Source organism: Salmo salar, chromosome 01 (assembly GCF_965601325.2).
Source record: "Salmo salar chromosome 01, fSalSal1, whole genome shotgun sequence".
Lineage (NCBI taxonomy): Eukaryota > Metazoa > Chordata > Actinopteri > Salmoniformes > Salmonidae > Salmo > Salmo salar.
In genome coordinates, this window is record NC_138291.1 from 174,237,671 (window position 1) to 174,381,849 (window position 144,179).

At 43.4% G+C, this 144,179-nt stretch overlaps 6 protein-coding genes across 12 annotated transcripts in view; 3 read left to right on the forward strand and 3 right to left on the reverse strand.

The window, feature by feature from the left end:
* Positions 1-5,303, forward strand: part of sh2d4a (SH2 domain containing 4A) — a 15,502-nt gene extending 10,199 nt beyond the window's left edge. For 3 of the 4 annotated variants that reach the window (XM_014143217.3, XM_045715551.2, XM_014143211.3), the window contains exons 6-9: positions 1,904-2,102; positions 2,840-2,970; positions 3,950-4,167; positions 4,493-5,303. In XM_014143217.3, the coding sequence (XP_013998692.2) occupies positions 1,904-2,102; positions 2,840-2,970; positions 3,950-4,167; positions 4,493-4,585 (641 nt within the window). In that variant the 3' untranslated portion in view covers positions 4,586-5,303. 4 annotated transcript variants of the gene reach the window in all.
* A 12,650-nt stretch (positions 5,304-17,953) lies between these two features.
* On the reverse strand, positions 17,954-60,585 carry slc38a9 (solute carrier family 38 member 9). The gene is made up of 15 exons (XM_014144643.3): positions 60,441-60,585; positions 50,075-50,208; positions 46,374-46,503; positions 44,729-44,847; positions 44,444-44,507; positions 43,850-43,943; positions 40,534-40,704; positions 40,190-40,249; positions 38,972-39,205; positions 38,179-38,286; positions 37,599-37,705; positions 34,468-34,581; positions 32,963-33,111; positions 20,337-20,426; positions 17,954-20,028 (listed from the first exon to the last, which is right to left on the reverse strand). The coding sequence occupies exons 2-15, from the start codon at positions 50,167-50,169 to the stop codon at positions 19,863-19,865; spliced, it is 1,701 nt and encodes a 566-aa protein (XP_014000118.1). The 5' UTR covers positions 50,170-50,208; positions 60,441-60,585; the 3' UTR covers positions 17,954-19,862.
* A 9,606-nt stretch (positions 60,586-70,191) lies between these two features.
* Positions 70,192-81,139, forward strand: ddx4 (DEAD (Asp-Glu-Ala-Asp) box polypeptide 4). 2 transcript variants are annotated; one of them, NM_001279129.1, is given in 24 exon segments: positions 70,195-70,292; positions 71,752-71,786; positions 71,945-71,960; positions 72,164-72,223; positions 72,302-72,358; positions 72,466-72,513; positions 72,672-72,695; positions 73,002-73,058; positions 73,180-73,218; positions 73,397-73,417; positions 73,845-73,895; positions 74,591-74,623; positions 76,033-76,068; positions 76,167-76,211; positions 76,609-76,754; positions 77,026-77,178; positions 78,179-78,333; positions 78,546-78,675; positions 78,801-78,967; positions 79,159-79,304; positions 79,414-79,513; positions 79,638-79,908; positions 80,220-80,327; positions 80,436-81,139. In NM_001279129.1, coding segments are annotated over 23 exon segments (1,962 nt in total). In that variant the 5' UTR covers positions 70,195-70,292; positions 71,752-71,768; the 3' UTR covers positions 80,517-81,139.
* Positions 81,140-81,242: 103 nt separating this feature from the next.
* Positions 81,243-94,391, forward strand: il31r (Interleukin-31 receptor A). 3 transcript variants are annotated; one of them, XM_045690148.2, is made up of 16 exons: positions 81,243-81,370; positions 81,724-81,790; positions 82,771-83,055; positions 83,176-83,290; positions 83,569-83,741; positions 84,068-84,180; positions 86,469-86,631; positions 87,494-87,576; positions 89,262-89,469; positions 89,866-90,033; positions 90,647-90,745; positions 90,895-91,038; positions 91,130-91,270; positions 92,096-92,180; positions 92,375-92,456; positions 92,930-94,391. In XM_045690148.2, exons 1-16 carry the CDS (start codon positions 81,365-81,367, stop codon positions 93,473-93,475), a joined length of 2,478 nt encoding a protein of 825 aa, XP_045546104.1. In that variant the 5' UTR covers positions 81,243-81,364; the 3' UTR covers positions 93,476-94,391.
* Positions 94,392-97,492: 3,101 nt separating this feature from the next.
* Positions 97,493-123,834, reverse strand: LOC106571489 (interleukin-6 receptor subunit beta). The gene is made up of 16 exons (XM_014144654.3): positions 123,537-123,834; positions 122,565-122,639; positions 122,039-122,338; positions 121,481-121,622; positions 118,995-119,158; positions 118,745-118,899; positions 115,654-115,813; positions 115,349-115,431; positions 114,809-115,046; positions 114,398-114,580; positions 112,190-112,291; positions 111,717-111,860; positions 108,419-108,559; positions 107,829-107,925; positions 106,687-106,765; positions 97,493-100,262 (listed from the first exon to the last, which is right to left on the reverse strand). Exons 2-16 carry the CDS (start codon positions 122,632-122,634, stop codon positions 99,600-99,602), a joined length of 2,721 nt encoding a protein of 906 aa, XP_014000129.1. The 5' UTR covers positions 122,635-122,639; positions 123,537-123,834; the 3' UTR covers positions 97,493-99,599.
* A 2,461-nt stretch (positions 123,835-126,295) lies between these two features.
* ankrd55 (ankyrin repeat domain 55) lies at positions 126,296-143,652 on the reverse strand. Its single transcript, XM_014144666.3, has 11 exons — positions 143,019-143,652; positions 138,115-138,234; positions 137,208-137,338; positions 135,410-135,519; positions 133,836-133,896; positions 133,342-133,470; positions 130,143-130,327; positions 129,631-129,798; positions 128,241-129,337; positions 127,491-127,592; positions 126,296-127,010 (listed from the first exon to the last, which is right to left on the reverse strand). The coding sequence occupies exons 1-11, from the start codon at positions 143,056-143,058 to the stop codon at positions 126,724-126,726; spliced, it is 2,430 nt and encodes an 809-aa protein (XP_014000141.1). The 5' UTR covers positions 143,059-143,652; the 3' UTR covers positions 126,296-126,723.
* Positions 143,653-144,179: the final 527 nt, after the last annotated feature.

Below are 144,179 nucleotides of genomic sequence, written 5' to 3' on the forward strand. Positions count from 1 at the left end.
CATGTAACCACGAATAAACAGAATATTCCTCATTATAAGTATATGGGTTAAATGGAATAGTAACTGAAATAAGGACACTGACCGTAGGCCTATAACCTCTCACATGTAGAGAAATCTAATATTAACTCCTGCAGAATTAGGTTATGCATTTCTTGCAGTGAAATGTTATTTGTTTATTTCAGCATCTCTCGAGTAAATGTGAATGTGCACGGAATGTTATCTTTGAAACTTATGTAAGCAGACAGTATTTCAACCATGTAAAATATGCCCCCAAGACAAACTGAAGTCTTATCAGAAACGTGTTACGTCCTTTTCTCAGCTTTTCATTTAAAAACCGGTCAAACTGATGACATTTTGCACAGGGACAATCTTTCCACTGTTTTGGAGTTATTGCGTTTTCTCCCCGGTCCCTAAACGAAACAGACAACTTTACCGCTGTCAACTAGATTATTAATACATTCATTTTATCAATGTAAGACATTTCTCTGAAGAGCACTACTTTATTTAGTCTTCTGGGGCAGGCCTCCCGAGTGGCGCAGTGTTCTAAGGCACTGCAACGCAGTGCTATCTGTGCCACTAGAGATTCTAGGTTCGAGTCCAGGCTCTGTCGCAACCGGGAGACCCATGGGGCGGCGCACAATTGGCCCAGCGTCGTCCGGGTTAGGGGAGGGTTTGGCCGTGTCTCATCACGCACTAGCGACTCGTGTGGCGGGCCGGGCGCAGTGCACGCTGACACGGTCGCCACATGTGCAGTGTTTCCTCCGACACATTGGTGCGGCTGGCTTCCAGGTTAAGTGGTCATTGTGTCAAGAAGCAGTGCGGCTTGGTTGGGTTGTGTTTCGGAGGACGCACGGCTCTCGACGTTCGCCTCTCCCGAGTCCGTACGGGAGTCTCAGCTATGGGACAAGACTGTAACTACCAATTGGATATCACAAAATTGGGGAGAAAAAGGGGTAAAAAAAAATGTATTTATTTATTCTGGGGCAACAAGGTATAGGAAGAGAAGCTGCATGTTTCTTACTATGTCAGAAATTATAATATGGCCTACCAAATGTAGGAAATTATAAGCAGGAACTTGTCTAAATTAGAGGTGAAAGTCACCAGTAGTAAATTAATTATAGTAGGCTAAATTATTATGGTGGATGGAACTGTGCAGGTAGCTGCTTTTATGAAGTGATTTGTGAAACTTAGCAAAACAACAGTAATGGGATAAGATGTTGACATGCTACAGTATTCCATCTTACATCAGCATATCCCAGGCATCTTATCCGGGTTTCTCATAACCGGGATACAAGCTTTTTCGGGTTATTGTAAACAGGATATGATGTTTTATTTATATGCATCAACTCAAAAATTGTATACTTGAGTATCCCGAATAATAACGGGATATTGGTGTGCATGTAAATGTGGTCAGTGACTAGAATAACACTATTAAGATAGTCAGAACACATCAAATACGTTATGAAATGTATTATGATTATCAGACAAATGACAGTCATCACTGAACAACGATGTGGCAACATCATTTACTTTACAATTTCTGACAGAGTTTTTTTTTGTTGCTTGTGTGCCATTATTGTTGGCTGAACAGGCCCTGTATTACTGTGAAGGCACAGGTCAGCTCATGGGTTAAGTGTGTCGCTGGTCACAGTAAGGTCTTTGCCATCTTCCTCTAAGTGTAGGGAGATGGCAAAGATGTGTTCTGATTGGTTCGTCTGTATTCGTTCAGGCTTGTGATTGGATTGCAGCTAGAACCTTATAGTGCCGTGTTCAAATGGGTTTATGCAGATCTAACTTTCTAGTTTTTCATTTATTTCACTTAATTTTAACAAATGTCATAAGAACCATGAAGGTAGGATTTTGTGTGTGAGAGAGAGTTTACATTCTTCTGTGTTTTTCACAGTGCGGAAGTCCAAAGCGGCTGACCTGCGGCGACGGTCCATTGCCAAGCAGACCCGTGATGACCACCGGCGGCAATCGGTCAAGGCTCTGGAGCGAGGCCGTGTGGCTGCCGTCACCAAGGCCTTCGGCGGGGACAGACCTGTCCTCCCGCCCAAACCCAAACCCAGGAACCTTACTGTGACCAGCGACACCCTTAACCCGTGAGCTGACCTGTGCCTTCACAGTAATACAGGGCCTGTTGAGCAGAGTTGGGGTCAATTCCTTTTAAATTCAGGATGTAAACTGAAATTAAAATGTTCCTCAATACTTCTGAGAAATGTGTGCATTTGTTGGAATCGGAATGTCAGTTTACTTCCGGAATTGACCCCAACCCTGCTGTTTAGGAGGTCTAGGGTCCAACATTCTGATATAAATACTATTGTTGGTTATGTGGAGTAGGGAATCATTCTGCAGTTATGTTGGCTCTATTAATGACGTTTCTATCTGCACCATTAAGGATGTTTGACATCACTGAATACACCCTGGACTAGGCTCAACCCCACTGAAACCCAATGGTATCCAGTCATCTGCTATGGCACAGCCCAAAACCCTAGTCCCTTCCTTAGTGACTACCACTTAGGACTTTGCAGGTCTGAAGGTCAATAGTTATATTATTGAATAGTTGGTTAAATCCACTCTATATTCACACTGGTATTAGTGAACCAAAGCTTTCCACCAGCCTGGTGTGGTAATGGTAGTTTGCAGTAGTAAGTACACGTCAATCCTCGTGCTTGTGATGGTTGGTCTCATTCACTGAAAGCTGATGTCTAGGGATTCCCCTTTCAGAAAAAGCCATGCAGAAAAACACTGAGCCTTAGAGCTTAAACACATGAATGCCTTTCACTGGCTGGCTGACTGCCTGACCCACTTGTTTTCTCTCTGTGTCGCTGCCTGACAGGAAGCAAGGGTTGCAACGCACACTGTCCACCTCCAGCAGGGAGCACATTATTAGATGGTTCCAGGAGGAACAGCTGCCTTTCCGAGCGGGTTTCCAGAAGGACCAGAGTCGCATAGCATCTTGGTTCCATGGTAAGGGGCCAAGTTGCACCGGAAATGTTTCTAACTGAACAAGAGGATTCCATCTAGAATGGACAACATATGCAAATAAATCCTAATTAGTTTACATTAGACCGGAAGTCATTTACTGTCTGTGTGTGAAGAGACCACATCAGTCTCCATGCCACTCAGCACAGTTGGTTAGTAGTAGGTCTGATGCCTCCTACTGTTTGTAATATCTTAATTATACCACAGAATACACAAGTTTGATCAATTTACTGAACCACGTAGTGCAGGGGTAGGTAACCCTGTTCCTGGAGTGCCGCAGGTACTGCAGTATTCCAACTAGGCACCACACCTGACCAACTGAGCTAATTGTTTAGTGAATTCAACACACTTGGCCTTCCAAAAATGTGAAGTACATGCTGGGCTCTCCAAGACCAGGGTTGCCTAGCTACCCCTGACATAGTAGGTGCTGGGCACCTATGCAAATTCTGCTGCTATACAGCGGGTTTATCAGTAACTCTCTTGCCTTGGGACTTCTCCTATATTTAATACTTATCTGAAAGGACTGGCAGTAGTATGATCAGAGGTATATTCACTAGTAACCAAATGGAACCAAACAGGGAGGGACTGACCTCAATGTGTCCAATAGAAACTCTTGTTTTCGTTGCGGTATGCGACTAATGAATACACCCTAGCCAGCTTTTTCATGTTGAACGGAAGCAACGGCCCTGTCCAGAAACAACCCCTTTTCCCTACTCCCTAGATGCACTTGTGTAACTCTGACTGGGTTGCAATATGGAGGAATTAGAACCTGGCCTATCAGAAGGCCAAGTAGAGCTATTGTCATATTGCTTAAACCTATTAAATCCTGTCAGATCTCCACAAGTATCTCAGGGCTACAGGTAGTTTTCTGGAGAGTAAAGCATGTACATGTATGTGGTCTTCAGCGTGTCATTCTGACTTGGCAATACTTAATAACTGACCCACCATTACTTTTACCACCAAGGCATCATTTCGCGGCAGGAAGCCGAGGACTTACTGAGCGAGGGGGAACCCGGGCACTTTCTGGTGCGGGTCAGCGAAAGGATTCTGGGATACGTCCTGTCTTATCGATGCAAAGACGAGTTTAAACACTTCCTCATTGATGCTACAGAGGGCTGCTACATGCTGCTGGGACACCAGATCAGATTCACCTCGTTGGCAGAGCTTGTGGAGTTCCACAAGGTAGTGGCACATCTAGAGTCCTTATTTTGTGCTTTTTTTTAAATGTTGTTGTATTTGGGAGTTGTTTAGGGTAGCTTTGAGGGTTTTACTGGCAATGGTTGTGATATTTGGTGGTTTTGCCTACTGTAGTTGAATGCACTTAAGTCGCTCTGGATAGGCGTGTGCTAAATGACAAATTTAAATAATACAGGATTTACTGTGGGTGGTATGTTGAATATCACTTCTCTTCCTCAATATTGAGATTGTAATGCATCTTGTTTTGTATTCACATGAACTGTTGAAGTGGAGCAGAGTAATGACTCTTTGCATTTTCTTGTGTCACTAGGGGGAGCCAATCACCATGTCAGGAGGTGAGCAGCTGCTCCAGCCATGTGGCCAGAGGCCTAGTGGTGTGGACTATGCAGACCTCTTTACCTGAAACCTGCAAGGGTCATGTCCCAATAATCTAAAACAGCCTCCTCTCCTAGTCTCCTTCCTTCATGACCACTGGTCAGAAAGGTCTCAACAGGTGACTGATCGAGACCAAGTGGTTTCACCTGTCAGTAGCTTTTAAACAGTCTATGGACGGTAGTCAAGGTGGGAAAGGGACCAGGAAGGAAGCCACTTTAGAAGATTAAGACAACCTTCAGGCATGAGACGGATCTCTGTGGAACAAAGTGTTTCTACGGGAGACTCACACTATGGCTAGATAACCAACAAAGCTTGTTTTCAGGAGGATTTACAGGATGTTCAGATAGAAGTGTAATGTTTAGAACCCATTACGATGTCTATCATGTAGACTAGAACAATAATAGAATAACCATTTTTTTATCAAGGAGGAACTTCGGTTAACTTCATACTAGGGAATCGTATCGGCTCAAGTAATTCTATTTCTATCTGCAATGTTCAGAAAGTTTCACATCCGTGTTGACACTATTCTCCCCCCCAGTTCTAACTGTCAAGCCACTGACTTTCTATTATATCTAGACATCCTCTATCCCCCATGTACAATATGAACAGGCCTGTAATATCATTTCAGGTTATGTATTCATAGACCAGTACCATGCGGCCAGTATTGTAAAGGCACGTTTGACAGCGACAACAGTCGCCTGTTTGGGGATGAATGACTTGAATAAATTCTGCACTTTGTATTGCAACTGTCTAGTTGGTTTCAATGCTGACCTGAGGGGTATGCTAGTACTACAAAAAGCACGATCAATGAGTTGGCTAGCTAACTTGCTTAAATATTCAGATTTTTTGGGGGGAAGATAGGCATGGTGTAATTGACTCAACAACCAAAAACACATCTTGGTTTAGCTTTCTTAATGAACCGGAAAATCAATAGTTACTTCTGGTTGTTTATCAAAGTTAGCTGGCTAACTAATGAATCTTGGTTTGGATTATACCCCTATAGGAGTCTGACAAAACACATGACAAAGAGATTCATTTCATTTTGCAGTTATAGTTTTCTAAAAGCACATTATGAACATAACACATTACCTGCAAAGCAACAATATTTACAATGTTCTATAACTGATTCAGCTTTGGGGAGTCTACGGCTGCGTTTCCACAGGCAGCCGAATTCTGATCTTCTGCCACTTATTGGTCTTTCAGACCATTAAGATCAGATATTTTGCCAATAATGGGCAAAAGATCAGAATTGGGCTGCCTGTGTAAATGCAGCATACATTTAGTAGAACCAATTCATGTATCAGCCACACAGCCCTAAAACAAGAAGTCATTCTACTCTAGCAATTTTAATAAACTATTTTAAAAAAGGAAGAGGCTGCAGATCACTGTTCTGGACCTTTCTTCCCGCCAGCAAAAGGTCCCGACTTCTTGGAAAGGGCGGGATTCTCTACTTTATGCACGTTCTCTGTTCTACTCGCCTTGTGAATTTCTCTGCAAAGCATGAATGATAATTCTTCCAGGTTTTACCAGTGATACGTGCATGCAGCACCTGCCTACCAATCAGTTGATCTCAATCAGTTTCATGGGGATATGCATTTATATCTTCTTGAGTTATAGGCTACAGTTTCAAAGTAGCCTCCAGTGTTGTTTTGAATTCTGTAAAGCGAGTGAATTTTAGACCAGATAGTATTAGCAAGCTGTAGAATAATCTACATGTTTAGTTTCAAAGCACATTTTCTCCTAGTGGCACGTGCTGTTGAGGTTTGATCCCATTCAGCCTACGCTATATGCTGTTATATTGGGTTATGGTATGCAGAGTACTGTCATTGTGCTCTTGCAGAAATTGATTCAACTTTGATCTAACTTTATTAAAGGAGGAGCATTCGCCAGAGTAGCTTGTTCCCTATGAGTTGACCAGAGCAGTGTTGCCAACTCTTCAGTAAGGAAAGTAGCTATTGGCTGTCCTAGAGTCGCTAAATGACATCATCGCCTAATTTGCATAATTGGCCATGTGCGTTTAATTGTGATGGACGCTGTAGGAGAGAGGAATAACGTTGTGGGAGAGACAAAAAGTGAGTAATAACACCCTAAATATGTTTAGAACTACAAATGAACTTTCTTCTGTCGATTTTCTTTTTATGTCACAATTCCAACCCTCCTCCTTTATCCGGGCTTGGGACCGGCAGAAGAGACCCAAAAGAAACACTCTGGCGGAGTTACTTAGTTTTCTTAATTTGGTTTGGTTTTTGACCTTATGGTCAAAACTTAGGAGCCTACAACAAGTCACAGTAAAACATGAACATTTTTACCATAACTGTTGTTTTTTTTTGTATACAGTCTACATTAATCAAATGGACCAAAAAGAGACGATTGACAGTTTTTTTCTATGGCAATGTGAAAAAATTATGGTAACTAGTCTGGCCCTAATTCAGGTTAATTTATTTTTATGTAAGCCAGGGCGCGATTCATTTGCAGTCTGGACGCGGAGGGGTGAACATCTCCTGCTCTGACTGCAGCTGGGAGGGACTGCTGTGCGAGGACTGGGCCGCCTGTGAGTGCTTTGGGACTGGGGTGGGGCCCACGGCAGCACCCGCTGCTCGTTGAGAAGAGTAAGAACAATACGTGCTTTCACGTCAGTCTCCAATAACACCAGAAAAAGTCGCTAGATTTGTCGCTAGTCGATTTTTTTGAAAATGTGTCGCTAGAGGGGTCTAAATACTCGCTAAATATAGCGACAAAGTCGCTAAGTTGGCAACACTGGATCAGAGACTGTGCGTAAAATAAAGAATTCCTCACATGCGCAGAAGCTTTGGGACTTACCTGTTGAGAAGAAAAGTCGGACCTGCAGCCACTCCGTTTAAATAAAATAAATTCCCATAAAATCGATATAAAATCCTCTGCTGGATGAGTCATGATAGTGCATAGGAGGGGTGGACTGATCTGATACTTGAGTGGAATGAGGGCTCCAAAAACCCAGCCAGTAGAATTTGCACCCAGGAAGCTAACATTTCACAGCTCTGATAACCTGTATATTCCCTGTCTTTGTGGGTGATACGTCAGTCACCTGTTCTGCTCATGCGGACTTTTGCATATTCTCCGGTCAGAACCTGACGAACTTGAATGCATCAGCGCAATTCCCCCTCGCGCATCTTGCCTTTTTGTTTCTTTACCGGTAAAACATTGTACATGTTAATGCAACAGTAAGTACCTTATCATAGTGCATGTTAACTTCATTTTCCCCCACGATGAAATTGGGGAGGGGACTGTATCTGTCTCCATCCGTCCTTTAGTCACACGCGATATCTCGGACACCACTGGCACGATTTTGACCAAACTTGGGTGAATGATGCGTCTTGCCATAGAGAGCAGTCATTTACAAAATTACACTGATTGGCCAGATGGTGGCGCTATAACGAATGAAATTACAATTAAAAAGTCAGTCTGTTTTGACTTAGTCATGAAATTTGGTATATAGGTCCCTCTCACAAGGAACAAATTTGCCTCAGTCATCCATAAGGTCAGCCATGATGGATTTTCTGCAATTTAGAATTTTGTGAGAACGTGTGAAAAGCTACTCTTCTGGCACTGAAAAAACGATTTGCACAAAACTTTGTGGGTCTATGGACAAAGGTCTCAATGCAATATTTTCCAGACGAGTACCTAAAACATAGCTGCTATTGACCAATAAACATTCATGCGGGTGTGGTCTGGCACATACGCATATAAATCAATCAAGAATATTTGTATTGGAACACACTTTGGTACACATTGCAAACACTGTCAAGACTCAACATATGTAAGAACATTCATATCGACCGCGTGGTGGCACTATAACTGGCACATGTTTATATCTCTTGATCGATTTGACTCAGAGTGCTGAAATCTGGCACTCATGCTCAGGGATGTGTGTCTAGCTAACCCACACGATATCTCAGACACCACTGGCACGCATTTCGACAAAACTTGGGTGAATGATGCTTCTTGCCATAGAGATCTGGAATTTACAAAATTACACTGACTGGCCCAAGGGAGGTGCTGCATCATTCATGGGGGACATGTTTACTGTAGCCTTTATGTTTTCAGTGATTCAACCAGCAGTCATAGGAGACAGAACTTACTTACAAAACTGTCCCCAAGCTCTTTCTCTCTCACAAGACTGATTGTAGAGGTTGTGTGGAGGGCTCTGTCCTTAATTTAGCTTATTTCTATTTTCAGGTGGAAGCTAAAACATTTATGGTCTCACACAATGAAATCGGAGGTGGGACTATGGATCTTAATCCGTCTGTTTGTCATATGGGGGGGATGATATCATTCGTGATGGACAACATGTTTACAGTTGCCTTGTTGTATATTGTGTTATGTTTTCTACTTTAGCACACCTAGGTAGTCTAAGTTTTGGGTGTGTTCGAGCAGAATTTTTGTCAAGTCACATTTGAAAGTGTGTTGCCTTATTTAAACTTGCTAAAAATCATGTGATCAAAGGACAATAAGTTGACTGCAGTCTGAGAGGAAGAGGTGAAGCCAGAGGGTTTACTCCGCCCAAAATCTGTCCACGTTAAGCAGATCATTCATTATTAAAGTGAAGAGTTTTTCTATGGGGGGCACAATAAGTGTTGAATCTAATCAAGATAAAAATGAATTGCTATTTTGATGCATGAGGTTCATTTGTTCTAATAGAAGTGTCGTAATGCACTGATAAGTGTGATGCACGTGACATCCTGGCAACTTGGAGAAAAAACACTAACGGAGTTGTCTCTGTTAATTTGAAGACGGTCTATGCATATTCATGAGGCTAGCATAGCGTCTTACTCTCCATTGAATACAGGCGGTTGACGTCAACACCCCTCATCAAATAACGACATGTATCCATCAATCCAAAGAGGAATAGGCTTGACAGCCCACCATTCTGCTCTGTGGACAACCAATCCCATTGAGGGTTGAGACGAGTATCTTGTCATTGGCCTTGTTCGAGAAGATCAGAACACTAATGTATCCTATGTAAATTGTGACCGACTGACTGACAAAATAATGACTTGTTTATTTACGATGCAAGGTTCTTTGTAGATCAGTCAGTCGGCAGTCACCTGCAATGTTGAACAAGCCCATAATATCCAGTATCGCTGCTGCAGTCGACAGCAAGTTTCTGCAGCTGCTCTTCACCAACTTCATCCTACAGCCATCACCTGCATTGTGGGAAGCTCTGTTACCAACCAACCTATCATTAGGGTGTTTTTGTTTGACCCACACCAGTGTCGTGTCTTTGGCATCTTTAAAACAGAAGACTTATTTATTAAATACTCTGTAATTATTATTACGCGATTAAACTGATTAATCATGTAACTAATTAACTAGGAAGTCGGGGCACCAAGGAAAATATTCAGATTACAAAGTGATAATTTTCCTAATAACTTTCAGATATTTTAATGTCTTAGAATTAATGAATTATTTACCTCACGTTAGTCTCATTCCAAACGTCGTAAATTGTTGGGTTTCTGCACGAACCCAGTCTTCACTATGAGTCATCCATACATCAATTGTTTTAAATCATTTATTTACTAACTAGGTAATTCACAGAAATGCATAAAACAAATATGGTTACAAGGAAATTATAGAATGTGCCCTAGTGGGCTAAACCGGCATGGCGGCTTGTTAGACAAAAGAGGAGTGGGGGTCAGCTGAGAAGGCACTACAGAGTTGATAATTATAACAATTGAAATGCTAATCCTTTGCACATGAACGCTCACTCATTCGGGAATAATTGCAATCAATATATTTACGCTCAGTGTGTCGTCGGGATCTCTTGAAAAGTTAGTTTCTGTTGGAGAGTTTCTTCTCTCTCTCTGTCGTGGTTAGAATGGATAGTTCAGAGTGACATTCATTCATGTCGTTATAGCATAGATGTTTCGGGGGTTGTCGGTCTTCGTTCAATGATACCGAACTCCTAGCTGCAGACTAGTAATTAACATCAAAGACTTGTTCTGTCGGTATCGATAGTCTAAGAGTTTAACCATGTGGTATGGTTAAAAGTTCAGCAATCTACTCAAACCTTAGCTTATACTCAGGTTTATGGTCTCTCCTCAAACCTTGGCCCTCTCGTGGTAAGCTGGTCTGCAACCTTTAGCCATCTCGTAATTGAGGTAAACTCGGTCTCATCTCAAACCTTGGCCCTCTCGTTATCAAGGTAAGCTGGTCTGAAGTGGGAAAACCCAGAAGGGGGTTTTATTCGGAAGAGCAGAAAAGGGCCTGTCCCATGACGCCAGACCATAACTGTGCTCATGGGCGGTCCGCTGATTTAGTTCAACTCCAAAGGGAATTGGAGTTTCCTTCATTAAACAGTCCAAAATCACATGACTCAATTTCAAACAGTTCCATCCCCACTCATTCATTGTATACAACAATTCTCATAGCTGAGGCTATTGTATAAACAGCGTTATGGTAATCCGGCCGTATTGTCTCATGAGTTTCACAAAATTGTACCAAACGGACCAGTTCGTAGCTGGATTCTTCACCGATCTTTTATACCTTCTCCAGAACATAAATGTCGTTCGGTTCTCCAGTTCTGTGAGGTGGAAGAATTTGTTTTGTTCTCTCTATGAAACTCTCTCTATACTGTGGCCATGAGGAGAGGATTTCCTCGAGGAATTTACGACCTCTCTTACAGAGCCTGGTGTCAGGAGGGAGAGGGGGATGGTGCTCGCTGTACCCAAAGAGGGCAACGTCATGACACCAGTGTGACCAAAGACATGACTGAAAGAGGAACAAACAGTGGATATATACAAATGTGCTATTTGATGGTCTCTCATGAATGTGATTGTACACACGATTTCAGTTTGAGTGTGTTACATGGGGGTTGAAGCTATGATTATTTTGACATTATAAAGAAAAACATTTATAAACTATGGCAACACTGCCATGTTGATCTGAGCCTTGCTGTTGGAAAACCACAGTGTCCAACTTTCGGCTGTTGCCGATGCACCTCTCCCGCCTTCACTCCTGCTTTCGTCTACAGTCAGTTGCTATTGCCTCACCATTCAAAAGTGCCCTTTTTCCATTTGTCAGCTAATTGATTTGCAGGTGATGGCATCATGCCCAGTAATTGCTTATACAGTGCATTCGGAAAGTATTTAGACAGCGTGACTTTTTCCACATTTTATTACGTTAGCCTTATTCTAACATTTAAATACTTTCCTCCCCTCAATCTACACACACTACCCCATAATGACAAAGAAAAAACAGGTTTGAAATTTCTGCAAATGTATTTTTTTTTATCACATTTTCCATAAATATTCAGACCCTTTACTCCGTACTTTGTTGAAGAACCTTTGGCAGCGATTACAGCCTCACGTCTTCTTGGGTATGACCGGCCATCCTACAATCTAAACTTGATGCCCTCAATCTCACACAAATTATCAATGAACCTACCAGGTACAACCCCAAATCCGTAAACACGGGCAACCTCATAGATGTCATCCTAACTAACTCACCCTCCAAATACACCTCTGCTGTTTTCAATTAAGATCTTAGCGATCACTGCCTCATTGCCTGCATCCGTAATGGGTCTGCGACCAAACGACCACCCCTCATCACTGTCAAACGCTCCCTAAAACATTTCTGCGAGCAGGCCTTTCTAATCGACCTGGCCGGTGTATCCTGGAATGACATTGACCTCATCCCATCAGTAGATGATGCCTGGATATTCATTTAAAGTGCCTTCCTCACCATCTTAAATAAGCATGCCCCACCAAAAAAATTGAATTAGGAATAGATATAGTCCTTGGTTCACTCCAGACCTGTCTGCCCTTGACCAGCAAAAAAACATCCTGTGGCGTTCTGCATTAGCATTGAATAGCCCCCGTGATATGCAACTTTTCAGGGAAGTTAGGAACAAATATACACAGGCAGTTAGAAAAGCTGAGGCTAGCTTTTTCAAACAGAAATTTGCATCCTGTAGTACTAACTCAAAATAGTTCTGGGACACTAAAGTCCATGGAGAATCAGAGCACCTCTTCCCAGCTGCCACTGCTCTGAGGCTAGGAAACACTTACCACCGATAAATCCAATATAATTGAGAATTTCAATAAGCATTTCTCTACGGCTGGCCATGCTTTCCACCTGGCTACCCCTACCCCGGTCAACTGCCCGGCACCCTCCACAGCAACCCGCCAAAGCCCCCACCATTTCTCCTTCACCCAAATCCAGATAGCTGATTTCTGAAAGAGCGGCAAAATCTGGACCCCTACAAATCAGCCGGGCTAGACAATCTGGACCCTCTCTAAAATTATCTGCCGAAATTGTTGCAACCCCTATTACTAGCCTGTTCAACCTCTCTTTCGTATCGTCTGAGATACCCAAAGATTGGAAAGCTGCCACGGTCATCCCCCTCTTCAAAGGGGGTGACACTCTAGACCCAAACTGCTACAGACCTATATCTATCCTACCCTGTCTTCGAAAGCCAAGTTAACAAACAGATTACCGACCATTTCGAATCCCACCGTACCTTCTCCGCTATGTCATTTGGTTTCAGAGCTGGTCATGGGTGCACCTCAGCCACGCTCAAGGTCCTAAACGACATCATAACCTCCATCGATAAGAGACATTACTGTGCAGCCATTTTCATCGACCTGGCCAAGGCTTTTGACTGTCAATCACCGCATTCTTATCGGCAGACAATAGCCTTGGCTTCTCAAATGACTGCCTCGCCTGGTTCACCAACTACTTCTCAGAGTTCAGTGTGTCAAATCGGAGGGCCTGTTGTCTGGACCTCTGGCAGTCTCTATGGGGGTGCCACAGGGTTCAATTCTCGGGCCGACTCTCTTCTCTGTATACATCAATGATGTCGCTCTTGCTGCTGGTGATTCTCTGAGCCACCTCTACGCAGACGACACTATTCTGTATACATCTGGCCCTTTGGACACTCTGCTAACAAACCTCCAAACGAGCTTCAATGCCATACAACACTCCTTCCGTGGCCTCCAACTGCTTTTAAATGCTAGTAAAACTAAGTGCATGCTCTTCAACCGATTGCTGCCCGCACCCTCCCACCATCACTACTCTGGACGGTCCTGACCTAGAATATGTGGACAACTACAAATACCTGGGTGTCTGGTTAGACTGTAAACTCTCCTTCTAGACTCACATTAAGCATCTCCAATCTAAAATTACATCTAGAAGCGGCTTCCTATTTTGCAACAAAGCCTCCTTCACTTATGCTGCTAAACATACCTTCGTAAAACTGACAATCCTACCAATCCTTGACTTCGCTAGGTAAAGCCCCACCTTACCATAGCAACACCCACCCGTAGCACGCGCTCCAGCAGGTGTATTTCACTGGTCATCCAAAGCGAACACCTCCTTTGGCCGCCTTTCCTTACAGTTCTCTGCTGCCAATGACTGGAACGAATTGCAAAAATCACTGAAGCTGGAGTCTTATATCTCCCTCTCTAACTTTAATGAGCATCAGCTGTCAGAGCAGTTTACCAATCACTGTACCTGTACATTGCACACCCAACTGCCTCATCCCCATATTACTTACCATCTTGCTATTTTGCACCCCAGTATCTCTACTTGCACATCATCATCTGCACATCTATCACTCCAGTGTTAATGCTAAATTGTAATTATTATTTCGCCTCTATGGCCTATTTATTGCCTTACCTCCCTAAAAAAAAGTTTAAAAAAGTAAAATAAAGTCATCCTGTTGGAAGGTGAACCTTTGCCCTAGTCTGAGGTCCTGAGTGCTCTGGAGCAGGTTTTCATCAAGGATCTCTCTGTACTTTGCACATTCATCTTTCCCTCGATCCTGACTAGTCTCCCAGTCCCAGCATTATGCTGCCACCACGCTTCACCGTAGGGTTTCTTCCAGACATGACGCTTGGCATTCAGGCCAGAGTTCAATATTGGTTTCATCAGACAAGAGAATCTTGTTTCTCATGGTCTGAGTCCTTTAGGTGCCTTCTGGCAAACTCCAAGCGTGCTGTCATGTGCCTTTTACTGAGGAGTGGCTTCCATCTGGCCACTCTACCATAAAGGCCTGAGTGGTGGAGTGCTGCAGAGATGGTTGTACTTCTGGAAGGTTCTCCCAATTTCTTCGACCTCATGGCTCTGACATGCACTGTCAACTGTGGGATCTTATATAGACAGGCGTGTGCCTTTCCAAATCATGTCCAATCAATTGAATTTACCACAGGTGGACTCCAATCAAGTTGTAGAAACATCAAGGATGATCAATGGAAACAGGATGCACCTGAGCTCAATTTTGAGTCTCATAGCAAAGGGCCTGAATACTTATGTAAATAACCTGTTGGGGCTAGGGGGCAGTATTGAGAATTTTGAAAAAAATATGTGCCCATTTTTAACTGCCTCCTACACCAACTCAGAAGCTAGAATATGCATATTATTGTTCAGGTTTGGATAGAAAACTCTGAATTTTCTAAAACTGTTTGAATGGTGTCTAAGTATAACAGAACTCATATGGCAGTCAAAACCCTGAGACAAATTCTGACAGGAAGTGGATACCTGATGTGTTGAATTACCTTTAAGCCTATGCCATTGAAACACACAGGGGCTTATTCATCTTTGAGCACTTCCTATGGCTTCCACTAGATGTCACCAGTCTTTACAAAGTGTTTTGAGTCTTCTACTGTGAGATCTGACCGAACAAGAGCCTTGGAACGGTGGTGGCCGATTAGACTCTGGCGCGCGAGTTCATGTTGGGTACTCTCGTTCCAATACGTTTTAAAAGAGAATGCAATCGTCCGCCTTGAATATTATTCATGTTCTGGTTAAAAAAGGCACTAATGATTTATGCTATACAACGTTTGACATGTTTGAACGAACGTAAATATTTTTTTCCCCCTCGTTTATGAAGACAAGTCAGGCGGGCATAGATCATGTGTTAACAACATGGAGCTTTTTGGACATAAATTATGAGCTTTTTCAAACAAAACTACATTTGTTATGGACCTGGGATTCCTGGAAGTGACATCTGATGAAGAGAATCAAAGGTAATGGATTATTTACATTCGATTTTAGATCTCTCGAACATGGCGGTTAGTCTGTATCGCAAAGTGTATTTTTCTGGGCGCAGTGCTCAGATTATTGCAAAGTGTGATTTCCCAGTAAGGTTATTTTTAAATCTGGCAATCCGGTTGCGTTCAAGAGATGTAAATCTATAATTCTTTGAATGACAATATAATATTTTACCAATGTTTTCGAATAGTAATTATTTAATTTGTTGTGCTGATTGACTGGCGGTTATTGGAGGGAAACGATTTCCTCAACATCAACGCCATAGTAAAACGCAGTTTTTGGATATAAATATGAACTTGATAGAACAAATGCATGTATTGTCTAACATAATGTCCTAGGAGTGTCATCTGATGGAGATTGTCAAAGGTTAGTGCATAATTTTAGCTGGTTTTCTGCTTTTGGTGACGCCTGTCTTTGAATTGACAAAACATTACACACAGCTATTGTCAATGTACTCTCCTAACATAATCTAACTTTATGCTTTCGCCGTAAAGCCTTTTTGAAATCGGACAACGTGGTTAGATTAAGGAGATGTTTATCTTTCAAAGGGTGTAAGATAGTTGTATGTTTGAGAAATTTGAATTATGACATTTAATTGTTTTCAAATTTGGCGCTCTTGATATTTCACCTGTTGTTGATAGGGTGTACCAGGGGTGGGACGCTTGCGTCCCACATAGCCCATAGAGGATAAAGTGTTTATTTTTAATACAGTAGCTAAAATTTCTAAAAACCTATTTCCGTTTTGCCATTCTGGGGTATTGTGTATAGATTAAGGCCAGTTTTTAATATTTAATCATTTTAGAATAAGGCTGTAATGTAACAATGTGTAAGAAGTCAAAGGGTTTGAATACTTTCCAAATGCACTATGTATAGAGAGCAATAGTAATGGTGTATTTTTGTAGGCACAAATGCCACCATGGCTCATTGGTCAAAGCCTATGGGGGATTTCATTTCTGTAGGGTTTTTGCATAAACTCTATAGTAATCACAGGCTAAGGAGGTCACACGTTTTTTCTACGAGAATCTTCATCAGCTAATGTAACGTTTTGTGAATTTTGAAGCATTTATGTAATTAAAAAAGCATTAAGGCTTCATAATTCATAAAGGTCATGTTAACTGACTTCTCATTGAACAACTGTGGCCCCATCGGATGGGGCCACAGTGTCTCCTGACCCCTCCTGTCTCAGCCTCCAGTATTTATGCTGCAGTAGTTTGTGTCGAGGGGCTAGGGTCAGTCTGTCACATCTGGAGTATTTCTCTTGTCTTTTCCGGTGTCCTGTGTGAATTGAAATATGCTCTCTCTAATTCTCTTTCTTTCTCTCTCGGAGGACCTGAGCCCTAGGACCATGCCTCAGGACGACCTGGCTTGATGACTCCTTGCTGTCCCCAGTTCACCTGGCCGTGCTGCTGCTCCAGTTCCAACTGTTCTGCCTGCAGCTATGGAACCCTGACCTGTTCACCGGATGTGCTACCTGTCCCAGACCTGCTGGAACCCTGACCTGTTCACCGGACGTGCTACCTGTCCCAGACCTGCTGTTTTCAACTCTCTAGAGACAGCAGAAGCGGTAGAGATACTCTCAAGGATCGGCTATGAAAAAGCCAACTGACACTTACTCTTGTGTTACTGACTTGTTGCACCCTCGACAACTACTATGATTATTATTATTTGACAATGCTGGTCATTTATGAACATCTAGGCCATGTGCTGTTATAATCTCCACCCGGCACAGCCAGAAGAGGACTGGCCACCCCTCATAGCCTGGTTCCTCTCTAGGTTTCTTCCTAGGTTTTTGGCCTTTCTAGGGAGTTTTTCCTAGCCACCGTGCTTCTACACCTGCATTGCTTGCTGTTTGGGGTTTTAAGCTGGGTTTCTGTACATCACTTTGAGATATCAGCTGATGTAAGAAGGGCTATATAAATAAATTTGATGATCTCCTAAACCGGTGTTAACCTCAGACCTTATTTTTCTGCGTTTATCCCAAATCCCTATTGGTATGGCCAAACGAACCAGAGGTAACTAATTTACGCTTTTAGGACTACAAGCTGGCGAGCTCTTTAGAGCACATGTATACAGTTACTTTGTTATAACTGCGGACACGCAAAGTATTTTACAGTGAGGTATTATTTTCATGTGCTTATGTACATTTCTCCACTAGTTATTTAGCTATAACTTGTATGTTAATATGGAGACAGAATTGCTAGCTTGTATGCTAAGACTGGTTTCGTTGTCATTCCTCATGCTGAAGGCTATTTGGCCTGTTTCTATAAGTCTGCTCCCTTGTGGACCTTTAGTTGCCGTTTCCTTTGTAAATCAATGGTGCATTTATAACCATCATGGGTTATAAATGATTCCAATAGCAGTTTGTTACTTCATTGTAATATTGTTTATTACTATATTTTAATTACTTATCATTCCTCTCTTCATTCTGTAATTGCAGACAACCACACACACACATTTAGAACCCCCTGTGAATATAATTGCCATTAAAAACACCATAACTCTAACTGGAATTGCTAACATCTTACTTACCAAAGAATGAGGCCAGCTTTTGTATGACAAGCAACATTTAGTGAACGTACACTCCATTACACCACCCCCTACACAATCCCTTTATCCATCCGATAACATTAAGGTGCAGTTTCTCTGAAGAATTAGAGTGAAGAACTGTATGTAACAACAACAAAAAGTTCATAACAGAGTTAGCTTCCATTTGTTCAAGTATACGGTTGGTGCTCCACTATGGCATATGAACATTATGAGGTTTACCCTAGGATAAGCTTTCCAAATCCGAGTGGGGAAAATACAAAACTCACCCAAGATCAGCATCTCGGGGCAACTTTACCTTACAATAATGTAATACATTTAAGGAAAAATACCACTAACTAGTTTCATATTTGTTTCATTAGTCTACTGTTGATACGGTCCCAAAATGTTTTACGTCAGCAATCAAGTTTAAGATACAAAATTATTTTGAAAGTTGTATCTTAAACTTGATTGCTGACGTAAAACATTATTGGACCGTATCAACAATGGACTAATGAAACAAATATGAAAATAGTTTGAGTGGTATTTCCCTTTATGAGCCAGGGAACAAATGAACTCCCTAATCCCACCCAAATATCCACATGGGCCAAGAAAATTCAAAGGGCCTAAAACAGTCGCCACAATAAATCGCTTCCCTGCTTTTACACGTCAAATAATTCCATCCAGATTTCCCCTCCCCCTCAAAAACATATAATGAATACAGGACATGATTTGTGCATTTTCCCAGAATAATATATACTATATAGAATGTATAGTGTTCAAACAGAGGGGTGAGAATGGGGAGGGAGGGGAAAATGTTTAGGGAATCATTCAGTAACATTTGTCAGTCAAATGCTTCACTCTCTGGGGAATTATGCTGCAGAAAGTCTGATCACATGATTATCTATTGATAACTCTCCCACAGACTTCTTACCGTTGTACTGTTCTACTTTGAAGCAAGCTACGCACACATTATTTATAATCAAATTATTAAATTGGGTTGCTTCTGTGTTCTACATATTAATTGCATTTAAACAAAAAATTAAATATGAGTGTATTTTACGCTGAGAACAGTGCTTAAATTGTTCAAACTACAATAGAAACCCCAAAATAAATCAACCTAAAAAGAGGAAATAACAAAAGATGAGTTATCAGAACAGTACATGAGAACAAGGCTGTGCAAGGCTAGCTCAGTCCTACTGAACTACCAAAAAAACTAATAATTAAATCAACATAAAATAACCAAAAATATTTCTGCACCATCATGTTGAAGGAGGACAGTTCTGAGGTGAAAGTCAATGCCCTTAAAAAAAAAAAAGTCAGAATGATTAGGGTTAACATGTTTGTGGAGGGAGCAAAACTAACGTAAACATCCAAAGAAGCAATCTAAATTGACATGAAACTCCCACTAAAAGAAGAGAACGTGCAGTTAAAGTAGAAAGAAAGACATTAGCTTGAATTCCCCAGAGACTGCTCCCTGTGCAAACCAGACCATGAGAGTTGGACACTGTATGCCGTCTCCTGCATCTCTCTGAACCGTACACAATGTATACAAAGGCTTGTGCCGGGTCGTAATCATCAGGGCACTCAACAGAAGGTTGAAACATTTTGCGTCGGAAAACTAAAATTTGCATTTCATAATGGACAAGTCCAAGTCGTCCCACCTCCCTGTTTCTGTCCATTTTCTTCCATTTGGTGACTAATGAACACGACCCAGCTTCATTGAGGGACAGACCAACCAAGTAGTGGCATAACTACATGAAGAACTGTCCTGCCACATTGGCCACGCCCAGGACAATGAGGAGGCTGTGGAAGATGGCCGAGGGCCAGCTGAGCTCCCCTCTACGCTTCTGGGAGATCATGTGGACTAGAGAGGGGAAGACAAAGACCAGGGCCAGGCCACACGTCGCCCCTGAGTACCTGGGAGTTGAAACAGAGAGAACAGATCTATATGGACTGAGCAAGAGAAGGTGAATTAGATTAAATTCAAAGAGGGGGCGTTATTTTACTGTGAGACTATGGGCTAAGCGTGTGTGAAAATAAAAAGTTAGTGTCAATCGTGCATTAATGTCAATGGGGGAATTTGAAGGATAATTTCAAAACCAATATCTCAAGGATTTTGCCCTACATTTTTATTTTCCATTTGCAAGGAATACCTTGTTTTTGATTCTCTTTATCAACAAAAATCTTCATAATTTCTCATTTACCTATCTTAGCAGCCATCTTACCTTATAATGGAGCCAATGTTGGGGTAATACTTCGCCATGCAGACACCAGTGCCAACGATGAAAATGTTCAGAGTGAAAACGTGGAAGAAACTAGGGGATAAAGAGATGAAGAATTGTAACATTTTGTAGAAAGCTTGTTTTAACCATTAAAGCTTCAACACACAAGACTGGCCCCTCTTCCAATGAGGGGTACATTAGCTGGGGTAAAGACTGCAACTGATAAACATCACCTTTTCACACTAGAACTGCCATAGGCCCCCGTGCCGTTAGATGTTGTTGGATGACTTTTCCTATATATCGTTGTATTTTACATTGTTATAAAGATTGACAGCTGAGCAAAGTATTGAGCCTATTTACATTTTTTCCCCCCCTCACATCTATCTTAAAAAAAGGGTAGGAATGTGCATCTTTAAACACATTCATTTACCATTCTAAATTCAAATCTGCTGCTGATGATCTCACGGAGGTGGGCCTCTCTGAACTGGAGCTGAATGTGTGTGTGTCTAAATGATGTATGTACAGTCGTAGCCAAAAGTTTTGAGAATGACACAAATATACATTTTCACAAAGTCTGATGCCTCAGTTTGTATGATGGCAATTTGCATATACTCCAGAATGTTATGAAGAGTGATCAGATGAATTGCAATTAATTGCAAATTCCCTCTTTGCCATGCAAATGAACTGAATTCCCCCCCCCAGCTGACATCATGTCAGTGATTCTCTCGTTAACACAGGTGTGAGTGTTGACGAGGACAAGGCTGGAGATCACTCTGTCATGCTGATTGAGTTTGAATAACAGACTGGAAGCTTCAAAAGGAGGGTGGGGCTTGTTCTTCCTCTGTCAACCATGGTTACCTGCACGGAAACACGTGCCGTCATCATTGCTTTGCACAAAAAGGGCTTCATAGGCAAGGATATTGCTGCCAGTTAGATTGCACTTAAATCAACCATTTATCGGAACATCAAGAACTTCAAGGAGAGCGGTTCAATTGTTGTGAAGAAGGCTTCAGGGCACCCAAGAAAGTCCAGCAAGCGCCAGGACCGTCTCCTAAAGTTGATTCAGCTGCGGGATCGGGGCACCACCAGTACAGAGCTTGCTCAGGAATGGCAGCAGGCAGGTGTGAGTGCATCTGCACGCACAGTGAGGTGAAGACTTTGAGGATGGGGCCTGGTGTCAAGAAGGGCAGCAAAGAAGCCACTTCTCTCCAGGAAAAACATCAGGAACAGACTGATATTCTGCAAAAGGTACAGGGATTGGACTGCTGAGGACTGGGGTAAAGTCATTTTCTCGATGAATACCCTTTCCGATTGTTTGGGGCATCCGGAAAAAAGCTTGACTGGAGAAGATAAGGTGAGTGCTACCATCAGTCCTGTGTCATGCCAACAGTAAAGCATCCTGAGACCATTCATGTGTGGGGTTGCTTCTCAGACAAGGGAGTGCGCTCACTCACAATTTTGCCTAAGAACACAGCCATGAATAAAGAATGGTACCAACACATCCTCCGAGAGCAACTTCTCCCAACCATCCAGGAACAGTTTGACGAACAATGTCTTTTCCAGCATGATGGAGCACCTTGCCATAAGGCAAAAGTGATAACCAAGTGGCTCGGGGAATAAAACATCGATATTTTGGGTCCATGGCCAGGAAACTCCCCAGACCTTAATCCCATTGAAAACTTGTGGTCAATCCTCAAGAGGCAGGTGGACAAATAAAACCCCACAAATTCTGACAAACTCCAAGCATTGATTATGCAAGAATGGGCTGCCATCAGTCAGGATGTGGCCCAGAAGTTAATTGACAGCATGCCAGGGCAGATTGCAGAGGTCTTGAAAAAGGGTCAACACTGCAAACTCTTTGCATCAACTTCATGTAATTGTCAATAAAAGCCTTTGACACTTATGAAATGCTTGTAATTATACTTCAGTATTCCATAGTAACATCTGACAAAAATATCTAAAGACACTAAAGCAGCAAACTTTGTGAAAATTAATATTTGTGTCTTTCTCAAAACCTTTGGCCACGACTGTACTATGTAGGCACCTGATCTGAACCATAAGGGAGACTAGGCATCTACCACCCAATACAGCCCCCCCCCCCCCCCCAACTAATTAAACTTGTCATCTTCGCAGATTAAGGGTTTGAGCAAGTAATGTATAATTTACAAATTAGCAAATGACATAACGAATGAATATACACTGAGTGTACAAAATATTAAGAACACCTGCTCTTTCCATGAACTAGACTGACCAGGTGAAAGCTTTGATCCCTTATTGATGTCGCCTGTTAAATCCACTTAAAAATCAGTGTAGATGAAGAGAAGGAGACTGCTTAAAGAAGGATTTTTAAGCCTTGAGATAATTTTCACACTCAACAGTTTTCCGTATGTATCAAGAATGGTCCACCACCCAAAGGACATCCGACCAACTTGACACAACTTTGGGAAGCATTGGAGTCAACATGGGCCAGCATCCCTGTTGAACGCTTTCAACACCTTGTAGAGTCCATGCCCCGATGAATTGAGGCTGTTCTGAGGGCAAGGGGGGTGCAACTCAATATTAGGAAGGTGTTCTCAAAATCGAATGGTTTTCACCATTTGGAAGTTCAGTGAGCTTCTTTTTTCTCCTCCTGCTTTGGCCATGCAGGCAGTCCGCCTCGCAAATTGATTGTGATCTTCGTTATGAAATTATATATATTTTTTTAAATTCAAAACTGGACCCTGTATATCTAAAAATGACCATAAAACACAGATTGTTTAAAGCAAAACTACCAAAACTATTGCCGATGGTGGACCTGATGAAACAAATAAAAATCTACTGTAAGCCCGTTCAGCAGGAATAGATGAGTGGTCTCTGGTAACTTCATTTTATTATGGTAAAACACCATTTTCAACAGCATATAGATGGCAAATTACATAGGTTGTCACTCAACTAATAAAGCCTAATATCGAACAAGCCATTTTAGCATTTTAAAGCTGAAGGTGCTGTGCAGAAGTTCAAGATCAGAACAGGCCGACACTAACATTACCTCAGGCCGGTCAGCACGAAGCTGGGCACAGTGCAGCAGTTTGACTAGGCTACTGATATTACCTCAGTCTGATCAGCACGAAGCTGGGCCCAGTGCAGCAGTTTGACTAGGCTACTGATATTACCTCAGTCTGATCAGCACGAAGCTGGGCCCAGTGCAGCAGTTTGACTAGGCCACTGATATTACCTCAGTCTGATCAGCACGAAGCTGGGCACAGTGCAGCAGTTTGACTAGGCTACTGATATTACCTGGGGTTGTTCAGCACACAAAATGACTTGTAGATCAATGACTGTCAACACAGTTACATGCTTAGTTCATCACTGGAGAAGACGTCACAGAAGATAAAAAAGGTTATTTTCGTAAGGTAATATCAGCAAAAAACATTTGAGTGAATCGGCGATTCATAACGTCTGAATCGATTTTCTGACCGATGCAGTCATTTTGATGAATCATTACATCCCTATTAAGGAGCCAAGACAACGGGCAGCTGGGTGTTGGTGCCACTATGATACATCCATAGGCGAGGATGTTTGCTAGCAAGCCATCAATGTGAATAATATCTAGCAAGCTAAGTGAAAGTAGGGAAAGAAGAAACGCTGATGAGCATTCTGACTGAGTCACCACAAACATGTCTGCCTGCTGAGGACAGTAAACAGACACACCCCTCCACGCATTGCTACTAATCTGCAGCTGTTTTGTTCTATAAACCTGCAGGGACATTGGTATTTTGCCAACAACTACATCGGCATAATAAAACCCTTCAGTTTTTTTCCATTCACAAGCATCAACTGTGAGTTTACCGATACGATCGCGAGCATCAACTGTCAGTTTACCGATACGATCGCGAGCGTCAACTGTCAGTTTACGGATACAATCACGAGTATAGCCAGGTTGTCACACCTCTAATAACAAAACAGTACATTCATCTGATTTGTAGGCTAAAAGGACACTGCACCCGACAGCCAGATCTTTAACAGGTGCTTGGAGGTTGAGAAGCCCAGCAGTTCTAGTGTTAAAACAATATGTGTTCCTTGAGAATGGTGTACAGTTTTTTGAATTCTCTAGGGTTTCTCAACTCCGGTGTCTTGTTTTGTACACTTTGTACAAAATAATAAAACGCAGAACTACAGGATGTTTCTTAACATAACTCTTTATTAACTAGCTACAACTACGTTAGCCTATCTCCAACCACGATCAACTGAATATGACCTAACCGTCTGGGTGGTCTTAACCAATCACCGCACAGTATGATACGGCGGTAAAATGCATCCAATTATAATTCAGTATGTATTCACATATGAATATTACATCCCCCTTCTTTTAAACAAAATACAAATGTTTTACATATTCTAAGCTTTTGTTTTGGATACATGCTCTGTAGTTTGAACTCAAGGTAAGTAACCATTTATATTGCATAATACACCAACTGAATCAACAGACTCTGAAACAATGATCCAACTTTTCAAACAAGGGATTCTCAGCAACTCAGCTTTCACTGTAGAAATGACATCTTAACATTTCAAACAAATACAATACCAAAACATGTCAAGTGAACTTTCAATAACAAGTTTACAGTCTGGAACGCTTTTAGGGCAGCAATCCTCCTACACCCTTTGACATTTCACAGGTCGAGGACAGCTCTGGGCTTGACCTCTCTTCCTGACCTTGTGCGATATGATGTTGAGCATGCTTCTGTGTCAGTCAACAGCTCTTGTGGTGTTGCAGGTAAGTGTGGTGTATGTTGTGCTGTGTGTGTGTTTAGTCCATCATGTTCTCTTTCAGGGGAACAGTTCATCTCATCAGTGTGTTGTTCTTTTGTGTTCAGTAAGTGACGACGATTGCAGCGGTACACTGCTCCTTCTGCTGTGCGGACGTGATATGAACGTTCCGTGTCAGCTGGCTGGATGACGACTGCTGGTTTCCAGAGGCCATGCTCCTGGATTCTAACTGACTCTCCGTCGATCAGTGGTGGCAGTGGTCTAGCTGACCTGTCGTAGTATCGCTTTTGTTGTTGTTGTCTCTGTGCACGTTTTTCATGCATTTCCTTGTAGCTGACAACCTCAGGTTGCAGCTGCTGGTTGGTGCTGGGAAGGGTTGAGCGAAGTCTGCGGCTCATCAACAGCTGGGCTGGTGATTTGAAGTTGTCAACTGGAGTGTTGCGGTATTCAAGGAGACTGAGGTAGGGGTCTCTCGTCTGCTTTTGCTTTGTCCATGAGTGATTTAGCAATCTGCACAGATTTTTCAGCAAGGCCATTACTTTGAGGTTAATGTGGGCTTGTGGTGACATGTGTGAACTCCCATGCTTTTGTGAAGGATTCAAACTCATTTGATTTGTAACAGGGCCCATTGTCAGATATTAAAGTCTCTACAATGCCATGCCTGGCAAAGGCTGCTTTCAGCTTGTGTATCACAGCTGCAGATGTGGTGCTGTGAAGCTTGTCGAGTTCGAAGTATCTGCTGTAGTAGTCCACTGTTACGATGTAGTCCTCGTTGTTCCAGGTGAACAGATCGGTTGCCACAACCTGCCAGGGTCGGTCTGGGATACAGTGAGGTAACATTGGCTCTTTGGTGTTTGAGGGGCGTCTTTCAAGACAGATGGTGCATCTACCAACAATGTCCTCTATTTGTTTGCACATTCCAGGCCAAAACAAAATGTCCCGTGCTCTCTGTTTGCACTTTTCCATGCCCATGTGTCCAGCATGGATCTTTGTCAAAATCTCTTCTCTGAGACTGGTAGGAATAATGATTTTCTCTCCTTTGAAAATTATTCCGTTGATCTGTGATAGTTCATCACGATGGTTCCAGAACTCTGAGATGCTCTGAGGGCATTTTCTCCTCTCCTCAGGCCATCCATCCTGTATGACTTTCCTCATCTGTGTGAGTTGTGAGTCCTTGTCTGTTTCTGCTTGGATCTCCTTCAGTTTTGTGTCACTAACTGGTAAGTTGCTGTACACCGTGTGCACTTGCATGTCCATGCCCTCACTGAGGCTGCTGTCCTTGTAGGTAAGAAACTTCCTGGAGAGTGTGTCTGCGACAGGGATGTCTTTGCCTGGACGGTGAGTGATTGTGAAGTCGTATTTTTGTAGTTGAAGGATCATTCTCTGTAGCCTTGGCGGGGCTGCAGCTAGTGGTTTCCTCATGATTGACTCAAGGGGCTTGTGGTCGGATTCCACAATGACTTGTCGTCCATATACGTACTGATGGAAACGTTTACATCCGAACAGAATGGCATAGAGCTCCTTTTCGATTTGAGCGTAGTTGATTTCACAGTCTGTGAGAGATTTGGAAGCGTAGCCGATGGGCTTTCCTTCTTGCAGTAGCACTGCACCTAGTCCATACTTCGACGCGTCCACTTGGAGTCTGAGCTCTTTGTTGGGGTCGTAGTAGGCAAGGATTGGTCCTGGTTCTCTCGTGATCAAGTCTTTCACATTCTGGAAAGCAATGTCGTGTTGCTTGTCCCAAAGAAACTCACTGGACTGCTTTAGCAGTTGACGCAGGGGTGCATTAGCATTGGAGAGGCTGGGTGCGAACTTGGCTAAGTAGTTGACCATGCCAAGCACTGTTTCCAGCTCTGCACGGTTCTTTGGTGGCTCCATTTCTTTTATGGCTGAGATCTTCTGTGGATCTGGCTTGATTCCATTCGCTGTGAGAAGATGTCCGAAGTAGCTGACCTCTGTAGCGCTGACTGTGCTCTTCTCGGGGTTGAGCCGGACTCCTCTCTCACGGGACCTTTGCAGCATCGCGCGGAGGTTTCTGTCGTGCTCCTCTTTGGTTCGACCATAAACAAGGATGTCGTCCACAATTGCCACAACTCCGTCGAGGCCTTCATATACTTCGTCAATCTTTCGCTGAAACTCGTCTTGGGCTGAGATAATCCCAAAAGGCAGGCGACGGAACCTGTAGCGTCCAAACGGTGTGTTGAATGTAGTGAGCTTAGATGACTCTTCTGTGAGCTTGATAGCCCAGTAGCCTGATCTAGCGTCCATGACACTGAAGTAGTGTGCTCCCGCTAGCTTGTGCGTGATACCATCTAGCGTCGGTAAAGGGTAATGGGGCCGTTTGATAGCCTTGTTCAAGTCTCTTGGGTCGAGGCATACTCGGAGCTTGCCTGTGCGTGGTTTCTCCACCACCACTAACGCGTTTACCCAGTCAGTCGGTTCTGTAACCTTGGTGACTATGTCAGATTGCTCCATGCTCTCCAACTCTTTCTTCAGACGGGCACGGAGAGCAAGGGGAATCTTTCTCGGTGGGTAGACCACAGGGGTTGCGTCTGGGTCAAGGTGAATGGTACATTCTCCTGGGAATAATCCTATTCCTGTAAAGACATCAGCAAACTCCTCCAGTACATTTTCTGTCTCTACTGGTGCTGTTACTGATAAAACTAGCTTGATGAGGTCCATGTCTAAACATGCTTTAAGACCTAGCACTGCAGGTGCTCTAGTGTCAACAACGTAAAAGTCCAACATCATGTCACTTTCTTTGTATTTGCATTTGAAAGTGCATGTGCCTTTTACTGGGAGCTGTTCACCACCATAACCAGTCAGTCTGCGCATGGTGGGCTGTAGCTCGCACTCAGATGTCAAGCTGCGGTACTTATTCAGAGGAATAATGTTTACTTGTGCACCAGTGTCTAGTTTGAACTTTAGCTTTGTGCCTTGTGTTCCTATCTCAATGTCAGCAAAGGCTTGCTCTGTCTCTGATATGTGACTTTTCTGTGTCACTGAATCAATAAACAGTTCATCATCATTTGACTCTTTGATTGACATTTCATCTTCACTCACTGTGTGTGTACTGTTTTTCCACGGTAAGCTCTGCACACTTTTGCAAAGTGATTCCATTTACCACATTTAGTACACCGTTTGCCTTTAGCTGGGCAATTTCCTTGTTCGCCATGCACTTTGTATCCACAATATCCACATGTTTTGGGGCGTTTTGAGTCTGTGTCGCTCTGTTTTGGAGTTATGTCTCTCTCCGTTCTGAAACACTCTCTCTGGGCACCGGAGGTGTGCTTTGATGTCTGCCTGACTGCGTGCACTGCTTGTTCACGTGATGCGCTCGTGCTGCCGCGCGAAATGGTTTTCATCTGAGCCTGTGCTAGCTCGTGAGATCTGGCTATGTCGATAGCTTTGTCCAGCGTTAGCTCAGACCCAACATTCAGAAGTTTCTCTCTCACTCGCGGTGAGTGTATTCCAAATACAATACGGTCCCTGACCATCTCATCCTTGTTTGCATAATCACAATCTTTCACAAGCAGACGCAGCTCAGTCACAAACTGTTCAAAAGACTCGCTAGCTCCCTGTACTTTCTCATGGAATTTGTACCTAGCAAAAATTGTATTAGTCTTCGGCACAACATATGCTTCAAAACGATCGTAGTATGTTTTCAGTACCTTTGATTCAGCCTCGGTAAGTGTCCATGTGTTGTAAATATCTCTCCCTTTTTCACCGATCCAGAGGAGCAGGTAGCTACATTTTTCCTCTTCTCCTCTTTCCTTCAGAGGACCCGTGAACATTAGCTCCACATGCTGTTTGTACTTACGCCATGCATCAGGTAAGTTTGTAGACTCCCAGTCCATTCGAGGTGAAGGAACTCCAGAAAAATCCATCTTTTAAGACCATTTACTCTGACACCATGTCTTGTTTTGTACACTTTGTACAAAATAATAAAACGCAGAACTACAGGATGTTTCTTAACATAACTCTTTATTAACTAGCTACAACTACATGTTAGCCTATCTCCAACCACGATCAACTGCCCATGACCTAACCGTCTGGGTGGTCTTAACCAATCACCGCACAGTATGATACGGCGGTAAAATGCATCCAATTATAATTCAGTATGTATTCACATATGAATATTACACTCCGGTTTCAGGGTTGAGTCATCTTGGGCAGCGGTCCCCAACCCCTGGTCATTTGGTACCGGGCCGCAGAGAAATAATAAATAACTTACATTATTTCCGTTTTATTTATTAAATGAGTCTGAACGATGTTTTATTTTGAAAAGTGACCGGATTCCCTCTGTTACATCCGGTCTATGACTCACGCTTGTCTTGGTCACGTGATACGTTGCCGCTAAAATTAAACCCACAAGCTAGCAAAATGAGTAAAAAAAACAAATGTCTTTGGAAAGTTTCTTTGTTTATTTATTTTACCTTTATTTAACCAGGTAGGCAAGTTGAGAACAAGTTCTCATTTACAATTGCGACCTGGCCAAGATAAAGCAAAGCAGTTCGACAACATACAAAAACACAGAGTTACACATGGAGTAAAACAACATACAATCAATGATGCAGTAGAAGAAAAAAAAAAATAAGACTATATACAATGTGAGCAAATGATGTGAGATAAGGGAGGTAAAGGCAAAAAAAAAAGCCATGGTGGCAAAGTAAATAAAGTATAGCAAGAAAAACACTGGAATGGTAGATTTGTACTTTGAAGAAAGTTCAAAGATAAAATATAAATAATATGGTGCAAAGGAGCAAAATAAATAAAATAAATAAATACAGTAGGGGAAGAGGTAGTAGTTTGGGCTAAATTATAGATGGGCTATGTACAGGTGCAGTGATCTGTGAGCTGCTCTGACAGCTGGTGCTTAAAGCTAGTGAGGGAGATAAGCGTTTCCAGTTTCAGAGATTTTTGTAGTAGGTTCCAGTCATTGGCAGCAGAGAACTGGAAGGAGAGACGACCAAAGGAGGAGTTGGCTTTAGGGGTGACCAGAGAGATATACCTGCTGGAGCACGTGCTACAGGTGGGTGCTGCTATGGTGACCAGTGAGCGGAGATAAGGGGGGACTTTACCTAGCAGGGTCTTGTAGATGACCTGGAGCCAATGTGTTTGGCGACGATTATGAAGCGAAGGCCAGCCAACGAGAGCGTACAGGTCGCAATGGTGGGTAGTATATGGGGCTTTGGTGACAAAACAGATGGCACTGTGATAGACTGCATCCAGCTTGTTGAGTAGGGTATTGGAAGCTATTTTGTAAATGACATCGCCGAAGTCGAGGATTGGTAGGATGGTCAGTTTTACGAGGGTATGTTTGGCAGCATGAGTGAAGGATGCTTTGTTGCGAAATAGGAAGCCAATTCGAGATTTCACTTTGGATTGGAGATGATTGATGTGAGTCTGGAAGGAGAGTTTACAGTCTAACCAGACACCTAGGTATTTGTAGTTGTCCACAAATTCTAAGTTAGAACCGTCCAGAGAAGTGATGCTGGACAGGCGGGCAGGTGCAGGCAGCGATCGTTTGAAGAGCATGCATTTAGTTTTACTTGTGTTTAGGAGCAGTTGGAGACCACGGAAGGAGAGTTGAATGGCATTGAAGCTCGTCTGGAGGGTTGTTGACACAGTGTCCAAAGAAGGGCCAGAAGTGTACAGAATGGAAGTGTACAGAATTGAAGTGTACAGAATTTGTGAAGTGGAAAAGGCCCAGTGAGGAGACAGAAGAGCCTACGACTTCCAAGAAAAAGCAAGCTGCATTTAACAGACAATACCAGGAGTCCTACTTAAAATATGGATTTATCGCGACAGGTGATTCCCGCTCTCTAATGAGGCAATGAAGCCTTCAAAACTGCTTCGCCACTTGAAGACCAAGAACCCTGCATTAAAGACAAGCCGTCGGAGTATTTTGAAAGAAAAAAGCATGAACAAGAAGGACAGAAGCAATTACTGAGGGCCACCACATCAACAAATGCGAGCTCACTGAGAGCATCATATTTGGTGGCTAATCGTATTGCTAAGGCTAAGAAGCCATTCACCATTGGTGAAGAATTGATCCTGCCCGCCACTGAAGAAATTTGCGGTGAACTTCTAGGAGAGGCTGCGGTTAAAAAGAGAGCACAGGTGCCTCTTTCGGCTACCACCATCACTCGGCGCATTGAGGAAATAGCAGAGGACATTGAGACAATTGTTGGAGAGGATTAATACATCACCGTGGTACGCACTCCAGGTTGACGAGTCTACAGATATTAACAAGGGAATACTACTTGTTTATGTGCGATATCTTTAATCAGGAGGATGTGCATGAGGATATGTTATGTGCGCTATCGTTGCCAACCAAAACCACAGCCGCAGAACTATTCAAGTCGCTGGATGATTATATATCAGGAAAACTGAAATGGTCCTTTTGCGTCGGCATATGCACAGATGGAGCTGCTGCCATGACCGGACGGCTGTCTGGTTTAACTACTCGGATTAAAGAGGTTGCACCTGAATGTGAGTCTACGTATTGTGTCATTCACAGGGAAATGCTGGCTAGCCGAAAAATACCACCGGCACTTAACAGCGTATTGAATGATGTCGTTAAAGTTATTAACCACATCAAAGCACACGCCCTTAACTCGCGCCTGTTCGAGCAGCTTTGTGAGGAGATGAACGCGGAGCACAGACACCTTCTCTTATACACAGAAATAAGATGGTTATCCCGAGAGAGATCGCTGGCCAGAGTGTTTGAATTACGAGAGCCGCTGCAGAGATTTCTCTCAGAAGAAAAGTCACCGCTGGCAGCACATTTCAGAGACGAGGAATGGGTCGCAAAACTCGCTTACTTGTGCGACATATTCAACCTGCTCAATGAACTCAATCGGTCACTTCAGGGGAAAATTAAAACTGTCTTCAAGTTGGCAGATAAAGTAGCTGCATTTAAAGCCAAACTGGATTTGTGGGGACGGCGCGTGAACAGGGGTATATTTGACATGTTTCAAACATTCGCGGGGATTTTGGAAGAGGCTGAGCCTTCATTGTCCCAGCTGGTGCACAATCACCTGTCTTTGCTTTTAAAATAGTTTGAGTGCTACTTCCCAACCACAAAAGACCCACGAACTGCCAAGGAATGGATCCGCGACCCATTTGTCAACAAACCAGGTGAATCCAGCATGTCTATGCAAGAAGATCAACTGCTGGAGATCGCAAATGACGGCGGCCTTAAAAGTATGTTCCAGACAACAACTCTGCCGGTGTTCTGGATTAAAGTCACGGCAGAATACCCTGAGATTGCCACAACAGCACTGAAAACCCTGTTGCCATTTCCGACATCCTATTTGTGTGAAGCGGGATTTTCTGCAGTGATAGCAACCAAAACAAAATTACGGAGTAGACTGGACATAAGCAACACACTTCGGGTGTCATTGTCTCCCATTACTCCTAGATGGGACCGTCTCGTTGCAGAGAAACAAGCTCAGGGCTCCCACTGATTTAGCGTTATGGTGAGTTGTATTTTTCATGCACTTTATATTTGTTTTTGTGTTGCATCTTATTTTTAAGGCATGTTTAAACGTTACCATAGCGACCAGAGTGTGAGGAGCAGAGAGGATGTTACTCATGTTATGTTGTTGGTGCGATGTTACGAGGACGCTGCTAATAAAGTTGCATACAAGTACACAGTGGATTCACGTTTATTATTATATTTAAAAAATACCACAGTTTTTATGCCGGTCGTATCATTTTATTTTGTGTATTTATCCGCCACACCTTAAAGGCCGGTCCGTGAAAATATTGTCTGACATTAAACCGGTCCGTGGCCCAAAAAAAAGGTTGGGGACCGCTGATCTAGGGTTTCTCATCCACTATGGGACAAGGCTAGGGCCGGTGGGAGTAGTTGTTACCTGGGGTAGTGTTTGCCGAAGACCTGGCTCATCATCTGGACACGCACCAGGTAGCCCAGCAGGGGGTAGACAGTGGTCATCTGGAAAAGCAGACAGGTCCGTGCCACAAACACCAGCACGTCACTGCTGGGGAAGTTATCCAGGAAGTTCTGTAGTAAACAGACAAAAGACAGAATGTCAGAAGGGTGGCAACTGTCATTTCATAACTCCAAACTTAAAGGAGTAGGGTGAAGTTGCCCCGAGACACTGATCTTGGGCCAGCTTTGCATTTTCCCCACTAGATGGTTATGGTTAGGATTGGGGAGGGGAGGGGAAGCTGATCCTAGATCTGTACCTACGGGAGACCACCCTGGAACCAACTCAGATACTTGTAGTCATATAGTGTGTGTGGACACCTGCTCGTCAAACATCTCATTCCAAAATCAGAGGCATTAATATGGAGTTGGTCCCCCCTTTGACACTATAACAGCCTCCACTCTTCTGGGAAGGCTTTCCACTAGATGTTGGAACATTGCTGTGGGGACTTGCTTCCATTCAGCCACAAGAGCATTAGTGAGGTCAGGCACTGATGTTGGGCGATTAGGCCTGGCTCGCAGTCAACGTTCCAATTCCTCCCAAAGGTGTTCGGTGGGGTTGAGATCAGGGCTCTGTGCAGGCCAGTCAAGTTCTTCCACACAGATCTCGACAAACCATTTCTCTATTGACCTCGCTTTGTTCCCGGGGGCATGGTCATGCTGAAACAGTGAAGGGCCCCAAATTGTTGCCACAAAGTTAGAAGCACAGAATCATATAGAATGACGTATGCTGTAGCGTTAAGATATCTCTTCACTGGAACTAAGGGGCGTAGCCCGAACCATAAAAAAACAGCCCCAGATCATTATACTTTACAGTTGGCACAGTGTATTCGGGCAGGTAGCGTTCTGCTGGCATCCGCCAAACCCAGATTTGTCCATCAGACTTCCAGATGAGGAAGCATGATACATCACTCCAGAGAACGCATTTACACTGCTCCAGAGTCCAATGGAAGCGAGCTTTACACCAGTCCAGCTGACGCTTGGCATTGCGACACTTCGCGGCTGAGCCAGCTGTTCCTAGACATTTCCACTTCACAATAACAGCACTTACATTTGACCGGGGCAACTCCAGCAGCGCAGATATTGACAGTGCCATGTTGAAAGTCACTGAGCTCTTTAGTACGAGCCATTCTACTGTCAATGTTTGTCTATGGAGATTGCGTGGCTGTGTGCTCGATTTTATATACCAGTCAGCAATGGATGTGGCTGAAATAGCCGAATCCACTAATTTGAAGGGGTGTCCACATACTTTTGTATATATAGCGTAGACATGAGAGTTAAGACATAAATGCTAGAGGTAAAGTCAAAGAAGAGGGGAATATCCACTCTGCTCTCCTCCAGGTCTTGGAGGTTTAAATTGTGTTGTCCAGTTCCTGTTATTTATGACGTACATAAAACCCTCTCTCTTCAAAAGTGAAGTGAAAGCCTTACTGGTTCAATGCAGTCTTTTGACAGAGGAGGGGAGGGGAACGCAGCAAAGATCAACACTCCCACGTATAGGTACGTCAGTCCCACCAGTAGGTAGGCCACGGACAAGTCCCGCACCTGAAATCACAACACAACATTGTTTATTTCATGACAGAACACAATAGACAACAGAGGCTGGGTTTCTGTACAGTACTTTGTGACATCAGCTGATGTAAGAAGGGCTATATAAATACATTTCTTCATTATACAAAAGGAAACTTTTTGTCGTTGTTGCTGACAGTGTTCAACCCCCGCACACAACAGGCTGGGTGCAGCACAGGGTCAGCCGCAGGAGGAAAGTAGGTTAGGGGTTAAGTGCCTTGCTCAAGGGCAACAAAACCACACTCAAAGACTATTCTTCACAGCACTGTTGGTGACCAGGTTATGCTCAGAGTTCAAAGTTTGGCAAAAAAGACAATTGTAGTCTATTTTATCAGGTAAAGGAATTGCTCAAAATCGTCAGGACAAGCACATGAGGCGTCTAAAGTTTGCCTCCAATAGTAACGGTAGTGAGACTAGTGAGTGAATATACTGGGGGTTGTGGGTAAGAGAGAAAAAAAAAAAAGGTAAGTTAAAAGGAACAGGAAACAGAGACTGCAGCCACAGACTTAATGGAACAATGGGAAGTGCACCGGGCTCTGGTCAAAAGTGCAGTAGGGAATAGGGTCCCATTTGGGACGTACGATTAGTCTACTCCATAATGCTGACAAGCCACTTCTTTTCTCTCAACAGTGGTTTTCAGAACAAAAAGCCCTGACACGGTGTGACTAATGTAAAAAAAGCCTGTTCAGCAAAAAAGTAAAAATAAAAATAGACGGTAAAAATGTGTGTGGTCAAATGTTAATGGTTAGTCATACATAACACCAGCAGTCTCAAGCTGAATGTAGTTGGAGAAAATAAGTGGTTAACGGCCCAGTGAGACCAAACGCTACAGAGCAGTTAGGCATCGCAAAGCTCTCTCTGTGTGGGTGCATCTTCCAAACAGCATGCACAACGTCACATTGGCTGTTAGCCTATCCAGCAAGACGATCCGTCCTCCAATTGGTTACTGCGCGGTCACGTCACTGCTAATTTGGCTAAACTTTGGACTTTGAGCTCATAGTCGCTAACAGTCATGTCTTGTTCACCCATTGGAAATAATAAATTGCATTTGTAGACTGTTTTCATTTACAGACATTAATCACAAAGCTCAGAGGAGGTCAGAGGAGCACAGTGAACAGGTGGTAGTGTTGGGGTTCAGGAGGTCAGAGGAGCACAGTGAACAGGTGGTAGTGTTGGGGGTTCAGGAGGTCAGAGGAGCACAGTGAACAGGTGGTAGTGTTGGGGTTCAGGAGGTCAGAGGAGCACAGTGAACAGGTGGTAGTGTTGGGGGTTCAGGAGGTCAGAGGAGCACAGTGAACAGGTGGTAGTGTTGGGGGTTCAGGAGGTCAGAGGAGCACAGTGAACAGGTGGTAGTGTTGGGGTTCAGGAGGTCAGAGGAGCACAGTGAACAGGTGGTAGTGTTGGGGTTCAGGAGGTCAGAGGAGCACAGTGAACAGGTGGTAGTGTTGGGGGTTCAGGAGGTCAGAGGAGCACAGTGAACAGGTGGTAGTGTTGGGGGTTCAGGAGGTCAGAGGAGCACAGTGAACAGGTGGTAGTGTTGGGGTTCAGGAGGTCAGAGGAGCACAGTGAACAGGTGGTAGTGTTGGGGGTTCAGGAGGTCAGAGGAGCACAGTGAACAGGTGGTAGTGTTGGGGGTTCAGGAGGTCAGAGGAGCACAGTGAACAGGTGGTAGTGTTGGGGGTTCAGGAGGTCAGAGGAGCACAGTGAACAGGTGGTAGTGTTGGGGGTTCAGGAGGTCAGAGGAGCACAGTGAACAGGTGGTAGTGTTGGGGGTTCAGGAGGTCAGAGGAGCACAGTGAACAGGTGGTAGTGTTGGGGGTTCAGGAGGTCAGAGGAGCACAGTGAACAGGTGGTAGTGTTGGGGTTCAGGAGGTCAGAGGAGCACAGTGAACAGGTGGTAGTGTTGGGGTTCAGGAGGTCAGAGGAGCACAGTGAACAGGTGGTAGTGTTGGGGTTCAGGAGGTCAGAGGAGCACAGTGAACAGGTGGTAGTGTTGGGGGTTCAGGAGGTCAGAGGAGCACAGTGAACAGGTGGTAGTGTTGGGGGTTCAGGAGGTCAGAGGAGCACAGTGAACAGGTGGTAGTGTTGGGGGTTCAGGAGGTCAGAGGAGCACAGTGAACAGGTGGTAGTGTTGGGGGTTCAGGAGGTCAGAGGAGCACAGTGAACAGGTGGTAGTGTTGGGGTTCAGGAGGTCAGTAAGGTATGTGGGCGCCAGTCCATTGACTGGCCAACTAACTCACGTTGTTCTCCTGGTGTAATGGAGACATAACCGCTAGCGTGGCCAACTAACTCACGTTGTTCTCCTGGTGTAATGGAGACATAACCGCTAGCGTGGCCAACTAACTCACGTTGTTGTCCTGGTGTAATGAGACATAACCGCTAGCGTGGCCAACTAACTCACGTTGTTCTCCTGGTGTAATGAGACATAACCGCTAGCGTGGCCAACTAACTCACGTTGTTCTCCTGGTGTCATGGAGACATAACCGCTAGCGTGGCCAACTAACTCACGTTGTTCTCCTGGTGTCATGGAGACATAACCGCTAGCGTGGCCAACTAACTCACGTTGTTGTCCTGGTGTAATGGAGACATAACCGCTAGCGTGGCCAACTAACTCACGTTGTTCTCCTGGTGTAATGGAGACATAACCGCTAGCGTGGCCAACTAACTCACGTTGTTGTCCTGGTGTCATGGAGACATAACCACTAGCGTGGCCAACTAACTCACGTTGTTCTCCTGGTGTAATGGAGACATAACCGCTAGCGTGGCCAACTAACTCACGTTGTTCTCCTGGTGTCATGGAGACATAACCGCTAGCGTGGCCAACTAACTCACGTTGTTCTCCTGGTGTAATGAGACATAACCGCTAGCGTGGCCAACTAACTCACGTTGTTCTCCTGGTGTCATGGAGACATAACCGCTAGCGTGGCCAACTAACTCACGTTGTTGTCCTGGTGTCATGGAGACATAACCGCTAGCGTGGCCAACTAACTCACGTTGTTCTCCTGGTGCTTGTTGCTCTTCATCAAGGTGATGATGCAGTTGTGGATGAAGAAGGCCAGGGTGAGAACACCAGTCAGCTGAGGGAACAGCAGCCTGAACTCTGGGGGGTGGACACACACACACGTACGTTACCAAGTTAGTTGCATAAATTAACTTAGAGCAAATAAGGAGGGGTCTGTCATAAGGAGGGGTCTGTCAAAAAACTTGACATGTTATCCTATTGATTTGTAAAGGCCTGACCCCAAACTAAGGTATCAATCTCCCCAGACATACAAATTGAACAGGAAGAGATCCCCCAACTGTCTGCAAACACTGATTAAGATAGCATTGTTGATTAACGGGCAGAGAATATCCAAGGTATTTTGGGGTCAAAGTTGTGGAAAAATCACTGGGCCGCCTCATCGTAAACAATAACATCATCGTGACTCATCATTATCGGCACCTATTTGTAGACAATTACATCATCATCATCCATCACCATTGCCACCTTTTTTTGTAAACGATGACAACATAATCACCATTGCCACCTTTCTTTCATAAACAATTAAAATCATAGTCATCATAATAATTTACCTGGGACGTAGAACTGAGTGGATTCTAACCAATGGAACTCCAGGTGAAAGCCCAGACGAATAGCCTTCAGTGTGACCAGGATGATAAGATAGACCACAGATATGGTACCTGGGGGGGGGGGGGGGGGGGGGTGTCGATAGAGATCAATAAGGCAATAGAAGTCATACAAGGCAGCCAGAAAACAGTAACACATAGCACGTCACCAAACAATAACTCACGTCAACCCGTTCACTTCACTTTAATAAAAAGCTGACTGCTTTTTCCAGAGTCAAGCCATTGTTTGCATGCCTCATTGATAACCATGAGCAAATGATTTCTACTTTCACTAGCCATAGCAAAAAAGCTTATATCATTGAACTGAGCTTTCATTAACGATAGCTAGACAATAAAAATACAAAACTTGGGGAAAATCCATAATAGCTCCTCACAAACATAATGAATTTATAAAATGCATAGATTGTATACCTTTCTCCCAAAGTGTACAGTTGAACAGTCCCTTGGTGGAAACTCACTCTAATGCTTACACCTAACCAATGCTTTTAAACCATGAAAGGGAAAGTGCAAAAGAACTGGGACTTAGCTTCAGTTAGCATAGACCAGCTCTTAATTCTGGTCCTGGGGACGTCGCTGTTTTTGCCTTGACACACCTAATTCCTCTACTCAAAGGTTTGATGAGTTGATTATTTGAGTCAGGTGTGTAGTGCTAGGGGGAGGATACTAAAATGTGTACCCCTTTGGGTCCCCGGGACCAGGATTGAGAAACACTGGCATAGGTGGTTCCTCCAGTCCTTACCCAGGAAGGTGAAGCGGGCGAAGAAGGAGGCAGAGCGGAAGTTGAGCAGCGGCAGCAGCAGGATAATGAGGTAGAATGGGATGGTGTTGGTCTTGCTCCACCAGCGGTCGAACACCGCTGTGTCTGACGTGTCGTTGCCATAGTAGTAGTAGTTGTTGTTGTTCAGGTAGAGGCCGCTGATGCCGCTGCTGCAGTTCCCTTTGTGGTCCCCTGTGTCGGGGAACGGGCAGATCACTGGGGAAGGCAGATGGGTGTTAGGGAACGGGCAGATCACTGGGGAAGGCAGTTAGGACAGGGTGAGGGTGCGGTACTCTAGGACAGGGCGCGGTACTCTAGGGCGAGGGCGCGGTACTCTAGGGCGAGGGCGCGGTACTCTAGGGCGAGGGCGCGGTACTCTAGGGCGAGGGCGCGGTACTCTAGGGCGAGGGCGCGGTACTCTAGGGCGAGGGCGCGGTACTCTAGGACAGGGCGCGGTACTCTAGGACAGGACGAGGGCGCGGTACTCTAGGACAGGACGAGGGCGCGGTACTCTAGGACAGGACGAGGGCGCGGTACTCTAGGACAGGACGAGGTACTCTAGGACAGGACGAGGGCGCGGTACTCTAGGACAGGACGAGGGCGCGGTACTCTAGGACAGGACGAGGGCGCGGTACTCTAGGACAGGACGAGGGCGCGGTACTCTAGGACAGGACGAGGGCGCGGTACTCTAGGACAGGACGAGGGCGCGGTACTTTAGGACAGAGTTTAGTTTGCCAATGGTTGGCAAAAGCACAACCAGATCTGGGACCAGGCTAGAGGATGGTGACTATAGAACAAAACACTTTTGCACATCTGAACGTATCGTGATGGAACACCTAGACAGATGCGTAGAAGATTCAAAAACGAAAGTGAAAAGTTGTTTGTTTTGCAAGTATACACAGTGTGCGGCAGTCATTTACATGACTCAGTCTATGGGAGAGCGGAGCGAACCAGAGCAGCCTATGGGAGAGCGGAGCGAACCAGAGCAGTCTATGGGAGAGCGGAGCGAACCAGAGCAGCCTATGGGAGAGCGGAGCGAACCAGAGCAGCCTATGGGAGAGCGGAGCGAACTAAAGTAATCTGATATCCGACCATGCTGCAGTTGCACTATCAAAATAGGAACAATAATGTAATACAAGTTAAGGCTTGATGGGAGATTGGATAGTGATACATAAATTACACATGAAGAACGAGTCTCACCTCTTTCTGACCCGTTGGTTCCAAACTCTGTATCTGACATGCTGACATTATGCGCATAGTCTGTAGAAGGTAGAAACAGATTAGCAGCAGTTCAAGATGAGCAAGATAACATTTTAGAAATCCTTTGGTGTGTGAATACGGGTGAAACACTAAATGATGGTTCAATTCTACTTCTGAAAACGTAAATAACATCAAGTTTGTATAGTTCTCTAAACTCGGTTGTGATTATATGTTATATTTTGTGTAATTGAGAATATAAATTACAGTACACAAATGTATTTAGTTTATAGTTATATAGGATGACTTACTGTAGATTCATTTATAGAGTTTATAGAGGATCTTACTGTAGATGAATTTGCCCGTGTTGAAGAGGAAGTTGGACATTAGGACCCAGTAGACCACCATAGCACCAATGAGTGACACCATGGAGAACAGCAGACTGGACCACTGGCCAAACTTCCCAAAGTAATATTTACACACGTCAGGGAACTCCCAGTCTGACGTGTCGATGTACGCTGCAAAAACGGAGACAAATAGGATGTGTTTAAAGTCAGTAACAGGGGTGGACAATGAAAGGGTCCCCGAGGGCCATTGTCTACTGGTTTCCCATACATTCAGGTTTTATTTTTTATTTTTTATTTTTTTTTGGGGGGGGGGGGGGGGGGTGTTCACCATCTTGGCCTGGCAAAGTAACCAAGGGTGTTCAATGGCGTGAAACAATCACAACAGGTAGAAAAGTAATGTGTACAGCTGACATGGCTCACAATTCTACATGATAAACATTTATACCTGATCTGCACAACACATTTCTATCTGAAAGTTCAGTAAAGTCACCCCCTCCTGAACAGTCCCCTGGTACTATGTGATTTTAGCATTCAGTGCTATAGAGACAAAAGCAGCAGGGTTGCGTTCAGTACGGTGTGCAACGTCAAATTCAACGGAAACGGTACTGAACGACCAGTTGAAGAACGTTGCGATTATGGTAACCCATAGGGAAGTGACCATATGGAGTGCTGCACGCGTTGTCCGATTTTCAAAATGGTCACACCCATATTGATCAGGCCACACCCACCACACAGGAGCAAAACGTACCTCAAAGGCTGTGAAGAAAGGTGTGCACCGTTTTGGGGAAACGCATCGTTCAGCAAAAACCGCCCCGTAATATAGCAAACGTTGAAGCCAACTGAACGCACCCCAGGGTCGTGTACCTCTGGCATACAGATATACAGTGCATTCGGAAATTATTCAGACCCCTTGACTTTTTCCACATTTTGTTACAGCCTTATTCTACACACAATACCCCATAATGACAAAGCAAAAACAGGTTTTTAGAAATGTTATCAAATTTATTACAAATAAAAAAATTGAAATAGCAAATTTACTTAAGTATTCAGATCTTTTACTCAGTACTTTGTTGAAGCACCTTTAGCAGCAATTTCATCCACGAGTCTCCTTGCGTATGACGCTACAAGCTTGGCACGCCTGTATTTGGGGATTTTTCTCCCATTCTTGTCTGCAGATCCTCTCTAGCTCTGTCAGGTTGGATGGGGAACATTGTTGCACAGCTATTTTAGGTCTCTCCAGAGATGTTCGATCGGGTTCAAGTCCAGGCTCTGGCTGGGCCACTCAAGGACATTCAGAGACTTGTCCCGAAGTCACTCCTGCATTGTCTTGGTTGTGTGCTTAGGGTTGTCCTGTTGGAAGGTGAACCTTTGCCCCAGTCTGAGGTCCCGAGTGCTCTGGAGTAAGTTTTAGTCAAGGACCTCTCTGTACTTTGCTCCGTTCATCTTTCCCTCGATCCTGACTAGTCTCACAGTCACTGGCGCTGAAAAACATCCCCACAGCATGATGCTGCCACCACCATGCTTCACCGTAGGGATGGTGCCAGGTTTCCTCCAGATGTGACGCTTGGCAGTCAGGCCAAAGAGTTCAATCTTGGTTTCAGAAGTCCAGAGAATCTTGTTTCTCATGGTCAGAGTCCTTTAGGTGCCTTTTGGCAAACTCCAAGTTGGCTGTCATGTGCCTTTAACTGAGGAGTGGTTTCTGTCTGGCCACTCTACCATAAAGGCCTGATTGGTGGAGGGCTGAACAGATGGTTGTCTTTCTGGAAGGTTCTCCCATCTCTACAGAGGAACTCTAGAGCTCTTTCAGAGTGACCATCGGGCTCTTGGTCACCTCCCTGACCAAGGCCCTTCTCTCTCTCGATTGCTCAGTTTGGCCAGGCGGCCAGCTGTAGGAAGAGTCTTTGGTAGTTCCAAACTTCTTCCATTTAAGAATGATGGAGGCCACTGTGTTCTTGGGGACCTTCAATGCTGCAGAAATGTTTTGGTATCTTTCCCCAGATCTGTGCCTTCGACACAATCCTGTCTCAGAGCTCTACGGACAATTCCTTTGACTTCATGGCTTGGTTTTTGTTCTGACATCCACTGTCAACTGTGGGACCTTAAATAGACTGGTGTGTGCCTTTCCAAATAATGTACAATCAATTGAATTTACCACAGGTGGACTCCAATCAAGTTGTAGACACAGCAAGGATGATCAATGGAAACAGGATGCACTTGAGCTCAATTTCAAGTCTCATAGCAAAGGGTCTGAATACTTATGTAAATAGGTATTCCTGTTTTATATTTGTTATAAAATTGGCACAAATTTCTAAAAACTAGTTTTTGTTTATTCATTATGGGGTATTGTGTGTAGATGAGGGAAAAAAATAATTTAATACATTTTAGATTAAGGCTGTAACGTAACAAAATGTGGGAAAAAGGAAGGGGTCTGAATACTTTCCTCATGCACTGTTATAGAACATGTACTGTAGGCTTGTAAAACAGTAAAGTACTGTCCCACATGTGACCGGGGGTAAACTGCCCAGCTATGACATTACTCAGCGCACCATGCCCCCAGGTGCTAACAGTAGCATGCAGGTGTGACAGCAGCCTCATCGACACTGGGCAACTGCAGACAACTGCTACTCTACAATGTTCTACAGACAACAGCTACTCTACACAATGTGAGGGGACACGGCTGTCAATCATCCCATGTCACATAAGTACCTGACTGTTGAGAGGTTAGTTATCTATACAAAAACTTTTTTTTTTTTTACCTAAACTTGTGACAGATTTAATACGATCGCAACTGTTGCTGAAATAAATACCATCAGGCCTTCTGGCATCAGACTTGTCAATTGAAAGCAATACAATTCAAACAGGGGTGTTAAACTCTTTTTGACCTGGGGCCGCATTCAGTCTTCACCGAAGTCCGGGTATGATGCACTTAAAATGTATTACATTTCCTTGCCGTAAAATTTGCACACACAAAAAAAAAAAAGGCCTCTTACCCATCACTTCAATTTGATGCTCCCTGACTGTCTAGCTTTGTTTCGATGACATGACTGTTAGCTAGCTGAACAGAGTGAAGACTATACATGTAGATCCATTATAATTTCTATAGCTTATATATGGTTTTACTATTTTCAATGTCAATTAATAATTAGTAAAAAAATATATATCATTATTTGTTTTCCTCAAACCGTCCGTGGGCCAGATGTGTGACAGCCCTGCTCTAAACACTTTTAGACAGGAGGTGAAAGAAAGACACGTGAGGGGCACCGTCCCACATATACAAGGGTAGGGGAAACACTTAAGTCACTGCTGATGGTCTTACGTATTGACTTGGGTGATTTGAGCACTCTGAGACAGCAGTAGAGGGTCAGCAGACCCATAGAGATCAGGAGGATGATGCCCAACGTGAACCCTGCCTGCAAGGAGAAGAGACAGGTCAGTGGGAGTAGGCTACGCATTACACTTTAGCCTGGTCCCAGATCTGTATAACCATGTTTACTATGACAACATCAGTAGTAGTTGGCAAGAAGGCACAAACAGATCTGGGATCAGGCTAAATAACACTTACCAAGGAGACATTGACTAATACGTGGGCTATTACTTACGGTGTTGTATGGTAGAATTGCAATATGACTATTCAGTTAGGATAGAGAAATGAATCACAATTACCTGCTTTATCCCCCCATGGTATACTGAGTATAGATGAATTACCTGCTTTATCCCCCATGGTATACTGAGTATAGATGAATTACCTGCTTTATCCCCCATGGTATACTGAGTATAGATGAATTACCTGCTTTATCCCCCATGGTATACTGAGTATAGATGAATTACCTGCTTTATCCCCCATGGTATACTGAGTATAGATGAATTACCTGCTTTATCCCCCATGGTATACTGAGTATAGATGAATTACCTGCTTTATCCCCCATGGTATACTGAGTATAGATGTCCCCATCATCGTGTTCCATATGGCAAAACTAAGAGGAGAAAATCCCCATGGTTATTTGGAGCAATCATACAATTAGATCAGCTACAGTAAATGTAAACATACCAACTTGATGTAAAGAGGTTAGATAATAAACCTACATGTAAACCTACCAACTTGATGTAAACAGGTAAGATGAGATTTTGTACAGGGATTTAGCACCATGCAACTAATCTATGGAGCAAATATCAGTGGTGATGGTTGAGCGCTTACATAGTGATGATGCTTGGGTTTTTGGCCCCTCCGTCCCCTCCAGTCACTTTGAAGGCCATCCCCAGAGGACTGTACACGTAGAGCTCCTCTGGACAGGGGATCACATGGTCTGGAGGGCTCTGACATGGGGGAAAAAATAGTTATCTTCTGTTTGGTGCCTAATGAACATGACCCAGGGCTGAATCTACAACCACCTCACTTAGTAAGGGCTAAGCTCTAACCAAATCAATAGGACATAGGAGTCTAATGTACACACAGACGGTCCAGTGACGTGTGCTTTGGCAGCCACAGCACAGTGAAGCTACATACCAAGCATTACTGATTAACGACTTCCTAAAGGGTCTATCAGAGTACCAAACGTGCACGCACAGCGGTCTTCTAGAATATTGGACCGTTGGCTTTCATACTTTTCAAATCCTCAGCGCAGCTCAAACTATTTCTCCAACTTTCAACACATTCAAATGAATAGAGGGTGCATATCGGAGATGTGTTGGTTGGGAATTGTGGGGAGGTGCGCATTCGTGCTGTGCGTCCCCCGCGGATGGTGGTCTCATAGCCACGTCACAATGGGACGCCGGACTATCGCGTCTGTGGATAATGATTTACACTCTCTTTAGGTAATGGTGCTATTCTCTGTGAAACCTTACAGGTTATGGTAGTGGATGATCAACTGCTTGTCTGAAAGCGGTCAATTTGAAGCGGAAGGGTGTAAAGGCGTCAGCATGCTTCAGTTCGGCTGGCGCCTAGATGAACTGATCGAGTGTGTTTACATACTCCCTTTAAGACACTTTCACTTGAAACACATGGAAAAAGCAGCAATAGTACTTTGTCCATTTTGAGATAGCCGGAGTCAGTATACACTTCCTCAAAATAGTCTGAATGAATCTAAGATAACAACAAAAAAAAAAAAACTCATAAAATTTTGCTGAGAAGATCTTAGTTGCACAATTTTACATCTAAGATATTTGGTGCAGTATTTCTCAATGAAAAAATATGAATGAATGATGCATGTCTCTCGAATGAAAGACTATTGAAGAATCTCTACTGTTGACCAATCACAGACGAACGGGGCGTAGACTTCGGCTTGCCTCGAGAGGAAAGAAATACGTGTGCCGGAACAGCCCCAAAAAACTTTACCGAAGTCCAAAATGTCACAAAAAGTCGTCATGACACATGCAAACTCTTCCGAACTGTTTCGCCTGGGAAGCATGCGGACGCCTTAAGGTTATTGACACGGCCAATTGTTGTTAAGAGACAAAACAGGGCTTTTATTCGCCAGAGTGGCGGGACTGTGTAATATGCCATACTAAAACCATTCTCAACAGATCACTGCAGGAAAAATGAAGCCATTGACAATTGCTTATCTACTCTCCCAATGATTGTCCTCTCAATTGGCACGCAATTCTCCACAGTATACACGTGGCATGAAAACAGGTTCCTGTGTGCAAGCTACCAGCTTTAAGTGTACGTGCTGATGGATTGGGTGTTGATGAATACTATTTAAACCACTTCATATACAGCAAGTCTAATCAATAGGAATACTACTAATAATATGCATCTACTGGTCTTAAAACAGGTGTGTATGTGTGTCATACCAGCAGTCTGTCAGTGTGTGTGTGTGTGTGTGTGTGTGTGTGTAGACTACCAGCAGTCTGTCGGAGGCGGCAGTGAGACGGCTGTAGTAGTGCACTCTGCTGCTGAGGACAGAGGCCTCTGCTGACACCCTCTCAGAGGGGTCATTCTCCACTATATTCCGATGCTCCACGTGGAAAGGCCTGAAGACAACACAAACAGAGACAGATTAGCCTAAATGACTTAAATAGTTTACTGTAAAATGATCCACCTTCTTTGGTTACATGGATCCAGTTTGAATACTTAAAAAAAAAGCTGTATTTTCTTGAGAAACCCACTGACATAACATGATGAACACAAGGGAGTGAAACAATGCCTATCCACACACACTTACAGTACAGATCAGTGATTATCTCAAAGGGAACAAGGAAGGAAACATTTGAAAAGGTATTGGATGGAACCAGGTCCACCCAGTACAACACCATAATGGAACAGCCCTGATTAAATGAGCAAGAAGATCATTTTCTAAAATTTCCAGAACCAATTACACAACCTTTCCTAAAGCATTGTTCAGGACTTTGCCTCGAATTTCCTATTCCTCACACACAAAAAAAAGTAATATTACACACACACATGTATGTGTATATATTACACACACACACACGTATACATGTATGTTTATATATACACACACACACACACACACACACACGTATACATATATTTATATATATACACACACACACACACACACACACACACACACGTGTATACGTATACACACACACACACGTATACATACATGTATGTTTATATATACACACGTGTATATATATTTATAAATGTGTGTGTGGGTATATATCACATTCATGCATACACATATGTATGCATGTATGTATATGTGTATGTGTGAGATAGATAGATATACACACACACACACACACACACATATACGTGTGTATATATAAACATACATGTATACACACACACGTATACATACATATATATTCACATGTGTGTATGTATGTACATATGTGTGTGTGTGTGTGTACACACACACACACAGCTCAAAAAAATAAAGGGAACACTTAAACAACACAATGTAACTCAAAGTCAAATCACACTTCTGTGAAATCAAACTGTACACTTAGGAAGCAACACTGATTGACAATACATTTCACATGCTGTTGTGCAAATGGAATAGACAACAGGTGTATATTATAGGCAATTAGCAAGACACCCCCAATAAAGGAGTGGTTCTGCAGGTGGTGACCACAGACCACTTCTCAGTTCCTATGCTTCCTGGCTGATGTTTTGGTCACTTTTGAATGCTGGCGGTGCTTTCACTCTAGTGGTAGCATGAGATGGAGTCTACAACCCACACAAGTGGCTCAGGTAGTGCAGCTCATCCAGGATGGCACATCAATGCGAGCTGTGGCAAGAAGGTTTGCTGTGTCTGTCAGCGTAGTGTCCAGAGCATGGAGGCGCTACCAGGAGACAGGCCAGTACATCAGGAGACGTGGAGGAGGCCGTAGGAGGGCAACAACCCAGCAGCAGGACCGCTACCTCTGCCTTTGTGCAAGGAGGAGCAGGAGAAGCACTGCCAGAGCCCTGCAAAATGACCTCCAGCAGGCCACAAATGTGCATGTGTCTGCTCAAACGGTCAGAAACAGACTCCATGAGGGTGGTATGAGGGCCTGACGTCCACAGGTGGGGGTTGTGCTGACAGCCCAACACCGTGCAGGACGTTTGGCATTTGCCAGAGAACACCAAGATTGGCAAATTCGCCACTGGCGCCCTGTGCTCTTCACAGATGAAAGCAGGTTCACACTGAGCACATGTGACAGACGTGACAGAGTTTGGAGACGCCGTGGAGAACGTTCTGCTGCCTGCAACATCCTCCAGCATGACCGGTTTGGCGGTGGGTCAGTCATGGTGTGGGGTGGCATTTCTTTGGGGGGGCCGCACAGCCCTCCATGTGCTCGCCAGAGGTAGCCCGACTGCCATTAGGTACCGAGATGAGATCCTCAGACCCCTTGTGAGACCATATGCTGGTGCGGTTGGCCCTGGGTTCCTCCTAATGCAACACAATGCTAGACCTCATGTGGCTGGAGTGTGTCAGCAGTTCCTGCAAGAGGAAGGCATTGATGCTATGGACTGGCCCGCCCGTTCCCCAGACCTGAATCCAATTGAGCACATCTGGGACATCATGTCTCGCTCCATCCACCAACGCCACGTTGCACCACAGACTGTCCAGGAGTTGGCGGATGCTTTAGTCCAGGTCTGGGAGGAGATCCCTCAGGAGACCATCCGCCACCTCATCAGGAGCATGCCCAGGCGTTGTAGGGAGGTCATACAGGCACGTGGAGGCCACACACACTACTGAGCCTCATTATGGCTTGTTTTAAGGACATTACATCAAGGTTGGATCAGCCTGTAGTGTGGTTTTCCACTTTAATTTTGAGTGTGACTCCAAATCCAGACCTCCATGGGTTGATAAATTGGATTTCCATTGATTATTTGTGTGTGATTTTGTTGTCAGCACATTCAACTATGTAAAGAAAAAAGTATTTAATAACATTATTTCTTTCATTCAGATCTAGAATGTGTTATTTTAGTGTTCCCTTTATTTCTTTGAGCAATATATATATATATATATATAAAAAAATGTATATTTATGCATGTATATATACATACATATGGAGTCTGTGTGTGTGAGTTTCTGTGCATGCGGGAGGGGGTTGTTCTGGGATAAGTCTGCAGCAAAGCAATGCTGCATCTCTCTAATAAATCAACTTATCATCTTGTTAGTATTTGTGAAATACCAAAGTGGATTAATCCACTGGGTGCCTGGGTTGTGATGCGGCCTGAAACAATTCCTGGGTGAAGTGAGGGCACAGAGGGCACGCTGTAGACTTCAGACACTGATAGATCATTGCTCTTCTGAGGAAGCACAGTATGAGTTGACCGTCTTCCCCTTTTCACTCTATTGTGTCAAACCAAACTGTGCTGGCTCTGATACTAATGGTGGGTGGTAACCAGACCAGCTCGGCACAGTTTGGCTCGGTTCAGCTCAGGTAGCCTAGTGGTTAGAGCGTTGGACTAGTAACCGAAAGGTGGCAAGATCAACTCCCTGAGCTGACAAGGTATAAATCTGTCATTCTGCCCCTGAACAAGGCAGTTAACCCACTGTTCCTAGGCCGTCATTGGATATAAAAATTTGTTCTTAACTGACTTGCCTAGTTAAATAAAAGTTCAAATAAAAAAAATAAAACAATTATTGTGAAAAGACTGTTACACCAGGAACTAACCAAGTTAAATAAAAGTGAAGGGCTTCTCCTGGCTAGTTAACAACTCATGCTGGGGGTAGCTGGGCTAATGTGCACAGTAGATTCACATGCAGTCATAACTCCCAGAGTGGATCTACATGGCTTTAGAAACACATTTGTGGCCCTGTGTCATGTGAAAGCAATGCTAGTTCCAATAGTGTGGCACATGAGCTGTCAGTGATTAACTTGAATGGGCCAAATACCTTTTCCTGTCAGGTTAGAGATCTCACTTGAATTTACAGATGGAAGCTTGAAAATATTGAGTCAAACCATTTGTGAGGTAAGATTAGGATAACAAATGCTCAATAACAGACAAAATACTAGTATTATTATAATCTTATCATACAACGTTCAAACAAAAAGCTGTGTAGGCTTATTCCGTCAGATTTTCCGCTGCGAGGTACTCCAGTGCACCCAGTACAAATGAGATTATGAAATCGCCTACCTCCTTGCCCCTCGGTCCAGGGAATCTGTGGAGCCTTTGTCTGTGTAGCTTCCTCTACGCACTGAGTCCAGTAGTGGTTTATTGTCCTCCTCCATGATGCTTTATGCTTTAAATCAGTGCCTTACAGTCTTCACCTGAGTGGAGAAGAACAAAAATTCAACCATTTTAGATTTAAAAAAGTGTTAATACTTCCATCCACCAACTTATCCCAACTGTAAAAATTAGATATATCCTTTAAAGCTTTGTGGTTACACAGCTTGGTTTCTCGTTGCTTCACAAAAGCGTTTCATTGATAAAGAATGACTCCTAATATGCCCTCCTCAGGAATATCCATTACGGAGCCGCCTGCTACTGCATGACTCATTAGGGGTCAGAGGTGAGAACTCACATGCCACCTAACCTCGAGCGAGGACAATCCAACAACAACGCATGCCGCTCTTCATTTTGATCAGGGGCTTGTGGGGAACAATTTAATACAGCGAAACCTCTGCCACCCCGAAGTGGACACATTTTTACACTGGCCCATGGACTACTCCAACTAGTGACGATCATTAGATTGGCCTATCATTAGATTACCTCCATTGTTAACAACAATAGCGGACAAAGCCTTATGATGTTATGTAAGAAGAGTACTTTAGTGTCCAATGGTACTGTAGCAAATCTGTATCGGCTACATTCAAATCACACTGATTGGTCATTGTGTTGGGTTGGGACAAATATAATCCACTTACAACGAGTAGGCCCGCTGTAGCCTTTAGCCAATTAAAAAGAACATTTTAGATTGCATTACAGTAGACTAGCCTAACTCAAATCTGTTAAGTATCATCATCCTGAACTAAAAAAACAAATAGCAATCAACAACAATAATGACCTGCTAATGAAATTAGGATTTGGGACAAAATACCAACCAAATCATTTAACTCATCTACAGAGTGATCTGGAATAGCACCAATTTCTTAACATTGTTATTATTTTTGAAGAATTTGTAAAGGCTAATATGTCATTTACCATTACAGGTTACATGGAAGATAAGGTCATAGGTACCCCAGTTAAACATGGGAAAATAGCTGTTATAAAACATATTGAGAGCGTGTATGTACAACTATGTAGACTGTAGCCTAACTTGCAGAACATATGCCACTTCCAGGAAGTGTTAGTTCACAGCTCCGTCTTACGTTCCTAGCGAGGGAGACACGTACTCGAGGCTTGGCAGTGACAGTGACACACTTAAGGTAGCCAAAATGCCACTGTATCTTATAACAGAGCAATCTTAATTGTACTATTGCCTAAAGGCTGATCTAACAACAAGAACTTAAAAAACATGACCTACAAAGCAGCTCAACAGTGTTCCCCCTATATTAATTTAGCAGTGGTGACCCACATACAAAACACACATACATTTCTACCGAGACTCACTTTTAAATGGATAATCATTGGCTCAATGACTAGAAGGAGTGATTAATACCTCTGAGGGTTTAGAGCTTGAGGTAGTCACCTCATACAAGTACTTGGGAGTATGGCTAGACGGTACACTCTCAGCACATATCAAAGCTGCAGGCTAAAGTTAAATCTAAACTTGGTTTCCTCAATCGTAATCGCTCCTCTTTCACCCCAGCTGCCAAACTAACCCTGATTCAGATGACCATCCTACCCATGCTAGATTACGGAGACGCAATTTATAGATTGGCGGTAAGGGCAGGGGCGGAAATCCCGGGGGACACAGGGGGGACACGACCCCCCCATCCTGGTAAAAATATGATTTGTCCCCCCCAATATATCACTGAAACATAACTATGTAATTTAAATAATATTAATAATACGCAATGAAAGCAATTGTGCTGATTATGGACACTTAAAAGCACGTTTTTAAGTTTCAAAAGATTGCGACCCCCCCACCCTTTGCCTCACAATGGTTTGATCCACTGCCAGTTCCTTAGTTTGCAAGGTAACAGAGGGGTCGTGTCTATTGTCTGAAAGGCACTCAATGAACGTAACTGACGTGAGGTTAATCTAGTCAATCGCGCACACACACTAGCTGAATATGCAGAGCTAGCGCGCAAATATTAACTATTAAGCTAGCTAGTACCTATTCCATTTATGTGGCGTCGTCAAAGATGGAATCTTTGCAATCGTCAATTTATTCCAAGATCAGCATGCAGATGATGTAAGTTAGTGCTTCAAAGTCCCTGTGATAAGGTTAGCGATAAACTGAAGTCCAAACTGAAAAGAACTACACTCTCTTCTACCATTGTCTTAAATATATTTCATGCTCTCGTTGCAAAAGCTAAATTGTCGCAAGGGAACTTTTATTTATTTTATTTCACCTTTATTTAACCCGGGTAGCAAAGATTATAGCAAACACCACTGAAACTGAATTGGTGCTCGCTAGCTTTGCAAATTCAGCTATTGTTGGAAGCCAGCCAATATGAAACAAACTATTAAAATTACAAAAGGTTGCAGCATATGTTGTGTAAATGGTGAACTCATACAGCTGTCAACTCTTGTCATTTTAATCCGTTTCACATTTGCTAGCTACCTTTTAGATCGAAGCCCAAATAGAATGATTGAAGATGATAGAAGCCCATCTCCTACTGTAAATAACCTACACACTGTGTGTGTGTAGCCAGCCAGCCAGCCAGGTAGAAAAATGGCAGAAAAAAGACAGACATCAGAGTATTTTTCAGTACACCAAAACGCATAGTAAGAACCCTAGTAGCCTAATATCTCAAAGACTAGTTGATAAAATGTTCATAAGAAAGAAATGAAATTCTAATGGAAATGTTTCACAATGATGTCATTAGGCAGAGCAGGCAACAGATGGCACACAGACAGCAGAGTTGGGGACAGATATGCAGTGACAGACTGGCAGAGACAGGGAGTCTCAGGTAAGTTTGTTGAGTCTTTGTTTGGCAACATTATGAAAGGTTCTCAATTTTTTTCACTTGTAAAATAGGAACATAATTTGAAAATGCCATGAATACCCCCCACTCTCAACTTACACTGGTGACTGAACTAAGATTTGTTAAAGGCAATGGTATTGCTGTTGTGATTAGTTGTGTAGTTTTGGGTACCGGTAGTTAGGAGTATGGCAAACACCTTATTTCTTTGGTTCCTCAATATACATTTACCATATTACAATGTAGGCTATGTGTTACAGCACTACTTTTGGTGTCCCCCTCAGGAATTGCTCTTGAGAAAATGTCATGCAACTGTCCCCTCCAAAGTTGATATCAGATTTTCGCCCCTGGGTAAGGGTGCTCTCGAGCAGCTAGATGTTCTTTACCATTCGGTCATCAGATTTGTCACCAATGCTCCTTATAGGACACGTCGCTGCACTCTATACTCCTCTGTAAACTGGTCATCTCTATATACCTGTCGCAAGACCTACTGGTTGATGCTTATTTATAAAAACCCTCTTAAGGGGGAGTGAAGCCTATCTGAGATATCTATTGCAGCCCTCGTCCTACACATACAACACCCGTTCTGCCATTCACATTCTGTTAAAGGTCCCCAAAGCACACACATCCTTGGGTCGCTCGTCTTTTCAGGTCGCTGCAGCTAGCGACTGGAACGAGCTGCAACAATCTGGACAGTCTTCATTCAAAGACTCAATCATGGACACTTACTGACAGTTGTGGCTGCTTTGCATGATGTATTGTTGTCTCTACCTTCTTGCCCTTTGTGCTGTTGTCTGTGCCCAATAATGTTCGTACCCGGTGTTGTGCTGCTACCATGTTGCATTCATGCCGTCTTAGGTCTCTCTTTACGTAATGTTGTGTTGTCTCTTGTCGTGATGTGTGTTTTGTCCCAAATTTGATTTTATTTATTTTAAATCCCAGCCCCTGTCCCCGCAGGAGGCCTTTTGGTAGGCCATATAACTGACTTGCCTAGTTAGATAAAGGTTAAATAAACACAAATAAAAAACAATGCAGTTCAAGAAATAGTTTTTAAAAAAAAAATTTTTTTTCTTAAATCCTAGTTTGAGTATGGTGATATATCTAGAAATCAGATGACAGAGCAAGGTACAGCTTTTTTTCTCTCCCACAGTTGTTTTCAAAAAGTGACTTTATATTGGTTTCAACGTGGGGATACTATGCACTTTTAAGATGGACCCTTAGCCGTAAGTGCAATCAGCCAAACCTGATTTTTACAGAAAAACGTTATTTCTCTCAATTAAATGATCTACAGATCTCAAACCAACTCTGTTTTTTCATCACAACAATTACATTTTCATTCTTATGGATTTTATGTAAAAATACAAGCTCAAAAAACATAGGGCTATGATCTTATTCACTCGTACGCAACCTACCGTCTACTAGCATGACCTAGAGAACTGAAATCACCTGTAGAAAAGTGACTGATGTCCCTAATCCATGACACACCCATTAGAATGTTATCTGATAAATAATGATCTAGTCTGATGTGTACTTTGACCTCTACTATTAAAAGCACATTTATTTTATCAAAAATCTATCTACAAATATTTATCCTATTACAGCTGTGGCTATTAATTCACATACAGATAACATTTTCAACAGCTTCCAGTCCAAATGACATATACAGTGGGGGGAAAAAAGTTTTTGATCCCCTGCTGATTTTGTACGTTTGCCCACTGACAAAGAAAGGATCAATCTATAATTTTAATGGTAGGTTTATTTGAACAGTGAGAGACAGAATAACAACAAAAATATCCAGAAAAACGCATGTCAAAAATGTTATAATTTGATTTGCATTTTAATGAGGGAAATAAGTATTTGACCCCCTCTCAATCAGAAAGATTTCTGGCTCCCAGGTGTCTTTTATACAGGTAACGAGCTGAGATTAGGAGCACACTCTTAAAGGGAGTGCTCCTAATCTCAGTTTGTTAACTGTAAAAAAGACACCTGTCCACAGAAGCAAACAATCAATCAGATTACAAACTATCCACCATGGCCAAGACCAAAGAGCTCTCCAAGGATGTCAGGGACAAGATTGTAGACCTACACAAGGCTGGAATGGACTACAAGACCATCGCCAAGCAGCTTGGTGAGAGAGTGACAACATTTGGTGCGATTATTCGCAAATGGAAGAAACACAAAAGAACTGTCAATATCCCTCGGCCTGGGGCTCCATGCAAGATCTCACCTCGTGGAGTTGCAATGATCATGAGAACGGTGAGGAATCAGCCCAGAACTACACGGGAGGATCATGTCAATGATCTCAAGGCAGCTGGGACCATAGTTACCAAGAAAACAATTGGTAACACACTACGCCGTGAAGGACTGAAATCCTGCAGCGCCCGCAAGGTGCCCCTGCTCAAGAATATATATACATGCCCGTCTAAAGTTTGCCAATGAACATCTGAATGATTCAGAGGACAACTGGTGAAAGTGTTGTGGTCAGATGAGACCAAAATGGAGCTCTTTGGCATCAATTCAACTCGCCGTGTTTGGAGGAGGAGGAATGCTGCCTATGACCCCAAGAACACCATCTCCACCGTCAAACATGGAGGTGGAAACATTATGCTGTGGGGGTGTTTTTCTGCTAAGGGGACAGGACAACTTCACCGCATCATTTGACGGGGCCATGTACTGTCAAATCTTGGGTGAGAACCTCCTTCCCTCAGCCAGGGCATTGAAAATGGGTCGTGGATGGGTATTCCAGCATGACAATGACCCAAAACACACAGCCAAGGCAACAAAGGAGTGGCTCAAGAAGAAGCACATTAAGGTCCTGGAGTGGCCTAGCCAGTCTCCAGACCTTAATCCCATAGAAAATTTGTGGAGGGAGCTTGAAGGTTCGAGTTGCCAACAAGGGTTTTGCCACCAAGTACTAAGTCACGTTTTGCAGAGGGGTCAAATACTTATTTCCCTCATTAAAATGCAAATCAATTTATAACATTTTTGACATGCGTTTTTCTGGATTCTTTTGTTGTTATTCTGTATCTCACTGTTCATATAAACCTACCATTAAAATTATAGACTGATCATTTCTTTGTAAGTGGGCAAATGTACAAAATCAGCACTGGGATCAAATACTTTTTTCCCCCCACTGTACATCTAAAAACAACTCAATGATAGATAGCTGACCTCCCTCCTCCATACTACACCTGTGTAGTATTTCCTGTGATAGATCTAATTTTCAATAGCTCACTGTCCATGAGCTACAGATCTAAAGACAAGCGTTGTGGGTTCCTTGACCTCTTATCAAAAAGGTACACCTTACATTTTCTTAAAATATTTCACTTATTACCAATGTGGTTATTAATTTACATACGTCATTTTCAATAGCTTCCAGTGCAAGTTACATATACAATATATCTAAAACCACTTGATGTTAGGTCACTGACCTCCCTCTGTCATAGTACACCCATTAGAATTTCTATTTTTAATTTCACAGATTATGATTATCCCCCCCACCTTGATTCTATAATTATTTATGTTATTACTGCTTTGGTTACAAATTCACATACAGATCTCTATTCTTTATTTTCCCAAAAGATGAACGATGCAAAGTACAGACAGATCCTTGATGAAAACCGTCTCTAGAGCATTCAGGACCTCAGACTGGGGAAAAGGTTCACCTTCCAACAGCACAACAACCCTAAGCACACAGCCAAGACAATGCAGAAGTGGCTTTGGGACAAGTCTCCGAATGTCCTTGAGTGGCCCAGCCACAACCCAGACTTGAACCTGATCTAACATCTCTGGAGAGACCTGAAAATAGCTGTGCAGCGACGCTCCCCATCCAACCTGACAGAGCTTGACAGGATCTGCAGAGAAGGGAGAAACTCCCCAAATACAGGTGTGCCAAGTTTGCAGCGTCATACCCAAGAACACTCATGGCTGTAATCGTTGCCAAAGGTGCGTCAACAAAGTACTGAATAAAAGGGTCTAAATACTTATGCAAATGTGATATTACAGCTTTTTTATTTTTAATACATTTGCAAAAATATCTAAAAACCTGTTTTTTGCTTTGTCATTATGAGGTATTGTGTATAGATTGATGAGGGGGGAAAATGATTTAATCACATTTTAGAATACTGCTTACAGTTAGGCTACAATACATGGTATCACTTGGTTTGCCAAATGGGAAAGGCTGTGCTAGTTAAAACATTCTTCATCACTGTAATTTAACTAATTTTAACACTCAATAACCATCAACTAATCCAAACAGTTTAGGCTTGCCTAAAGTCACAGTTGTCAGTGTTGTTCTTGTTATATTTTTTAGAATGCACGAGGCGTTTGTGGGTGTCTTTCATTCTCTAGAACAATCAGAAGCTATAAATCCTGTCTCGGGTGTTTAGTCTGCGTGGTGATAAATTCATTTTATCATAGGCTCATCATTAACTTCGAACTAGTTAATTAGTTTGGAATGGATATAACAGCCTATAGGCTACTTGTCGATACTAGAGTCAGACACGTCATGTTTTAACCTAAATGCATGATAGGCTGCTATATCAACGCATTTAAACTTATTTCTTTATTAAATAGGATTTTATTGAGTTCATATTGTTAATTTCACAATAGCTTACTAGTAAAGCAAAAACAATATAGGTTAATTTGTCTCCTATAAACTTTGCACAGTAAGTAGCCACACCCCGAGTGAGGTCAGAGAGCGCGTCAGCCTGAAGGAACCGCCCCTTTTGACCAGAGTGAATAAAAGGATTGGTAAAGAAATGAACATTTAGACCTGAGGCGCTTCTTCTGTATGCTGATTGGCTAAAACACATTAAGTTAAGAAATTCTGCAATTAACTTTTAACAAGGCACGCCTGTCATACCTCTTACATCTAGACGTTCCGCTAGCGGAACACCTACTCCAATATCCAATGATAGGCGTGGCGCGAATGACAAATTCCTCAAAAATACAAAAACTTCCATTTTTCAAACATATGACTATTTCACAGCATTTTAAAGACAAGACTCTCCTTTATCTAACCACACTGTCCGATTTCAAAAAGGCTTTACAGCGAAAGCAAAACATTACATTATGTCAGCAGAGTACCAAGCCAGAAATAATCAGACACCCATTTTTCAAGCTAGCATATAATGTCACTAAAAACAAAACCACAGCTAAATGCAGCACTAACCTTTGATGATCTTCATCAGATGACAACCCTAGGACATTATGTTAAACAATGCATGCATGTTTTGTTCAATCAAGTTCATATTTATATCAAAAACCAGCTTTTTACATTAGCATGTGACGTTCAGAACTAGCATACCCCCCGCAAACATCCGGTGAATTTACTAAATTACTCACGATAAACGTTCACAAAAAACATAACAATTATTTTAAGAATTATAGATACAGAACTCCTCTATGCACTCGATATGTGAAATTTTAAAATAGCTTTTCGGTGAAAGCACATTTTGCAATATTCTCAGTAGATAGCCCAGCCATCACGGCTAGACATTTAGACACCGACCAAGTTTAGCCCTGATCAAACTCCGATTTACTATTACAAAAGTTTCATTACCTTTGTTGTCTTCGTCAGAATGCACTCCCAGGACTGCTACTTCAATAACAAATGTTGGTTTGGTCCAAAATAATCCATCGTTATATCCGAATAGCGGCGTTTTGTTCGTGCGTTCCAGACACTATCCGAAATGGTAAAGAAGGGTCGTGCGCATGGCGCAATTCGTGACAAAAAAATTCTAAATATTCCATTACCGTACTTCGAAGCATGTCAACTGCTGTTTAAAAACAATTTTTATGCCATTTTTCTCGTATAAAAGCGATAATATTCCGACCGGGAATCTCCTTTTCGGCAAACAGAGGGAAAAAAAATCACAAAGACGGGTGCGGTCAGGTCACGCGCCTAAGCCCACAGTCCCTTGATCGGCCACTTGAGAAAGGCGATAATGTGTTTCAGCCTGGGGCTGGGATGACGACATTCAGGTTTTTCCCGGGCTCTGAGCGCCTATGGACGACGTAGGAAGTGTCACGTTAGAGCAGAGATCCTTAGTAAAAGATAGAGATGGCAAAGAAGTTCCAGAAATGGTCAGACAGGCCACTTCCTGTAAAGAAATCTCTCAGGTTTTGACCTGCCATTTGAGTTCTGTTATACTCACAGACACCATTCAAACAGTTTTAGAAACTTTAGGGTGTTTTCTATCCATATATAATAAGTATATGCATATTCTAGTTACTGGGTAGGATTAGTAACCAGATTAAATCGGGTACGTTTTTTATCCAGCCATGAAAATACTGCCCCCTAGCCATAAGAGGTTAATTGAAATGCATTCCAGGTGACTAGCTCGTGAAGCTGGTTGAGAGAATGCCAAGCGTGTGCAAATCTGTCATCAAGACAAAGGGTGGCTACTTGGAAGAATCTGAAATATAACATATATTTTGATTTGGAATGAGTAGGTGTGTCCAAACTTTTGACTGCTACTGAATGTGTCATGTGTTTAGGAAGCTATTGAAAAACTATGTGAATTAATATCTAAAGCTGTGTAAGGAAAAGCATTTGTGGAGAATCAAAGGGGAGGAATTAAAAGTAAAATAAAAGGCCTAGCTTTCATAAGAAATATACCTATAAAATCAGGGAAGTGGTGAACTGGAATTCTAATGAATGTTGCATGCGTGAAGGGGTTCAGTGACTTCACATTATGTGGTTTTACATCTCCATTTTACCTAGATAGGAAGCTTTTGAAAAGTAGTCTTGCAAATGGGTCAAATATAGCACAGTAGTTATAGGTAACTAATACAAATGTTGGCCCATGTAGCAATTGGATGCCCTATGCAGTGTGTAATCTTCATATATGGCTAACAGTTCTGGATGGGAATGCAAAAACATGTTTTTTTGCTTACGTGCAATCACCGGTATTGCACTTTTACGACCGTCCCTAAAACACCTGCGTGCCAAAAACAGTATATTGCCCAATTTCCCGTCTGTTAAGTACCGTGTTCGACTATCGGTAAAAACAAATGGTGTTTCGTGCGCTCTACAGTACTCCGATACTAGATATATCACACTCATCTTCCGTCGGAGAGCAATTGAGCTCATTTAGTGGGCAAGGTTTCATTATGAGAAACAGCAACTGTAGCTTACTATGTTATGTTATCGATAGCAATGAATTGATATTACATACACCGCATACTTACTCAATAGCCACCTAACCAAGAATCTCGTTGACCACCTATGACATACCTAGCTAAGGGATAACAAACAAACTGGTGGTGTGAAAACATATGTTACCTAGCTAGCTATAGGAACGTTAGTAGCCAGATAGTGTAGCGAGCCAGGGGGCTGGCTATTTGAACACACAAAACAGCTTCTAAAACAATTTAACTAAATAAACCTTATTACCTCGAGGTTGTGTTTTAGTCCAGCTTTGCAAGCGTATCTACTACACATTATTAAAATGTCCGATACTCACCTCTGGAGGCTGCCCGTCACGAAGACCGCTTGCCCGAACGGACAGTTTAAAAAAGAAAACAACACGAACGTGTCGTGAACATTCTTCTTCTTCTATAATATTATAGCGGTCCGCAAACAAATGTTAGGTGCATGCCGCCACCTACTGTACAATCCATTATACATGGTAAAAGATTATACAAAATTAGGAAAAAGTTAAATTACCGTCATTAATAGTTTAACCCTATCTAATCCTACACCTGGTCGACGGCCTGGGAAAACAGAACATTACCCCCTCAACCAGTGGCGGTCACTGCCGTTTAAGATGAGGGAGGACTTGGGCAGGAGCTCACCAGAGCTGAGTACCAGCAACTCAAATGTCCAGTCCACTGCCTGAGCTCCAGGTCCTCTTATAAAACATTATCTTAATAGTATTGTGGAGCTCCTGCACCTAAATGTAAACAGTACAGGACAATTATTTTTTTAATGGGCATGGCCTTATTTCAATTGCAGCATATTGGATGACTGTCATTCATATTCCATTCACCCAGCTCAATGTAACATCGATAGGTTTAGGCTACTACATGATACTCACATTTTTCCTATACCCATCATGAGGTTGCGACAAACTAGCCTACGAATGAAAGTTTACAAAATAGGTGCACAAGTCGAGAGAACATTTTGAGTAATCAAGGTGACAGACAGTGACACATTCAATACCGCCTTGCATCGAGCTGATATAGGGTGTAATCATTAGTCCAACAGTTTCTATCGGACAAATTCCAGTATGTTTATCCCTGTTTCGTTCCGTTTGCTTCCGTTTAAGAAAAGTTTTAACAGAATCAGCGGAATGAATACATCCCCGAACACACGCAAACACAGTTTACTTTTATAGCAGTCACACACACACACACAGCATGATCACTTTGCGCATTGTATAATTACTTCTCGCATCTATACGCTCTCCTCTCACCTTTTCCCTTCACTTGTGGACTTCAGTGCACAACACGTCAGCTGTCTGTGACCAGGTGAAAAAACCTTTCCAAGCCAAACCTTTATATCATAAACACTAACTGCTACACACAGCCTACATCGTTGTCACAATATTAGCTAACGTCATAGTCAACATAGTTACTAGAACTAACCCGCTAGATACAATCATGCAGTCCTTGTATTTCAAAAAAAAAGTTAATCTATTGTCTTTCTCTCTCTTGAGTCAACTTCTCACCACATGTTATGCACTGCAGTGCTAGCTAGCTGTAGCTTATGCTTTCAATACTAAATTCCAGTAGCGGTGTGTAGGTAAAATCACTGAGGAAGCCAAGCCAAGCCAGTGAAAAAGCCATATTACAACCTATGTTGTGAAAATTGTGTTGTTTGCTCTATAACCCATTCGTTCATACGCCACCGTGATAAACAATAAGGCCGTGACAACAAAAAGACAACAGTCACACAGTGGCCGAATAAATTCAACTACACATACGTTTGTTTTATCAGCAACATCTGTCTGGTGAAATCAACAAATCAAATATTGCATACAAACAGTTATCACCTGCAGCATGGTCAAGCAAGTTAATGTTTTCGACAGTTTACTAAAACAACTACTGACTTAAAACCACGGAGTTACTGCAAGCCAACACAAAGACAACAGGAGCACTGCCTTCGCTATGCCAGCACCATTTCAACTTAAACATTTAAACATCATCAAATCAACAAGGCTATATACAGTTGAAGTCAGAAGTTTACATACACTTAGGATGGAGTCATTTAAACTCTTTTTTCAACCACACCACAAATTTCTTGTTAACAAACTATAGTTTTGGCAAGTCGGTTAGGACATCTACTTTGTGCATGACACAAGTAACTTTTCCAACAATTGCTTACAGACAGATTATTTCACTTATAATTCACTGTATCACAATTCCAGTGGGTCAGAAGTTTACATACACTAAGTTGACTGTGCCTTTAAACAGCTTGGAAAATACCAGAAAATGATGTCATGGCTTTAGAAGCTTCTGCTTCTGAGGCTAATTGACATCATTTGAGTCAATTGGAGGTGTACCCGTGGATGTATTTCAAGGCCTACCTTCAAACTCAGTGCCTCTTTGATTGACATCACTGGAAAATCAAAAGAAATCAGCCAAGACCTCACAAAAAAAATTGTAGACCTCCACAAGGTTCATCCTTAGGAGCATTTTCCAAACGCCTGAAGATACCACGTTCATCTGTACAAACAATAGTACGCAAGTATAAACACCATGGGAACACGCAGCCGTCATACCGCTCAGGAAGGAGACGCGTTCTGTCTCCTAGAGATGAACGTACTTTGGTGCGAAAAGTGCAAATCAATCCCAGAACAACAGCAAAGGATCTTGTGAAGATGCTGGAGGAAACAGGTACAAAAGTATCTATATCCACAGTAAAACGAGTCCTATATTAACATAACCTGAAAGCCGGCTCAGCAAGGAAGAAGCCACTGCTACAAAACCGCCATAAAAAATCCAGACTACAGTTTGCAACTGCACATGGGGACAAAGATTGTACTTTTTGAAGAAATGTCCTCTGGTCTGATGAAACAATAATAGAACTGTTTGACCATGATGACCATCGTTATGTTTGGAGGAAAAAGGGGGAGGCTTGTAAGCCGAAGAACACCATCCCAACTGTGAAGCACGGGGTGGCAGCATCATGTTGTGGGGGTGCTTTGCTGCAGGAGGGACTGGTGCACTTCACAAAATAGATGGCATCATGAGGAAGTAAAATGATGTGCATATATTGAAGCAACATCTCAAGACATCAGTCAGGAAGTTAAAGCTTGGTCGCAAATGGGTCTTCCAAATGGACAATGACCCCAAGCATACTTTACAAAGTTGTGGCAAAATTGCTTAAGGACAACAAAGTCAAGGTATTGGAGTGGCCATCACAAAGCCCTGACCTCAATCCTATAGAACATTTGTGGGCAGAACAGAAAAAGTGTGTGCGAGCAAGGAGGCCTACAAACCTGACTCAGTTACACCAGCTCTGTCAGGAGGAATGGGCCAAAATTCACCCAACATTTTGTGGGAAGCTGGTGGAAGGCTACCTGAAACGTTTGACCCAAATTAGACAATTTAAAGGCAATGCTACCAAATACTAATTGAGTGTATGTAAACTTCTGACCCACTGGGAATGTGATGAAAGAAATAAAAGCTGAAATAAATCATTCTCCTATTATTCTGACATTTCACATTCTTAAAATAAAGTGGTGATCCTAACTGACCTACGACAGGGAATTTTTACTGGGATTAAATGTCAGGAATTGCAAAAAAACTGAGTTTAGATGTATTTGGCTAAGGTGAATGTAAATTTCCGACTTCAACTGTATGCTTAATTTAATACAAACTTAAACAAACTTAAAGATACCAATCTACCTACCTCATCCTCATATTGTTTTTATTTACTTTTTTGCTCTTTTGCACACCAGTATTTCTACTTGCACATCGTCATCTGCACATCTATCACTCCAGTGTTAATTTGCTAAATTGTAATTACTTCGCTACTATGGCCTATTTATTGCCTTACCTCCTCACGCCATTTGCACACACTGTATATAGACATTTTCTATTGTTATTGACTGTACGTTTGTTTATTCCATGTGAAACTCTGTGTTGTTGTTTGTGTCACACTGCTTTGCTTTATCCTGGCCAGGTCGCAGTTGTAAATGAGAACTTGTTCTCAACTGGCCTACCTGGTTAAAAAAAGGTGAAATAAAATAAAAATACCAACAACTATTTAGTCCAATCAATGTTGCTAAATATCCTGCCTTCCAGTATGGATTTGATGCACCAGGACAGCCCACAGTTGAGCTCAGCTCAAAGTTGATTGGCTAATTATTTCATAAATAGCAGCTGGACCAAAATCTTATACTCTTTTGGTCCAGACAGCATCAGATACATGGGCTACACATATTGAGACAGAGGGGCGCTGTTTCCCTTGCTCGGATGATTTCTCAGGTGAAATTCAGCCACTTGCGAATTGACGAAAAATTATGAAAATACAGAGAAAGACTAAAGATAAATTATTTTATACATATTTTTTTGTATTATTGGTCAAATATTTGGGGAAGCCTGGCTTCCTTTGGCATCCATGAATACACACCATTGCTAGATTCATTATCTAATCCTTTGATTGGATGGACAACATGTCAATTCATGCTGCAAGAGCTCTGAACGGTTGGAAGACGTCCTCCAGAAGTTGTCATAATTACTGTGTAAGTCTATGGAAGGGATTTAGAACCATGAGCCTCCTAGGTTTTGTATTGAAGTCAATGTACCCAGATGAGGACGGAAACTAGCTGTCCTCCGGCTACACCATGGTGCTACCTTACAGAATGCTTTTGAGGCTACTGTAGACCTTCATTGCAAAACAGTGTGTTTTAAACAATTAGTTGGTGACGTGAATATATTTAATATCGTTTTATCTAAAAATGTTTACTTTTTTCATGTTTCAGAAATATTTTTTCCTCTGAAATTCACTGAGGAGGATGGTCCTCTGAGGAGCCTCCACTGCCTGCAACTCATAATCCCAAGTACTTCTCTGCAGCTTCCACCACAACCTCTATTTTCTGTGACTGGCTATAAACTTTCTTTAACCGGACACCTCCGATCTGCAGCACAATGGGCATCCCCCACTGCTTACACGCACAACTTTTTCCACCGATACTACACAGTCCTTTGTCTCATGCCCACCTGCACACTTCTAACATGGTGTGCATAGGAACCTCCTCCTACACACTCCTGCAACATGACCATAAACTTGGCACCTAAAACACCATAATGGTTTTGGGACAAAAGCTCTCATGGGATAATTGACACATCCTTACTTGACATTGTCAAGCAAAGACTTGCATCAAATCTCAGCAGGACAGACAGATAGTGTCCTCTCCGTTTCATCACACTCTCCACCGGGTCATCATCACACCAAACAGCGGGCGTCACAGATACTGGGAGTCTTACATTTCAGTTGATCTTCCTCCACACTTAACGCCACCCCGGTTATTACTGAATTTTTCCTTTGTAGAACGTTCCTTATTGCAACAAACTATGTTGGAACTGTGTTTTTCAAATAAATGACGATTGCCGAATACTTTTGAAGGTACGCGGGGTATGTGATGTCATCACGTAACTATGAACTCCACTCCACATTTCATTCTAAATTCTTACTGCTTGCAAAAGAAAAATCAACTATACAAATAATGTTTCTTTGCAGGACAAGGATTGGCCTGACTTTCAAGAATGCCTGAATTGCTTCGCCTTGATTTTCTGGTTGGCTGGCAAGTGTAACAATTTAGAAGTTGATCCTGTAGTTCAGGGTTTCCCAACCTCAGCCCCCCCCCCACCCCCCCCCCCCCCCCACCCCCTGGGTGCACGTTTAGTTTTTTGCACTCTCACTACACAACTGATTCAAATAACCAACTCATCATCAAGCTTTGATTATTTGAATCAGCTGTGTAGTGCTGGGTCACAAACCTGGACTTTCTGATGGGCCGCCCCCAGGTGGTGAATGTAGGAAACAACATCTCCACTTTGCTGACCCTCAACACTGGGGCCCCACAAGGGTGCGTGCTCAGCCATGACTGCGTGACCATGCACGCCTCCAACTCAATCATCAAGTTAGCAGATGACACAACAGTAGTAGGCTTGATTACCAACAATGACGAGACAGCCTTCAGGGAGGAGGTGAGGGCACTCAAACTGTGGTGTCAGGAAAACAACTTCTCACTCAACGTCAACAAAACAAAGGAGATGATCGTGGACTTCAGGAAACAGCAGAGGAAGCACCCCCCATCCACATCGATGGGACAGCAGTGGAAAATGTTAAGTTCCTCGGTACACATCACAGACAAACTGAAATGGTCCACTCACACAGCCTCTTCAACCTCAGGAGGCCGAAGAAATTTGGCTTGTCACCCAGAACCCTGTCAAACCCTTACAGATGCACAATCGAGAGCATCCTGTCATGCTGTATCACAGCCTGGTACGGCATCTGCACCGCACTCAACCGCAAGGCTCTCCAGAGGGTAGTGCAGTCTACACAACTCATCACCGGGGGCAAACTACCTGCCCTCCATGACACATATAGCACAGGAAGGCCAAAAAGATCATCAAGGACAACAACCAACTGAGCCTGTTCACACCGCTACTATCCAGAAGGTGAGGTCAGTACAGGTACATCAAAGCTGGGACCAAGAGACTGAAAAACAACTTCTATCTCATGGCCATCAGACTGCTAAACAGCAATCACTAACTCAGAGAGGCTGCTGCCTACATTGAGACCCAATCACTGGCCACTTGAATAAATGGATCACTAGTCACTTTAAACAATGCCACTTTAAATAATGCCACTTTAATAATGTGTACATATCTTACATTACTCATATCATATGTATATACTGTATCTTATATCATCTACTGCAACGTGCCTATGCCACTCGGCCATCGCTCATCCATATATTTATATGTACATATTCTCATTCACCTCTTTAGATTTGTGTGTATAAGGTAGTTGTTTGGGAATTGTTAGATTACTTGTTAGATATTACTGCACTGTCAGAACTAGAAGCACAAGCATTTCGCTACACTCACATTAACATCTGCTAACGTGTCACGTCCTGACCAGCAGAGGGAGTAATTGTATTCGTTTTGGTCAGGACGTGGCAGAGTTTTTGTGTTATGTGTAGATTGGTTGCTGGACTCTCAATTGGAGGCAGGTGTTTCTAGTTGCCTCTGATTGGGAGTCCTATAAACAGGTGTGTGTTTTTCCTTTGTGTTTGTGGATAATTGTTTCTGTTCAGTGTGTTAGCTGGCAGGACTGTTTAGCTGTCGGTTGTGGGTTGTAATTATATAGTGTTCTGTCTGAATTAAATTATGAACACTAACTCCGCTGCACCTTGGTCTTCTCTCCAGTACGACAGCCCTTACACAATGTGTATGTGACCAATAACATTTGATTTGATTTGATCAAAATGTGCACCCAGGGGGTGCCCCATGACCGAGATTGGGAAACCCTGCTGTAGTTGACTGGTAGCCAGTGGAGTTGAGCCAGGATTGGGGTGATATGGTCTGACTTTGGCAGCACTGTTATGGATTAGTTGGAGCCTCTGTAGTGATTTGGCTGGGAGGCCCCCAAACAGCGCTTTGCTGTAGTTGATCCTAGAGAAGATTAAAGGGGTGGATGAGTGAGGTGATTTGATTAATCTGGCCCGGGTGCACGGGTAGGCGTGTTTTGCACCAGGAAAGTTGATTGCATTTGTTTTGGAAACGGGCTGCCTCCCGGGTGTGAGCCAGGTGCCCTGTTCAAAGCCCACAGTAAAACAAAAGTGACATAATTAGCACGTGGAGTAATGAGTAGGATTCTGTGTTTTCACATGTAAAAGTGATTGCTTTTGATATTAAAAGCTTTATCTGCATTCCCAATGAAAACTAGTTTGAAAATTCAAACATATATTTTATGGAAAACTGATGTATGTTCTGGATGATGCTCCATGCTGCCTTGTTGACAACATGACCAAGCGCCGCAGATTACTGTTCGGTTTAAGAAGGGTGCTCCTCCCTAACCGTTTTTGCCAGTTCACGTCAGGTGCCTCAGACCGGTGCCCGGCAGCTCAGCATAATCCAATCCTCACAGTTTCTTTGCATCTAGAGTGACGGTATGACCCAGACGATGTTTATAAGATGGAAAAATTATGTTTTACATATTTGTTTTATGTGGGCTTCAAAGGACAGAGAAGGATCAAACTTGACTCCTTGGTTGGAGGTGACAGAGGACAGGTGGTTGATCTGGCAGTTGATTGTAGGACAGATGTTTTCAGCACTGGTGACCTGCTTGGGTGTCCCAATAAGCATAGCCTCAGTCTTGCTACTGTTCAACTGGAGGAAGGTCTCTGTCATCCATGCCTTGATGTCCTCTAGGCAGCTGCTGAGTTTTGCTCGGGCAGAGAGGGTGTCCGGTTTGGTGTTAATGTAGACCTATAGCCAGTGTAGCAGTGGAAGTGGATGAAACATGTCAATTAAAAACAGGATATGCCCCAACACTGACTGACCCCTGTGGGATGTCGCATGTGACAGTAGACTCCTCCTATCTGGACTCTCCAATAGTGATGATACACATGTTGCTTCCTACATTATTATAACAATTAAATGCAGAAACATTTCACAACATATATTGTTCTCACATATTTGCATTATTTAACAACATAAATCATAAGAATTTGTGGTTTTGAGTGGATTATTCCTTTAAGTGAAATCTTCACCTACCAGGGGCACTGGGCCATGCAAAACGAACTCCACCTGCAATTCCACTCTTTGCTTAAAGGTACAATATGCAGAAATCACTTCGCCATTTCCTGGTTGCGAAATTTCTAGTTCCCCTAATTTCAGTTTCTGTGACAAAACAAGCAATGCATAGTGTAGAGAATCATTGTACCATCTTAACCGCTGTGAATTAACTTTTCAATAACCAAAAATATTGTATTTTCAGCTGTTTGAATTTGGTGTACAAAACCAAATGTAAAAGATAAAAACGAAACTTAAGCGATGGAATTATAGGAATACCACACATAGAACAGATATACCGCTTCTTAGACTTGCTTTCACTGAGAATGACAGTAGGGTCCCCAAAAAGTAACTTTAAAATTCATCTTTGATTAAGTTTTTCACCTTTTTCAATCATAAATAGTTCACATACATGGTTCCTTGACACATGACACAGAGTACAAGGAGTGGAATGTTACAGAGACTGGCAACCAGGCTAAATGATCATATCTAACAGTGTGAATCTATATTGTAGTTTCATTCTAATAAGACTACAATCGGGGATTTTTTTTGTCAGATGAGGCTCCTGCCCTCTAGTGGAAAAATAATGTTAGGTATAGAAGAAAATATAGGTGCGGATAGGAACTCAGGGCCACCTTCAGTTGCCAACCGTTGCAGATAGAAATGCCATGACTAGAGCCAACATGATTTCTTGGTCTTTATGTCAGACAAGCATGTACGTTCTACATTGATATTTCTATCAGAACGTTCCAAAACGTTGTGTCTTGCTGAACGCACCACTGGTCACACTAAAATATTTGCCCAAGTGAACAACTGATCAAGGATAAGCTCTCCTCAGCCCAGAGATGACCTCAAGTCACCAAGAATCTAACAATTAAGCTGATTTTGGACCATTGTGTTTCCTCTGCACCATGTTCAACTGCCAGATGGTCTCAAATGTTGCAGATATAAATTATATCACTTGAGCTGACGTGATTCCTTATTGTACATGTTAGAGAGGAATGTTTGTTCTACATTGCATTTTTCTATCTGAAAAGTTCCATAACGTTCCTACAGGTGATTGACATGACCTAACACACAACGTGACCGGAGCAATTACCCTAATTGCCAATCACAACATGGACTGCATCGATTTTATAGAGCTTCTTATTTACACATTTTGTCTGAATTGTTGAAACAAAGATATTTTCACAGTCCCTCCGTTTCAATAAAAAATTACCAGGGAGAAATAATTACTAATATGGATTAGCCACATGTAAATGAGAAAGATGGGAGGTCACATTAAATAATAATTACTCACTTACTCAGCCATAGAAAGCTTTCTAGTTTTATATAAACAAAATATAAAAAAATATTTGTAAATCAACATTTCATTTGATATGACCTTTCAATGATAAGTAAATAAATCCCGAGCAGTGGTTTTATAAAATGTTTTAATAAAAAGTAACACCCCCTTTGTTCCTTGCTGCGGTCCCGCAATAAGCGCGCTCTCTTTCTGGCGATCCACAACCTGCTGCCACGTGGAAGAACATCAAGACGCTGCGGGAAAGCGTTTCGACAATGTACGGAGTTTAAATATTACTTTTTCCTCAGTGTATCAAAATGCTTTTATGTTTATAATGATTGCAGGCAAAACATATCTTAAGTTGATTAGTCGTTTAACTAGTAATCTTCTTTATGGGTTAGCTAGAAGACCGCTAGGTTCGTGTTGGCTAGGTAATTAGCGCCATAGGAATTGCAGCCACCTTGTGTAAGCCATTTTGGTGTTAACTAAAACATAACAAAAATTCAGTTAGCTAAAGTTATCACTATATACATCATTCAACCGGTTTTTTTTTTGCGATTTGGGATATTTTACAGATTATTTGTAAAAAAAAAATAAAAATAATTCTCTACATAAATGCTATCTAGATAACGTTACCTAGTCATGATGGCGGGCATTTCGCTTTTTGTGCCGAGACTGATTTGCTTGTTCAGCTCGTTAACTAGGTTAACATTAGCTTGCCAACTAACTACATTTTGTAGATGTCTGGCTACATTTTTCAAGAACTAACTAGTCAGTTATTTGGATAACTAACTTTGAATGTTATCTAGCTCTGTAACATTACTGAATTGTGTTAAGACATGGTTATCTAGCTAGCTAACCGCTGTCTTTACATTTCCAAATCAATGGGTGCACGTGTTGGGCGGACTTGGTGAGTTAATGACCGCAGACAACTACTTTTCATGTCATTTAACTAGCATTACTTAGTAGCGGCCTAGATTGGAGCTGATTAACTGATATTTTTATTTATTCTTATTTCACATTTTTATTTAACCAGGTAGGAAAGTTGAGAACAAGTTCTCATTTACAACTGCGACCTGGCCAAGATAAAGCAAAGCAGTTAGACACATACATATATCACTGACTATTCATGACTAACGTCGTCTTCCGAGGTTCATTTTTGATTTCATTGTACAGAATTGGAAAAAAGAATTACTTTCTGGTGGCTGTGTAACAATCTAGGTAGCTCATTTCTTGCAAAGTCTTTCTGTGCATTGATTTTACATTCGCCCGTACAAAGTAGCTAGTTAGTGAGTGGTCACTTGTTTTTTATGTAAAATACTCTAGTAGCGCTAACTAACTAGAGGAACCTCCTAGAAGCCTTCTGAAACATTGACTAGTAGGTGTGTTTGTAAATGCAGAGGTTTCTCAGTGAGGCACACTGGACAAGGGGTTGGATTGATCCGAGCAGTTCTGACCTTACAACTGCAGTCAAGAAACCAATCTAACTTGTTCCAGACACAAATGAGAGAACACCAAACTCATACCATTTTACTCGCCATAGCAGAGCTGGTTAGGCTGTTTTCATGTTGTCCAGAACGTTATATTTAACAGGTGTTGCGGGTTTGTACATTCATCGGTTATTATGCACACTCGGAGTTGTGATATTTAATTTACCAACGCACCCTAAAATGTAGCAAGCTCGGTAATAGATACCCAGGTGCAGTTAAATGACTTTTGGCATTTCTTGATTTCAGAACCACATTTGTAGATCATGGACAACTGGGATGAGGTAAATTACTCTAAACCAGTAATTTGAGCTGTTATGCTTTACATATTAGTGGAGTCATATGTGAACCGAAGCTTATATTGTCACTACTTGGTGCGAAATATATGTGTAATATTGGCTTAAATCAGCACATGTGAATGGAACATTTTTTTACTTTGCAGGTTACCACAAGTAATGGTAGGTTCATGTAATTTGTATGTGGACTAGCTGGATTCCCTATGCAAAATGGACACACGTTTTCTTTATTAGCCAGGTAGCGTCCTGTCCTGTCACTCGGATGCAACTTGCTTTTTCACGGGTGTTGTTGGGAAAGCCTTTAAAGAAAATAAACACAGGAAGTAACACATTATTAATGGCTGAGCTTGAATGTGTTTTTGTAGAAAGTGGAATGAGCTCATGGACCAGTGGTGGCCAAAGTTCCAGTTTTGGGAGACCGACTGGTAGTATTGTGCCTTTATATCCATTAGGTAACTTGCGGTAATTGAAGACAATGTTAATAAGATTTGTGATCTCTTCAGATAATAAAGTCAGTTCCTGGAACAGTGGAGGTGGTGGGTTTGGTGGCGGCGGCAGAGGCAAGTTCTTTAAAATACATGTATCTTGGTTCTTATTGGGGGGGAAAAAATCACTAGTCTGAGTTATTACTGTACTGACTTGAAGTTCTTGCAATTTTTACTTACAGGCCGAGGGTCCAGGGGAGGTGGTGGAGACTTCAGGAGTTTCTCTTCAGGTGCATAGTCTCAGAATTATTTCATATACGTTTTATTTGATGTAATTCTTGCTGTGTAAAATTGAGTATTTACTCAAGACTTATGTCTAGGGCATCTTGGAAATAATTATTTTGCAGGTAATACGTTTTTTTTAATGTATATTGCCCTCTGTCAACAGGAGCTGATGAGAATGGGGATGAAGGTAGGTGACTGACTTGATAACTTATATTGCAGCTCAAGACTGCAGTTGAGCAAATTGTCACACTGCGATCAATGCATTTTGGGATAGAATGCACAGCTTAGAATATTTACTGTCATGGGAATGGCACTAAAATAGAACAGAGGCATAATACTGTTCAAGGTATTTGATCAATTTCAGAGTTCCAAAATGTATTATGCTGGTGCCGCTGGCATTTTGAGGGTTTTCAAACGTCTTCGGCGTGACTTTATTAAATCATACCTGGAATTGTATTAACATTGATCTTTGAATTGGAACTGTTCTGTACAGATAAAGGCAGCTGCTGGAACACTGGTGGAGGAGGCGGCTTCAGGGGAAGAGGCAGAGGTGACACTTGTGGTTCCTTCTGAAATAAACAAATTAGAAAAATATTTTCTGGAACAATTTGGGTAATTGCATGACTCGTGGATTTCTTCTCCCTAAATGCATCAAATTGTTGTCTCAACAGGAGGTGGCAGAGGATCAAGGGGAGGAAGCTTCCGAAACGGTAATTAGGAGCTATTCTGATATTCTAGTTTTCATGCCCCACATTGTCATTTCTCTTGATGAGCGTAGTCTTAAACATTATGCCCCTGATTTTTTAAAAATGTTTCTTGAATATTGTCTTATCTATCTATTGGATGTAATGGTTTACAAATGGGTTTTGTGAAATCTGTTTTTGACAGGGGATGATGGCAACGAAGGCGGTATGTTGGTTTTCATATTCTCTACATGCAAGAAAATGTAATTAATCTAGATGGTTGGCTCAGTTTGGAACGCTCTCGTTGTCCTCCCAAAGTGTTTCTGCGTGTCTTTTGCATTCAAATAAAAAGAACATGCTCTTGTGTAATATTAGTGATTTAAAAAGGTCAGGTAGATTATCAGATAAGAGTGTTGGGCCAATTAAAGGTTGCTGGTTCAAATCCCAGAGCTGACTAGGTAAAAGAAACATCTATGTACCCTTATTGCTCTGGATAAGTGTCTGCTAAAATATAAATATGGAGTGTTAATATTTGTGGATGGTGCTCTAGACTAAGTTCTAGTTCTCGTATTTGAAATGGTGGTACGCTAATGAAATATATCATGGTGTTTGTTTTGTGGCTCTTTTTTTTACTCAAATCCTTCACTTTTCAGGGTTTGGAGGTAGCCAGGGAGGTAGAGGTGGCCGGGGAGGCTTCCGATCAGGTAAATCAGCTCCTCCCTTAAGGAAATTCAAAAATATTCCATCAAATACTGATTTGAAATCTATCCTCAGTCTTTTACCAGTGATGAGTATCATTCAAAGATGCCAAGTTTATATGAAGGTTATGGCAACGCCCCCAAAAAATATTTTCAGACATTCCAACTTGCAAGCATTTTGCGTACCAAACATGCAATTTGAGGTGTAAGTATGCTGGTGTGAAAAACAGCCATAAAATGAGCTTCTAGTTGGTACATTGTTGGTTTTTGACCACTTTCATTTAGGATTAAAAAATATGTATTTGTTGGCTGCATTGCTTGATATTATTGAAGACTAGGTTTCAGGAAATGGCAGCTGCAGGGGAAAAAAGACATGCTTCAACTTCCTGAGGAAAATTACTCTGGAATTTCCCTCCTACCCGACCTTATGCCCTGTTTGTACATTTTAACTTGTTTCTAGTTAGCTACTGAAGAGCAGCAAAGATACCCAGCAGTCATATCACCTACCATTCCTTCTGAGGCAGCCTTTTGCCAACATTAGGCAAAAAAAGTATATTTGCCTATGATTTGAGCAGTGTGGGAGTGTTGCTGACATGGCACTCAAAAAAAATATTAAATGTTGTCAAGTCTGTATTTTCTTCATGCTTCAAATCAGTTGAAATGCTTGAGGGAAAGTTGTTATTAACTATGGTTTGTTTCAGGTGGTGGTGATGGAGGAGGATTTGGCGGCGGAGGTAATTTATTTAGGGCCTTACGATTTTTTTTTAATTCCCCCAAAACCTGTTTTCCCTTTCAGGTTTTCTCACTCAATCACTTTTAATAGAACAAATGGTCGTTTTTGTAAGTCCATAATGCCTAAACCACATCAGGAGGTCTAGGACAAATGTATTTATTTTTGGGTATAATTACCCTTCAATTCCAGTGTGCACCTAGCAAGAGGAAATGTTTTTGTAGCGCACATATGGAGTTTGCAAAATCAATACTCACTGGCTTGATTAAAATCATATGCCAGGTAAGCATAGGCTACTTTGTAGTTAAGAAAGCCTTTCCATCTACCAGAACTTTTCATTATCATCAATACATATGACTAATTATAATTCATTAGCATCATCACTAACGGCTACACGGTGATTGATATGCGCACCGCACAGACAGAATTTTTGTTGCTTCTTCAGAAAGTTGCAGGAAATACAAATCACTGACTCATTCTGTTCATATCTTCTGATTAACTTTAGCAAATACATTTATACTGAACAAAAATATAATGTAACATGAAACAATTTCAATGATTTTAGAGTTACAGTTCTTAAGGAAATAAGTCAATTGAAATACATTATTTGGGCCTAACCTATGGATTTTGCTTAGGAGGGCATCGGCCCACCCATTTGGGACCCAGGACAAGCCACTGGGGCACGAGGCCCAGCCAATCAGAAATAGTTTTTCCACACAAGGGCTTTATTACAGAAAAAAATGATCTCATCACAGTCCGCGTGGAGGATCCTAAGCTGGCATGGTTACACTTGGTCTGCGGTTGTGAGGCTGGTTGGACGTACTACCATATTCTCTAATATGACGGAGGTGGCATATGGTGGAGAAATGAACACTTCATTATTTGTCAACAGCTCTGGTGGACATAACTGCAGTCAACATGCCAATTGCTCACCCTCTCAACTTCAGACATCTGTGGCATTGTTGTGACAACACATTTTAGTGGCTTTTTATTGTCCCAGCACAATGTGCACCTGTGTAATGATTATGCTGTTTAATCAGCCGGTTGATAATCTATCCATCTGATAGGTGTGGCATATCTTGGCAAAGGGAGAAATGCTCACAAAAGGATGTATACCAATTTCAGAGAAATTAGTGTTTCGTGCATACGGAACATTTCTGAATTTATTTTAAGCTCATGAAACATGGGGCCAACGCATTACATGTTGTATTTATTTTTGTTGGTTAAAGTTAATTATATATTAAGTTCATTACTTTGTTTCATATTGACGCGTTCTGTTTTGTCTGGATTCTGTTATTCCATCAGTTATTTTTGCATTGTGTATTTTATAGAGCCATAGTAATTGGCCTTGCATTTACGAGATTCACAATAAGGCTCGCTGTGACTCAAACTTCCCATGTTTTATCATTCCAGGTTATCGTGGACGAGATGAGGAAGTTTTCTGTAAAGGTTCCATGTTTTCATTTGTTACTAATTCATTTCCTTGACCTGATGTTGAATATTTTTACATTTGGAAATATCTTATGTGAGACTTTCACCCATTTTAGGCTCAACCATGGATGGGGAGGGTGGTGGAGATGGTGGCAGTCCAGGTTTGTATATTATGCAAGTACGTGTTTTGTTGGACTAGATATACCAGTGATCATCAACTAGTCAGCTGGGGGGGGGGCAAATAAAACCAGGCCTGCACCCCCAGATGGGGAACCCTGATGTATCCCTTACAGAAGACTAATAAAACATAACTATTCCACATTTTTCTAAACAATATTTAAAGGGAACCATTGCATATTGTTTTTGTTCCATTTAACTTATTAATGTAATTAAACATCCTCTTGGGTCTCGTTTCAACATTGACGACAAGAAGACTGCTGCTCTGCCCTTAACAACATTCAGTTGCAGAAAGTTGTATCCGAGGTGTTCTTTCAGTGGATTCTTCAATTAAATACTTCAGAAGGTGACCACGTTGTCATAACCTCACTCTACCACCAGGTCCCCCAAGGGTGACCTATGTGCCCGAAGCCCTCTGTGAGAAGGAGTCGTCTATTTTTGCTCATTATGAGTCAGGCATCAACTTTGACAAGTACGATGACATCTTGGTCGATGTCAGCGGCAGCAATCCGCCAACGGCCATCATGGTAAGTGCCTTACTGGTGGCTCTGTTCTTAAAGTGTTATTTTATTAATCTCCTTACCTTAACAACTGAATGGGCTTCCCCCAATATTGGTTGCATTGTTAGAAAGGACAAGGAAAAAATTAAGATGTTGCCATGGCCCCAGAGTTGCACTTGCACCATAAATTATGGATTGTCAAATAAATAAATAGATGGGTTGTTGTATACTGGTTGTTGTATTGGTAAACGGCAACTTTGCTGTGATTTTGAGACTGACTAACCTATTATCCTCTCAGGGTTTTGAAGAGGCTGCCCTGTGTGAATCTCTGAACAGGAACGTCATTAAGTCTGGCTATAAGAAGCCCACCCCAGTACAGAAGCATGGCATTCCCATCATCGCTGCTGGCCGGGACCTCATGGCCTGTGCCCAGACTGGATCTGGGAAAACGGTGCGTTGCCCCTGTAGAACTGAATCTAAGTAAAATTCTCTCTTTAGCAAGCAGTCTTAAGCCCATTTTTCATGTAGTTGTTCAAATACTAGCATGTGAAATGGTGCTCTGGTCGTATGCACTCTCCATCACCCAGGTTAACATACTCTGGTATAAATCTATAGTGCTTGTGTTGGCCGCCATGTGTAAGCCAGACCTGCCAACGTGCACGCATTTTGTGTACCAACTAAGCAGTTCTCTGTCCATGTACGAGATCCGAGTTAAAAGTACACAGAAATGAATAGGGCCTGAATTTATAAAAATAAATAAAATATTAATAAACAAATCCACAAAGTAAATCTAACATCCCGACTCTCGAGCTGCAACACAGACATGTACAGAGTTTGTGTGAACGAACATGGAGATGAATACATCATTATTGGACGTAGCTGCACCGTGTCTGCCCCTACTGTTGTGATGAGTTTGACTGTCAGCTGTATGTAAAAACATGGACAAATCCCTTTTCGACTGTTGTGGAAAGGTAAACACTAATTGTTTCAAGAGAACATAAGATGGGCATTCAGTGGGCTCTAAAGTGCCAGTGCTAGTGAAAGAAATTAAATGCGAATACGAAAAATAACTGGTCGCATTTGTGCAAGTGTGATATACATTTAATTCTGCGTCCCATTAGTTGTATTTTCCACTTAATGTTACGAGGATCACGCAACTTGAGACTAAATATGATCCATGTCACAAAAACAATATACAAAGTTTTATCAACCATAAATATTAAGATCTTGGCATTAAATGGAGTCGGAGTTTAGAAGACTGCGTGATGAAGAATGAATGGCTGTTATTAGCTATAGAGGCAATGCTTCTAAAATACCTTGGCACTAGATTTGTGAGTTGAATCTCTAATTTGCTGTGCATGTCTGGTACTCTTAAAAAGTTGGACAGGGTTGGCAGGTCTGGTAAGCCTGTGGGTAGACAAAGTATTTAAACTTTTGTCGTCATCCCCCAGGCTGCATTCCTACTGCCCATCCTGCAGCAGCTGATGGTGGATGGCGTGGCAGCTAGTCAGTTCAGCGAGATCCAGGAGCCAGAGGTTATTATAGTGGCCCCAACCAGGGAGCTGATCAACCAGATCTACATGGAAGCCAGGAAGTTTGCCCATGGGTATGAAGTTATGTTTTCTGCATATTTGAAAGGCAGTATGTTCAACCCTATTCACCCCACCTGCACTTTTCAATAGTGGAAATGGAGCTAGATCCAAATATCATTTGTTATGGCAAAAGTTAAGGTACGTTCTTTCAAGATTGGTATGTTGGGGGAAAATATTGAATGGACACTGATTCTGGAGACTTTTTTTCCCCCACTGTCTTTTGTAGAACTTGTGTGCGTCCAGTGGTGGTTTATGGTGGTATAAGCACCGGTCACACCATTCGTGAGATACTGAAGGGCTGCAATGTGCTGTGTGGGACTCCAGGAAGACTGATGGACATGATTGGAAGAGGAAAGGTAATTGGTGCTTCAATAACAAACGCATATTTGAATCAAACCTTGTAGTTGGCAGCCGGTTGAAGCCATCTGTTAACATAGTACTTTTTAGCAAATGGATATACGGCCTCTGTCTACTTTCCCAGATTGGCTTGAGCAAGCTGCGTTACCTGGTGCTGGACGAGGCTGACAGGATGCTGGACATGGGCTTTGAGCCTGCGATGCGCAAGCTGGTGGCGTCCCCAGGCATGCCAGCTAAAGAGGACCGCCAGACCCTTATGTTCAGCGCTACCTACCCCGAGGACATCCAAAAGTCTGTCTCCCACACTCCGCCACAGATAACTGGGATAAACAATGATTTTAAAATGAACGTTGAAATATTTGTGCAGCTAATGTAAAGGATAATGCAGTAGAAACAGTTATGGCACGATTTCTAAATGGTAGTTGTGTGTTTTTAAATGAGAAGGGTGGGCACCTGATGCATTGTTGACCTGTGGTGTTAAGACTGGCTGCTGACTTCCTGAAGAAGGACTATCTGTTCCTTGCTGTGGGCGTGGTCGGCGGAGCCTGCAGTGACGTGGAGCAGGTCGTGGTTCAGGTGACCAAGTTCTCCAAAAGAGACCAACTACTGGAGGTCCTCAAGACTACAGGTACCCCTCAGCACCTCGCTATATGACTATCGGCACCTCTCAAACACTTCAACCACTTTCCAGTACATCAAATTGTCTTCATGTTGAAGGACATATTCTGCATTCACAGGGTCTGAACGCACAATGGTGTTTGTGGAAACCAAGAGGCAGGCTGACTTTATCGCAACGTTCCTGTGTCAGGAGAAGGTTAATACTACTAGTATTCATGGGTAAGGGACTGTCTTTGAGTAATTTACCCCGTAGTCATTGCTAGTTGGGCCCCAGATTCCCTTATGTCTTGTTAGTCTTTGTCCAGCTGTATGAAGTGTAATTTGGTATTTGTTGTGTTATCAGTGACCGCGAGCAGAGGGAGCGTGAACAGGCGCTCGGTGACTTCCGCTCAGGAAAGTGTCCTGTCTTGGTGGCCACCTCTGTTGCTGCCCGCGGACTGGACATCAAGGATGTCCAACACATAGTCAACTTTGACCTCCCCAACAACATTGATGAGTACGTCCACCGCATCGGGAGAACGGGTCGCTGTGGGAACACCGGGAGAGCTGTGTGTTTCTTTGACCCGGAGGTCGACAGCAACCTGGCACGCTCCCTGGTCAAAGTCCTGTCTGGGGTAAGTGATTTCACGCTCCCTGGTCAAAAGCAGCCTTTAAAAATGGATAAGCGCCACTGTCCGTCACACCACCTTTGTTATTGTTTTGTGGATGAAAGTGTTTTATAAAAATGAAGTACATATTCTGTTCTAGTGTGTGTACAATGTTGTCCGAGGGGATAATCCGTTTGCAGCTACTTTGTTGTAAAATCCTAAACGGACGTGGAAGTTTCATCTTTAAAGATTCTAGCTTGAAGGCCTGCTAGCAAGTAAGTCAAAGTTGACTTTGAACTAAAATAAAAATGTATTCTCACTGCAATGACTTTTCACAGGCCCAGCAGGAGGTACCCAAATGGCTGGAGGAAGCCGCGTTCAGTGCTTTTGGCACTACAGGGTTCAACCCCGGTGGGAGAACCTTCGCCTCCACTGATAGCAGGAAGGTATGGATCTGGAATAGGTTGAGTGCTGTTATTTTCCATTGAACACTGTTTAGTGGCTACATGTTTAGTGTTCTCATTGTTGACACATGGTTCATCTCTTGACCACAGGGTGGATCTTTCCAGAGAGATGGGGCGAGTCAACTAGCAGCTGCCCTGAGCAGTGGCGCAGACGACGACGAATGGGAGTGATGATGCACATCTGTAATTCTTCTAGTTTTTGTGTTTTCAAACTAAGTCACGTTTTGGTTCAATATAACTTTTCTTTTAGTGTTTATTTTGTTTAAAGAAAATAATTTTGCACTGCTTGATCTTTCTGGAAATGTGTTGTCCTGGATATGGGAAAAACCCGTTAATGTCAACCACTGGTTAAAATCTGTGTGCTTGAGGTGAAACTTCTCAAATGAATGTTCTAGCTATTATTAGTGCTACTGTCTCTTGTGGTTTGAATTGTGACGCATCACTTGAACTTATTATTTTCCTCTTTCACCCAAATGTTTTACCTCGTTGATAATGTGCCATTTACACGCTAGTGTGTTTTGAACTAAACTATTGTAATGCATGTCTGTCCCCAAATAATACCTGTAAAGCATTGTATTTCTGTAAGGATTCTGCCTTTAGACCTAACTGGTTCTGTTTAACCAGTCTGAGTTGACCCACGTTTTGGATCGCTTGTTGTAACTGATGTACAAGAGTGTTTATGTTTGCAAAATTAGTAAATGCATTTAATTTACTTGATTTGATTAATTCATGTAGACATTTGAAATATGGATAAAGTCCAATTTTATTCAAAGTAAAGAATGTCTTGGATCATTTGTCTGGTTTGTTTATTTTGTTTGAGCGATTAAAGCTTTGAGTTAAGTTTCACTTGTAAAATCTAGCTGAGAGCGCTTAAATTCGGTCCCCTGTCATTCATCCAGTTTCCTCATTTCCTGTCAGTAAACTTGCCGTTGTGCAATGGCCAACACACCCATCCAGTCCTTGTTCTTAGGGGCTGTGAATTGAAGGCACGACTACCAACTTTCCACAGGACATTGAGTATGAAGGTATGATAAAGGTTTATAATGGAGTACTGAATTTAATGTTTTAAACTTGACCTGTAGCCGCGTTTAGAACAACTTGGCAACTCGGAAATCTCCGACTTCAGTGCTTTTAAACAACTGAACTCAAACTCACTCAATGGGGGAAAAATCGATTTGAAGTCATCCAACGCTGACCTCTTGTTAGATCAGACGTCATGGTTTTTCCGTTTTCCTAGTTGTAGATAACCATCTGCGTTATTAAAACCGTGTTGCTTATAAATACGACTTAGTTTAGATGTAGTGAAATTGTTTCTCCACTTACTAGAGGGGGAATTGTATTACTTGAAAGACATGACACGCCATTCTTGTCTGCCAAGGGTCTGAGAAGGATGGCAACGCTGCTAGTCCTGTCAATCATCCTTTTGCTCCCAGCAATTTCTGAAGGTGAGTTCACATTTGATATTGTATTAAAGGGGCAATCAGTGATTGCAACTTTTTTTCCTTAACTTTCATATTGATATACCATTCATTATTGAAAACGTAAAAAAAACTGAACATGCTCTTCCATGATAGACTGACCGGGTGCAGGCTATAAACCCAAATTGACGACACCTGTTAAATCCACTTAAATGAATGTCGAACGGGAGGAGATGGGTTAAAGAAGGATTTTAAAGCCATGAGACATGGATTGTGTGTCTTCGCCATTCAGAGGGTGAATGGGCAAGCATTATTTTGTGTGAACCAGCCAGACGCACTGGTTTGTGTCAAGAACTGCGGCACTGCTGGGTTTTTCAAGCTCAAACGTTTCCTGTGTGTATCAAGAATGGTTCACCAGCCAATTTAACTGTGGGACGTATTGGAGTCAACACGGGCCGGCATCCCTGTGACACACCTTTGACAAGTATTCCATGCCCTGACGAATTGAGGTTGTCCTGAGGGCAAAAGGGGTGCAATTTATTATTAGGAACGTGTTCCTAATGTTTTGTACAGTGTATGAGCTTAGTTCAACTCTCGTACCATATCAGAACCCAAATATATGGTTGTTTAACTCCAATGTTTTGTAAACAATGCAATTGTAATCAAACACTTTATGTAGCATCAAAACGTGGTCAATACTATAATTTTTATATTGTAGATCGTCAGTCCCTACATCCATAGCTCTGTCTGCATTTGAATGGTTACAGATCTTCAGCCCCATCTCTCAGCTGTTTACCAGAATAGCAGTGGAATTACCACTTTGTTTGAATTGCATATTGAGTGGTTAGAAGGTGGGGCCCTGGGGTCATCGCTCATTTTCTGTTCACTTTAATGTGCTGAATGTTGGTCTTAGTGCAGACTTTTGTACTGTCATCTCCTCACTGTCATCTCTCAAGTTCTTTGCCATGGTTTGTTTATTACAAAGTTTCACATTTTGTTATCAACAGGACAATATGGACATAGATGTGAAGTTATCCCAAAAGACCCATACATTGAATTTGGCTCCAATATTAAGATTAAGTTCAAGAAGACATGCAACCAGACAATCTCAGACAGCCACGGCAAAATCTATTGGACGATCAACAACAAGAGCATAGATGAAAGCCTCTATGAAACCAACACCTCCTTTGCTGCGGTGACCATCTACAATCTATCCCTTCCAAAAGCAATAGTACAATGTCACAGCCATTTAACTCAGCAAGTCTTGGGTGGTACCATCATACAAACATACTGTACGTATCTACTTACATTGTTGGTGTGCGTTACTTTCAATACGTCAACGTTATTATCATGGCATCTGGGGAATGGATTTTACGAGAGAATAAATCATGTCCTTTAATTTTTTTCAACAGGGAAACCCAGAAACATATCATGTGTCACGTATATCTCACAACAAGATTTTACATGTCACTGGGAGCACAAGATCAAACCCACATCGAAAATAACATATACCGTTTATAGGAAATGGTGAGTTCTGACTCAAAACCTGGCTTCCTCTTAGTATAGCAGCGTAGACTGCAAGATTCCCTTGTCATATGGAATAACGCACAAAAGGAGTGCGCTATGTAGGGAATAAGGTGCCATTTGGGACGTATGAAAAATAAAAAGAGAGCCCCACAGTTCAAATGCAATAATTTAATAACCAACGTATCGACAGACAAGCTGTCTTCGTCAGGGTATGTAACCAAATGTCTTCCGTTTGGGACGTAACCAAAGTTAATGTTTTCTCGTCTCTTTTTGTGTAGGGAAAAAGGACAAGATGTATGGGAGAGTGATCATTGTAGTTCTGGAAGCATGTCATGCACTTTTAATAAGAGCCTGCCGATGCTAGCAAAGCTAAATTACATCACTGTGCGAGCTGAAAGCACCGTTTGGGAGACAATCTCGGACACACTAGAATTGGATCCTTGGGATACAGGTATGTAATCAGAACGCACAGCTTTGACTGTCTGGAGCAGTTTGCAATCAAATAATGATGTTTTATATACAGCACCAGTCTAAAGTTTGGACACACCTACTTATTCAAGGGTTTTTCTTTATTTTTTACTCTTTTCTACATTGTAGAATAATAGTGAAGAAATAAACTATGAAATAACACATGGGATCATGTAGTAACCCAAAAAGTGTTAAATACATTTAAATATATTTTAAATTCTTCAAAGAAGCCGCCCTTTGCCTTGATAACAGCTTTGCGCACTCTTAGCATTCTCTTAACCAGCTTCACCTGGAATGCTTTTCCAACAGACTTGAAGGAGTTCCCACATATGCTGAGCAGTTGCTGCTATTCCTTCAATCTGCAGTCCAACTCATCCCAAACCATCTCAATTGGGTTGAGGTCGGGTGATTGGGGAGGCCAGGTAATCTGATACAGCACTCATCACTCTCCTTCTTGGTCAAATAGCCCTTACACAGCCTGGAGGTGTGTTGGGTCACTGTCCTGTTGAAAAACAAATGATAGTCTCACTAAGCGCAAACCAGATGGGATGGCGTATCGCTGCAGAATGCTGTAGTAGCCATGCTGGTTGTGTGCCTTGAATTATAAATAAATCACCGCCAGTGTCACCAGCAATGCACCATCACACCTCCTCTTCCATGCTTCATGGTGGGAACCACACATGCGTAGATCATCCGTTCACCTACTCTGCGTCTCACAAACAAACGGCGGTTTGGACCAAAAATCTCATAGTTGGACTCATCAGCCCAAACGACAGATTTCCACCGCTCTAATGTCAATTGCTCGTGTTTCTTGGCCCAAGCAAGTCTCTTCTTCTTATTGGTGTCCTTTAGTAGTGGTTTCTTTGCAGCAATTCAACCATGAAGGCCTGATTTACGCTGTCTCCTCTGAAAAGTTGATGTTGATATGTGTCTATTACTTGAACTCTTTGAAGTATTTATTTGGGCTGCAATTTCTGAGGCTGGTAACTCCAATGAACTTATCCTCTGCAGCAGAGGTAACTCTGGGTTTTCCTTTCCTGCGGCGGTCCTCATGAGAGCTAGTTTTATGGTTTTTACGACTGCACTTGAAGAAACGTTCAAAGTTCTTAAAACTTTCTGGATTGAGTGACCTTCATGTCTTAAAGTAATGATGGACTGTTGTTTCTCTTTGCTTATTTGAGCTGTTCTTGCCATAATATGGACTTGGTCTTTTACCAAATAGGGCCATCTTCTGTATATCTTGTCACAACACAACTGATTGGCTCAAACGCATTAAGAAGGAAAGATATTCCACAACTTAACTTTTAAAAGGCACACCTGTTCATTGAAATGCATTTAAGGTGACTACCTCTTGAAGCTGGTTGAGAGAATGCCAAGAGTGTGCAAAGCTTTCATCAAGGCAAAGGGTGGCTACTTTGAAGAATCTCAAATTTAAAATATATTTTGATTTGTTGGACACTTGTTATGTTACTACATGATTCCATATGTGTTATTTCATAGTTTTGATGTCTTCACTATTATTCTACAATGTAGAAAATAGTAAAAATATGGAATGACTAGGTGTATCCAAACTTTTGACTGGCACTGTAAGTTAGTTGTGTGTGTATACACCGTTCAAAGCAAATTAAATGACCAGTCATACCAGTGGACAATTGGATTGTCGTCCATCGTAAAGCTCAATATCCTTACACCAGTATTTCTTGTTTATCTATTGTATTGTTTGTGTAATTGAGTTCTGACATTACTCGCCCAACCTGACATTACTCGCCCAACCTGACATTACTCGCCCAACCTGACATTACTCGCCCCAACCTGACATTACACGCCCAACCTGACATTACTCGCCCAACCTGACATTACTCGCCCAACCTGACATTACACGCCCAACCTGACATTACTCGCCCAACCTGACATTACTCGCCCAACCTGACATTACACGCCCAACCTGACATTACTCGCCCAACCTGACATTACACGCCCAACCTGACATTACACGCCCAACCTGACATTACACGCCCAACCTGACATTACTCGCCCAACCTGACATTACACGCCCAACCTGACATTACTCGCCCAACCTGACATTACACGCCCAACCTGACATTACTCGCCCAACCTGACATTACACGCCCAACCTGACATTACTCGCCCAACCTGACATTACTCGCCCAACCTGACATTACTCGCCCAACCTGACATTACACGCCCAACCTGACATTACACGCCCAACCTGACATTACAAGCCCAACCTGACATTACTCGCCCAACCTGACATTACTCTGACATTACTCGCCCAACCTGACATTACTCTGACATTACTCGCCCAACCTGACATTACTCGCCCAACCTGACATTACTCGCCCAACCTGACATTACTCGCCCAACCTGACATTACTCGCCCAACCTGACATTACTAACCCTGTTTTTCAAGTGAAAATTGACCCTCCAAAGAATGTGCGGGTGGTTCCTCTCCCTGCTCATCTAAGGGTTGAATGGGAAAGACCAGGAGGCACAGAATTTATTAGCCTGGTCATACACTGTCAAGTCAAATATGCCAAGGTACACCGCTCATTTGTTCAATGTTACATTGTCTGTGATTTGTTTGTTGCTTAGTGCAATGTGCTATTTTCCCAGACTAGTTGAAGTTAACGTGACAGTTTTTTTTTTTGCCACTCATATCTTTGTTTCTTCTCCCTGTGTAAATGTCCAGCATGTAATGGATACATTTATGAACACAGTGGCCATGACAGCCTCTGTCACTTCTGTTGAAGTGGAGCCATGCACCAACCATACAGTGTCTGTCCGCTGTGCTTTAGACAAGGCCCCCTGGAGTGAATGGAGCAGGCAGGAGACAGTTCTCTCCTCTCTCAACGGTAAGAAAACATAAAGCCCCAGTAAATCACAATCGCTATACAGGTTTCCAGGAGAAGTAAAAAATAAAAAAATCTACCCTTTCAGAAGGCATGTTTGAGATGATAGGTATGTGTCTCAGAGTACTGATGTACGATCAGCTCCCCCTTGTCCATGTAATCTTATTAATTATGCTCTAAAAGGCTAAATGTGATCTAGGATCAGCTCTCCTACTCTGAGAGGCTATGATGTCTCTACCGTCTGTTTTGTTTTTCACCGTTAACATTTTGAGGTTGTTCTAGACATGAATTTGAATGCACATATTTTGCTGTGCTTGAAGAATGAGGCGTTAGACCTTGATTGAATAGCACGCACGATCTGTGTGTTTGTCATGTACCCTTATCAAACGTTATCATGTTACGTTTTTTTGCTGTAAGCTTCCTCACATTGTAATCTGGCATGGTTTGATAGAGTTAAGCAATGTGGCTGAAACAATTTCACCAACCCAGTTGTCTCATTCGATGATAAATAATAGGAAGGACGCATTTTGAAAGTATTTGAAACCGAGCTGTGGTCTGTGTCTAGTTGGAGGCGTAGGGTTTGTGAAATGGATTGTGGTGAGAAGCATTGTGAACTAATCACCCATGATGTTTTCTGGACCACATCAGTCAGCCACAGTATGCTTTCAGTTGGTCTTAATATTAAATGCTATGTTTCAGTTTCAGTCTTAGTATTGAATGTTACTACACATTCTTTGACAGTACATCACAAAATGACTTGTAACATTGTGAGGCTTTTTGAAAGAGGCCTACATTTAAATTGGAACATGTGTTTATTATAACTAGGCTAAACTCTGTCTGAACTCTATTATTTCTGTGTCAACAGTGAGCACAGTGCAGTTGGACCTGTGGAGGAAGATGGCTGCACCAGACAACACTGGGACTAGAACAGTGCACCTGATGTGGAAGGTAGGGAGCCTATGGAAGGAAGCTTATGTATAGCACTTTACATAATCAACATTATAAACTGGGTGGTAGCCGTGACAGCCGTGGTATAACTAAGCAATAAGGAACGAGGGGGTGTGGTATATGGCCAATATTCCACGGCTAAGGGCTGTTCACAGGCACGACACAAGGCGGAGTGCTAGGACACAGCCCTTAGCCGTGATTGGCTCTATATCACAAACCCCAGTGGTGCCTTATTGCAATTATAAACTGGTTACCAACGTAATTAGAGCAGTAAAAATAAATGTTTTGTCATACCCGTGGTATACTACCATGGTTCCCAGCCAATCAGCATTCAGGCTCGAACCACCCAGTTTATAATATTTCGTATACCACAGATGCTCTAATTACATTGGTAACCAGTTTATAACAGCAATAAGGGACCTTTGGGGTTTGTGGTATACGGCCAATATAGCACGACTAAGGGCTGTATCCAGGACTCCGTGTTGCATCGTGCATAAGAACAGTCCTTAGCCGTGTTATATTGGTGATATACCACAGCCCCTCTGGCCTTATTGCTTAAATAGGCATTGTTCTGGTTCTGTATTGGTTAGTCACTACCAAGGGTCTCCAGCTCTGGTCCTGGGTAGCTACAGTGTACCCGGGCTGTTGTTCCAGCCCACAACCAAAACACATCTGATTCTACAAATAAAAATATCCTTGAAACCTTGAAGCAGGTGTGTTAGTGGTGGGTTGAAACTACAACCTTCTCACCCAGTATCTCCGCAGCACCACAGTTGGAGACCCTTGGTCTAAAGCCTTTCAAAGCTGTATAACTCTACCAAAAGTTTCCTTACTCAAAACTAGGGTTGCAAAACTACTGCCAATTTGACAAAAAGTTTACGATTTCTTTGTTGTTGTAATTTTGGTCATTAACAGATCTATGTATGGTACCTTTGGTAATTTATACTTTAAATGATGTATTCATCTATAGTATACATGTTTTCTATCTTGTCCATTGATTTCTAGTGGATAGACCATATGGTTCTAGAGGATATAGCCTAGTGAATGAAAAACGCATCTAATCAACATTAGCGTTATTTTCAATTAACTCTGCAACTCTTCCAAATGGACTTTTTCCATAATTGCCACCAGTTTGACACCAAAACATTTACAACAAAGACATAATACTTTTGTATTTTATTTATTTAACCTTTATTTAACTAGGTAAGTTTAATTAAGAACAAATTCTTATTTACAATAAAGAAAAGTGTGTAAATAATATAAACAAAGGAAATCTCATGTTGAAACCCTCATATTTGGGCTCCCAAGTGGTGCAGTGGTCTAAGGCACTGCATCTGTGGTGCAAGAGGTGTCACTACAGTCCCTGGTTCGAATCCAGGCTGAAAAAATGAAAAACCAATGGTATTCACCAAAGTGCCAGAGGTCATTACAGACAGCTGTGATAATCTGAAGTACCCAAAAAGGCCACTAGATGTCATGTGATCAATTTCTTGAGAAACAGGAAAAAGATACAATCAGATGGAAATGTATTTTCAAGTTGAGCTTTCAGTCAACCTGATGAAGGTCAACTGACTGAAAGCTCAGCTACAATTAAATACATTTGCATCTGACAGGAAGTGTGCAGAGACTTGTTCCTGTTTCCTGTGTGACGTATTTTCTAACTTCCTCTTTTCTACTTTGTACAGAGCATCTCCCCTGCATGCAAGGCCATCGATGGATACAGGCTGACGTACATGGCTGATGAAAAGCACATACCTGACAGACATTTGGACACTGTTGTGGATAAGGCTTCTATCACTGTGGACCAGCGGGCATACAGAGTCACTCTCGCTGCCTATCGCGGTGACACCACATTTTCTGAACAGTCAATCTATGTACCGGCCGTGGGACAAAGTTAGTTGCTAAATTTGACACACATTCAATATGATTTGCCAGTTATCCTATTTAGTTTCATGTGACTCATTGTAAAGCTATTAGCTAGCCGATATGAGTCATATCTATCATGATATATCTATCTGTCTCGTAGTATAAATGTATCTCACTAGTCTTTATAATACAGACACTACTGCCACACTAAACTCAATGTTTCAACAAAAGCCTCTAACAATTTTAAACTACTAAACTTCTTCTACTTTCATTAAAATACTTATGAACAGCTGAAGAAAGGCACAGTTTTCCTGTAGAAAAAGTAGCTGTCCTCGTTTGTTATTTACACTAAGTGTTATTTAGAAGTGGTTTTAAGCCTCTGTGTACTACAGTGTCACATTCATATGAGTTTATATGTGTCAGGTCTCCCCCAGGTTAGGGGCGCCCAGGCCTCTGCCCATAACGGTGACATCCAGGTCAGCTGGGCTGTTCCTCCTCTCTACCCTGTCCACGGCTACATCATAGACTGGACCACCGATGGAGATACATACACCTGGCTACAGAGCCAAGACACTCACATCACATTGACTGGTGAGCTTGGATTCTAAAGAATGGATGGACGGATGGACGGGTGGGTTAATGGGTGGATGCATAGTTGGATCCTGATTATGTAACTTTATGTAACTTTACATTGACATTGGAGTGCTTGACATGACTCGATGTTTGAGTTTCATTTTCTACTGTGGTCATTAGGAATTATTTTAATTGTTTTGCTGTTGTTTCTCTATGGGTTTGAATAGACTCATACAATGTGCGTTAGATGAAGATCCATTGATCTTATCATTGATGTGATTAGGTGAAAGATAAACAGAAAGATTTTAGATGGATCAAAAATCTAGTCAATGTTTATTGGTTGAGTACACAGATTTGCAGATGTTATCACAGGTCCAGCGAAATGCTTGTATTTCTAGCTCCAATTAGGTATTACACCTATGAATATTTCTGTTTTTATATGATGAACCATGACTAGAATACATTATATACCTATAAAGTGGGTAAAACAGTATGTAAACATTATTACATCAACTGGTAATATTGTGTGTATACACCCCAGATTAAATGAGCACCACTCCACCTGTTATCCCAGTAAACAATTGGAGGAATCTACTTTGGGATGTTTTCATTTTCTCCCTCCCTCTCATAGGCCTGCAGCCTTTTAAACTGTACAACATCACAGTAACTCCACTCTACGATGACAAGACAGGACTCGAAAAAGTCATTCAGATCTGCTCAACGCGAAGAGGTACCGTTCAGTTTCTTCTCTTTCTATTGGTCCTTTAGGGTAATGGCTATGTATCTTCATATTCTTATTTATTCAAATTATTTCAATGTTTTAATTGTATCTGTCCCAAATAAATGGATTACTAAATCATATTTTCTTGACCAACTCAGCTCCAGGGAATATCTCCTCCACTGATGTACATGTTCAAGACAAAAGCGCTCAGGTCAACTGGACTGCTGTGCCTCAGAGCCAATGTAGCGGTGTTGTCGTCAACTACACTGTGTTCTACAAGACGGAAACACAACCAGAGCTGAGTAAGTCTCCTGAAACATTTTTTAAACTTTGTTATAACGGCATGTCAACTGTACCGAGTGTCATTTCCTGTTGTTTTTCCTCCCCTCTTAGATGTGACAGTAAATAGCTTGAAACGGGGAGTGACTTTGGAGCCTCTCCAACCAGACACCAGATACAGTGTCCATGTCATGGCCAGCGCTGTTACTGGGGCAACCAATAGCAGCGTCATTCACTTCACAACGAGCAGATACGGTAAGGTCATGTCTGTAGGCTTCACCCACCATCTGATAGTAACTCATGGTAACACAGATTGACACTTTAAAAGTCTCTTTATGGTGCTACATATTCATTCCATGTATCCACTTTGAAGCACAGGGTTATAGTAGCAACATTTCTAACCATAGAATTACAGGTACTAGAACGGACATTCAAGTCAATCTTCCGTGCAGGCTGGACCTGCGGCCATCTTGCGTGCACTCGTCTGTACCAGTGGTTTTAATTCTGTGGTTCTCTGACATATTCTAACAAAGCATTTTGCCCCATGCATACACTACCGCTCAATTGTCCAAAAACAGTATTTGCTGTTGTATTCCTTCATCATAACGTCTCTGTGTCTGTCCCATCAGGCAGGACCTTCATCATAACGTCTCTGTGTCTGTCCCATCAGGCAGGACCTTCATCATAACGTCTCTGTGTCTGTCCCATCAGGCAGGACCTTCATCATAACGTCTCTGTGTCTGTCCCATCAGGCAGGACCTTCATCATAACGTCTCTGTGTCTGTCCCATCAGGCAGGACCTTCATCATAACGTCTCTGTGTCTGTCCCATCAGGCAGGACCTTCATCATAACGTCTCTGTGTCTGTCCCATCAGGCAGGACCTTCATCATAACGTCTCTGTGTCTGTCCCATCAGGCAGGACCTTCATCATAACGTCTCTGTGTCTGTCCCATCAGGCAGGACCTTCATCATAACGTCTCTGTGTCTGTCCCATCAGGCAGGACCTTCATCATAACGTCTCTGTGTCTGTCCCATCAGGCAGGACCTTCATCATAACGTCTCTGTGTCTGTCCCATCAGGCAGGACCTTCATCATAATGTCCTGTGTCTTCGGTGGTTTCGGCGTCATCATCGTCCTAGTCACTGGACTCTTCTGCGTCATTCAGTATGTTCTGCCGTAGATCTCAGAACCTTTTTAAAGCTACAGATATTTTTCCCTGTACATGTCCAGACAGTAAATGCTTGTGTTCCAAATGGCTCCCTAATTTAGTGCACTGCCCATCACTCACTTCAAGTCAATTATGTCAGACAAGTCAGATGATTGGATGTTCTATGTAACACTGGTTAACTGATCTCTAGGTGGAAAAGATTTAAGGGGAAGATGGTGCCGAACCCCGGTCTCAGCTCCCTGGAATTCTGGTCTTCACAGGATTGTCATAAGGTAAACATGATCATCTTTTTATATTGTATCAATCTATCAAATTTATTTATAAAGCCCTTTTTACATCAGCCGATGTCACAAAGTTCTACACAGAAACACAGCCTAAAACCCCAAACCCCAAACACATTCCATTTAGCCCTATCCTATAGTATAGACAATGGATACTGTATTGAACATGTCCTTCCATTTCACTAGTCTGAAGAAAAGGGATATGATATACATTTCATTCTTTACATTTCAACACACATCTTTCACTTGATGACTATTACTTATGGATTAAACTGTTCATGTTCCAATTGGCTCATTCAACCCCCTTCCTCTCTCCCCTGTAACTAGTCCCCATGTTCTCAGTCAACATACCTGGTGAAATAAATAACATGTTGGTCTTCATGTTGGCTCAATAGGCTGCAGTTTCCATCATCCCTACTGTCTTCACCATTCCTTTTTGGAAATATGTCCTTGTCACCCCGCAGATCCAACCCTTTAACAACCTGTCTGAACTCGAGACCTTCTGTGAGATGATCTACCCCTGCGAGGTGAACACCATAACGGACGACATCATGGGGTCAACCTCTACAGAAGACAAGGACATACAGGACATGGCCAAAGAGACAGTCTGTGACCAGACAGAGAGATTGAGCTCTGGCTTCGGTAGCAGGACCTTCTGTGACAGCCAACCCAGAGAGGAGAGCAGTAACCTGGGCCTGGCACCAACCTGCCTCCCTTTACTGGCTCAACAAGATGGAGAAATCAACCTGCTGGAGTCAACCACCAGTGAGGACTCATCATCAGAGCCAGCAGACCTCCAGGCCTCCGAGAGCTGTCCCGTCAACCCCTACAGGCTGCAGACGCCAGGGGAATGCCCTGTGAGGTTGGGGGGAGGCGAGGCGACGTCGGGCGCCACAGAGGAGAGTAGGAGCCTGTTGGACACGCAGCAGCATAGCAGCACAGTTCCTCTCACTTCATACGTCACTCTGGACATGTTTGAACACAGGGGGAAGGAAAGTAAACAGACATAAACACCCTCCTGAATCCAGTGGACTTCTCAGTCTTTCCTGTATCTTTATTCATTCAGTTATGTCTCATATAGGCTATTGTGTTTTTGTGTTAGTGGTACTTTGAAATATCCATTTTGTAATTATACTTGTGACAATTTGTACAGTATGTGTATTTGTAGATTGTAAAGGTGGATAGATATCAGTTCTTTAAATTTGACTCATAAATATCAATCTATACTGTTGTATGTGGTAGACTATATCTCATCAAATCTTTTAGTTTCTTGTCGTTGAGAAGCACTGCTGTTGGTACAACTTAAGCGCTTCCCCTTCCCGTTACCAGTATGCTGTTTGGTTTGGGGGGAGGGGTGTTGCAGCACAATTTCCTGAGAACAGAAAGCGAGTGTGCCAAGATGGAAAATACTTCAGTAACAGGGTCACAGCGAGGCTTCATGTCTCCGAGTTACTGGCTGGGTGGTAGCCTAGCAGTTAAGAAGTTGGGCAAGTAACTAAAAGTTTGCTGGTTCAAATCCCAGAGCCGACTAGGTAAAATCTGTGGATGTGCCCTTGAGCAAGGCACTTAACCCTAATTGCTCCTGTAAGTTGTTCTGGATAAGAGCGTCTGCTAAATGACTAAAATGTAAATGGTTGCGTCCCAAATTACACCCTATTCCATATAAAATACATTACTTTTGACTAGGGCTCGCAAGTCTCTGGTCAGAAGTAGTGCTCTATATAATTATTAGGGTGCAATGTGGGACGCAGCCAGTGACTAGAGAGACATGAAGCCCATCCTTGATTTGACCCTGTACTGCTCTTTATAAAAATATCATTCACTAAGTCATGGGATAGAAAAAACCAAATCACTCCAAGTCTATGATCTGCCTGATGACATATTGTTGAATAATAACTTATTAAAAAAAATATGTTAGAAATGGGAGCCAAGCAAAATCACATGTTTAGTCTCTGACTAATATATTCTGTTCTGTTAATGTTGAATGTCTCACTGAATGTAAAGCACTCTTCACTTTGTAAAATGATGCAGACAGAAGAGGGAGGCATTTCATTTGTTTTTCATAACAATTTAACAAAGTAACAAATTATACATAAACTTTTCAGTATACACTGAGTGTAAAAAACATTAGGAAGACCTTTCTAATATTGAGTTGCACCCCCTTTTGCCCTCAGAACAGCCTCAGTTCCCCAGGGATGCTGTCCCATGTTGACTCCAATGCTTCCCACAGATGTCAAGTTGACTGGACATCCTTTGGGTAGTGGACCATTCTTGATACACATGTTGAGTGTGAAAAACCCAGAACCGTTGCAGTTCTTGAGATAAACCGGAGCCCCTGGCACCTACTACCATACCCTGTTCAAAAGCACTTAACTCTTTTGTCTTGCCCATTCACCCTCTGAATGGCACACATACACAATCCATGTCTCAAGGTTTACAAATCCTTCTTTAACCTGTCTCCTCCCCTTCATCTACACAGATTGAAGTGGATTTAACAGGTAACATCAATAAGGGATCATAGCTTTCACCTTATCAGTCTATGTCATGGAAAGAGCAGGTGTCCTAATATTTTGTCCACTCAGTGTCCTGGGCTCTAGTCAGAAATAGTGCATGATATAAGGATTAGGGTGCATTCTGGGACATAGCCAGTGATTAGAGACATGAAGCTCACCCTTGTTTTGACGCTATACTGTTCTTTACAAAAAAAGATCATTCACTGAGTCCTCACTCCAAGTCCATGGTCTGCCTGATGACATTCTGTTGCATAACAAAATGTTCTTATGTGACGGAGTGTAACAATCACAATTTCTGACTTGTTCTATTCTATTAATGAAGTTCTCGTTGGAAACAAAAGAACTCTAAAGATGCAGGTAACTGCCAAAATAAAGGAAACACTCGAGTAAATGAGGGATACAAAGCAGGTGCTTCCACACAGGTGTGGTTCCTGAATTAAGCAATTAACATCCCATCACACTTAGGGTCATGTATAAAACCTCCCTGTTTCCCATTATTTTGGCTACCATGGCTGGAAGAGATCTCAGAGACTTTGAAAGAGGGGTCTCACAGGACCATAGGGGATTAAAGGGGATGTGTGCCTCAGTCACCACATTTCAACCCAATTGAACACTTATGAGAGATTCTGGAGTTCCGCCTGAGACAGCGTTTTCCATCACCAACAAAACACTAAATTATGGAATTCCTCATGTAACAATGGTGTTGCATCCCTCCAATAGAGTTCCAGACACGTGTAGAATTTATGCCAAGACGCATTGAATCAGTTCTGGCTCGTGGTGGCCCAACGCCCTATTAAGACATGTTGGGTTTTCCTTTATTTTGGCAGTTACCTGTATGCTGCTTTACAAGAAGTGTAATAAATCACATTCCTTCACATGGATAACACACACAACACTGGATTCCTTCACATGGATAACACACACACACAACACTGTGGATTCCTTCACATGGATAACACACACACACACACACAACACTGTGGATTCCTTCACATGGATAACACACACACACACACACAACACTGTGGATTCCTTCACATGGATAACACACAACACTGGATTCCTTCACATGGATAACACACACACACACACACAACACTGTGGATTCCTTCACATGGATAACACACACACACACACACAACACTGTGGATTCCTTCACATGGATAACACACAACACTGGATTCCTTCACATGGATAACACACACACACAACACTGTGGAGTCCTTCACATGGATAACACACACAACACTGTGGATTCCTTCACATGGATAACACACACACACACAACACTGTGGATTCCTTCACATGGATAACACACACAACACTGTGGATTCCTTCACATGGATAACACACACACAACACTGTGGATTCCTTCACATGGATAACACACACACACACACACACACACACAACACTGTGGATTCCTTCACATGGATAACACACGCAACACTGTGGATTCCTTCACATGGATAACACACACACACACAACACTGTGGATTCCTTCACATGGATAACACACACAACACTGTGGATTCCTTCACATGGATAACACACACACACACACACAACACTGTGGATTCCTTCACATGGATAACACACACAACACTGTGGATTCCTTCACATGGATAACACACACACACACACAACACTGTGGATTCCTTCACATGGATAACACACACAACACTGTGGATTCCTTCACATGGATAACACACACACACACACAACACTGTGGATTCCTTCACATGGATAACACACACAACACTGTGGATTCCTTCACATGGATAACACACACACACACACACAACACTGTGGATTCCTTCACATGGATAACACACACAACACTGTGGATTCCTTCACATGGATAACACACACACACACACAACACTGTGGATTCCTTCACATGGATAACACACACAACACTGTGGATTCCTTCACATGGATAACACACAACACTGGATTCCTTCACATGGATAACACACACACAACACTGTGGATTCCTTCACATGGATAACACACACACACACACAACACTGTGGATTCCTTCACATGGATAACACACACAACACTGTGGATTCCTTCACATGGATAACACACACAACACTGTGGATTCCTTCACATGGATAACACACACACAACACTGTGGATTCCTTCACATGGATAACACACACACACACACACACACAACACTGTGGATTCCTTCACATGGATAACACACACACACACACACACAACACTGGATTCCTTCACATGGATAACACACACAACACTGGATTCCTTCACATGGATAACACACACACACACACACAACACTGTGGATTCCTTCACATGATAACACACACACAACACTGTGGATTCCTTCACATGATAACACACAACACTGTGGATTCCTTCACATGGATAACACACACACACACACAACACTGGATTCCTTCACATGGATAACACACACAACACTGTGGATTCCTTCACATGGTTAATACTGTTGACTTTGTGAAATGATGAAGACAAAAATCAGGCATTTAAAGTTGTTTATTTCATACTTAAGACTGCATGTTATGGTTGCATGCAGTGAAATACTAGGCTGTTTTCTGTATACATGGAAACGTAGTGTTAACTGAGTGATGTCAGAATAGTTTTCAGAAGTAGCAACATTAAAATGTAGATAAACGTACATTCATTTCTCTGAGCATACTGCCTGCTGTAGAAACTAATTTGGAGGTCCAGTTGAGATCTGTACATTCCAAACACTCTTTTCATGACAACACAAAAATTCATATATAAAAAAAAAAAAAAAAGAGATATACCTGTAAGAAATAATACAATCTTTTTCAGTACATATAATACTGTACCAGTAATCGCTCTAAATCTGACCTGGAACCAGATGGGCAGGGAACTTGCATAGCACTGCTTTACTTTTAGTTAAATTTAACCACAAGTCACAATGTCCTTATTAACGGATCAATTTAAAATACAATATTTTTTTTATGTAGTAATTCATAGAATTTTTAAATTAACATGAAACAGTTTGTAATTCCTGGGTATTAAGATCTTTGGCAACAGATCAAGTCTAAAGATGACTTGGAGCAGAATTCATAACGGCATGTCAAGCAGACATTGAATAAAAATTCATAAGGCATTGTAAAAAGGCAAATATACATTTGTCAAACAGTTTTTCTACCGATTCCCTACCTGAAATGACACCATGTCACATACTAGTGTAGCATATTTCAAGGGGACCTGTTGTATTGGTTAGTGTCACATGTTGGCTTCCTTAAAGTCCTCTTTCTATTCTACACTGCATTCGGAAAGTATTCAGACCCCTTGACTTTTTCCACATTTTGTTTCGGGACCTTATATAGACAGGTGTGTGCCTTTCTAAATGATGTCCAATCATTTGAGTTTACCACAGGTGGACTCCAATCAAGTTGTAGAAACATCTCAAGGATGATCAATGGAAACAGGATGCACCTGAGCGCAATTTTTGAGTCTCATAGCAAAATGTGGATAAGTAAAAGGGGTCTGAGTACTTTCCAAACGCACCAGAAATTTAACTTGGCCAGTTTGTAGAGATTAGCGCCCACTTCTAGACTACGCTCTTCAGACGACAGGTGAAGCTAACACAACGAATGATAAACAGTACAAAGCTCACTAGCTACTGAAGAGGCTTTTAAATTGAGTGGACTTTTCATTGTGAGGCATTACTTCAGTCCATAGACATACATGGTCCTAGTTAGTATGAAGAAAAAATATGACATTCTGGAACACTTTACCATCCTAGGAACACAGTCATCTTCATTAGGGCCCGACTAGCGGAAATTAGCATTTCTTATTGGACAGGTCCATGTAGCTCCTCCCTGTTTTCTACGGTTTGGTGCCTAGCTCCTCTGGGACATTGCTGTTTGAGACCGACGAGATCTGTTGCTTACATTCATGTACAGCATATGTGTTTGTAAGGATGAAAATCAGATGTTCATCATTGATTAGTAATGCCTGACCTGTGTCTATAAACTCCTGTCTGTCATGTGAACTGATTGAGATGGTGGTTGCTAAGAGAAAAGACGTGATACATTGCCTGTCTAGTCTTAACTACAGGATATAACGTCTCAATCAGAATCACATGTATTACACTATGATGATATCAGAGAACTATAGGATATAACGTCTCAGAATCACATGTATTACACTATGATGATATCAGAGAACTATAGGATATAACGTCTCAGAATCACATGTATTACACTATGATGATATCAGAGAACTATAGGATATAACGTCTCAGAATCACATGTATTACACTATGATGATATCAGGAAAGTGGTCTATTTGCTTAGAATGTTAAAACAAAAACTCCACATACAAGCTGAAAGCTTGGAGCCAAACTGTCATCCACTTAAAAAGAGACTTAATGAGGCAAGTTAGGATGTCTGTAGGAAGTTCATGATGGGTGCAAAAATACTATGCCGACGTAATTCATCATTTGAAAGCTTGAAATGAATGTCTGAAATGAACCAAGGCACAAAGGAGGGATAAATGAATGTCTGAAATGAACTAAGGCACAAAGAAGGGATAAATGAATGAAGTGAGACGACTTCGAACTAAAGTCACCATTTGTTCTCCTCTCTTAACACTGTTGCCTATGGCCCTTCAGCTGAGGCATGTAGCTAGGAGCAAGGCCTGGCTGTCCGTCAGGGGACTGTCCCTCATCTGTGGGTGTGGTCTGCTGTGACCCCTCCTCCAGAGGGCAGAACCGGAGCGAAGCCAACCCCTGCTCCTCCATCTCCAGCTGGTTCCTGTCCCCCGGGTCTCTGCTTTCGATAACCCCAGGTGAACGACTGAAGTAGGGGTTCCGCTGGTGGGACTGCCCACTACCCTCCTGGCTCTCCTCGCTGTCCAGCAAGGGTTGGGTGGACTCGGAGCGGGCGAAGCTGGGCGTCTGGGACTGTGAGGAGCCGCACTGGGGGGTCTGGAGCAGAGTGCAGGGGGACTGGGGGAGAGGGCAGGGGGACTGGCCCTTGTAGCCGTTGGATGCCACCACCGACGAGTACTGGACGGTGCTGGTCGTGGTCTGGCCCGAGTCACCGCCTTCCTCGCTGTCCGAGACGCTCTGGCGTGGCGTCGACATGCAAGAGGAGCCGCCAATGCCGCTGCTGTGCTCCTCCGACAGGTACTTGTCCTTCTTGAGCGGCAGGCCCGCCTTGTCCTCTTCGCACAACGACTTCCTGTCGAATACGTCCACCTCCACCACACTCACGTCGCCCAGCACACTCTCCTTGGGACTGACAGCCTGAGATTGAAAAGGAGGGTTAAGTCAAGTTCTATGTAAAGTCTATTTCACATCCATGTTATTATACACCGAGACATTTTTGTTGTTGTGAAATGGTCAAATGACTGAAATGGATGCACATCTGCATCTAGCAACATGTGAATAGTGAATAGAAAGGCTTAGTAATTAGGGCTGTGAATTGCCAGGGACCTCTCACAATACGATATTATCACCATACTGAGGGACCTCGCCTCCCATGTGGCGCAGTGGTCTAAGGCATCGCAGTGCTAGCTGTGCCACTAGAGATCCTGGTTCGAGTCCAGGCTCGCAGCCGGCTGCGACCCAGACACCCATGGGGCGGCGCACAATTGGCCCAGTGTTGTCCGGGTTAGGGAGGGTTTGACCAGCAGGGATGTCCTTGTCTCATTACACACTAGCGACTCCTGTGGCAGGCCGGGCGCAGTGCACGCTGACACGGTCGCACGGTGTTTCCTCCGACACATTGGTGCGGCTGGCTTCCAGGTTAAGTGGGCATTTTGTCAAGAAGCAGTGCGGCTTGGCGGGTGTGTTTCGGAGGACACACAGCTCTCGACCTTCGCCTCTCCCGAGTCCGTACGGGAGTTGCAGCGATGAGACAAGACTAACTACCAATTGGATACCACAAAAATCGGGGAGAAAAAGGGGTAAAAAAAAAAAAAATACATACCAAAAAAATAAGGGACCTCGCCGTACCACCACCACCACCACGCAGAGGGACCTCGCCGTACCACCACCACCACCACACAGAGGGACCTCACCGTACCACCACCACCACCACCACGCAGAGGGACCTCGCCGTACCACCACCACGCAGAGGGACCTCGCCGTACCACCACCACGCAGAGGGACCTCGCCGTACCACCACCACGCAGAGGGACCTCGCCGTACCACCACCACGCAGAGGGACCTCGCCGTACCACCACCACGCAGAGGGACCTCGCCGTACCACCACCACGCAGAGGGACCTCGCCGTACCACCACCACGCAGAGGGACCTCGCCGTACCACCACCACGCAGAGGGACCTCGCCGTACCACCACCACCACCACACAGAGGGACCTCGCCGTACCACCACCACCACCACGCAGAGGGACCTCGCCGTACCACCACCACCACCACGCAGAGGGACCTCACCGTACCACCACCACACAGAGGGACCTCGCCGTACCACCACCACCACCACGCAGAGGGACCTCGCCGTACCACCACCACCACGCAGAGGGACCTCGCCGTACCACCACCACCACGCAGAGGGACCTCGCCGTACCACCACCACCACGCAGAGGGACCTCGCCGTACCACCACCACCACGCAGAGGGACCTCGCCGTACCACCACCACCACGCAGAGGGACCTCGCCGTACCACCACCACCACGCAGAGGGACCTCGCCGTACCACCACCACCACGCAGAGGGACCTCGCCGTACCACCACCACCACGCAGAGGGACCTCGCCGTACCACCACCACCACGCAGAGGGACCTCGCCGTACCACCACCACCACGCAGAGGGACCTCGCCGCCACCATACTGGGGCCCCCCACCATACTGAGGGACCTCACCATATCACCATACTGAGGGACCTCACCATATCGAGGGATCTCACCATATCACCATACTGAGGGATCTCACCATATCACCATACTGAGGGATCTCACCATATCACCATACTGAGGGATCTCACCATATCACCATACTGAGGGATCTCACCATATCACCATACTGAGGGATCTCACCATATCACCATACTGAGGGATCTCACCATATCACCATACTGAGGGATCTCGCCGTACCACCACCACCACCACGCAGAGGGACCTCGCCGTACCACCACCACGCAGAGGGACCTCGCCGTACCACCACCACCACCACGCAGAGGGACCTCGCCGTACCACCACCACCACGCAGAGGGACCTCGCCGTACCACCACCACCACGCAGAGGGACCTCGCCGTACCACCACCACCACGCAGAGGGACCTCGCCGTACCACCACCACCACGCAGAGGGACCTCGCCGTACCACCACCACGCAGAGGGACCTCGCCGTACCACCACCACCACCACGCAGAGGGACCTCGCCGTACCACCACCACCACCACGCAGAGGGACCTCGCCGTACCACCACCACCACCACGCAGAGGGACCTCGCCGTACCACCACCACGCAGAGGGACCTCGCCGTACCACCACCACGCAGAGGGACCTCGCCGTACCACCACCACCACCACGCAGAGGGACCTCGCCGTACCACCACCACCACCACGCAGAGGGACCTCGCCGTACCACCACCACCACCACGCAGAGGGACCTCACCGTACCACCACCACCACCACGCAGAGGAACCTCGCCGTACCACCACCACCACCACGCAGAGGGACCTCGCCGTACCACCACCACCACGCAGAGGGACCTCGCCGTACCACCACCACCACGCAGAGGGACCTCGCCGTACCACCACCACGCAGAGGGACCTCGCCGTACCACCACCACCACCACGCAGAGGGACCTCGCCGTACCACCACCACCACCACGCAGAGGGACCTCGCCGTACCACCACCACCACCACGCAGAGGGACCTCGCCGTACCACCACCACCACCACGCAGAGGGACCTCGCCGTACCACCACCACCACCACGCAGAGGGACCTCGCCGTACCACCACCACGCAGAGGGACCTCACCGTACCACCACCACCACCACGCAGAGGGACCTCGCCGTACCACCACCACCACCACGCAGAGGGACCTCGCCGTACCACCACCACCACCACGCAGAGGGACCTCGCCGTACCACCACCACCACCACGCAGAGGGACCTCGCCGTACCACCACCACCACCACCACGCAGAGGGACCTCGCCGTACCACCACCACGCAGAGGGACCTCGCCGTACCACCACCACCACCACGCAGAGGGACCTCACCATATCACCATACTGAGGGATCTCACCATATCACCATACTGAGGGATCTCACCATATCACCATACTGAGGGATCTCACCATATCACCATACTGAGGGATCTCACCATACTGAGGAGTAGATACGATATGATTCGATATATTGTATTTCGATACTGCGATTTTATTGCGATATGATGTTACAAACATATCACTCACTACATGTCTGCTGCAGAGAGACGACGAGTTTTGATTAGTCATGGAAATAAAAGTTCTGAAAACATGTTGGCCCGCCATTTAAAAAGAAGATGGAGAACAAGCTATAGAAGGGGGAATACCCTTGGCGCAGGTACAGCCGACTAGCGCTAGCTAACGTTAACTACATAGCGAAAATGCAATCCCTGGACTGAAAAACATACCATTATCTTCAAGGATTTTGCAACTCATGAATTACATTTATAATTCTCATCTTGAACTGAAATGGAATTGAGCCCAACCCTGAGGGCCATAGCTAGAGAGCGCGAGGAGGGCCATAGCTAGAGGGCGCGAGGAGGGCCATAGCTAGAGAGCGCGAGGAGGGCCATAGCTAGAGGGCGCGAGGAGGGCCATAGCTAGAGGGCGCGAGGAGGGCCATAGCTAGAGGGCGCGAGGAGGGCCATAGCTAGAGGGCGCGAGGAGGGCCATAGCTAGAGGGCGCGAGGAGGGCCATAGCTAGAGGGCGCGAGGAGGGCCATAGCTAGAGGGCGCGAGGAGGGCCATAGCTAGAGGGCGCGAGGAGGGCCATAGCTAGAGGGCGCGAGGAGGGCCATAGCTAGAGGGCGCGAGGAGGGCCATAGCTAGAGGGCGCGAGGAGGGCCATAGCTAGAGGGCGCGAGGAGGGCCATAGCTAGAGGGCGCGAGGAGGGCCATAGCTAGAGGGCGCGAGGAGGGCCATAGCTAGAGGGCGCGAGGAGGGCCATAGCTAGAGGGCGCGAGGAGGGCCATAGCTAGAGGGCGCGAGGAGGGCCATAGCTAGAGAGCGCGAGGAGGGCCATAGCTAGAGAGCGCGAGGAGGGCCATTGCTAGAGAGCGCGAGGAGGGCCATTGCTAGAGAGCGCGAGGAGGGCCATTGCTAGAGAGCGCGAGGAGGGCCATAGCTAGAGAGCGCGAGGAGGGCCATAGCTAGAGAGCGCGAGGAGGGCCATAGCTAGAGAGCGTGAGGAGGGCCATAGCTACTCCAAGTAGTGAGGAGGACCATAGCTACTCCAAGTAGTGAGGAGGACCATAGCTACTCCAAGTAGTGAGGGAAGTAAAGTAGATGAATCTCTACTGATAACCGTAATCCTAAATGCAAAGAAACATTTAAGGTGACTCTATAGCGGTCCATATTGTGTGAACGGTGCGAATAAACAATTATTTTGACCTGTTGGTCCTATCACCTGTCGTCTAGGAGAACCACACGTACTGCTCACACAACCACAATGACTCATATGGACGTTACGATCAGTGGAGAGTAGATGGGATCCCAGTAAATATTCATAGTTCATCACAGATAAACTTAGTGGCCTCCGTAGTTATTAGGACAGTGACATGTTTTTGTTGGTTTGGCTCTGAAATGATACAATGACTGAGGTTAAAGTGCAGACTAAGTTTTCATTTGAGTGTATTTTCATCCATACCGGGGGAACCGTTTAGAGCCCCCCTCCCCCATTTCATGGGAGCAAAAGTACTGGGTCAAATTCACTTGTGTATTAAAGTAATAAAAAGTTTAGTATTTGGTCCCATATTCAAAGCACGCGATGATTACGTCAAGCTTGTGAATACACATTTGTTGAATGCATTTGCTCTTTGTTTTGGTTGCGTTTCAGATTATTTTGTGCCCAATAGAAATGAATGGTAAAAATGTATTGTCATTTTGGAGTCTCTTGTATTGTAAATATTAACAACAATGTTTCTAAACACTTCTCCATTAATGTGGATGCCACCGTGATGATGGATAATCCTGAATGAATCGTGAATAATAATAATGATGAGTGAGAAAGTTAGACACACATATCATACCCCCAAGACATGCTAACCTCTCACCATTACCATAACAGGGGAGGTTAGCATTTTATATTATACCCCCAAGACATGCTAACTTCTCACCATTACCAATAACAGGGGAGGTTAGCATTTTATATCATACCCCCAAGACATGCTAACCTCTCACCATTACAATAACAGGGGAGGTTACATTTTATATCATACCCCCAAGACATGCTAACCTCTCACCATTACCATAACAGGGGAGGTTAGCATTTCATATCATACCCCCAATACATGCTAACCTCTCACCATTACAATGACAGGGGAGGTTACCATTTTATATCATACCCCCAAGACATGCTAACCTCTCTCCATTACAATGACAGGGGAGGTTACCATTTTATATCATACCCCCAAGACATGCTAACCTCTCACCATTACAATGACAGGGGAGGTTACCATTTTATATCATACCCCCAAGACATGCTAACCTCTCACCATTACAATAACAGGGGAGGTTAGCATTTCATATCATACCCCCCAAGACATGCTAACTTCTCACCATTACCAATAACAGGGGAGGTTAGCATTTCATATCATACCGCCAAGACATGCTAACTTCTCACCATTACCAATAACAGGGGAGGTTAGCATTTTATATCATACCCCCAAGACATGCTAACCTCTCACCATTACAATGACAGGGGAGGTTACCATTTTATATCATACCCCCAAGACATGCTAACTTCTCACCATTACCAATAACAGGGGAGGTTAGCATTTCATATCATACCGCCAAGACATGCTAACTTCTCACCATTACCAATAACAGGGGAGGTTAGCATTTTATATCATACCCCCAAGACATGCTAACCTCTCACCATTACAATAACAGGGGAGGTTAGCATTCCATATCATTCCACCAAGACATTGTAATGGTGAGAGGTTAGCATGTCTTGGTGGAATGATATGGAATGCTAACCTCCCCTGTTATTGTAATGGTGAGAGGTTAGCATAACAGGGGAGGTTAGCATTTCAAATCATTCCACCAAGACATGCTAACCTCTCACCATTACAATAACAGGGGAGGTTAGCATTTGTGGAGGGGTATGATGTTTGTGTGTCTGTAAATTTCACACTTGTCATTATTCACAATTCAATTAAGATTTTCCGTAATCATTGTAGCATCCACATTCATGCAGAAGTGTTAAAAAAACAATAAATTCTTATTTTCAATAAAAGTGACTCCAACATGACACAATACAATGACAACAGTTCACCCGATATGGATGAAAATACCCTCAAATTAAAGCTGACAGTCTGCACTTTAACCTCGTAGACATTGTTTGGTTTCAAATCCAAACTGTTGAAGTATAGAGCTGAAGGAAGAACGCGTCCCTGTCCCAAAAATTACTAAGTCACAAGCGACTGAGCCAGTGTGATGTTGTATAAAGTTTGAAAATACAGCACTCTCATAGATCAGCACAGGAGGCACTTGAACTTACTTTGGAGGGGAAATCAGGCGACCAGTTAGCGATAGTGCTGTTGGAGGGATCTGGAACCGGTGGCCAGATCTTTTTTATCCTACAGAGGAAAAGGACAGAGCTTCATTAGAACACGTTGTATAGGACTCATCCCAAATGGCACCATATTCCCTATGGGCTCTGGTCTAAAGTAGTACACTATATAGGGAATAGGGTGTCATTTGGGACGCAGGTTTAGTATCACAAACACACACTAGCCTTGTATTAACATGAGTGAAGGCTCTTGACCAATGGACAAGGGCGCTAGGAATAAGAGTCTCTCCATACACATTCCTATGTTTTTCCTTGGGAGTGTTAACTTGTTAAAACACAGACCCGCTGATGTGTGTTATGCAGCGTTTGTCCCAGCAGTAACGCGTCAGCAAGAGAGCATGGTTGAACTAATCTGCCATCAAGTGTGGAGGAAATTAATATTCATGACATACTATGCTGTTTTTTGACTTAAAGAATTGTCCATTGTTATATGATAGTATTTTTTACTGATACAAACTTGTCTTGTGTGACTCAGTCATAAAATCTGAGCGTATAGATTTATGAGCCGTTTGGGTGTAACCGCAGTATGTGTTTACGATCAGCAGGAATTTAGCTATGTGGGAAGGAACAGAGAATTGTGGCGATATCAGCTATCTTGATCTAAACAGACGAGCTAAATAACTTTTTACGTGTTCCCAGGGCCTGTTTCTGTACATCTGCATACTGTCGAAAATAAAAGGATGTACTTTCCATAAAAAGGAGACAACTTGATTGGTGAAGCTTTCAACTGTGCACTATTCTTAGTGATGGTTGATCGATTCATTTTTGCAAATCTGATAATAAAGTTGTTTGAAAGAATCTGCGGTCTCTCTTCCTATAGAATTTCTGCCACACAAGTTTCAATAAACATTGTTGAGTACTTGAAGTCAAAAGCGCAATCGTGACAGAATATTAAAATATGTCTGACTCGGAAGGGGAGGGTGGGGGTTACAATGAATGTGTGTTCACAACCCTGAGTCAATGCTCTTACAACTCAACATCACACTGAAGCAATTGTACACATTCAAACATAAAATGTAGAGTAGTACATTCTATTTCAAACAATTCAATAGTGTGTGGTTGTGACTTACAAGTCAATTTTGTACATGCAGAGGGACACAATTAACACTACGACAAACAGGAAGCCGATGCACACAGCCACCACGATGGCTTCAATCTGCCCAGGAGCTGAGGGACAAACACATAGAATTACATAAAAAGGACACTAAAACAGACAACCATCTTGGTCAGGAAAACATTCCTTAAAAATAAAAAAAAAAAAAAGTACAACTACTGCAGGGAAAAGAGCCAGGAGGACACACTGAATAGAATCAAGTAGAAACTATTAAATGTATTTGCACCTTAAAGTGTTGAGGACTGGAGGTCTTAACTAGACATATTGCAGATTGAGTCAATGTCAGGATGTTACATAGACAAAGCATTATCGGGATACAAAATATATAGAACAGTACTGGAATGGAACATTCGGAAAGTATTCAGCCCCCTTCCCTTTTTTACACATTTTGTTACGTTACAGCCTTATTTTAAAAAGGATTACAGTTCTAAAAAGGATTTTCCTCAATCTACAAAATAACAAAAATGTGGAAAAATTCAAGGGGTGTGAATACTTTGAATAGACTGTATATAGAATGAAGTGTCCGTTAAACAATGCTTCACTCACCATACATCAGAGTATTGAATGACAGGTCCGAACCATTTGTAGAGCCTCGTACTGTAGAGGCCATGATCCGCACCACCTGCTTACTGTTGCTGGTCAGGCCCTCCACTGTGTAAGAGTAGGTGTCCGGGGAGACAACTATTGCTGAACAAAGAAATTCATACAAACTCATGTTTTTCCTGATCGCAGGTGTAAATGTTTAAGTCAGACAAATACCAGCCCTAACTGTACTTACAAATATCAGTACATCCTGGTATATCTAATAACAGTAAAGGAGATCCATAGTCAGAACAACATATTTCATAAAAAGGTATGATTAAAGGGATACTTCAGGATTTTGGCAATGAAGCCTTTTATCTACTTGAACTTCCTTCAAACTGCACGCAGACATAAAAATGGTATCCACGAGTTAATCTGACTGGGGAAGTAGATAAAGGGCTTCATTGCCAAAATCCTGAGGTATTCCTTTAAGTACACCATGATTATATTGGAGAAAGCGACACCTTTAAGTAGGGACGCCTTTAAATTGATCATGCTGTGAGATGGAAGTTATTTTCTGGTTGGTTGTGAACAAACTTGTCCAACAAAAATATAGGATATATTTGTGATCTTAAGGGGGAAGGAGTTACAGGCTTTATGTTTTCTATTCATTTACTGAACAAAAATATAAAAATGCAACATGTAGTGTTGAGCTGAAATAAAAAGATCCCAGAAAAAAAAAGTTTCATACGCACAACAAAGCATATTTCTCTAAATGTATTGACATCCCTGTTAGTGAGCATTTCTCCTTTGCCAAGATAATCCATCCACCTGACAGGTGTGGCATATCAACAGGTTGATTTAAACAGCATGATCATTACACAGGTGCACCTTGTGCTGGGGACAATAAAATGTCACTAAAATGTGCAGTTGTGTCAAACAAAATGCCACAGATGTCTCAAGTTGAGGGAGTGTGCAATTAGCATGCCGACTGCAGGAATGTGCACCTGAGCTGTTGCCTCCAATGTCGTTTCAGAGAATTTGGCAGTATGTCCAACCGACCTCACAGCCGCTGACCACGTGTAACCATGCCAGCCCAGGACCTCCACATCCGGCTTCTTTACCTGCGGGATCATCTGAGACCAGCCACCTGATGAAACTGTGGGTTTGCACAACCTAAGAATTTCTGCACAAACTGAAACCGTCTCAGGGAAGCTAATCTGCACGCTCGTAGTCCTCACCAGGGTCTTGACCGGACTACACTTCGGCACCCTAACTGACTTCAGTGGGCAAATGCTCACCTTTGATGGCCACTGGCACGCTGGAGAAGTGCGCACTTCACGGATGAATCCCGGTTTCAACTGTATCGGGCAGCATTTAACACCATGGTACCCTCCAAACTCGTCATTAAGCTCAAGACCCTGGGTCTTGACCCCGACCTGTGCAACTGGGTACTGGACTTCCTGACGGGCCGCCCCCAGGTGGTGAGGGTAGGAAACAACATCTCCACCCCGCTGATCCTCAACACTGGGGCCCCACAAGGGTGCGTTCTCAGCCCTCTCCTGTACTCCCTGTTCACCCATGACTGCATGGCCATGCACGCCTCCAACTCAATCATCAAGTCTGCAGACGACACTACAGCGGTAGGCTTGATTACCAACAACGACGAGACAGCCTACAGGGAGGATGTGAGGGCCCTCGGAGTGTGGTGCCAGGAAAATAACCTCACACTCAACGTCAACAAAACAAAGGAGATGGCTGGACTTCAGGTAACAGCAGAGAGAGCAGCCCCCTATCCACATCGACGGGACAGTAGTGGAGAAGGTGGAAAGTTAAGTTCCTCGGCGTACACATCACGGACAAACTGAAATGGTCCACCCACACAGACAGCGTGGTGAAGAAGGTGCAATAGCGCCTCTTCAACCTCAGGAGGCTGAAGAAATTTGGCTTGTCACCCAAAACCCTGACAAACTTTTATAGATGCACAATCGAGAGCATCCTGTCAGGCTGTATCACCACCTGGTACGGCAACTGCTCCGCCCACAACCGCAAGGTTATCCAGAGGGTAGTGAGGTCTGCACAACGCATCACCGGGGGAAAACTACCTGCCCTCCAGGACACCTACACCACCCGATGTCACAGGAAGGCCAAAAAGATCATCAAGGACAACAACCACCCGAGCCACTGCCTGTTCACCCCGCTATCATCCAGAAGGCGAGGTCAGCACAGGTGCATCAAAGCTGGGACCGAGAGACTGATAAACAGCTTCTATCTCAAGGCCATCAGACTGTTAAACAGCCATCACTAGCATTGAGTGGCAGCTGCCAACATACTGACTCAAATCTCTAGCCACTTTAATAATTCAAAATTGAATGTAATAAATCTATCACTAGTCACTTTAAACAATGCCACTTTATATAATGTTCACATACCCTACATTACTCATATGTATATACTGTACCATCTACTGCATCGGCCATCGCTCATCCATATATTTATATGTACATATTCTTATTCATTCCTTTACAATTGTGTGTATAAGGTAGTTGTTGTGAAATTGTTAGATTAGTTGTTAGATATTACTCCATGGTCGGAACTAGAAGCACAAGCATTTCGCTACTCTCGCATTAACATCTGCTAACCATGTGTATGTGACCAATAAAATGTTTGATTTGATGGCGTCGTGTGGGTGAGCAGTTTGCTGATGTCAACGTTGTGAACAGAGTGCCACATGGTGGCGGTGGGTTTATGGTATGGGCAGGCATAAGCTACAGACAACGAACACAATTGTATTTTATCAATGGCAATTTGAATGCACAGAGATACTGGGATGAGATCCTGAGGCCCATTGTCGTGCCATTCATCCACCGCCATCACCTCATGTTTCAGCATGATAATGCACAACCCCATGTTGCAAGGATCTGTAAACAATTCCTGGAAGCTGAAAATGTGTGTAAGGCAGCATGTTACAGTTCCCGCCAATATCCAGAAATTTCACACAGCCATTGAAGAGGAGTGAGACAATATTCCCACAGGCCACAATCAACAGCCTGATCAGCTCTATGCGAAGGAGATGTGTCGTGCTGGATGAGGCAAATGGTGGTCACACCAGATACTGACTGGTTTTATGATCTACTGATCCTTTTTTTTTTTAAGGTATCTGTGACCAACAGATGCATATCTGTATTAGAGCCTAATACATGCATTTCATTTGATTGATTTCCTTATATGAACTGTAACTCGGGTTAAATCGTTGAAATGTTGCGTTTATATTTTTGTTCAGGGTACTATAGTAATACATCTACAAGGTGGGCTTCCTTACAGTGTTCCTTGCCTCCCGTGATGTAGAATATTGTGTAGTTTGTGATGAAGCCTAGCCGTTTGTCCAGTGGAATCTCCATCCATTCCACCTCAGCGTTGCTCTTCCCTGTTCTCCTCACTTTCACAGAGGGACCCTCCAGTGGAGCTGCATCAACCAGGACCGGTGGGGGGGAAAACAGCAGTTAACATTATTCAACATTTACATGTTTGCCACCAGCTACTGTAGCAAATATCATAACACTGGTATATCAATGATTGAAATTTATGTGGCGATTTCAGAGACACAGATAAAGCCTAGTCCTGGACTGAAGAGTTATTTCAGTGGAGATTCTTCATTGAGCATGCTTTTTAGTCCAGGAATAGTTTTAATCTGTCTGTAAAACCAGGATTACTCTTAATCTGTGTCTGTGAAACCACTCCTATAGATACTACACTGTCTATACTGTAGTGACTAGGACTAGTTAGATTTCTTACCTCCTTGTTCCAGAAAGGATGCAGTGGTTAATGGTTTCCCAGTCCACCCAGAATACATGGGATACACAGATATATTGTAGAGCTTGAATCTCTGAAGGTTACCTTGATTGGGAACAGTACAATAACATTTAGATTTATTTCATCACAGTTTTGATTGATCAACAGGTTTTTCATAATCATTTAGTTGATGGGTTTGATTTAACCTCTCTAGGGTAGGGGGCAGTATTTTCACATCCAGATTTAAAAAAATGTACCCGATTTAATCTGGTTATTACTACTGCCCAGAAACTAGAATATGCATATAATTGTTTGATTTGGATAGAAAACACCCTAAAGTTTCTAAAACTGTTTGAATGGTGTCTGAGTATAACAGAACTCATATGGCAGGCAAAAACCTGAGAAGATTCTGTACAGGAAGTGCCCTCTCTGACCATTTCTTGGCCTTCTACACTCTCTTTATTGAAAACTGAGGATCTCTGCTGTAATGTGACACTTCCTACGGCTCCCATAGGCTCTCAGAGGGCGCCAGAACGTTGAATGATGACTTTGCAGCCCATGGCAGAAAAACAGTAGCGCATTTGGTAAGTGGTCGATCTGAGAACAGTGAGACGGGCGCACGCATGCATGTGAAGAGGCCATTTTCAACTTTGAGTCTTTGAACGAAAACAGGGTTTCCCGGTCTGAATATTATCGCTTTTTTACGAGAAAGAAAATCACATAAAAATAGATTGTAAACAGCGTTTGACATGCTTCGAAGTACAGTAATGGAATATTTAGAAATGTTTTGTCACGATACGCGTCCGCGCGTCACCCTTCGGATAGTGTCTTGAACGCAAGAACAAAACAGGGGATATTTGAACATAACTATGGATTATTTTGAACCAAAACAACATTTGTGGATGAAGTAGAAGTCCTGGGAGTGCATTCTGACGAAGAACAGCAAAGGTAATCCAATTTTTCTTATAGTAAATCTGAGTTTGGTGAGTGCCAAACTTGGTGGGTGTCAAAATAGCTAGCCCGTGATGGCGAGCTATCTACTCAGATTATTGCAAAATGTGCTTTTGCCGAAAAGCTATTTTAAAATCGGACACCGCGATTGCATAAAGGAGTTCTGTATCTATAATTCTTAAAATAATTATGTTTTTTTGTGAACGTTTATCGTGAGTAATTTAGTAAATTCACCGGAAGTTTGCGGTGGGTATGCTAGTTCTGAACGTCACATGCTAATGTAAAAAGCTGTTTTTTTTATATAAATATGAACTTCATTGAACAAAACATGCATGTATTGTATAACATAATGTCCCAGGAGTGTCATCTGATGAAGATCATCAAAGGTTAGTGCTGCATTTAGCTGTGGTTTTGGTTTTTGTGACATTATATGCTAGCTTGAAAAATGGGTGTGTGATTATTTCTGGCTGGGTACTCTGCTGACAATCTAATGTTTTGTTTTCGTTGTAAAGCCTTTTTGAAATCGGACAGTGTGGTTAGATTAACGAGAGTCTTGTCTTCAAAATGGTGTAAAATAGTCATATGTTTGAGAAATTGAAGTAATAGCATTTCTAAGGTATTTGAATATCGCGCCACGGGATTCCACTGGCTGTTGAGTAGGTGGGACGATTTCGTCCCACATACCCTAGAGAGGTTAACTTGTCATTTTAAATCTAACTCATCCCTAGTCAACATGATAACCATCAAAACCTGTAGAAAGACATACACGGTGTAGCCAAACTACAAGACAATCGTCAGTTAAAACATGGCATTGTTAGTTTTTACTCTGTTTAGTTAGAACCTAACAGACTACGAAAAGCTCCAACCAAGTTTATTCACCTACTGGTTCAAACAGCTGCAACGACAAAGACATGTTTACACCAGCACCAGTATTTATACCTTCCTCCTACGCTGAGTCTCCTCCTTACACATCTGGACAGACAACACATCTCTGTGGCTAGACAAGACTTTAGTAATGCCTGTTCTTTCTCACTTCCTCTTACTTTACCTCGGCCCAAATTCCTCACTCCTCCCCAACTCCACCCCAACTACCTTATCGGTTTGACTGAAACCAGACTGTGGCCCTTCAATAACATGTTCTTCCTGCACTCCCCTTTCTCACTCAGTAGATTTCCATAACCCCAGTTCTAATATGGTAACATGAAGAAGGATATTTCACGTTTAGAAGTTACCACCCATCAGCATGTGTCTCAGTCTTACCTTTAATGGGTGCCTTCCTGTTGTGTCTAGGTTCTCTCTGCCAGTCTATCGCGCCGTCGCTGACCGAAACCCACTCCAGGACATACTCAGTCACCCCTGTGGCCTCCACATTGGGGGGCTGCCACTCCACCCACAGCCTACTGTCCTGGTTAAAACAACTGAGCGATGCCACTGGAGGGGGCTCTGAAATACACAGCACACACAGATACAACATGACATCATGATAGGAGCATCTCAAAACCAGTCAGTTAACAGAACACATCACTATTGTCTCTTTTGACCAACATTCAGTTGTTGCTTTGAGAATTGTACTAACATAAAACGTTATTATATTACACCCAATATCATTCATTATTGGTAACATTTTACAAAGGAAGAATGAGAGAAAACATAGCTGATAAGGTCACACACCATGGGCCAATTTAGGAATGCCCAAAGAAGCTCGGGGAGACTCGCCAACAGAATTCCAAGCCTTCAATTCAATGGAGCCTCTTCTCTTGTCAGACAGTGGAATCTGGTAAAGGGGGATAATTTTCCTCTCCTGCGACCTGGAGTTCAGCTCAGAGCCATTGACCGGCACAACCTCCCAGGCTCCATCTTGGATCTTGATGTTGTAGCCTCGTATTCTTCCATTGGACTCCACTGGATCCTATGATGGGAAGAATGCAACGATCAAATCACCACAGGGTTCTACACTGACCTTTGTTACAAGGAGCACCCAAGATGAGAAATGTAGGCGCACACAAAGAAATGTAGGAGCATAATTCAAAATATTAGAGGTATTAAAGCTAGAATCCTTCATTTTTCTAGGCGCACTGGAGCTCGTAAATTAAAATTCCAGGTCGCACAGCAAAATATAAAATGGTTGCACTGTAGAGCCCTGCACCAATAATTATTTAAGCCATATAGCTAGTGATAAATCAGTAGTATGGTCAGCGTGGCCTTTATTACCTTACATATCACTTCCACTCGCCGCTCACTTTTGCCTTGACTGGGAATGACCACTCTCCATAGGTCTGGTTTACTTGTAGGCTCTGGGTAAAGAAGAGAACAGGAAATCACACAATTCATTAATTTCAAACATAATGATACAACGTGGATAGTCCATATAGACTACCTACCTGGATCACACTCAATATTATTGCACTTAAATCACTCACACTGTCACCACTTCAGTTCTACAGCTTTACATGGTTGCCCACAATGCTAAATGAAAGATGATAGTATGACATATGCTTGTGGTCATGGCTACTCACTGTCCTCTGGGGTCCTGGCGGTAGTGTTAGTGCTCCAGTCACTCCAGTAGCCGTTGCCCGTGTAATGCATACAGCGGACCTGCACTACGTACTCCATGTCTGGCTTAAGGTATTGGAGACGGAAAGACTCCTTGCTACTTTCAGTGTCATTTGGGGGTACCTAAAAGAGTCAATTAAATGGATATGACAACTGACAGACATGAGGGTGCAACAAACTTGTGCGTACAGAACGCTGACTTGAAACAGCTCCAACAATACAGATGAGAGTAACATGTTCAATAAGCATTTCTCTACGGCTGGCCATGCTTTCCACCTGGCCACCCCTACCCCGGTCAACAGCACTGCACCCCCCACAGCAACTTGCCCAAGCCTTCCCCATTTCTCCTTCTCCCAGAGCTGATGTTCTGAAAGAGCTGCAAAATCTGGACCCCCACAAATCAGCCGGGCTAGACAATCTGGACCCTTTCTTTCAAAAATTATCTGCCGAAATTGTTGCAACGCCTATTACTAGCCTGTTCAACCTCTCGTGTCGTCTGAGATTCCCAAAGATTGGAAAGCAGCTGCTGTCATCCCCCTCTTCAAAGGGGGGGGGGACACTCTCGACCAAAACTGCTACAGACCTATATCTATCCTACCCTGTCTTTCTAAGGTCTTCGAAAGCCAAGTTAACAAACAGATTACCGACCATTTCGAATCCCACCGTACCTTCTCCGCTATGCAATCTGGTTTCAGAGCTGGTCATGGGTGCACCTCAGCCACGCTCAAGGTCCTAAACGATATCTTAACGGCCATCGATAAGAAACAGTACTGTGCAGCCGTATTTATTGACCTGGCTAAGGCTTTCGACTCTGTCAATCACCACATCCTCATCGGCAGACTCAACAGCCTTGGTTTCTCAAATGATTGCCTCGACTGGTTCACCAACTACTTCTCCGACAGAGTTTAGTGTGTCAAATTTGAGGGCCTGTTGTCCGGACCACTGGCAGTCTCTATGGGGGTACCACAGGATTCAATTCTTGGGCCAACTCTTTTCTCTGTATACATCAATGATGTCGCTCTTGCTGCTGGTGATTCTCTGATCCACCTCTACGCAGACGACACCATTCTGTATACTTCTGGCCCTTCTTTGGACACTTAACTGACCTCCAGACGAGCTTCAATGCCATGCAACTCTCCTTCCGTGGCCTCCAACTGCTCTTAAATGCAAGTAAAACTAAATGCATGCGCTTCAACCGATCGATGCCTGCACCTGCCCGCCCATCCAGCATCACTACTCTGGACGGTTCTGACTTAGAATATGTGGACAACTACAAATACCTAGGTGTCTGGTTAGACTGTAAACTCTCCTTCCAGACTCACATAAAACATCTCCAATCCAAAGTTAAATCTAGAATTGGCTTACTATTTCGCAACAAAGCCTCCTTCACTCATGCTGCCAAACATACCCTCGTAAAACTGACCATCTTACCGATCCTCGACTTTGGCAATGTCATTTACAAAATAGCCTCCAACACCCTACTCAATAAATTGGATGCAGTCTATCACAGTGCCATCCGTTTTTTCACCAAAGCCCCATATACTACCCACCACTGCGACCTGTACGCTCTTGTTGGCTGGCCCTCGCTTCGTACTCGTCGCCAAACCCACTGGCTCCAGGTCATCTACAAGACCCTGCTAGGTAAAGTCCCGCCTCATCTCTGCTCGCTGGTCACCATAGCTGCACCCACTCGTAGCACGCGTTCCAGCAGGTATATCTCACTTGTCACCCCCAAAGCCAATTCCTCCTTTGGCCGCCTCTCCTTCCAGTTCTCTGCTGCCAATGACTGGAACAAACTACAAAAATTTCTGAAACTGGAAACACTTATCTCCCTCACTAGCTTTAAGCACCAGCTGTCAGAGCAGTTCACTGCACCTGTACATAGCCCATCTATAAATAGCCCAAACAACTACCTCTTCCCCTACTGTATTTATTTATTTTGCACCCCATTATTTCTACTTTCCACACTCATCTACTGTCAAATCTACCATTCCAGTGTTTTAATTGCTATATTGTATTTACTTCACCATGGCCTATTTATTGCCTTTACCTCCCTTATCTCACCTCATTTGCTCACATTGTATATAGACTTATTTTCTACTGTATTATTGACTGTATGTTTGTTTTACTCCATGTGTAACTCTGTGTTGTTGTATGTGTCAAACTGCTTTGATTTATCTTGGCCAGGTCGCAATTGTAAATGAGAACTTGTTCTCAACTTGCCTACCTGGTTAAATAAAGGTGAAATAAATACAATAAAATGTTTGATTCACTGTTGAGAACACCTAAGAATAGGATAGATGACTTAATAAAGGCCCAGTATGGATCTTTGTGGGCGACTTCACCAAATTCACATAGAAATGTGAGCTATAGATTCTCATGAAAGCAACTCTGATAAGCAGTAGAACCGTTCGATGTGCTCTATTTTTATTCTTCCTGTCCTCGCGTTCCGCTTTTGCGTCTTTTTTTACTTTCGGTTTTGAACACCAGCTTCAAACAACTAAAAAGAATACATTTTTGTTACTGAAAATATATTTATTAGCCCGCTGATCAATTTCCCCAAATAAATGTGGGTGGGGAGACTGAGTCGGGGTCTCAACTTACTGTTGAGTTAGAATAGCAGAGTTTCTCTCTTGTTATGTCAGTCACTAATAGTCACTCAATTAGCCCATGTCAGCTAAATTGTTTTAGATTGGTAAGTTAGCTGGCTGCTAGACTATCTAAACTTGTAGTAAGCATGGTTGAATTACTGACCGGGAGTCCCCATTGATCATCAGATGATATATTAACTGCAAACATGTGTCTTCACCCAATGGCAAAATGTGTAGAATTGCAAACTTTTTTGCTCTGCCTGGAGTACCCCTGAACTAACCCCTCATGGGCATTTTGTTAATGGCACGTATCCTTTCCATTCATTTTGGATAAGACTACACAACAGATGGACGTAGACTTATCTCGACATTAGTCAACTTCTGAAGTTTAAAAAAAACTTTGAACAAACTGAATTTGCAGTGAATCATCCCTTTAACTTGCACTGAGATTGTTGCCATTTACCTCAGTCCAGTCTCCAGAGCCCACAGTGCAGAACCTGATGTTGTATTTTAGCTTGACAACAGTTTCATGGATAGGGTGCTTCCAGCTCACTAAGAGAGTCCGGGAAAAGTTCTTCTCTGAAATAATATTGACGTCTGATGGGGGATTCGTTTTCACTGCAAAAAAAGGTCACACACACCATTAAACTCTGGAGGAAGATAATCACTGTAACTTAAAAGGGCATTTGGAATTTCCGTTTGCCTTCACTTACCCATGTCATTAGGATCATTTATGAACAGAATGTCCGATCGAACCTTGCCCAATTTGGTTTCCACTTCTACCCATATATCCAGTTCCATATAGCTTGGAAAGGTGCTGAAGTAGATGCATCCACTGCTTCTCTGAGATTTGGTGCTGTAGTTCTGGTTTGTGGCACTGCAGAAGAACAAACACATCTTGACACACCATTTTGGAATCAGACAACAAAAAAAGTACATAATCACAATAATGTACATTTTTAAACAATTAGAATATCAGCAATTTACACAAGACACACACTTTTAATGGGGTTCTCAGAACTGGAGCCAGGTTTTCCATTCACTGATTATTGAGAGCTATTGACAACTAAATGTTGATATCAATCATGTATCTAACCCCATTTAACTTTCTCACCCATCACCGTAGCCTCTATATGACTTGGCTGGCCTTCCTTAGCTCATCGTAGACTAAGTCATTGGTACGTTTTCATTCATAAGGCCACACGGAGACAGCTCTCATTTTACCTGAGTACCTACAGTGAGGGAAAAAAGTATTTGATCCCCTGCTGATTTTGTACGTTTGCCCACTGACAAAGAAATTATCAGTCTATCATTTTAATGGTAGGTTTATTTGAATAGTGAGAGACAGAACAACAACAAAAATCCAGAAAAACACATGTCAAAAATGTTATAAATTGATTTGCATTTTAATGAGGGAAATATGTATTTGACCCCTCTGAAAAACATGACTTAGTACTTGGTGGCAAAACCCTTTTTGGCAATCACAGAGGTCAGACGTTTCTTGTAGTTGGCCACCAGGTTTGCCCACATCTCAGGAGGGATTTTGTCCCACTCCTCTTTGCAGATCTTCTCCAAGTCATTAAGGTTTCGAGGCTGACGTTTGGCAACTCGAACCTTCAGCTCCCTCCACAGATTTTCTATGGGATTAAGGTCTGGAGACTGGCTAGGCCACTCCAAGACCTTAATGTGCTTCTTCTTGAGCCACTCCTTTGTTGCCTTGGCTGTGTGTTTTGGGTCATTGTCATGCTGGAATACCCATCCACGACCCATTTTCAATGTCCTGGTTGAGGGAAGGAGGTTCTCACCCAAGATTTGACGGTACATGGCCCCGTCCATCGTCCCTTTGATGCGGTGAAGTTGTCCTGTGCCCTTAGCAGAAAAACACCCCCACAGCATAATGTTTCCACCATGTTTGACGGTGGGGATGGTGTTCTTGGGGTCATAGACAGCATTCCTCCTCCTCCAAACACAGTGAGTTGAGTTGATGCCAAAGAGCTCCATTTTGGTCTCATCTGACCACAACACTTTCACCCAGTTGTCCTCTGAATCATTCAGATGTTCATTGGCAAACTTCAGACGGGCATGTATATGTATTTTTGAGCAGGGGGACCTTGCGGGCACTGCAGGATTTCAGTCCTTCACGGCGTAGTGTGTTACCAATTGTTTTCTTGGTGACTATGGTCCCAGCTACCTTGAGATCATTGACAAGATCCTCCCGTGTAGTTCTGGGCTGATTCCTCACCGTGCTCATGATCATTGCAACTTCACGAGGTGAGATCTTGCATGGAGCCCCAGGCCGAGGGAGATTGACAGTTCTTTTGTGTTCCTTCCATTTGCGAATAATTGCACCAACTGTTGTCACCTTCCATTCCAGCCTTGTGTAGGTCTACAATCTTGTCCATGACATCCTTGGAGAGCTCTTTGGTCTTGGCCATGGTGGAGAGTTTGGAATCTGATTGATTGATTGCTTCTGTGGACAGGTGTCTTATATACAGGTAACAAGCTGAGATTAGGAGCACTCCCTTTAAGAGTGTGCTCCTAATCTCAGCTCGTTACCTGTATAAAAGACACCTGGGAGCCAGAAATCTTTCTGATTGAGAGGGGGTCAAATACTTACTTCCCTCATTAAAAATGCAAATCAATTTATAACATTTTTGACACGTGTTTTTCTGGATTTTTTGTTGTTGTTATTCTGTCTCTCACTGTTCAAATAAACCTACCATTAAAATTATAGACTGATCACTTCTTTGTCAGTGGGCAAACGTACAAAATCAGCAGGGGATCAAATACTTTTTTCCCCTCACTGTACATTGTCCTGCAGACAAATATCGGCTACTCTCACACGGCCGTATCTTGTTGACCGTGCCTAAGGCCCATACTGACCAGCATAAATGTAAAAATAATAATAATAATCACTCCAGTTCTCTGCCCCCATCCACTTGGAACGAGCTACAGAAGGACATGAACTTACAAGAGCTCGTCTCTGAATGTGTTCACAGTAAACTCTATGGTGGACAATTGGGGGGTGGGCTGTCAATGTGTTGACCCTAGATGCACCACACCTCCCCAATGCTTCATGTCTGCTCAATGTGTAAATGTATGTTTTTAAACTGTAGTACTTTGTTGTAAAATAGATTTGTTTATCTCAATGAGACCAACCTGGTAAAACAACATAACACACGTGTATAGGGACACTCACATTACACTTCCAAACAAGGTGAATGTTGGGCTTATCGTCTTGTCCATTTTCCCAGGCTGCCATGTGCACGTCACATTAGGGGAAATCTGTCGGCCAGACTGGACAGCCATGCAGGACAAATTCTCAGGCTTCTCAGGAGGATCTAACCAAGAAACCAAACAGCTGCTGTTATTTCATGCGAGAGAAACAAAACCAACAGCCACTGACCTACTGCACTGAGCAAGTTTGGATCAATTCATTTTGATTCAGGAAGTCAATTGAAACTGAATTGACCCCAACCCTGACACAGAGAAAGCTTTAGGGTCCTTCAGTGTGAATATGAAAGAAAATTGCACATTAAATATTCCTTTGGAGGAATTTGTATTTTATTTCTGTACTAAATGTTAGCATTTGTATCCAAATGAATTACTCAGAAATTAGATTGAAATAGAGATATTTACCAAATTAAGACCTAAATTCAAACCTAAATTACAGGCAATTACTTATATTACGTGGACATTATGTTACATTTTCACATGAAATAACCCTTTATTGATGTGAAATCCATGGCATACTTACACTCTTTGGTCAATTCAATCCCATGGATTATTTTACTTTTGTTTAAGAATGAGGGAGATTCATTCTTTTTACAAAGTAACCATTTTCCAGTTTCCCTGGTGATCAGAATGGTTACGTTAACAGCTGAGTCGTTTATCTTGGTGTACTGCTCTTTGGGCACTGTGACGCCACCACTCGTCCAGTAGATGTCGTCCGCTGTGGCTTTAGCAGCTTCATAGACTACACAGGTAGCGGTAAATTCCTTCCCAATTTCCACTGTTGGAGATTGTGGGACTATTGTTCCGTAGGCTGGGAAAGAACCTTTAAAAAGACCAGAGCGCACATCAAGTCAATGCTACTAGGAAATGTACGGTGAATTTTACACAGAGGGAAAAGGACAAGTACAAAGCTCACTTTCATTTAAGCACAGCAACTTTAAAGGGTTTATGTGCAGTAGAGGTTTATTCAAACCTCGCTCTGGATAAGAGCGCCTTCTGAACAGTGCTTAATTACAAACATTTTATTTTAAATGTAGTGGTACACTTACTAGAAGTGAGCCTACAGGCCAGACATGCCAAGGCCAGAATCTGCAGCAAACGGTATGACGACTGGTCCATGATGCCTGAGGGAAGATTCACAGACTCACCAAGACTAACCTACATTTTATCCCATCACTGGTACATGGGTTAGCCACCTTATTTTATATTGCGTACTTTACCAATTAAGTCACAGTTAAGTTTTATGAGGCCTTCACTCTGACTAGGGACTATAGCGAATTAAACTAATGATGAAGCCAGATAGGTATAGCTAAAACCACAAAAGTATGGATAGGTACTGTTGCTAGCAATATTATTAGGAACAAACAGTAGTTAGCTAACTTACTCACTCACTCTTAGCAGACAATCATATGACAGCTTCAAAAGAAATACAATATTATCTTGCTCTGCCTGCTAACGTTACTTGTAAAAATAACTCCATCATATGAAAAACGTATCAATAAGGTTATAAAACGTGATTATTTTAGCTAGCTAGGAAAATACCTGAATGCTGATTGTGTTTGCTGCTCACTGTCCAGAAACCTATCAGCTTTAGATGTGGTTCTATTTGACACCTTCATCAAATGTAGATAGGTTTTTTTATTAACCTTAATTTAACTAGGCAAGTCAGTTAAGATCAAATCATTATTTACAACAACGGCCTACTCCGGCCAAACCCGGACGACGCTGGGCCAACTGTGCGCCGCCCTGTGGGCCTCTATATCACGGCCGGATGTGATACAGCCAGGATTCGAACCAGGCTGAGATGCAGTGCCTAAGACCGTTGCGACACTCGGGAGCAAACAGTAGCGAGCAACATAAACGTTAGCATATACCTAGCAAGCTAAATATAAATAATTGGGATGTTTGGCGTTACAAGGGTGTATTGAAAAGGTTTAGCCTATAGGGTCTGAACGACGTTAGCTAGCGTAGCCAACTAACATTAGAAGACCCAGACAAGATATGACAACAAAAATACTCACCTTTTATGTACTTTTCTTGTTTGGTTCCTCCTTTATTTGTAACGCTATATAATCTTACTTAGCTACATAAAAGTATTTAGATGTAACATATTTTAGCTAAAACCATAAGATACCTCTTCTAAGGCTACCTTAACTTTTACTGTCGCCACTTCCAGCAGTACATTGCATAATCATCACAAGTTATAATGCGAGCGGTGCAAATAATACAGATATATAAACATAACCATCGAACTAAGTATGTGTCCAGTTTGACAAATACTTGTCTAGAGATCTGTGCAAACTAAGTGCGCTAAATGGTTTCCCTTGTGATTTGCCAGAAGAAGTGTCTGTCTCATAAATACTTACCAATCAAAACGCATACAGTACGTTACTGTTTTCCAGTTAGTCTCCACCCATTTTCTCTAAATGCGCCACGATAAGCCCCCGGGGGTGTATTCATTACGACAATTCTGTTGCAAAACGTTTTTTTTTAACGGGGCTAGATGTACTTGAATTTGTCCAATAGTTGCAACATATATGCAACTGTTTGACTAATGATTTACACCAAAGATATGTGTATAAACTAACCCAATGGGAACAAATGAGTCATAGTGGGCAGAACGAGCGAGGAGGGCGGCAGAGACAGCGCGAGCTAGCGATTTCCAATTGGCGCCGTTCTCGGAGATATTTGCATATTTCCGTTAAGGGAAACGCCTCTACAGTGAAGTGCGCGTGTCCAATAACTAAATTCGCCCTTGCACTCCTAACCAACGCTTTTTTTTATTTATTATTTTGGTACAGGGTAAAATGTATAAAAAATATAGTCCACTCTGTTCGTAACATATTTTAGTTTTGGAAACAGAAAACTGTATTGAAAGCAAATGTTTCATCAATGCGAAAATTATCATAATATCGACCAAAATCCATCTTTGCTCTATTTTCTCATACTGGGAGTCCTCTCATCAAATCTAATGTTATTTGTCACAAGCGCCGAATACAACAGGTGTAGAAATGCTTACTTACAAGCCCTGAACCAACAATGCAGTTCAAGAAATAGCGTTCATAAATTCAGAGCGATTCAGCGATTCGCGTTCAGAGCGACGACGGTTTATCAGAGCGACGCGACCGTTCATCAGAGCGACGCGACCGTTCACGAGGAGCGGTTGGATTGATTTGATCCGAGCGGTTCTGACCTCACAACTGCAGTCAAGCACCCAAGCTAACTGGCTAAAGTTAGATAGCTTCCTAGCTACTTCCACACACAAATGAGAGAACACTTCACTCGGACCATTTTTCTGGCCCTAACAGCGCTGGTTAGGCTGTTTTCATGTTATCCATAGCGTTGGTGACTAACTGTGCTTCTGGCAACAATTTAATGACGCTTTTTTTGCCAAGGTTTACTGACACCACACCGGCCATATTCAACGGGTGTTGGGTGTTCGTAAATACATCAGTTATTCTGGCTTTGGCTCAGACGAGAGCGCTCTGAAATCGGAGTAGATAGTCAGAGTGAATTTACGAATGCACCTTTAAACATCAGGTGAAATATGTGGCTCATTGTTCAATCTGTGATTATTAGTTGGATGGTTCGAGCCCTGAATGCGGATTGGCTGAAAGCCATGGTATATCAGACAGTATACCATGGGTATGATAAAACATTTATTTTTACTGCTCTAATTGGGTTGGTAACCAGGTTATAATAGCAATAAGGCACCTCAGGGGTTTATGGTATATGGCCAATATACCACGGCTAAGGGCTGTGTCATAGCACTCTGTGTTATTTCGTGCTTAAGAACAGCCCTTAGCTGTGGTATATTGGTCATATACCACACACCCTCTGGCCTTATTGCTTAGTTATACACCAGGACATGACCACCCACGTAGCCTAGCTTGACTTGTTTGCATGCGGCTGAATCTTATATAGGCTACCTGACACTACAAGCTCCACAACAAGCACTGTATGTTGCTTTGTTTAATTACTATCCTAACAGAGAACAGAGCGAAGCTATACTATGGAACATTTAATACATTCAGTGGTTTCAAACCTTTTTCCTTTTTTTCCCCTTAACAAACAACAAACATCAACAAACAAAAGAGGAATAGTCACATACAAAACAGCATACATACAAACGTTTTACATTTGCAGGAATCCTACACAAACAAATCATATTCATTAATAATACTACAGGTTTTAATGAACTTTTTTTGTAATGTCCCCCCGTCGACTATCCGACCTAAAGATCACTGATGTAATGAGTTGACCTCCGAGTACCCAGTTGTCTTAAAGGCACCATGAATGTGACCAGGGACCAACTACTGTTTGCTCAGGTCTCCTGCCACAACAACACTGTAGCAGCCCACTGAGCTAAAGCCTATGGCTATAAGCTTGAGGGGAGCTAACTCAAGTCTTCAGGTCTCAGTAGTAAGTGTATGTCACTACACTACCACCGTGAACATGCTTGATTTTCTTTTGACCCAAAAAAATGCAAGTCCTGCCCCATCCCCTTCCACATACTCAGACCTCCCGAGTGGTTACAGTAGTGATAATGGTTAACATAGATCTCTGCCCTAGCGCCAGGACGGCTTGGAGAAAACATACATGAAAGGGGAATAAATTAAAAACATTAAAAGAGGTGCAGTCAGACCAGTAATAATGGAGGATCGTGGACATTTCCTGTATGATGATCAGGAATGGATCAATAAGTTGATCATGCATAGGCAAATGTATCTGTGCCTCGTCTCCTTCACACAACTGAAAAATATCCTAACGCAGCCAGAAATAACAAAAATGTCATATATTTTATTCATTTAGTGAAAGGGTCACATGACAACCTAAACATAAAGTCTCAATTTCAAAGTGCAAGAAAATCAAACAGTACACAGTGCATGCCTTGAATTGTGGAGTTTCCACCACCAAGTACAGTATAAACGTGTAAAAATAGGATGCTGTTTATTAACAAATGTTTGCAAAGTCTTGAGCAATTTACTGTGGCATACAGTAGAGTTCCTCTTGATGAGTTTAGTCAGTTTATACACTCAGGGACAATTTTTTGTTATTTATTTTTTACACTTAGGAACAAATTTCATTCAGACCTGACAAAATTCCACAGAAAATAGCCTGCTGTTAGCTAGCCGAGCCAAGTCCAGTTCCAATCAGGTCCACTCCACCACATATCTCCCCAAGCTTCCAATGAGCTATGTGGTTGCATCAGGTTCTGTTGTCCAGTTTACTGAGGGTGTCCATTTTGGGTTGGCCCACAGTGGGGCTGTATTTCCTCTGGGATGGGATCGCAGGGAGCACCTGCACGCTCCTCAGAGGGTCTCCATTCAGCATGGGCAGGAAGGAGCACAAGGACGGGCTTTGGGGGATCCCTGGCCTCTGGGACTTGGAGGTCACTGGCGGCGGGAGACTCCCTTGTCCTCGACCCAGGGTGTTGAGAGGCAGGGACTTGGACTTCTTCACCCCTTTAGAGACTTGGTCTGGTGGCAAGGAGACTGCAGAGGGAAAAGCTTGTAAAGTGTTTGGTGATGTGTTGGCAATCATGTCTACAAGAAGGCCAAGAATAAGCTTCTTTGCATCCTCAATTTGTTTTCTATAGTAAGAGGACGCACCTCCACCTCTCAACATTAGTACATACCTACCTGTGCACTGAATGTGACTCTGCCGCTCTGGAGGGAAACACTACAGCCACCGTCTACAGACACTGCCTCAAGACTTGACCCAGATCGTCACAAAAGCTATGTGTAACCTCTAGTAGCACTAGGCTGGCTATACTGAAATTGTAGTGGAACATGTTGTATAGATTGCGATGCTGACAGTGATACTAAGATATGACAATACATCGCCAAGGATGTTTCCCTTACAGAATATAACATCAAGCGTTGTAGTTTTAGCACAGAAAGTAATCAAATTTATGCATGCATTCAGAGCTCTGAAGTTTTCAAGGCTACATAGTCATGAAAAAAAGTACTTACACCGGTGGGTACAGTGGTCACGAATGGGGGCCAAGCAGTTCCGTGTTAGGGCAGTCTCCCTCATGTTTAACCTGTCCAGAGTTAGCAGGTGTGTATTTGGAGCTGTGGTGAAGAGAAGTACATAACGTTATTAGCATGCACTTGGATGCATACATTGTGGTGATGTAAAGCAGAAGTTACGTTCCCTTGTTGAGAAGAATCATCAAAACTCAACTGCATAGAAGTTCACACGTTTTCTCATGCGTCACTCCCTTGCTATTTTAGACAGGCAAGAAAAACGGTTAGGGCTACTGGTTTTGAATGGAAGCGGACTCAAGGTGTGAACAGTGAAGTCAAGTGTAGCTATCTACAGTATATTATCTTAGCAGGATGTGGCTTTTTTGCTAACTGCTGTTTAGCTCTGGTGAAAGGACAGTGAGATGACTCATTTGATAACTCATGAGAATGCACCACAAGTTTATATGTTTCAGTAAGTCACACATCCCCTCTGCGAAACCAGACTGTTAGCCTCTCCTTTTTGTGAAAAACTCCACCCATCTTACCTCGTGAAATACTTAACTCATCCCACCTTGTGAGAAAACTCAACCCATCCTACCTTGTGAAATACTTAACTCATCCCACCTTGTGAAAACTCAACCCGTCCTACCTTGTGAAATACTTAACTCATCCCACCTTGTGAAAAACTCAACCCATCTTACCTTGTGAAATACTTAACTCATCACACCTTGTGAAAGACTCAAGTAATAATACCTTGTTCATTCTTCTGTATGTATGGGGCTTGGTGTGGGCAGAGGACATCAGTAGGTCCATAAGTCTCATGGTACAGTTTGTCCAACAGCCTTTCTGTTGGGGGTGATATCCAGGATTTGTGGGCCAAAATGGACTGATTGGACTCGGTCTTCCAGGAATGACTGACCAACGCTTGTACCTTCGGCCTGCTGTCAAATAAGTCATGCTCACTCTTGCTTTTCTGAGAGCGGTGTGCAAAGTGGTTGACCATCGGCCTCGTGGCTTGACTCTGCTCCACAGCACTCTGGGAGATGGCCAACAAAGACGTGCCCAGATTGATGGGCGGAAGACTTTGCGTTCGTATAGGAGGCAGTCCCTTGTAGTCCTTCGCCGTCCGGATGTCGAGTGGATTGAGTTTCTGCGCTGCTTCGACCGAAGGCCGTTTCCTGACTTTGGAGCGTTCGTTTTCAAGCTCCTTGGCCGAAGAGGGGTCAGCCAGACAATCGAACATGGTGATGATGTCATCCACCTCTGAGGTCTCCTCCCTCAGGTATCCGTCGCGGCCCAGATCTCTCTGGCGGGCGGTGTAGTGCTCCTTCCTCTTGCAGGAGAAGATCTGGTTGAGCATGCGGAACTTGCCCTCCTTTTTCTGGGACGGGTCACTCCCCTGGGAAGACAGCTGGGATGGGTCACTCCCCTGGGAAGGCATCTGGGATGGGTCACTCCCCTGGGAAGACAGCTGGGATGGGTCACTCCCCTGGGAAGGCAGCTGGGATGGGTCACTTCCCTGGGAAGACAGCTGGGATGGGTCACTGCCCTGGGAAGGTAGCTGGGATGGATCACTGCCCTGGGAAGGCAGCTGGGATGGATCACTGCCCTGGGAAGGTAGCTGGGATGGATCACTGCCCTGGGAAGGCAGCTGGGATGGATCACTGCCCTGGGAAGGCAGCTGGGATGGATCACTGCCCTGGGAAGGTAGCTGGGATGGATCACTGCCCTGGGAAGGCAGCTGGGATGGATCACTGCCCTGGGAATGTAGCTGGGATGGGTCACTGCCCTGGGAAGGTAGCTGGGATGGATCACTGCCCTGGGAAGGCAGCTTTCTGGCTGAATTGGATCTGTAGGCAATCAATCAATGAGACCATTAAGTCTTATTCACAACTCTGGTTTAAAATGGATGGCAGGCATTTTCTTTTCCAAGAGATTTTTGGCTTTACTAATCTGCAAATAATCGACATGTCCGACTGCACACAGAATTATTGCATGGCCATTTACACTTGTATTTAATGGAAACCACACACACACACACACACACACACACACACACACACACACACACACACACACACACACACACACACACACACACACACACACACACACACACACACGGAATGCAGCGTTATTCAACCTGTTGTCAGCTGAGAGGAGCTTGATGCAGGCAGTGTGGCCACAGTACATTGCATATGTGAGTGGTGTGTTCTCGTTGATATCCCTGGGCCCCGTCTCCACCCCTAGTTGCAGTAAGGCCTGGACACAGTCCTCCTTCCCCGCTGCTGCCGCCCAATGAAGAGGGGTCCTGGAGGATGAACAGATCTTATTCTATCCACTGGATCAGCCTATCATGAATAGTGAAGTTATTCATGATAAGTCAATGAATTTACCAACCAGTAATGGGAAATTCCACGGTAATAGAATGACGGCACAAACAGCACAAACCAAATTTTGCTTCTGCACTGTTCTTCAAGTAAATGCATTTTTGCAAAATGTTATGTGGAAATTGTTAGAAGTAGTCCTTGTGTATGGAGATTTATGGTTTGTTTAACTTTACAATCAATGTTTTTTGTTTGACAAACAGAGACTGGAAACATAGACTGGTGGCATGCAATTTCAAAGAAAACAATGTGCTGCCATTTTTGTTACCGTTCGTCCACATCCAGGGCCTGCAGGTTGGTCTCGGCAAAGCGCGCCAACTCATAGAGGATGTCGCTGTATCCAGCGGCAGCGGCGATGTGCACGCAGGTCTTGCCGTTTTCGTCGTCGTAGTTGATGACCGAGGAGCCCAGGCGGTGCTCCAGGATGAGAGAACACATGAATCTGCTGCCACTCTGCCAAAGAGAGAGAGAGAGAGAGAGAGAGAGAGAGAGAAGAGAGAGAGAGAAGAGAGAGAGAGAGGGGGGAGAGAGAGAGAGAGAGAGAGCGAGAGAGAGAGAGAAGAGAGAGCGAGAGAGAGAGGGAGAGAGAGAAGAGAGGGAGAGAGAGAGAGAGAAGAGAGAGAGAAGAGAGAGAGAAGAGAGAGAGAGAGAAGAGAGAGAGAGAAGAGAGAGAGAGAGAGAGAGAGAGAGAGAGAGAGAGAGAGAGAGAGAGAGAGGGAGAGAGAGCGAGAGAGAGAGAGAGAGAGAGAGAGAAGAGAGAGAGAGAGAGAGAGAGAGAGAAAAGAATGATTCGAACAGCAGGGTTTTAAATCCATTGAATATGACTGTGTTAGCGGCAGGTCTTCAGGTCTCAGACAAGGTTACTCATCAACACAAGCATGGTTCACTGAACCACCTCTGTTTCATACAAAGGCCTGATTTGCGCTCAGAACAAAAAATCGAATGACTTATGTGTGTAATGAAGATATGTATTGGTTTCTTTAATGCAACAGGGCAGGGGAAGTTACAGTAGATGTGTGCTGACTGAGGAATAGGTCCCCGCAGTCCATTTAATCTTATTCATTGTGATCAAAAAGGCTAAACTCATCCTAGATCAGCACTTCAACTTTAAGACACTTGATACATACAGCCTCTGACCATCACTGCTATTAATAATTGCAGTGACAGTAACAACCTAATTATGTGGCTGATGAAGCCGACTAAGACAACTCTGACCACATAAGAGAATATGTTGCAGTGTTCTGTCCCACCAGACAGACTTCTTCATTTCAGACTATTTTGGGATTCACATGTCACAATACGGGCCAGGTGGTGGCACTGGTATCCTCAATGGGAAACAAATGAAAACAGAACTATTGCATGATCCCTGCATGGTTGCTCAGATGTGTGAGTCTAGAAGTGGATTCATCTTCACAATGCATAGTATGTAATGCACATGTACCTGCAAGCTTTCAAATCTACTCATGTAGAAGCTTTAGAACTAAATATGTAGTGTAAAAGCTTTCAGCCAATGTGGTTTCATATATGGTGGATTATTGCAAACCTTGAATGAAGCCAGAAATAATTAACAGACAGTAACGAAACTAAAATGGAGGGCTGACTCCTACCTGCACTACCCAATGCAGGGCTGACTCCTACCTGCACTGCCCAATGGAGGGCTGTCTTCTACCTGCACTGCCCAATGGAGGGCCCTCTCCTACCTGCACTGCCCAATGGAGGGCTGCCTTCTACCTGCACTGCCCAATGGAGGGCTGTCTCCTACCTGCACTGCCCAATGGAGGGCTGACTCCTACCTGCACTGCCCAATGGAGGGCTGTCTTCTACCTGCACTGCCCAATGCAGGGCTGACTCCTACCTGCACTGCCCAATGGAGGGCTGTCTTCTACCTGCACTGCCCAATGGAGGGCCCTCTCCTACCTGCACTGCCCAATGGAGGGCTGCCTTCTACCTGCACTGCCCAATGGAGGGCTGTCTCCTACCTGCACTGCCCAATGGAGGGCTGTCTCCTACCTTCACTACCCAATGGAGGGCTGACTCCTACCTGCACTGCCCAATGCAGGGCTGTCTCCTACCTGCACTGCCCAATGGAGGGCTGTCTCCTACCTGCACTGCCCAATGCAGGGCTGTCTCCTACTTGCACTGCCCAATGGAGGGCCCTCTCCTACCTGCACTGCCCAATGCAGGGCTGTCTCCTACCTGCACTGCCCAATGGAGGGCTGACTCCTACCTGCACTGCCCAATGGAGGGCTGTCTCCTACCTGCACTGCCCAATGGAGGGCTGTCTCCTACCTTCACTACCCAATGGAGGGCTGACTCCTACCTGCACTGCCCAATGCAGGGCTGAATCCTACCTGCACTGCCCAATGCAGGGCTGAATCCTACCTGCACTGCCCAATGGAGGGCTGACTCCTACCTGCACTGCCCAATGGAGGGCTGGCTCCTACCTGCACTGCCCAATGGAGGGCTGTCTCCTACCTTCACTACCCAATGGAGGGCTGACTCCTACCTGCACTGCCCAATGCAGGGCTGAATCCTACCTGCACTGCCCAATGGAGGGCTGACTCCTACCTGCACTGCCCAATGGAGGGCTGGCTCCTACCTGCACTGCCCAATGCAGGGCTGTCTCCTACCTGCACTGCCCAATGGAGGGCTGACTCCTACCTGCACTGCCCAATGGAGGGCTGACTCCTACCTGCACTGCCCAATGGAGGGCTGACCCCTACCTGCACTGCCCAATGGAGGGCTGACTTCTACCTGCACTGCCCAATGCAGGGCTGACTCCTACCTGCACTGCCCAATGGAGGGCTGACTTCTACCTGCACTGCCCAATGGAGGGCTGACTCCTACCTGCACTGCCCAATGGAGGGCTGTCTCCTACCTGCACTGCCCAATGCAGGGCTGACTCCTACCTGCACTGCCCAATGGAGGGCTGTCTTCTACCTGCACTGCCCAATGGAGGGCTGTCTTCTACCTGCACTGCCCAATGGAGGGCTGGCTGCTACCTGCACTGCCCAATGGTGGGCTGTCTCCTACCTGCACTGCCCAATGCAGGGCTGGCTCCTACCTGCACTGCCCAATGGAGGGCTGTCTCCTACCTGCACTGCCCAATGCAGGGCTGACTCCTACCTGCACTGCCCAATGGAGGGCTGTCTCCTACCTGCACTGCCCAATGCAGGGCTGTTTCCTACCTGCACTGCCCAATGCAGGGCTGTTTCCTACCTGCACTACCCAATGGAGGGCTGACTCCTACCTGCACTGCCCAATGCAGGGCTGTTTCCTACTTGCACTGCCCAATGTAGGGCTGTCTCCTACCTGCATTACCCAATGGAGGGCCGTCTCCTACCTGCACTGCCCAATGGAGGGCTGGCTCCTAACTGCACTGCCCAATGCAGGGCTGTTTCCTACCTGAACTGCCCAATGAAGGGCTGGCTCCTACCTGCACTGCCCAATGGAGGGCTGGCTCCTACCTGCACTGCCCAATGCAGGGCTGTCTTGAAGTCCTTGTCCACCAGTGTGGGATCCGCCCCTTTCTGCAGGAGAGCCTGCACATGCTCAGGACGGTTGTGGAAAGATGCCCAATGAAGAGCAGTCATGCCCTACAGAGAACCAATGAGAATTGGTCGCAATGCAAACTAGACATACCTTTCTAGAACACTGAATGTATCATCATCTTAGTTTATCACTCCTTATGGGTTTTACCTGAACACATCAACTTAAAACTAGGGCCTGGGCCTTTACCTTGTCAGGTGGTCAGAAAAACTCAAGGCCCTACTTATGGTACATAAGTGCGTAGATGGTAATTTATTCTCTATATTTAGGTCATTCATCATGCTTTCCCTCTCAGAGCTAGTATACTGCCATTACATCAGGGAGAGGCTCATTTTATATTATTCGCCATCCTGTCCCATGCCGGTACTGTGTATTCCCAGGTTACTATGGTATCACTGTTCAGTTTTCATACCTCGTTGTCTTGGTGGTTGATTTCACAGGCAGTCGATTGCTGCAGCAGGACTGCCATGAGTCTGCAAATCAAATCAAAGTTTGTGTTGCCAAAACCTGTACAACATGTATCAAGAGTAATGGTGCAGGTTTGATATTGACTACATTGCAGTCGGACTGCACAGAATCACAGATCTACACATCACCATAGCAACCAACCCAAATAAGTATTCATTATGTGATCAAGAATATCGATTCTGCGCCTCGCCTTCAAACTGATCCTCTGAAACATGCTGTTATTCTGCACTAACTGATCCCCTGAAACATGCTGTTATTCTGCAATAACTGGCTCACATGGGGGGGATTGCAAACATGGTACTAATAGGCGTGTCCAAATGCTACAGACTTATATTTTGTTGTTCAGTCTCAGCTGTGGAGTTGAGGGTAAGTTACTAAGCTACGCCTCTGCAATTCAACAAATTCAATGAGAGACCCCTCCTTTACTGTTATCAAGTCCAGCAGCTAATAGCTTTGCCAGATGGCCTGGGGGAGAAAGGAAGCAGGAAGAGAAAAAGTGCCTCTGTTGTTGTTGTCGACCAGATGCAGCACTGGGCTGCTGGATCCAAATCGACAGACCCTGTCTTCCCACATTCAGAGAGAGGGAGCGAGATAAGGGAGGGAGGGAGGGAGGGAGGGAAAGAGAGAGTGGGGGGAGGGAGTGAGAGAAAGAGAGGGAGGGAGGGAGGGGGGGAGGGAGGGAGGGAGGGAAAGAGAGAGTGGGGGGAGGGAGGGAGGGAGGGAGGGAGGGAGGGAGGGAGGGAGGGAGGGAGGGAGGGAGGGAGGGAGGGAGGGAAAGAGAGAAAGAGAGAAAGAGAGAAAGCGAGAGACCACTGGAGCAGCTGCTGCTGTCTTAGCATATCAAGCAAAGGTCTGTGGTCGCTATGGGGACAGCACACACATACACATACCCTGGTAAACCAGGCTTTCCTGTTCCAGTAAATAAGCTACTTAACTTGCAGCAGTCACTGAGCCATTAGCCTTCTTTTATGTATACAGCATGTTCAGTGTAACATGGAGACTGAGTGCTTATTGATACCGTCTGAGGGGTAATTTTACAGAGGTGGGATTTCTATTTCCTCAACTGGATGCTTGCTAACGCACTTGTTGTTCAGCATCTTTTATGCCATGATTACGACTATGACTCATTTCTCCAATGGTTTCTTCTAACACCATTGTTTTCAATGCCTACAGATGTAGGATCTTAATTTGATCTGAGATTTTTTTTTGCTGAGAATTTTCCTGCAAAGTAGGAAATACAAACTTGTAGTGTATTTTAGTTTTTAAAAGGATTCTAAAGTTTGTAATTTCCACTTGAACATTTCTGACTTGATTTGCCCTAACGAAAAATGTACCTACCCCTACAAAAACGGCCATTAATTATAATCCACATAATAATTCACATTTCCTGTTGCTGCAGGATCATTTTCCTGCTGTAACAAACTGGATTAAATGAAGATCCTACATCTGTACTCTATAGTCAGCATAATAGCTACACATTAAACATGTATTAAATTCATTATTTGCTAATGCTCTCACTTGAGGTCGATCTCAGCGGTCGCTGCGTGAAGAGGCAGGCGACCGTTTTTATCGGGGATGTTCTGCTTGGCTCCATTTCGCAGCAAACACACGCAGCCTTCAAGCCACCCCTTCAAAAGACAAAAAACAAGGAGGTTATCAAGGCACTTCTGTTTTTTTATGACAGAAACATATAATGTGGCTTTTTGAAAGTGCCGCTCAAAGACAATGCACAATTGTTTCTGACAATTTTACGATGCACTCTGTAAAAGCTTCCAGTCAACTACGTGGATGGTTGTTGTTCAGTAGAGTTCAGACTCTAACCTCATGGGAAATGAACCATACTCCTGACTATTAGGATGGCAAACATAGGGTCCTGCTTCCAGTACCTTGAAAATACATCCTTCCCTTTTAAGTAATCAATCACTGATGTGACTGGATTGCTTTCACTAGTCAACTGTGTCATGTTAGATTGTGACTATGCCCTGGAAACGAGGAAAGAAGAGGCCTTTTCAAAGCATTCAAATGGGGGCCCCAATGTAAAGTTATCTACCGATATGTCAGGTGCTGAACAGCCATATGTATTTGAGGCCGGAGATGAGATTGGAATGTCAGTATAATCAGTTTTGGACACAGAATTAAATAAAACACTTGCTATATCTATATAATAATAATTATTATTATTAAACATGTCACTTTACAATTGTAAAAACGTAACAAAAAATAGCGATCAAAACAAAACGAGTGAGCGAGCGGGTGTTGTGTGTTGTGTTGTGTGTTGTGTTGTGTTGTGTTGTGTGTTGTGTTGTGTGTTGTGTGTTGTGTTGTGTTGTGTGTTGTGTTGTGTGTTGTGTTGTGTGTTGTGTTGTGTGTTGTGTGTTGTGTTGTGTGTTGTGTGTTGTGTTGTGTTGTGTTGTGTGTTGTGTTGTGTGTTGTGTTGTGTTGTGTTGTGTGTTGTGTTGTGTTGTGTGTTGTGTGTTGTGTTGTGTGTTGTGTTGTGTGTTGTGTGTTGTGTTGTGTGTTGTGTTGTGTGTTGTGTTGTGTTGTGTGTTGTGTTGTGTTGTGTTGTGTGTTGTGTTGTGTGTTGTGTTGTGTGTTGTGTTGTGTGTTGTGTGTTGTGTTGTGTTGTGTCTTGTGTTGTGTGTTGTGTTGTGTTGTGTGTTGTGTGTTGTGTTGTGTGTTGTGTGTTGTGTTGTGTGTTGTGTTGTGTTGTGTGTTGTGTGTTGTGTTGTGTGTTGTGTGTTGTGTTGTGTTGTGTGTTGTGTTGTGTTGTGTGTTGTGTTGTGTGTGTTGTGTGTTGTGTGTTGTGTTGTGTGTTGTGTTGTGTTGTGTGTTGTGTTGTGTGTTGTGTTGTGTGTTGTGTGTTGTGTTGTGTTGTGTTGTGTTGTGTGTTGTGTGTTGTGTTGTGTGTGTTGTGTTGTGTTGTGTTGTGTTGTGTTGTGTTGTGTGTTGTGTTGTGTGTTGTGTTGTGTGTTGTGTTGTGTGTTGTGTTGTGTGTTGTGTTTTGTTGTGTGTTGTGTTGTGTGTTGTGTTGTGTTGTGTGTTGTGTTGTGTGTTGTGTTGTGTTGTGTGTTGTGTGTTGTGTTGTGTTGTGTTGTGTGTTGTGTTGTGTGTTGTGTTGTGTTGTGTGTTGTGTTGTGTTGTGTGTTGTGTTGTGTGTTGTGTGTTGTGTTGTGTTGTGTGTTGTGTTGTGTGTTGTGTGTTGTGTTGTGTTGTGTGTTGTGTTGTGTGTTGTGTTGTGTTGTGTGTTGTGTTGTGTGTTGTGTGTTGTGTTGTGTGTTGTGTTGTGTGTTGTGTTGTGTTGTGTGTTGTACAGTACCAGATATGTCGCTAGGGAGAGCGAAGTCCTTCCACAGGCATCCTGGGTATTGATGGAGGTACCCATCTTCAGCAGGAGTTTCACCGTGTCCACCTGCCTCCCTGACACCGCATGCATCAAAGGGGTGGAGCCTGCAGCCGGAGAACATGGGATGGATGGCACATTAAACATATAGGTGCAGTCCTGTCCTTTATCAGTGGTGATGTGGACTGCATCCCAATTCTCCACCCTTCTCCAAAAGTGTACACTGGCACATTTTCTCTCATGGATTTAATAATGGTGGAAAGTCTGAACTCACTTCAGGCAATACCTGATGGTGTAATTACTTACACCAATCATATGCTTAAAAAAAAATTCTGATCAGTGGCATCTGTCAATGAAGGATGCGACACAATGGAAAGAGGCCACATTACTAGAGCTACTGAAACCATGATCCCAGAACAAGGCTCTGTAGCTATGCTGTACTGTACATCAAGAAGACAGTTCTGATTCTGATGACTGAGAGATATCTGCTTCATTTGAAGCAATGTCTCCTTCTTTAATTAATAAGATCAGCTGTCAGCATCCTACTGCATGACAGATGGTCAGTGGGCCGTTGGGAGCTTGTCACTAGTACACTTTGACATACATATAACATGTAACATATATAAAGGCTTCATAAGCACTACATACAGGCTTCATAAGTACTACATACAGGCTTCATAAGCACTACATACAAGCTTCATATGTACTACAGTACATACAGGCTTCATAAGCACTTCATACAACTTTTTCCACATGGAGGTTGGAGGATTCACAGATATCCTGCTTATTCCACCTTGATTCCAGGAATCTTCCAACCGTGATTTCTGGAAAAGCAGGGATTTTGGTAAAGTTCCCGGAGTTTTCCAACCCTAGCAGTTCATACCTTCACCATCACAGTACTCCAAAATGGAGGGATCCTCCCGTATGGTTGCTGTTAATGTGTTGACGTCCCCATTGGCGGCTGCTTGGTAAACAACGTTAAGATCCACTTCTTCAGCAGAATCTATAGGAGCCAGGGATACAAATACAATGTGGTTATACATATATCAATGTGGGTATATATATCAATGTGGTTCTACAGTAAATATATCAATGTGGTTATACAGTACATATATCAATGTGGTTATACAGTAAATATATCAATTTGGTTATACATACATCAATGTCAATATAATCTTTTTTATGAATAGATGGAGTGTGCTCAATTTGGATTATATACTGTAAGTCGTGGAATAACTCATGCAAGAAACACAAAAATATTGACTAATGTATAGAATGTGATACAGTATATGAATGGATGTAGACCATTGGGAAGAAACCCTCAACACAGCCATTTTGAGGACTGTTGAATTTGGAATGTGTATTTGTTTACATAGTGTTGTGCACATTGGAACTTGAGGACGTATGCTCTTCGTAAGGACCAGTAGATCTAGACCTGTAGGTGCATGTAAACTTTATATGAACTTTACACGCTTAGACAAAAAAGGGTTCTTCGTTTGTCCCCAAAGGATAACCGTTTTTTTGGTTCCAGGTAGAACCCTTTGGTGGTGAAAAAGGTTCTACTAAGGGGGAAATTATGGTTCCAGGTAGCACCATCTTTTCTAAGTGCCATGTCATGGACATGGCTCATAGGTGAGGCAGGACATCCCTCCGTTAATATATTGAGGGAATCTTTCTTTTCTCATTGATTGATTAAGAGGGAATATATCATGCAATCCATCAAATCATTACATTGAAGTCAGTCCGGGAAATCCACTGGCATGACACAATCTGGCTCAATCTGGCTCAACCTCCACAACCTCCACAACACAACCTCCACAACACCACCACAACCTCTCCACAACATCACCACAACCTCCACAACACCACCACAACCTCTCCACAACATCACCACAACCTCCACAACACCACCACAACCTCTCCACAACACCACCACAACCTCTCCGCAACACCACCACAACCTCCACAACACCATCACAACCTCCACAACACCACCACAACCTCTCCACAACACCACCACAATCTCCACAACACCACCACAACCTCTCCACAACACCACCACAACACCACCACAACCTCTCCAGAACACCACCACAACCTCCACAACACAACCACAACACCACCACAACCTCCACAACACAACCACAACACCACCACAACCTCTCCACAACACCACCCCAACCTCTCCGCAACACCACCACAACCTCCACAACACAACCACAACCTCTCCACAACACTACCACAACCTCCACAACACAACCACAACACCACCACAACCTCTCCACAACACCACCACAACCTCCACAACACCACCACAACCTCTCCACAACACCACCACAACCTCTCCACAACACCACCACAACCTCCACAACCTCTCCACAACACCACCACAACCTCCACAACACCACCACAACCTCCACAACACCACCACAACCTCTCCACAACACCACCACAACCTCTCCACAACACCACCACAACCTCCATAACCTCTCCACAACACCACCACAACCTCCACAACACCACCATAACCTCTCCACAACACCACCACAACCTCCACAACACCACCACAATCTCTCCGCAACACCACCACAACCTCCACAACACAACCACAACACCACCACAACACCACCACAACCTCCACAACACCACCACAACCTCTCCACAACACCACCACAACCTCTCCACAACACCACCACAACCTCTCCACAACACCACCACAACCTCTCCACAATACCACCACAACCTCCACAACACCACCACAACCTCTCCACAACACCACCACAACCTCTCCACAATACCACCACAACCTCCACAACACCACCACAACCTCTCCACAACACCACCACAACCTCCACAACACCACCACAACACCACCACAACCTCTCCACAACACCACCACAACCTCCACAACACCACCACAACCTCCACAACACAACACCACCACAACCTCCACAACACAGGACCGTGGAGGGGAGGATGGCTCATAATAATGGTTGGAAGGGAGTGAATGGAATGGTATCAAACACATGGAAACCATGGAAACCATGTGTTTGATGAGTTCGATACCATTCCATGTATTCCGTTCCAGCCATTACTATGAGCCCGTCCTCCCCAAATAAGGTGCCACCAACCTCAACATTCCTGATTCCACAGCCAATGTGTGCTACTCTTTCCTTGGCCCCAGGGTGTCATATTGACATCAGTCCATTTCAAATTGGAATTCCAATCATAGAAATATGATTCATAGAAATATAAGGAGTGGAATGGCCTACAAATGAAGGTTCCCCTAGATCTACTATCTCTAACTAGGAAGATAAAATAGAGCTCTTGCTTGATAATCTTCCCAGGACTCTGGAAAGACACCATTCAATACCAAGGGGTAATCATCCTAGGACTCTGGACAGTTATTGTGAATGGGATTGCAGTACCTAGTTATTGTGAATGGGAATGCAGTACCTAGTTATTGGTAATGGGAGTGCAGTACCTAGTTATTGTGAATGAGAATGCAGTACCTAGTTATGGTGAATGGGAATGCAGTCCTAGTTATTGTGAATGGGAATGCAGTCCTAGTTATTGTGAATGAGAATGCAGTCCTAGTTATTGTGAATGGGAATGCAGTACCTAGTTATTGTGAATGGGAATGCAGTACCTAGTTATGGTGAATGGGAATGCAGTCCTAGTTATTGTGAATGGGAATGCAGTCCTAGTTATTGTGAATGAGAATGCAGTCCTAGTTATTGTGAATGGGAATGCAGTACCTAGTTATTGTGAATGGGAATGCAGTACCTAGTTATTGTGAATGGGAATGCAGTACCTAGTTATTGTGAATGGGAATGCAGTACCTAGTTATTGTGAATGGGAATGCAGTACCTAGTTATTGTGAATGGGAATGCAGTCCTAGTTATTGTGAATGGGAGTACAGTACCTAGTTATTGTGAATGGGAATGCAGTACCTAGTTATTGTGAATGAGAATGCAGTACCTAGTTATTGTGAATGGGAATGCAGTCCTAGTTATTGTGAATGGGAATGCAGTACCTAGTTATTGTGAATGAGAATGCAGTACCTAGTTATTGTGAATGGGAATGCAGTCCTAGTTATTGTGAATGGGAATGCAGTACCTAGTTATTGTGAATGGGAATGCAGTACCTAGTTATTGTGAATGGGAATGCAGTACCTAGTTATTGTGAATGGGAATGCAGTACCTAGTTATTGTGAATGGGAATGCAGTACCTAGTTATTGTGAATGGGAATGCAGTACCTAGTTATTGTGAATGAGAATGCAGTCCTAGTTATTGTGAATGGGAATGCAGTACCTAGTTATTGTGAATGGGAATGCAGTCCTAGTTATTGTGAATGGGAATGCAGTACCTAGTTATTGTGAATGTGGAGATGCAGTACCTAGTTAGTTGTGAATGGGAGATGCAGTACCTAGTTATTGTGAATGGGAATGCAGTACCTAGTTGTTGTGAATGGGAATGCAGTCCTAGTTATTGTGAATGGGAATGCAGTACCTAGTTATTGTGAATGGGAATGCAGTACCTAGTTATTGTGAATGGGAATGCAGTACCTAGTTATTGTGAATGGGAGTGCAGTACCTAGTTATTGTGAATGGGAATGCAGTCCTAGTTATTGTGAATGGGAATGCAGTACCTAGTTATTGTGAATGGGAATGCAGTACCTAGTTATTGTGAATGGGAGTACAGTACCTAGTTATTGAGAATGGGAATGCAGTCCTAGTTATTGGAATGGGAATGCAGTCCTAGTTATTGTGAATGGGAATGCAGTACCTAGTTATTGTGAATGGGAATGCAGTACCTAGTTATTGTGAATGGGAATGCAGTACCTAGTTATTGTGAATGGGAATGCAGTACCTAGTTATTGTGAATGGGAGTACAGTACCTAGTTATTGTGAATGGGAATGCAGTACCTAGTTGTTGTGAATGGGAGTGCAGTACCTAGTTATTGTGAATGGGAATGCAGTACCTAGTTATTGTGAATGGGAATGCAGTACCTAGTTATTGTGAATGGGAGATGCAGTACCTAGTTATTGTGAATGGGAGTGCAGTACCTAGTTATTGTGAATGGGAGTGCAGTACCTAGTTATTGTGAATGGGAATGCAGTACCTAGTTATTGTGAATGGGAATGCAGTACCTAGTTGTTGTAAATGGGAGTACAGTCCCTAGTTATTGTGAATGGGAATGCAGTACCTAGTTATTGTGAATGGGAGTGCAGTACCTAGTTATTGTGAATGGGAGTGCAGTACCTCTCGCTGCAAGATTTCCTCTAACCCGTGGTGTATTCAACGTAGAATCCACTTAGAGGGTTAAAAAAGGGTTCTCCACATAGAGGTATAAAATCTTTTCATTTAAGACCACACTTTATGGATAAGGTCCCTCCACACTAGATCTCTACACACTAGATCCCTTCACACTAGATCCCTACACACTAGATCCCTTCACACTAGATCCCTTCACAGTAGATCCCTTCACACTAGATCCCTTCACAGTAGATCCCTTCACACTAGATCCCTACACACTAGGTCCCTACACGCTAGATCTTGTTAGCTAGTCATCCCACACAACAGCCATAAACCCAACATCTACTCATCATGATGCCAAAACCAAGTAGAGAGAACACAGCATTTCCATGGCAACAGCGGGATCGACATCGCTCCCCATCTCCCTCTCTCCCTCTCTCCCTCTCTCCCTCTCTCTCTCTCCCCTGTTCCAGTTCCTCTTCCTTATTGTGATATGTAACATCCAACACTGGTTGCCTGCTTGCTTACCTTTCTGCTGGTCAAACACAGATGACGCGCTGAACTCCATGGTCAAACTAAAACATCATCATCTGTCCAAAATCAACACTGAGACGAGAGACTAGAGAAGCACATTTGCCTCTGTTGAAAACCTCCCTCACACTGTAGCCCAAGACATCGCTCATCTACTTCTCCTCCTCCTCTTCCCCCTCTTCTCTCACGTCTTCTACTGCCTTGAAGAGGGTTACATGACCAATATAAATCCTCATCCATCCATCACAGGAAAGAAGAGAGGAGAGAGAAGAATTCCCCCAAGACAGTCTTGTGTTGTCAATTACAGATCTTTGAGAAGGAGATTCCCCCTGTTTCTCGCTTCTTTTCCCCACTGAGGAGCGAGGGATAAACGGAAGGAGGGATGGAGAAATCAATCATCCATTGTCAGAGACAGCACAGAGCAGAGTGGAGGTAGGGTGGAGGCTATAGCAGCAGCTTGCCTAGCCAGGCGATGGAGGGAGAGAGATGTACAGTATGAATGAAAAGATTCACGACTGGAGTCTCACTGAGCATGTGCAAGACAGAGAGTCAAAATGCACCCTGCCAGTGGTGACTGGGGATGTTTTCATTGTGGAGCCACTGACAGACTGGGCGACACACTCCCGAGTCACAGGCAGCCAGCCAGCCAGCCAGCCACACAGCTACCCAGGCTGCATTAGTATGCACCTGAACCACACGGCCCCCATCGAGAGGCTATTTTAAGGCCTCTATTCAGAGGCAGAGTGCTTGGCGTCTGCCAGTTGACAGACGCTAAGCACCAGGAAGTGTCCTTTGATAATGTTGTGTATCCTAGATACTCACTGGATTTAAAAGAGCAGTTTGTATTGACAAGATGAAAAGGGGATCAAATAAAATAAAATGTTATCAGTCGCTTACGCACATATTTTACAGATGTTATCGCAGGTGCAGCGAAATGTTTATGTTTCCAGCTTCAACGGTGCAGTACTACCTAACAATACAAAAACAATACGCACAAATCCCCAAAATTGAAAGAACTTAAGAAATATCAGAAGGAGCGATATCCGAGTCCGGGAGAAGTGAAAAGAAAGGGAAAATACATTTTCAATGTTTCTTTTTTTCAAGTTGAAAAGCTTCTCTCAGCCAATCCTCTTTAGGCAGGATAGAGAATGTAACATT

Coding starts and splice junctions, on each gene's coding strand:
- ddx4 (XM_014143380.3), top strand. Junction 74,624..76,032: donor AGGAGGATTTGGCGGCGGAG/GTAATTTATTTA, acceptor TTATCATTCCAG/GTTATCGTGGACGAGATGAG. Junction 76,212..76,608: donor TGGAGATGGTGGCAGTCCAG/GTTTGTATATTA, acceptor CTCTACCACCAG/GTCCCCCAAGGGTGACCTAT.
- slc38a9 (XM_014144643.3), bottom strand. CDS start 50,169: ATGGAGGAGGACAATAAACCACTACTGGACTCAGTGCGTAGAGGAAGC. Junction 44,848..46,373: donor CCGCCTCCGACAGACTGCTG/GTAGTCTACACA, acceptor CCCCCATGTCAG/AGCCCTCCAGACCATGTGAT. Junction 40,250..40,533: donor CACGGGCAAATTCATCTACA/GTAAGATCCTCT, acceptor TACCTTCTACAG/ACTATGCGCATAATGTCAGC.
- il31r (XM_045690148.2), top strand. Junction 83,056..83,175: donor TACCATCATACAAACATACT/GTACGTATCTAC, acceptor TTTTTTCAACAG/GGAAACCCAGAAACATATCA. Junction 86,632..87,493: donor AGTTCTCTCCTCTCTCAACG/GTAAGAAAACAT, acceptor CTGTGTCAACAG/TGAGCACAGTGCAGTTGGAC.
- LOC106571489 (XM_014144654.3), bottom strand. CDS start 122,634: ATGGACCAGTCGTCATACCGTTTGCTGCAGATTCTGGCCTTGGCATGT. Junction 111,861..112,189: donor ATCCTTTCTGGAACAAGGAG/GTAAGAAATCTA, acceptor TGGTTGATGCAG/CTCCACTGGAGGGTCCCTCT. Junction 107,926..108,418: donor ATTCAATACTCTGATGTATG/GTGAGTGAAGCA, acceptor TTTGTCCCTCAG/CTCCTGGGCAGATTGAAGCC.
- ankrd55 (XM_014144666.3), bottom strand. CDS start 143,058: ATGGAGTTCAGCGCGTCATCTGTGTTTGACCAGCAGAAAG. Junction 129,799..130,142: donor GCCCTGGATGTGGACGAACG/GTAACAAAAATG, acceptor TTCATCCTCCAG/GACCCCTCTTCATTGGGCGG. Junction 129,338..129,630: donor CTCCTCTCAGCTGACAACAG/GTTGAATAACGC, acceptor GATTGCCTACAG/ATCCAATTCAGCCAGAAAGC.